The 124445-nt window shown below is 37.9% G+C and overlaps 5 protein-coding genes and 3 non-coding genes across 9 annotated transcripts; 2 read left to right on the top strand and 6 right to left on the bottom strand.

Moving 5' to 3' along the window:
• Positions 1-9059: 9059 nt before the first annotated feature.
• Positions 9060-9139, bottom strand: LOC121243803. The gene has a single exon (XR_005936287.1). It is a non-coding gene; the product is annotated as a small nucleolar RNA R16 (small nucleolar RNA).
• A 204-nt stretch (positions 9140-9343) lies between these two features.
• LOC121243804 lies at positions 9344-9423 on the bottom strand. Its single transcript, XR_005936288.1, has one exon. It is a non-coding gene; the product is annotated as a small nucleolar RNA R16 (small nucleolar RNA).
• A 2567-nt stretch (positions 9424-11990) lies between these two features.
• LOC121243134 (pentatricopeptide repeat-containing protein At4g01400, mitochondrial-like) lies at positions 11991-16269 on the bottom strand. Its single transcript, XM_041141201.1, is given in 4 exon segments — positions 11991-13086; positions 13089-13249; positions 15045-15231; positions 15888-16269. Coding segments are annotated over 3 exon segments (1209 nt in total). The 5' UTR covers positions 15065-15231; positions 15888-16269; the 3' UTR covers positions 11991-12058.
• Positions 14562-14641, bottom strand: LOC121243805. The gene has a single exon (XR_005936289.1). It is a non-coding gene; the product is annotated as a small nucleolar RNA R16 (small nucleolar RNA).
• A 1778-nt stretch (positions 16270-18047) lies between the features above and the next one.
• On the bottom strand, positions 18048-21790 carry LOC121243057. Its single transcript, XM_041141119.1, has 3 exons — positions 21350-21790; positions 19738-20076; positions 18048-18584 (listed from the first exon to the last, which is right to left on the bottom strand). Exons 1-3 carry the CDS (start codon positions 21632-21634, stop codon positions 18069-18071), a joined length of 1140 nt encoding a protein of 379 aa, XP_040997053.1. The 5' UTR covers positions 21635-21790; the 3' UTR covers positions 18048-18068.
• Positions 21791-43983: 22193 nt separating this feature from the next.
• Positions 43984-45211, top strand: LOC121242123 (transcription repressor OFP7-like). The gene has a single exon (XM_041140030.1). It carries the CDS (start codon positions 44151-44153, stop codon positions 45081-45083), a length of 933 nt encoding a protein of 310 aa, XP_040995964.1. The 5' UTR covers positions 43984-44150; the 3' UTR covers positions 45084-45211.
• Positions 45212-46441: 1230 nt separating this feature from the next.
• On the bottom strand, positions 46442-65436 carry LOC121242880. Of its 2 annotated transcripts, XM_041140878.1 has the most exons (7): positions 65413-65436; positions 53407-53869; positions 49504-52056; positions 49347-49422; positions 48174-48547; positions 47110-47208; positions 46442-47008 (listed from the first exon to the last, which is right to left on the bottom strand). In XM_041140878.1, exons 3-7 carry the CDS (start codon positions 51985-51987, stop codon positions 46721-46723), a joined length of 3321 nt encoding a protein of 1106 aa, XP_040996812.1. In that variant the 5' UTR covers positions 51988-52056; positions 53407-53869; positions 65413-65436; the 3' UTR covers positions 46442-46720. The 2 variants fall into 2 exon arrangements, with proteins under 2 accessions (XP_040996812.1, XP_040996813.1); XM_041140879.1 differs by lacking the exon at positions 65413-65436 and having other exon boundaries at positions 49347-49401; positions 53407-53984.
• Positions 65437-65452: 16 nt separating this feature from the next.
• LOC121242218 (outer envelope pore protein 24, chloroplastic-like) lies at positions 65453-84492 on the top strand. The gene is made up of 4 exons (XM_041140109.1): positions 65453-65557; positions 65793-66086; positions 67378-67384; positions 84395-84492. The coding sequence occupies exons 1-4, from the start codon at positions 65453-65455 to the stop codon at positions 84490-84492; spliced, it is 504 nt and encodes a 167-aa protein (XP_040996043.1).
• Positions 84493-124445: the final 39953 nt, after the last annotated feature.

Below are 124445 nucleotides of genomic sequence, written 5' to 3'. Positions count from 1 at the left end.
GGACTGGCCTGTTCCTAAATTAGTGAAAACATTAAGGGTATTTTTGGGCCTTATTGGCTACTATCGAAAGTTCATCAAGAACTATGGTTCTATTGCTGCCCCATTAACATTGTTGCTGAAAAAGAACTCCTTTGTATGGTCTCCTGAAGCTGAAGGGGCTTTTAAAGAGTTAAATCTGCTGTTGCAAGTCCTCTTGTATTAAGACTTCCTGATTTTTCTAAGTAGTTTACTATTGAGTGTGATGCTTCAGGGGTGGGGTTGGGAGCTGTATTGATGCAAGCCAGCCAACCAATAGCCTTCTTTAGTAAAGCTTTAAAAGGAAAATCATTGTTTTTGTCTACCTATGAAAAAGAATTCTCGGCACTGGTGTGTGCAGTGGGGAAAGAGAGACCATATCTGTTAGGTTAGTCTTTTAAGATTAAAACTGACCAACAGGCCTTGAAACACTTGTTGGAGCAAAGAGTGGCCACTGAAGCTCAACATAAGTGGATCTCCAAGCTCATGGGTTATGATTTTCGTGTAGAATATAAAAGGGGCAGGGACAATAAAGTTGTTGATGCACTTAGATTGAAGAAGATTCAGCTACATTGGCTCTTATCTCATTTCCCACTCCCTTGTGGTTAGAAGAACTTAAACAAAGTTATGCTTTTTCTAGTGACATAACTAATCTGGTTGTGGTTTTGTAGCAAAGGCAGCAGGTTTCTAAGGAATTCTCTTTACAACAGGGTCTCCTCTTTAGGAAAGAGAAATTGGTGATAGTTCCTTCATCACCATTTCATGCTAAAGTACTGCAACATATTCATCATAGCCCAGAAACAGGTCATGTGGGCTACCATAAAACATTACAAAAGGCTAAGATGGACTTTTTCTGGCCAGGCATGAGGAAGGATATTAAAAAATTAGTGAGGGAGTGTCAGATTTGTCAAGTGAACAAGCATGAAACTGTACTTCTTGCAAGGTTACTTCAACCTTTGCCTGTCCTCAGAGTCCTTGGCTTGACATTGCCATGGACTTTATTGTTGGTCTCCCTAGTTCAAATGGACTGACTGTCATTTTGACTGTGGTGGATAGATTGACAAAGTTTGGGCATTTTTTCCCATTGGCTCACCCTTATACAGCTTGTAAAGTAGCTGAAGTTTTTTTAATGGTGTATTCAAGCTTCCATGGTCTACCAAAGACTATTGTATCTAATCGAGATGCAATCTTTACTAGTCTTTTTTGGACAGAATTGTTTAAAATGCAGGGAACCACTTTGGCTTTTAGCTCAGCCTATCATCCACAATCAGATGGCCAAGCTGAAGTCTTGAATAAGTGTGTGGAGGGTTATTTGAGATCTTATGTGGGGTCTAAGCTAAAAAGTTGGAGTAAGTGGCTACCAATGGCAGAATGGTGTTATAACACTACTGTACACTCATCCACTTGTTTTTCACCCTTTCAGGCATTGTATTTCACCCTTTCAGGCATTGTATGGAATTCCACCCCCTTGGTTGATTTCTTATATTCCAGGCACTACTACAAATGCTGAAGTGGATAACCAGTTGAGATCTAGAGAGGAAGTATTGTCCCTTTTGAAGGAAAACTTGAAGAAGGCTCAAGAGAGGATGAAGTTATATGCTGACAGGAAGAGGTCTAAGAGAGTTTTCCAAGTGGGAGATTGGGTTTTTCTGAAGTTGCAGTCTTATAGACAGAAGTCTGTGGTTATGAGTCACAATATGAAACTGGCTTAGAGGTATTATGGCCCTTTCCAGATCTTACAGAGAATAGGGACAGTAGCATATAAGTTGGACTTACCTTCTTCCTCCAAAATATATCTTGTTTTTCATGTTTCCTCTTTGAAGAAAAAGTTGGGTGACCAAATCTCTCATTTACCAACATTACCACCAGTAGATGTTGAAGGTAGTGTGCAACATGAACCTGAGTTGATTCTTGACAGAAGGATGAAAAAGTTAGGCAATCATGCCCCCACTGAAGTCTTGGTAAAATGGTTAGGTGCTTCTCTTGAAGATAGTTCTTGGGAATATCTATGGAAGCTGAGGTCATTGTATCCACATTTACTGGGTACAGTCCTTTAGTATGTGTCACGGGTGCCTTGTGGCTGGCCTTGAAGAACTGAGATCCTTATGAAGGCTAAAGGAGTTGGGTGCAGAAGGAAATTGAGGGAAGTAACAACAGTATTAACAGAATGAGGGCTTTAAATGAAACGGGGAGTTTGAAGGCTTAATATGGAGTGTCGTTAGACGTACAAGCAGCTGCGTTTCATAGACAAAGTTTAATGAAACGGGGAGTTTTGAGTACTATAGTTTTTGTTGGTTGCGTTTTATCTTTTGTTGTTAGCGTTTTGGGTTCTCTCATCTCAACCTGCGTGTATATAAGCAGTGCTGGGGGAGCTTATGATTTCGTTGATTGATCATTTGGAGAATTGTGTTTGGAGGTTGAGAATCCCTCGAAGATTCTCTGCAAGTTTCATAATGGAATCTTGCTTATTCCTTTCCTGTATTTTGGTTGTGGTTACGAGAGTATTACTTGAATTACAGTAGATCCTTGAGTGAACCTTACAATCAATAATCTCTTTAAGGGGCACATGGGTGGTGTTCTTTGTAGTCTAATGTACATATCAAGTTTTAAACTTCCAACTTCCTAGAAAACTAGGGGTCCCCTGCATTCGGCCCCCTAGCGGGGGCGGGGGGTGGGGAGGGAACCTGTATGCATTTATATATTTTATTATATAAATATATTTATAAATATTTATTATTTATATTATATATAAATATAGTAATATGTATTAAGCAATGCGAGATTCTTGTATTGCCTTAGCAATTTATAAAATTGTCATTCTACTATACTACAACTTACACAAAATATGCATTTGTAAATTTAAGAACTACATAATTTTTAATTGAGCTATGCTACACAGAAGTCTCACACTTCTGCACATTACTTAAAAATATATGATTTTACTGTTTTATCCTAATACTTCATATTTCATATTTCACATGTTAAGAAATATGAGGATAAAAAAATAAAATCACATATTTTTAAGTAATGTGCAGGAGTGTGAGACTTATGTATAGAATTTTTCTTTTAAATTATAGTCATATTTACAAATTTAAATTTACAATTTGGGTCTAAAAATATAATTTTGATCACTTTTGGACCCATGAATAATTTTTGGGCCTAGTAGACTGTAGTTCATTATTAAAGTGGGCAGGGGTGGGGCGGATTGGAAGTCTACCTCTCCCCTCGGGATGCTAGGCAAGGGTGAAAACCCCACCCCCGGCTTATGCAGGGCTGGGAAAGGGGAAGGGGCTACCCTGCACCGTATGGTACGGGTAGCACCCCTATAGAAAACAAGCAAAAAATTAACATTGTAAGGATATTTCCCCCTCACTCATAAGCCCACTAAGCGCTCGACCGAGAGTAATGGGCTTTGTCCCAATACCTGGCCCTAGGGCCCAAACTTGCCCATGAAGTAACTCGCCTACAAGGGAAAGTAAGCAATGATGGATGATGGGACGGACATGCCTAATGCCGCTCTGCCGCATTCCACTCATGGAGACTCGTGCAGGGCAGAACAGAAAAGACGAAGAACCTTTGATCTTCTGACAAGGGAACATCGACGGACGACCAACAGGGTCTGCAAAATAAAGCAATCAGGAAGCCATGCCGCATTAATGGTCCTAAAAAATTTTTATAAACGATCAAGAAGCCATCCACTTACATGTAGCAAAACTAAGAGAATAAATAGAGGAGATATAGTTAGGAGGATAGTCAGTAAAGCAGAGACGGATATAAAATTGTTCACATGTAGAACTCATGCACATCGCATGAGGAGGTGCATCTCTTGCGAGTCGTCTCGTAAAATATTTTGACAGATATAAAGAGTGGTAGTAATTGAATGGGTTGATGAAAATGAAAAAAGATAGACAAAAATGGGCCCCTACCTCCCATGAGATCTAGTTGGGGGGATGAGGAGAGAAGGCTTCAACAATGGTTGTAAGAGGATTTCAGATGTCAAATTCAGCCTCTAATCAAATAGATACCGGTATGAATAAATTCATAATCGAATGGGGAGTCGACACATTGCATACTGTTACATACAGTCACTTTTGCGTATTTATTGTGATTGCGATAGAATTTTTGTTATTTGATATGTGGCAATTTTTTGTTATTTGATATGTCGTAATCCTATATGAAAGAGGAAAACTACCATTTATTCTGTGATGTGATAAATCGATTTAGAAAGGTAAACATCATAACATGGTCCTGACTCGTGAACAGCCAACCACCTACCAATTGCATAATTTAGTATTGAAAAGCAAAGGAAAAAGTGAAGGCTGATTTGAACCCATCATACTCGACTTAAAAGATTCAGCCCTTTATTCATTGCATTCAAGGCAAAAAATATAATGCAACTTTTGTGAAATCTATTCTCTATAGATAAAGAGGGAGTTGGGAAAAATTATTGGTGAGCTTTTTTAGTTTATGTCTTGATGAGCTTTTTTTTTTTGCAAGTTGATAATGATATATATTAAACCATAATCTAGAAATACAAAGTTTAGCAGAAGTTAAAGGAAATTATACAGGTAGTGGGAGTGAATATTTTCTATTATGAAATTGTCAGAGAGAAGGAGGAATTTGTATAAGAGGGATATTACTAAAAGTTTGCGTTGCCGTTGCCCATTAAGCCAGATTATACGCGCATCGATTTTGGAATCGATAAATTTTCCTTGCAGTCTAATCTTTGAATGAAGTTAAGTGGTACTTGATATCACTGATGATAGGGTTCAAGATCCATTCTTGGATAGGAGAGGAGTGTGTGATGGCATGGATGGTCACCTTTGAGTCGCCTTCAAGGATAATTTTTTCCAGTTTTTGGCTTTCAGCTTCTTTGATACCTATTAAGGTTGCTGAGGCTTCTCTTAGATTCGGGTTTGCATTGTATATGAAATTTGTTTTTGCAAATAAAATTTCACCATTATCTTTCTAGCATACAGTTGCCAGGATGTTTCAATGCTGTCTAACTGCAACATCAAATGTGGTAAGATGAAGCTCTCTTAATGTTCAGTTTAAGCATGTTTATAGAGAGACTAATATGGTAACGAATTTTTTGGCTAAAAATGGGACTGAGGGTAGCAATTTGGAGTTTATTGGAAAAGATGTTGGTCCGGGAAGACTGAGGAGTCTTTTATGTACAGATAGATTGGGCATCCCTTACATTAGACGCTAGTTTTTTGTAGAGATGTATTTTATTTTGATTGTGATGTACGGTTATTCCTCTGCTTGAGTGAGAGTTTTATTAATAAATGGAGGTGAAGCCTCCTTTAAAAAGAAAAAAAAAAAAAAAAGGCAACAGGTGCTGACTTCATGTGTCAAAAATTCTAGGATATTAGAGGCCTGATTGTTGAGGGCGACGAGTTGGCTGCTCTTAATTAATGGTACTATCTAGATTGTCTAGAAACTTGGATATGTGCCACATGGTGGAGAGGCAGTTTTGTCTGGGCCATTTTTTCTTGCTTCTGAGGGTTGACTTCCATCTTGATGAACATTCTCATCAGGTAAAATTGACTTGTTACTGCTAGTTGCTCCAAAAAATAATTTTTTGATACAAAATTCTTTCTTTTTGCCTTCTTCCTAGTTGATGATGACCGCTTTGCCTTTTCCAAGATGTTCAACCTGGGCATTTTTCACCGAAACTTCCATGACCCTTGAGAGCTCTTGCATGTGGGGGATTTGTTGGACTTGTGAAATCGGTGGAACAAATTCGGGATGTTCTCTCAGAGGTTCCTCAAGACGCACCATACGTCTTTGGTCCTAAAGGTCTGCACGCATCCATGGACCGAACTAAGGCTCATCTGCAGTTCTGATATAGATAGGACATGCTTGCTGGAGGTGACCTAATCTTCCACAGTTGTAGCAAAATTCTTATGGTCTCTCATATTTGAAGCTAACCTTAGCAGGGTTTTTGTTTATTTTGGGCAAAGTGAATCCCTCATAAAGGGGTTAGTCCATATTTATCTTTACCCGAATTCCTAAAAACTGTCTAACACCCATGTTTGGTATATAAGAGGGATCAATATCGATTAAACGTCCAAGGACTCAACCTATTTTCTCAGCATTGTCTTCTGTCATCATTTTTAGGGGTAATCCATAGGTCTAGATCCAGAAAGCATGGTGAGAAGGATTTATTTCTTGGAGACTAAGTTTTGGTGGACATTCTTTTAGCACCATATGATAGCCTTTAAAATTCCACGCTCTTAGTGGAAGACTCTACTTCTTTCTAAAGGAGATGAGAAAGTGAAGAGGAAGGTATTGGTCCTTAGGTCTTCGATAGTAAGTCCAAGAACAAAGTTCCAAATTATTTTTATTGTAAAATAGAAAATATGTTTATTTAGAGCTTTGGTGGAGACCAACTTACTAATAAGAGCATGGCTTGAGATCTTTTTGGCATAATCAGAAACAGGGACCAAGATGATGTCATCCGTGTTAAGGCTTTCGTTTGTTCCATGAGCATATCTATACTCGACTTGTGTTTTGACATGTCTAGGATAAAGTGGGTGAGAAGAAAAAGCGGGAGAAAAGTAAGTGGAAGGTAATGGATAAGAACGGAATAAAGGGAAGACTAGGTGGAGGTCATGAGGTTAAGGGCTGGTAAGGTGGAGTTCGTGAGGTTTAAGGACGAGTTAGGTGGGGATAAAAAAGACGAAGACTACTATGAGGAGGAAAGGAACTCATCTTTTGAGAAAGAGAGAACATGAACAAGATGATCTACCGACGTGGAAGAATGAAGATATTATGTCTTGATGAGCTTGAGAATGAAGTGTTTTTTATTGGAATTTATAGGAATCCGATTTTAGCTTGGGTTCAAATTGGTCTTTCTGTGCTTTCAAATCAAGTCAGGTCCTCCTGTCAAAAAAAAATCAAGTCAGGTCCTCTACAGTCGCTTTTTCCCATTGCCTTCCTCTACCCGATATTAGTTCATCGCGCAGCCCCAGTGGAGTAACACAATCAGCCCGAGTCTTATTGGTCAATTTTGAAGTGTGATTTTTTTTATCGGACCGGCAACACCGAACGAATATATATTTTAAATATATTTTTTTATATATAATATATTATTTTATATAATAATTATATAAATTAATTATGTAATTTTCATCTAAGAGAAAACTATTGACAAAAATAAAATTATTTAATAAACAGTTAAAAATATCATTTACAATTAATTTTATTAATTTAATTAATTTTTCTGTAAAAAAATGAAAAGATATTTACGAACCTAAGTACAAGAAAAATAAATAGTAATTTTAAGATAAGATGAATTGAGAAAATAAGAAACAATATTAACAAAATATTATTTTTTAATACTATTATTATTTTAAAAATTGAAAAAATTAAATTATTATTTATATTTTATATAAAAATTTTAAAAAATTATAATAATAAAATAAGTAAACAATTTGACTATCCAAATGGGATCTTACTTGTTAAAGAACTGATTTTTAGTAAGTTTGTAAATTATTTTTAAATATTTAAAGTGTTTAAAAAATGTCTGAAAACAAAAAAGATAAAAAGATGAAAAAAAAAGAAAGTAGAATAGATACAATGCAGGGACACCTTTCTCTAGCATTGTCACATAAGTTTTGCTATACAATCTTTACCACACTCTACACTTTATATTTTTTAAAATTTTTTAAAATTTTTTTAATTTATTCTTTTTAAATTATTTTAAATTTTCTATTAATTATTCATATAATAAATATTTGATAAAAAAAAATTAAAAATTAATAAAAATATAATGTAGAATGTGAAGATGTTATAAAGATTTATTTTGTCCCATATGTGTATCCCATTTCTTCTCTTCTGTACAGAAAAAGTTGTTGCCTGTTCTGAAAAATAATCTACACAACATTTTATACATCATATTATATAATAATATATTGGATAAAAAATATTTTTATAAAACATCTTATAAAAATAATATAATTTTATAAAAATATCACTCTTTTATGATATTATTAAACAATATATTATATAATTTATTATTAGTATACCATTATTCCAAACAAAGCTTGCGTGGTTATCAAGGAAATACTGCGTTTATTTCTGGGCGTTGTCAGCTACCCTCTATTGGGTTTGCCAACTTTCACTACAATCTTTAAAGACAGAGTACAGCAGTCACAATCTGATGTGTCACATTTTTATATTTATATTTATATTTTTTTAATATATTTAAATATTTTTAAAAAACAAAAAAATATATCAATATATTTAAAATTATTTACTTCATCATTAAATAAAACAGAAAAAAAAAAAAAAATTCAACAAGCGGTCGAACCGAGCGGTATATTTGGAACAACGGCGTAGTGTTTTTCTTTCTCCTAACTAAATTAAAACAAAGTTTCAAATTTAACTGGGGAGGGTTCTCAAATTGTTGGGCCATGACAACCCACGCCCCCACCACTCATCTCTGCCCATAAAGAACCCAACTTCATAAATAATGAACATTAAGAAGCATGTGCGAGTCTGCTCAGAAGATGCGTATAAGATCATAGAAATATTTCATATGTCCAGACATAATTAAGCAACATCATCATAGCAGTTGGCACATGGTTTCACAACATCATTAATAGAAGTCCGAAACATCATTGAATGAAAGAGAGGACGGCTGTCTGACATTTATAAAATACTTCAGATGGGTCACAAATAAAATCAAGAACACCGAAAACATTACATAAACCATGTTTATTAAGTAAAAGGAATTAAGAACTTATCAAATGGCACCTCAGATAATATATTCCAAAAGTGGAAATTGCAGACAATCAACACGGCATCAGATTCTGACCGCCCGTCTGCTAATTCTCATCATAGAGTGCACATTCCAAGTAGTTCGAAATTCAGAAAATCGTAAATCGTTTCCCTCACAATGACTGAATACCTCATGAGTAAATCTTTCAAAAGATTGGAAAACAACCAATTTAAGAAAAACAATAGGAAAAAAAGTAGAATCCGCAAATCGAAGATAAAAGGGAAAATTAACAGAGAATTATGCCGATTAAGACAAGGAAGGCATCAGATAATAAGCGGAGTTGTAGTCTACATCTAGTTCAGTGTGTAGGATAAGAATTTTCCATCATTTGCCTTCCCATGGAAGAGGGTTTCCAAACTCGACCATTAACGAAAGAGAAAAGCAAAAAGATTGAACATACTAATCAAATCTTCAAAATTATTTATAAACACAAGTAATTAACAACAAAGATAAGAAAAACAAACAGGAAAGTAAAAAAAAAGAATTCACATCGAAGCATTAAAAAGGAAAGGAACAGAGAACAATGCCGATGATCACAAGGAAGGCATCAGATAATAAGCGGAGTTGTAGTCTACATCTAGTTCAGTTTGTAGGATAAGAATTTTGCATCATTTGCCATCCCATGAAAGCGGATTTTCAAAATCGACCATTACCAAAAGAGAAAAAACAAATTGAATATGCTAAATGACACCTTCAAGATTATTAAAAAACTAAAATCAGCAACTAATAAGCAGATTAATATACATATGAAACAATAGACTACTTAATGGCGTCAGAGTATGAGTATTTCTCAACACAGTTTATCAGTATATCAATAAGCGGTTTAATCACATTCATCACTTGCCATTTCATGTAGCATATCATTAGATTTACATATCAGAGAAAACTTTCAGTTATACTAAAAGAAAAGAAATCAGAGAAGAGAGTATCGGTAGGTCCATTTGACACCAAGGCAAAAGACTTGAGAAGTCTGCAATGGGCTGGTAAGCCCACCTCTCTCTCTCTCGGCACCCGTTATATCTCCTCGAGCATTGAGATTGCCACTCCAGGATTCCAGGAGAGGGTAAAACAGATGCACTGATTTCATACAAAGAAAGAATTTTCGTATTCGAATAATCAATCGGATTCGACGAAAAAAAGTTACTGATACCTAAAGAAAAAATGATTCAGATTTCGAGAGTTTCAATCGTTTGAGGATGAAGATCGACTACCCCAAACGTATAGAGAAATTAGGCATTTGATAAACTAGGGTTTCGAGAAGAGGAATGCAAGGAACGGCGACTGCGAGGCCTAGGAATGGCTCCGAGTCTCCGATTAAGGCAGAAGGCCTATAAATAGGGTTTCTAGGGTTAGGGTTTTACATGGGAGAGTCGGAGACGCTGATTAAACGGCGAGTTTTGAGGAGTATATTACTGAAAACCCCACGGAGTGGCTTGCCGTTTAGCCCTTACTTGTGTCGTGTTCAGCTGGGCCTAGCCCACCACCGTTTATAAAATCGTCCGAATAAGTAGATGAGTTTTATAAGTCGATCTGGTTTTAATGTGATTCATTATAACTTAAAAAAAAATTAAAATATCAATTATTTTTTATCATAACATCAGTAGTGTGTTTGGTGTGTAAAAATTAAGGCTTATAAATAGATTTTTTCTAAGCATATTAACCAAATATTTGAAGTGGGAAACTTCGTCACTCATTAGGGTATCATATAATTATTGAGTTATTATATTCTCAAATTGATATGTAGAATACATCAATCTTACTATTTAATTGATGTAGATGGTGTGCTCTAGATCAATGTTTTGAATATCATACCGGACGCCGTACCGGTCAAGACACTGGAACGAAATATTTCAATACCGATACTGTTTCGAGATAACGTTTCGGAATAACGTTTCGGGATAGTCGATCTATAAATAAATTATATATATAAATATATCTAAAATTATATTCCAAAATAATAGTCTATATATAAATAAATTATATACAAATACATATATATATATATAAATTATAAATAATCTAGTTTGAATTGAGGGTTAAAAAATAAACTTGTAGTTTGAAAAAATGAAAAAAAAAAAAACCATACAGGCCGAAATATAGGCCGGTACAAGCCGAAATTGAGGCGGTACGACCGGTACCAGCCGGTATTTTAGCCGGTACGGAACAGATATAGTATCTGTACCGACCGGACGGCCGAAACGAAAAATTTCGACCGTACCGACCGGTACGGTACGAAATTTAAAACACTGCTCTAGATACTAAGTTCAAAATATAATTTTTGAAAGTTTTTTATTGATTTATATTTCAAGAGTTACTTTTTCAATTAAAAAGAAACGAGCATTTGATTGCTATTTGTAAAAGGAATAACAAAAAATTGATGCACAACTTGACACGGTTCAATATGACTATATATCAAATTGTGAAGTAATTTATATTATAAGGTAAATCTGATGTATTACATCAAGTCACGTCTATTTATAAGGTTTCTGTTTACAATTTTTTTTTTTTTACAGACCTAACATGACTTTTTCATTTGCATCAATTTACCCAAACCTTCATCCTCCCTAACTTGACCACTCAAGAAAACCATCTAAAATTCTAAAGTTAACACTCACTTATCATGTTTTCTCTCAAATCACCGTTGCATTTTGTAGCACATACCTTAATCAACAGTTTACCTCTCATGCCCTAAACGGGTCTTACTGTTCGGTTATCGAAATTCACTTTACGACTAAAGTGGCACCAACGGTAACAAGAAATAGACACAACAGAGCAAGTTGTAAGATCAAGAAAATAAAATATGGATTAGAGGACAGAGAGCAGAAACAATACAACTGTCAAACTAGCCATGTAATGCACCCGCATCACATGGATGGAGCAAATCGTCGGCTTTTCACCAATGGATTGTGACTCCAAAAACTTTTTGCACCCAAAGGGTCAATTCTTAGACAAAGCATAGTCTCAAGACTATGCTTTGGTGTTTTGCATGTGTATATATCATATATAATATTACAGAAAGTAAGGAAAGATATTGGCAAAACTCGTACAAAATTCGTTTACAACATTTAAGAGCACTCGTAAAATGTAGAAGACTAGATACAGAGAACTATGAGAAGTATGACAAGAAATTGGATGACATAACATATTCATATTGGATGCGATAGAAAACATGCTTTTACCAGGAAGGATAAATGTAAGCATCCCCCATGTTATAAAGGTAAGAACAAACCAGTTGGCCATTTACCAAAATACAAATTAAGATTTCCTTGGGTTAACTTGTATCTTCCTGATAAGGTAGTCCTCCAAACTAACACCTGCTTCCACTATTCTAGTGTGACGCTTTATTTCTATCCTCATAATATCTTCCAAAACTTTTCCCAATCCTCCAGTTTCACAAATCCTGGGTATTATTGTCATCCAAGTATTGACATGAGGAGCTTCCCCGTGCTTTAGCACCTCCCCTAGTACTCCACAAGCTTCCTCGGCCCTACCAACATTACAATACCCCTTGACTAGAGCATGAATGACAGAGAAATGTGGAGATAATCCTTTTGTTGTCATTTCCTCCATATATTTTTTTGCCTCGTCAAACATTCCCGCATCACATAATCCATTAACTAGAGTTCGATATGAGACCAAGTTCGGCAAGCACCCATTTGATGCCATATCCTCAAGAATCTTGCAAGCATCCATTGCACGCCCTTCTCTACAAAATCCTAAAATAACTGTATTATAGTGAACAATATCGGGGTTGCATCCCTTAAATTTCATCCTACAAAGAAGCTTATATGCCTCCCTTAGCTTCTTTTTCCTACACAAACTATTCAACAAAGTGGTATAACTCAACGTGTCTGGTACAAACCCTTTGTTTAACATGTCCTCCAACAAGTCCACCGCCGTATTCACCTGACTTTGTCTACACAGGCCCTGCATCAGAATCCGATACGACTGAACATCCGGACAAACATCCCTCTTAAACATTTCATTGAACAGCTTGTATGCAATACTGAGATCTCCACAAAAGCAAAACGCACGCATCAAAACATTGTAAGATTTTGTATTAGGTTCAACACCGTAGCGATGGGCATTTCGGAAAAGGTCAAAAGCTGGTCGAATATAGGTCCGGTGACAAACAAGAATCTCAAGAATGCGGTTCAAGTGTTTGGTGGAAGGCTTACAACCAAATTCGATCATGGTATAGAAGGTCTTGAGGGCCCTATCAGGCATATGAGCCTCACCATAGAGTTTAATAACATGGGAGAAGAGGGATGGGGTGACCATGTTGCAATTGATTTGAGTCGAAAGAGAAGGTGGTCAATGAGAGAGAGGTGTTTGCCACGGCCGAGTTTAAGGATAAGAGTGATGTAGGAAGAGTAAGAGTGGCGAAAGTTGAATTGCTCGTAGGTGCAGACTAAGCTTGGGGCTCTTTCTTGATCGTCTAGTTCTCTACAAAGCAATAATAACACAAACAAAGACATTAGATTGTGTAAAATCCTTTTTCTAGTTGTTTTCTCACTAAAATTTTGAGAGAAAGTTTTGTTGGCAATAAAATTAGTTAATTTTGTATTTATAGGTAATGGAGAAGTTTTATTCATAATATATTAGGCATGGCCAAGTACAAGAACATACATGAATATTACGTAACCATGACTTACAACAGAAATAAGAAACTCATGGACATTTAGCCCATCAAAAAAGAAAGCTTTCAACTCATCTGTTCAAACACACCAACACTTGCATACAGGGGCCACCTTTCTCTTTCTAGGGTGTGCAAATCCCACACTCTCCCTTTGAAAAAAGTAGATAAATATGAGATCCACATGAAAAAAATTAATATTTTAATGGTAGACCCCACTCCTTTTGAAAAGGTGTGTGCACACCCTAAGATTGTATTTCACATTAATTATTAAATTGAGAATGGAAAAAAGTATCTAAAAAAGAGGCATATCTTATTTTTAGACAATTTTTTTTTTTTATAAGTAAAGATCTGGATAGGGAGTGTTAATGTAATGGCATTTGGAGGCGGATTTGTGATGTTTAGACAATTGAAGCTTTGTAATATTTTAGACATGCTTTTTGAATTGAACTAGGCTAAAAGAGGCATATCAACCATCTTTAAAGAGCAAGAAAAAAATTTTCTAACAAAAACAAAGTTTCAAATTTAACTGGGGAGAGTTCACAAATTGTTGGGCCATACATAAAGAAGATTAAGAAGCATGTCTGAGTCGGCTCAGAAGATGCGTATAAGATCATAGACAAGTTTCATATGTCCAGACATAATTAAGCAACATCATCATAACAGTTTGGCAAATGGTTTTATGACATCAATTGAAAAGTCTGAAACCTCATTGAATGAAAGAGAGGACAGAGGCGACATTTAAAACACTTCAGATGGGTCAAAAATAAAATCAAGACCACTGAAAACATTGCATAAAACATGTTTATTAAGCAGGAACTGAGAACTTATCAAATGGCACCTCAGATAATATATTCAAAAGTGGAAAATGCAGACAATCAACATGGCATCAGATTCTGACCGCCCGTCTGCTAATTTTCATCATGGAGTGTACATTCCAAGTAGTTTGAACTTCAGAAAATTGTAAATCGTTTTGATCACAATGACTTAACACCTCATGAGTATATCTTTCACAAGATTGAACAAACAACCAACTTAAGCATGACAAATAGGAAAAAAAGTAGAATCCCCAAATCGAAGATAAAAGGGAAAATAACAGAGAATTATGCCAATTAAGACAAGGAAGGCATCAGATAATAAGCGGTGTTGTAGTCTACATCTAGTTCGGTGTGTAGGATAAGAATTTTGCATCATTTGCCATCCCATGGTAGCGGGTTTCCAAAATCGACCATTACCACAAGAGAGAAAAAAACAAAATTGAATATGATAAATTACATCTTCAAGATTATTAAAAAACAAGAACCAGCAACTAACAAGCAGACTAATACACATGAAACCCAATAGACGACTTAATAGCATCAAACTGTGAGTATTTCTCAACACAGTTTATCAGTATATCAATAAGCGGTTTAATCACATTCATCCCGTACCATTTCATGTAGCAAATCATTAGATTTACATATCATAAAACTTAAATTATTCTTAAATAATGAGATTAAAGGAATGAAAAAAACAAATCAGAAATCAGAGGAGAGAGTATCAGTAGGTCCATTTGACACCAAAGGCAAAAGACTTGGGAAGTCTGCAATGGGCTGGTAAGCTTACCTTTCTCTCTCTGCGAGCATTGAGATTGCCACTTCAGGATGGGGTAAAACAGATGCACTGATTTCACGCAAAAAAAAAATGGAGTTTTCGTAATTGAATAATGGATTGGATTTGAGAACAGGAATGCAAGGGAATTGACTCTGAATCTCGGATGAAGGCCTAAAATGAAGCCACAGCAAGGAAAGTGCTGGTGCAGAGGAAAGTTGCGGTGGTAACGAGCAATTTATTGAACTTTTGAAATGAACTTGTTTTCTGTCATTTTCTGAGTCAAATGAACTCCAAATATTTTTCTAAGCTAATTTCATGGTAAGTGATTGTACCAAGAGAATTGAAAGATTTTACTGTTTACAGTTTACAGATTAATCTAAGCATCAATGATGAATTTCTATGCAATAGTTTCTTAATCTATTAGCTTGCTTCGCTATACAAGTTGTAATTCATTTAGATCTTAGACATTCTGATAACAGAAAGTATTTACTCCTCTATCTTCTTTGTTGGCAGGGCTGTGATTATGTCATGAACCTAGGGACCCAAGGGAAGTTACTGTAAGAAACGATGATGTTATTATGAACAATTTAATCAAACTTTTGTTGGCAAATAGAGAAGATCAAAATCAATATACAGACTCAATGCCCCCCGAATGAATGTGTGGCCTTGCCATCAATAGCTTAATAAAATGGATGAACGATGTCCATCATCAACTCAAACAACAGGAATTAAACTAAAAATCCTAACACAGAGTATCTTAAGCAAATAGAGAAGATCAAAATCCTAACACAGAGTATCTTAAGCAAATAGAGAAGATCAAAATCGAGTTACTACTCATAACGAGATACTTTGTACCTTTGCTTTCGATGTGATTTTTACGGCAACAGAATCCCTTCTGCAAGCTCCCCCTTTTGCCTCTAGCAGAGCTCGATTTTTCGAAATTAGGGTTTTATGGGTTTCGGTTTCATCGAGGAGGGAGGGGCTGTTTCGGTGGCTGGGGAAGCAGGAGACTCGGGGGGGGGGGGGTGTCGAAAATATTTCAGAGAGAGAGAGAGAGAGAGAGAGAGAGGGGAACCTTGAACGCGACGGTGGCTAGACGAACGGCGAAAATGGCGAGAGAGGGGATCACTGCCTCACTGGGGAAGCAGAGACTCGGGAGCGGGAAGAGCAAATGTTCTTTCCTCTGCACCGCGGGACACAACAGTTTATGTGTGAGCTCTACGTGGCACCTCATCATTGGAGGGTATTGTTTGCAGAAAAACGGAAGCTCCTGTGTGAAGATTCACGTGGGGAGCGCTGATTAAACGGCGAGTTTTTAGGAATATATTACTCACACCCTTTGGAGTGGGTTGCCGTTTAACCCTTTACTTGAGTGACTGTGTCGTCAGTCGTGTCCAGCTGAGCATAACCCACCACCGTTTATAAAAGTGCACTAATAAGCAGATAAATATTACTACAGTCATAAAAAAAAAAAAAAATCTTATAAAAAAAAATTTATAAATTGATATAGTTTCCTATAACATGTTAGATATATTTTATAATAAAAATAATTTTACAATCTAACGTATTACATCAAACCACGTCAATTTGTGAATTTATTTTTATGAAATCTCTTTATAATTTGTGGAGGTATAATTGATCCTATCCGGTCCAAGGGAGGCCACGGACCGAAAATTTCGGTCCACCCTTTTTGTCGGACCAGACCAGACTGGACCGATTACCTATATATACTGGATCAGACTGTTAGCTATTGGTCCCGTTGATCTAATTGGTCCATGAACATTTTTTTCCTCTTTTATTTTTTTGACAAATAAATTAATACAAAAATTAATTAAATTAGTAAAATTAAATGAGCTCTTTAATGTGGATTATCAATTATGTAACTAATTCATTAAAAAAATAATTAATTATAACTATATTTATGATGTTAATAGTTATTTACTTAATACTTTAGTATTCATAGTAACCTATATTAAAATTCTAACATTTTATATATGGATAATGAATATTAAATAATTTCATTGGTCATAGATTATTCATGCTTACGTCCAACTTAGGTATCTTTAAAAAAATTACCTAATTACTTGAATTTGGTGTAAATAGTAGAGTATGTATCAATATATAATAACATATATTATCATATGATATATTAGTTAATTAATAACATATATTATTTTACATTTTCTATGATCAACAGTAATAGATTAGATGAAAATTATATAATTAACTTATATACAACTATATAAAATAATATATTATATATCTAAAAATATTTACAAAATTTATATTTAAACATTTCGGTCTGGTTCGATCTAAAAAAGTCACACCCCGAGACCAGACCGAAAATCGAATTTTTCATACAATATGGACCGAGACCGATCAACATGATTTTCGGTTCGAACCGAACCGTTCGGTCCAGTTGGTTGTTTCGGTCTGGACCGAAAATCTTTCACCCTTAGTGATAAGAGCATTTTTCTAAGCAAATTTCCTGAATATTAGAAATAGAAAAACTCGCTTCACAAAATGACATGGCTTAATATGATGGTATATTGGAGTTATTTTTATTGTAAGATAAAGCTGACATATCATATCAAATCACATATATTTATTATTTTTCAATTTATAATTTACATCAAATCACGCATATTTATAACTTCTCGTTTGTAATTCTTTTTTTTAAGACCTAACATTTTACCTTCATTTGTATCAATTTACCCAAACCTTTAGTAACAACATTCAATGGTGGGGAAATGAAAGAGAAATGATATTTACAATTTTGGAGTGTGCAGTCTCCACGTACTCTATTTGAAAAAAGTGAGTAAATATGAGATTGACATAAAAAAAATTATATTTTTAATAGTAGTCTCCACTTGTTTTAGAAAAAATACGCGAAACTGCACTTTCCAAGACTATATATACCCAAAAAGGAAAGACCGATTCCCACTTCACCTATATATACACGTACGCATTCTTCTTCCCTCTTTTGTTTTTTTTACTTGCTTGTGTTTGGAAGACAAAAAATAAAAATAAAAAAAGTCAGGTCATTGCAACTCCAGGCTCTGCATCCTGTTGTTCCCTCTTAAGCTCAGCAGGAGGCAAAAAGCAATCCATGGAGAGACCACAAATGTTGAAATCAACCTCTTCAATCCTCCAAGTCTCTTCAATCTTTCGCTTGTGATTGTATGCCTCTCCATACCTGTACAGAGTCGTAGCAGTCCGACCAGCATGAGCTATATTAATCCCGTCGATGTACTTGTAATCCTGGATAAACGATTCCATGCTTGTTTCCCAAAACACATTGTCATGATTCCCTTTAATTGACTTCATTCGCACCAGTTTTGTGTCCTCAAATTGGATGAGAAGCCCTGTGCGTTGGCTGAAATACCCCCATACTGTGTGGTGGACGATTTCGGTGTTGGGTGTACATTGCGCTTTGAGAATGTGGGGAGCCGTGTCAAGCTTGAGTATGAAACAGTCGTCTTCCTTTATGGTTTTCTCTCCAATGCATACCGCATCTAGGAACAAGTTAGCTATAACCCTCGGATCCAGTCCCTATATATTGAGATCACAATCACAACAAATAAATTCATGTTATGTTGGAATAATATATTATATGTATGTAAGTGCTTAATTAGAAAGAGATCATCAAAGGTGGTGGCTCAATCGTTCTTGAGTTACTCTCGAGTGGTTTGGCATCTACCAAGATTATGGTTTGGCGTGTATTTAGACTATTTCATTATTATTAACAAATTTTTTTACTACTATTCATTATTTTAATTACTATTCAAAGATTTTCTGACATCACCTCAACATCTAAACGTAACCTAGTCGTGTTTAAATTTGAATATAGATTCACATTACACTATTAGTTTTAACCACCTAAGGAGTAATTGAATTCCTTAGTAAGGTTAGTTTGACTTGAGAGAGTCTCTGCAGTTTCTATTGTCCAAGTCCATTTATCCGATTCTTAGTTAGTAGAGTGTAGGGTACGTTTGGTTACTAAACTCATCTCAATTCATCATTATATTTTTTTCAAATTTCAACATAAAATATAATAAACAATTCAACTTTTTCAAATCTCAAAATAATAATAATATTAAAAAATAACATTGTAACAATATTTTATCATTTCAGCTTAACTCAACTCAACTCAACATCTAAACGCAGTCTTACTATTGTCACGCCGATAGGAAAGCCACCTCCAATTACCCTATCTTACCTTTTTCTATTCAACTAAAAAAAGCTACATATCAGAGTAAATTGTTGTTTTTTAGGCTTCGTTTGGATGGTTAACTCCTCTCAACTCCTCTCAACTCATCATTACAACTTTTTCAAATTTCAACACAAAATATAATAAACAATTCAACTTTTTCAAATTCCAAAATAATAATAATATTAAAAAATAATATTCTAACAATATTTTATTATCTTAACTCAACTCACTTCAACATCCAAACGCAATCTAAGGGTTAATTTGGATTCAAAGATAAGATGTGATGATTTTAGATAAAAGATGCAAATTAAAAGTTGAAAAAAAAATATTGTTAGAATATTATATTTTAATATTATTATTGTTTTGAAATTTGAAAAAGTTTGTTTATTATATTTTATGTGAGAATTTAAAAAAGTTATAATGATGAGATGAGATGAGATAGAATACTTTTCGAATCCAAACATGACCTAAAGGGATTGAATGTGAATGTACCTGGAAGAACCGACGGAGGGGCCTTGGAGGGCCTTTATTAGCATGGCAAGGTTGAGAGGAGGATTGATTCCAGGCCACCTTGCCATCGCTCCCTGCACTAACCTTCAAACCAGAAACAACCAATTCCAAGTACCAAAGGTCTGGATTCTTTTGCCATAGCACAAACCCACCAACCTCGCAATTGCCTCTGGCATGCACACTACCATCACCCTGCCGCATTTCCGACCCAACCATCTTTACTTGTCCCACAGCATACATGCTGTTCACTGAATTCAATGCTGCTTGCCCTCCAATTGCTGCTATGTACTGTTGCACTATATACTTGGCAGTAGAAGCTTCCTATTCATACAAGCAAATCATTTGTTTCACTATAGATGGACGAAGACAATCCAACACACGATAGATGAACATGATATATTCAAATTGAGAGGTGCTACAGTCACCGAAGATTTGTCCCGAAAAGTGTCCCGAACTGCACATTTTATTTTTTTATTTTTCTTTACATTTTTTTCATATATTTTTTTAATCATCATAAATATTTAAAAAAAATTAAAAAATTTACAACATCATTAAAAAACACTTCCTTAATCACTAAGTAAAAAAAATAATAATAAAAAATAAAAAATAAATTTCGGGACAGACTTTCGGGACCTTTAGCATTTCTGATTCAAATTTATTGTTAAATTATTATATTAAAAGTAAGCTTAGAACCATTTAGTGTTAAAAAATAACAAATAAAAAACACAAAAAAACTGTTTATTAATATATTTTAACTTTCAACTTAATGAAGTATCAAAATGGAACTCTGTGTTATTTTAGATTTTGAAAATTTTTCATGTGAATTCTTAAAAACATTTACAAAAATTCTATTTTGATACACAACATCGAAGTATCCGTCAGAAACTTGTCTATTTTAAAAGAAATGGTAATAAAAATTCTTAATTTGAAGGAAAAACTATTGACATTTCACAGAACTCTCGAAGCATGCAGAGAAAGTTTCATCAATAAAAATAAAATCTTTAAAGAAATCCATGAAGAAGTACTAAAGAAGAAAAAAGGAAAAACAAAGGGCAAGATTTCAATTTACTCAAATAAAAATAATTCAATGTCATCTTATTCTTAATTTTTATTACATTTTCCGATAATTTAAATAATCTTTTGAGTATTTTATTTTTTGAAGCTATATACATACACACACAAAACAAAACAAAAATATCAAAACTATAAATAAAATAATAATACAAAAATTATACCATTTTCTTTACAAAAACCAATACTAGAGGGAGAAGAAGGCGTCACAGCGCGCCCATCCCAACCCCCTCTTTTTACAGCTCTAGCAAATTAAAAAGATGTGTTACAGTCATAAAAAAAATCTATAAAAGTAAATATACAAATTGACATAGTTTCGTATGATACATCAAATGTACTTTATAATAAAAATAGTTTTATAATAAAAGTAGTATATATGTCAGTTTGTATATTTACTTTTGTGGGATCGTTCCATGGTTAAAACATTTCTTGAAAATATATTACCAATCTAAAACATGTAATTCCATAATAGTACATTGTAGGTTATCTAGAAAGGGAGAAAGAAACGTTTGTTTGTGCTTACAATAGAACAATTTTTGATGGGGCGGGTAAGTGATTGGTCAGGTTGGACTTGAAAGGGGATGAGAGGAGAACCAACAAGCTTTAACAACGCCATGAACTCGCTGCTCGATGCAGCCGCGAGACGTGATTTCTTATCTACGCCTTGAGCTTTCATCAAAGCACGCAAATTGTGCCAACGCACAGCGGCATTGCTGCCCATGTTGGTGAACATCTCCTCCGGTATAGGCACCTCCAGGACGGTATCTAACCCATTTTCTTTATCAACATTAGGACACAACTTCCTCATAGAAACAAATGAATACTGTTATGAAAGAGGAAAGGCAATCCCAATGAGAAAATGGAAACCCTTAACCTCTTTCTCCCACCTTAAACTGGATTTTTGGTGGTTCAATGACAGGAACAGGTGATTTTGTATATATGAAAATGATGAAAAAGTGAATTGGCAATGAGAAGGGTGCATGGGAGGGAGGAATTTCTTGCCTAAGGTGCTCCTTGCGCGTAGGTGTCGCATGGGCACGTTTTTAGTGCATATATGTAAATATAGCTTCCTTTGTTTAAGGACCCATCAGGCCACCATGTTTATAGGTTGTTTCTTACTCATGTATATAACCAACTAAACAATCCCACGTCATCACATTTAATAGCTAGTTAGAAGGATATGTGTGCAAGTGAAAATATTTTCTCTATGAGAAGTACTAAAGTCACAAAAAGATTCTGTAAAATTAAACTCACAAATTAACATGTCTTCATATGATATATTAGATCCACTTTACAATAAAAAGTAGTTTTATAATCTAATGTATTGTTAATGCCAAAAAACGCACAACCCATAAGGGAAGAAATACCCATTCTTAGGATGCGTTGAAATGGGTTGGGTCTCGATTGGTATTACTTGGAGCCCCTGACAGTAGTTTGGTGCCGCTGTTTGGTGTCGGTACGTACATCCATGGAGGTGAACAATATTTAAATGCAGAAAAAATAAGAAGAGATGAACACAAATTTACGTGGTTCGGCACTAGGCCTACGTCCACAGGGGTTTGAGGAGGGAAGTTTCCACTATAATATATTTGTTTACAGTCTCTCGTAGCCTCTCATTTTTCACTATACCATGAGAGCTGGAAATCTACTTGTTAGAGAAGATACGCTTGTTGGAGCTCTCTGTCCTGAGGTTGAAGAAGAAACTGAAGCCAACCCAAAAGTCCTTGAAACCGTAGGCACTCTGTCCTTTTTATCTGACTCTCTTCATGCGTGCCCCTCAGCAGGGTCGGTTCAATGGTAAGGTTATTTAGGCCATTGCCTAAGGTCCCCACCCTATATAAGATCCCAAAAATAAAAATGAGGTGTTTTTTTTAATATATTTATTTTTTTATATATTTATTATTTTAAAAATAAAAACCATTTCATTAAATAAAATTTTAAATAATTTTTATAGTTTTCAATGTATGCAAGGCCCCATAATACTAAATTTAATACAATGAATTTTGTTTTTTGATAAGTAATACAATGAATTATTTATATTTTAAATAATTTTTTTAAGATATTGCTAAATTGAGACACAAAATCTGCTTTGAGGCCTCATTTTAAGTTTTTGTTGTAAATAAAAATTCACAAAAACTGTATTTAAAGATTTCAAATAAAATCTCATTTTATTATACAGTTTGAAAATATTCCATATAATAATTTATATTTTATTTTATTATAATTACGAATGACTCACTTAAATCTCGCCTTAGGCCTCAATTTGTATTGAGCCGCCTCTGCCCCTCAATAGTGGTGAGAAATGCCTGCTTTGTGTTTCTAATCCCCTCTCCCTTTTCCACTTTCTCTTGACACTTCTATATCTCTTGACACTTTCACACCCTTGTCCCTTCTTGTCATCTTTCCCTCTCTCTTCATTTGTCTTCTAGTAGTGGCTCCTTGATAGGCTAGGTCTTGAAAACCATTTTGGGCCTGGCATATTTTACCTTCTCATACGTACTATATCAAGGCACGCCAATTTGTAAGTTTATTTTTGTGAAATCTGTTTGTAGCTATAATATTTATTTTTCTTCCGTTATAAATTTCTGATATCTACTTTAGTATTGTCTCGGCCATGGAATGGAACTATTGTAATTGATCTCTTGGTAGTTGTTGAAAAATCACTTGATTAATGATTCCTTATTCAATATATATCTTCATTAACGATCCAATTTTTATGATTGATGAACATCGCTAGATAGCTTAGGAATTCCTTAATGAAGACTAATATTAATTTGATGGTTGCATTTAGGCGTGTTACGCACTTCATGCAGTACCTTACTTATGTTGATCATAGCATGCATGATTAATTAAATGGAAGATGAAGATCTTTTTAACAGTAACGTTTTTTATTCAATATCATGATTACCGTTGCTTTTTGATTTGAAGTGTCATTAAGCTTTCCTTCAGTTTTTTTCTCTCTTGATTTTTGTAGTTAGACTTAATACAGCTTCGTTTCTTTTTAAATTCAAGTGTGCAACCATGCCGTTAATTTCTTGCCGGCTCGTACGTTTATGGTCCAAGGCAGTTTTTAGTATTAAACTGGCTGTCTAATTTCTTATTATTGCCCAGTTGCCGTATATTTTGTCAAACATCCGTCATTCGTTAAGTTGTCTTTTTACTCAATTAGCTAAATGCTCCAAACGTGAAATACGTAAATATTGTACAATCATTTCGAATAAAAATAGATTTATTATTAAAAAATTAATTTTCTTTTCATATGAATCCGTATTTATTTATTTTTTTAAAAATAATTGTATAGTATTTATACATTCACAAGTATCTCTATTGATGTTGGCGTTACTATTCATTCGAGTGTGGTCTTTTTCGTTTCCGTGAGGCAGAAAAGTTTTGATAAAAAAGGGTTTTTTATTTTTTATTTTGGGGCCTTAGCATCTCGAGCTTTTTCTCTCTTTCTAGAATTTCTTCTCTAGTTCTTCTATGCACGTAGAGTGAAAGTCTGGCTTAGTTTTACGTACGAGACATGAGTTTCATAATACAAAAAAGCAAATTTAAGTGTGTACGTAAATAGTAAATACTCTTGAGATTTTTCCGGATAAAAGAGATGTGTTTTTATTAGTGGAGCTTTGGCTTCCTCTTATCCAGAGTTGATTCGAGCTATATGACGATTAGTTAGACTGTTGAGTCTGTTATATCATAGAAGGGACAAATCAAGAAAATATCTGCTTCACCGGTTCATTTGAAAACTTTGTATATCATAGAGGGTTTGAATCTCTTTAAAGAAAGTGTGATTTCCGTACCTCAATTCAAACTGGTTTCGTTTGAATGATAATTTTATTATAATTTTTATTATTTTATTGTATATTTCACTAATAATTTTAAGTGAAATACAATGACGCAATCTACAATAAAAAATGCAAAGAAAGTGTTGGAGATCTCAACAAGCGCTTCCTTTTCAATGAAGCCTATTTCAAGAGATGAAAGTGCAAGGTGCGCTCTTCTATCTAAACCTTTTGAACGTCTCCTACATTCTCACAACAAAAGTGAATTTAATTTATGAAAATAATATCTTTCCTAAAGGCCGACCTCACTAAAAGGGTTTTCCAAGCCAAAATAATAAGAACCAAAAACCTCATTCACAAAATCAAACTTTTTTTGTCTGTGACAAAAGTGGGCGTTTTGCTCAAATTTACAGTTTTAAAAAACAAGGAAATAATCCTCAAGGTTTAGATATTTTTTAAAAAACCTAAAAATCTTTAATTTTTTTTTCACATCATTTTTTTAACACTTTTAAATATTTTTTAAAAAAAGAAAAAATTCACAATATTATCAAACAATATTTTCTTAATCACTAAGTAAAACAACTAAAATTAAAAAATTAAAAAACCCAATCGGCAAAAAAAAGGGGAGCCCGTTTACTCTTTTTTCTAAAACTAGTTCTTCTACTCAATAAAATAAAGAAATCTTTTAATTAAGAACGAGTAAGAGACATATAATATTAAAGAAAACTCAAATACTTTTCAAGAAGTTTTAACATCACCCGATTCTGTATCTTGAAAAGAGGTTGTGAATGATGAGATAAATTCAATAATTTCTAGTAAAACTCAGAAATTAGTTGAATTACCATAGGATTGCAAAACCATAGGGTATAAATGGGTCATTAGAAGGAAACTTAGGCCGGATGGAACAATTAAAAAATTCAAGACTAGGCTTGTCACAAAAGGTTTTAAACAAAAAATCAACCTTGATTTTTTCGACACATTTTTTCTAGTTACAAGAATAACGTCCATTAGATTATTGATTGTCGTTGCAACAATTTATAATTTAAAAATTCATCAAATTGATGTTATCAGTTTTTTTTTTTAAATGGAGACCTAGATGAAGAAATTTATATGGATCAACGAAGACTTTGTAGAGCTTGATATGTAAGTTGACAACATTCATTTATGGCTTAAAACATGCCCCTAAACATTAGCATGGAAAATTTGACTCTTGCATGATTGAGAATGGCTATAGGCCAAATGAGAGTGACAAATATATTTATTATAAGTCTTGGGATAATTCTCATATTATTATTAGCCTATATGTGGATGATTTATTGATATTTGGTTCTAATTTGCATGGCATAGATGAAACAAAAAGCATGCTTAGTAACCATTTTGATATGAAAGATCTTGATGAGACTGATTTTATCTTGGGCATGAGAATCACAAAATCTTATGATGGTATTTTTCTGGATCAGTTGCACTATATTGAGAAGATATTAAACAAACATAATTATGATGGATGCAAGCATGTGGTTACTCCTTTTTTATTCTAGTACTCATTTGTTTTCTATTGAAAATGAAAATGATGTAGGGCTCCTTTCACACTCATATTGGAGAAGAGGTGCAGTGGGGGTTTAGTCTGGTGGATGCCCTCTCTCTATTGCCAATGATTTCTTCGACCCTTTCACCATCCACTTCAAAATGATGTAATTAATAAAAAGGAATATGTTAGCATGATTAGTAGCTTATGTTATGCGACTGATTTTATTAGACCTCGCATTGCTTATGTGGCAGAAGTACTTAATAAATTTACTACTAAGTCTGGAAGAGACCATTAGTATGCAATAAATTGGATAATGAAATATTTATCTGATATAAAATATTATGACTTGTTTTATAAAAAATATCTTATTGTACTCGAAGGCTTTAGTGATACCGATTGGAATACCTTGTCAAGCGATTCTCTTTTAACTATTGGGTATATTTTTACCTTGAGTGGCGGTGCTATATGTTGGAAGTCAGAAAAAGCAAATGATTATTGCTAACTCAACTCTAGAAGTTGAGCTTATAGCTTATAGCTTTAGCTTCAGCAAGTGAGGAAGCAAACTAGTTAAGAGATTTATTACATGAGATTCATTTATAGGAAAAACCAGTTCCATCCATATTAATTCATTGTGATAGTTCTGCTACTATTGGTAGAGTACAAAATCGCTATTATGATGGTAAATCCAGACCAATAAGAAAAAAATATGGTACTGTGAGATCCTACTTGAGTAGTGGTGTCATTAAAATGGATTATGTGAAATCATGTGATAATCTAGCTGATTCACCGACCAAGGCATTGACAATAAAAATTAGGGTCTAGAACACATTGATCAGGAGAATGGGATTAAAGTCCATACAATCATAAACCACATATGAGGATACCCAATTTAGAAAATAAAGATCCTGAGAACTAGGTTCAATGAGAAGAACGAATCATTTGTTGGTCATAAGAAATGCACCATGTATTTTATTTGAGAGATTTTTCCATTCTTATGGTGTAAGAGCATTCATCCTGTAATGATTAAGAGGATGAGTTTCTTAAAAAAAACTCTTAATAAAAATCTGTAACTCTTATGAGTAGGGTGTTTACAGGAGTACCATTGACAGATTTCACCTATGTGAGTGTGGAAGTGGGGCCGCTTCCTGTAAAAATTGGACTTGTTCTCAAATACACTCATAAAACCTTAGTTAGCACAAGGTCGTAACATGCTGGCTAATAAAGTTTATATCAACACCTGGACTATTATATGTAAACATTAATTTTTTATGTCCCTTCAGAAATTATAGTTCAAGTCTGAGACTACAACTAACTCTGGAGTGAAGATTATTGTTTCGCTAAGTAAGGACTCGGGCCTCGTTTGTTTTCACAGCCATTCTCATCTCATTTAATTATTACAACTTTCTTAAATTCTCACACAAAATAAAATAAACAATTCAATTTTTTCAAATCTCAAAACAAAATTAATATTAAAAAAATATATTCTAACAATATTTTATTTAACTTTCAACTTTTATCTCAATTCATCTCATCTCATCTCAATGCATTTCATGATGTATAATAATCATTTTTTGTCTCAAAGTATCTCTCTTATTTTTTATTTTATTTATTAAAAAATAGTGGGAGAATGTGAGTATGTTTTAATGGAAAACTCTAAACAAAGTCAACCTTACACACCGCTTGCGCACACCACCTACCCAGCATACCCATAAAATGAAACAGCGCATTTTATGTTATAAAATTCAGCTGAGCGAGAGTAAAAAATGGGGGCAAGGGGACATTTCAAACAACGAAATGAAACAACACTGTTTTTTTCCTTTCACCTCCCCACTGAAGGACCCTCTTCCACTCCCATCCATCCACGATTGCATAAAAGGTCAAAGTAAAAAACACTAAGACCTTGTTTGGATGTTGAGTAGAGTTGAGATGAGTTGAATTCTTTATGAATAGTAGTGAGTTAAGATGGTGAAGTAAGTTTTGTGGCGCCTGCCTAAAATAAGTTTAGATGTATTTGGATGTTAAGATAAGTTTAGATGTATTTATGAAAAGTTGAAAAAAGTAATGAGTCCCGCATGCAAAGAGATGTATAGTTGAAAAAGGTTGTGGGTCCCACGTGTAAAAAGGTTTTGAGTTGAGATGAGTTTAGTGATTTGAGAGTTAGATGTTTGAACGTTAGACAGATTGATCTAAGTTCAATCCAAGTTCCAAACGGGGCCTAAATTGGCATCCATTCTCTTGTCCTTCACCTTCCATTCAATTCCTCCATCTTCTCTCCTCCATCCCACAAGTGAAAGTGAACCATTGCTACGAGGGTTCGGCTATTTTCCTAGCGAAATTCATTGCCCTTAGGGTTTATTAAGTGGGAATTCTGAGAGTTCTTTGGACAATATACATTTCACCACTTCGAAGGAGCGGAAAGCAGGTTTTGGAAGCAAGAGCTATAATAGGTTGGATATGAATTAGTTGTTCAAGCCTCGGGTGAATATTGGACCAAACCCTTCCATCTGCCAATACAACATCAATAAACAAAAGCTGCAAGATTTCATGTAACCCAAACCCGCCACAATCAGTTTTTTCACTGCTCAAGCTTGAGATTTCATGTAAAAAATCCAACACTGACTGAACATTATCATGTAAAATAAACTAAAGTTAATATGCCAATTACAAAAAAATCTATTAACCCATCTAGCAAGTCTCCACAACCCACGACGAGATCAAGTACACCACCGAAAGCCCTACTGGGTGGCACCATGAGAAACCAAAACCGAGCAATACCCTCCACAAAGAGAGGAGGTCTTCTCTTTGTTTAGTCTTTGACCTGAGGCTTTTTCATAAGAATTCAGCAAAGAGAAAAGTCTGCTCCACTCCAGAGAATTAGCCTTGCAAAAGAGTAGGATATCATCTGTAAAAAATAAATGATTAATTTGTAGATGGTTTCTTTTTATAGGAAGGCTAGTGTTCAAACTAGATTGTTTAGCTTTATTGAGAAGGTTGCTGAGAACTTATGTACAAAGAATGAAAAGATATGGAGAGAGAGGATCTCCCTGTCTGATTCCCCTTGTGGGACTAAAACTCTCTTGTGGAACCCCATTAATAAGTAGAGAATAAGAGACTGAGGTTACACATTTCATTGTATGGTCGATCCACTTTTGTGCGAAGCCTATTTTCTGCATAACAAATATAAGGAAGCCCCATGCTATTCTATCATAAGCCTTGCTCATGTCGAATTTGAGAGCCATAAAACCTTCCTTTCCTTTCATCCTAGTTTTCATTGTATGCATGGATTCAAAAGCCACAACAACATTGTTTGTGACGAGCCTTCCTGGTACAAAGGTTATTTGAGTAGGAGAGATTATTTCTGGGAGTATGAGCTTTAATCTGTTTGCCATCACTTTTGCAATGATTTTGTAAAGGACGTTGTAGAGGCTAATGGGCCTGAAATTAGTAACCTGGGTGGGTGAATTCTTCTTTGGAATAAGTACAATGAGAGTTTCATTCAAACTATCAAACCACTTGTCGCCATTAAGAACCTCCAACACTACCTCACAGACACCTGACCCCACTGTGTCCCAATGCTCCTGGTAAAAAATAGCAGGAAATCCATTAGGTCCATGAGAATCTAATGGATTCATGCTAAAGATGGCCTCTTTCACCTCTAAAGTTGTGGATTTTTTGTTGAGGGTGGAATTCATGTCTTCATTCACTGCCAAATTCATAGAGGATATGCATTCTTCAATTCCTGCTGGATTGGAGGTGGAAAACAGTTCCTGAAAATATTGCTGGAAATTGAGAATAATCTCCTTTGGGTCTTTTGTTTCCTGACCTACTCCATTCTTGATCCTGCTGATTGTATTTGTCTTCCTTCTTTGGCTAGCACACTTGTGAAAAAATTTTGTATTTCTATCACCATCCTTCAGCCATGCTTGTTTAGCCCGTTGCTGCCATTTTGTGTTATCTGCATCGAGAATGGAATCAACCTCTTTTTTAAGGAACTTAATTTCCTCATGAAGATGACCTTCATTTGCCTCTTTTAAATGGTTGAGCAACTCAAGCTTAGATTTGATTAGTTTTCCTTGGCTTTTATGCATATCTTTGCTCCATTGTTTCAAGCCCAATTGGCAATTCTGTAAACCATCCATGGTTTTTTGCAAATTATCAGTGAGGCACCTAGTACCATGCCAAGCATATTTTACCATTGCACTACGACCCTTCTTTTTACTCCAATTAGATTCATATCTAAAAATTCTCTCCTTTTTCTTAGTTAAAGAATGACACTGCAAAAAGATGAGTATAGGCCTATGATTTGAGCTATTAGTAGCAAGGTGATGCACAATATGATCCTCAAACAAAGAAAGCCATGCCATATTTCCAAAGGCTCTATCAAGCCTTTCCTTAGTGAAATCTCCTCATTCTGTGTTATTAGCCCATGTGAATCTGTCTCCAAGGTAACCAAGATCATTAAGGTCACAAGATTTGAGAGCTGTTATGAAATTTCCCATTTGCCTGTAAACATGCATGGTCTTTTTAAATATGATGAACCTTATCTTAGCTCCGACTAAGGCGATATATCTTTTGTGTCTTACAACTTATCCCTCTCTGGACAAATACCAAGTGACATATTGTTTCATCTTTGCTTGCTACCTCTTTGTAGCGTCAAAGACGATCGCTCGTGTGATAGAGTCAATCTATGCATGTCGACATACATTTTTCACCATAATTGCCAAACTTATTGCGAGTGATCATTTAAGGTCAAACTCACAATATAAACCTTAGATTCTAGTCAGCAAGTTCAACTGCGACTTTTAAGAATCTACAAGGTGACCACAAATGTTATTCAACGTACTTAGTTTGCGATTTCAATATTTCATATAAATCTCTTGTACTCAACGAAAGCATGTGAGATAACCATCATTTATTTTTTATTAATGGTAAAACGATTAGGGTCTTTACCCCAAAAGACAATTACAACAATCTAATCATTACTTTTAATGACTTGTCTGAATCACATCACAAACTCACTCTATCAAGTAAGTCATATTTACCCCTTAACTAAATCTCAACCTCTAACTCCCATGAGCAAACTATAATGGAAACACCAAATATTATAGGCAAAATTAGATTCTTTAATTGTCTATGAATTTTGAACAAGAGCTCCTAGAAACTATTTTTCTTATACATAATCTCGCAAGACGTGAAGTCTTAGCTACTTTTCACAAATCTATGTCCATCACCTCGTAGTAGAGAAAACCTTTTATTAGGCGACAATTAATAATTTAAGACAACCAAATCGTCATATCTCTTAGGAGGACACTTTTGTAAGATTGTTAATAACGTTCAAAGAACCTCATTTAATTTAATAGGTCATTAATAAAAGCGACTAGGTATATTAAGTATCTTTGAATAGGTGGTTGGTTTAGGACACACGAAAACCGTACCAGCATCACTCATTTTCTTTTTGTACTAAAATAGTACAAGTAACAATCATGTGCTCAAAGTACTTTGTGCCTAAATATCACAAAAAACTAACCATCTAATTCTTCTGTGAGAATCAACTATTTGACTTTTTCAAGAAAAGTTTTACTAAATGTGCGATCAATGGTTATCTAAATACAACTCAATTAGTGCCAATAGATGGATCTATACTTCTATCAACTTCACTTTTCCTTTGTCAATCAGTTCAACATCCATAAGTTGGATCATATAAGTGAAGTGAATCTAAAATTCTATGATGGAGTTCCTACTATGCGAATTCAATGCATTTAGCGGAGCCATATTATAAATATTCTCTTCTAGTCTCTAAACGACGAGAAAATACTGATATATAGCTTTCACACTATTTATGCAGATCTTTATATTCTATGAATTTTGAGAGTCACTATCACTAGTGGTACACCATCACTCAAATGTATACTCACACTAGTTAAATTACTCCCACTATTTTCGACGAGCTTTTATACAAATTTTTTGAAAATTTTAATATTAAAGTAATGTGGAATTAAACATAATGTAACGTTCTTACCAAAAAATAAGTGTTACAAAAATCTACAATACCCCACCATCGTCGAAAATACGAGTAATTTTCTTGACTCAATCAAAATGATCAAGCTTAGATCCTCTAGATTTCCATCTTCATTGAATTCACGTATACACAAAATAATCAGTCAGCCTTACTTAAAGGTGAATGAACTTGATCTAAGGATGACAAGTCTTAATTAAGGCCGCAACCCCATATTACATCAACCCAAGTGTGATGTAACAACTGCTTTGTGCTATAATTCATTGATAACTAAATTCTCAACAAGTCATAAAATTGCGAGATAATTGCTCTCATCATATAACTCATACAATTGTATTTTAGAAAATATTTTATTTAAAAAATAAATTTTTCTTCTCATCAAAAAAACTAGAATCGCATTTATATGATGAGACAATATTTCTAATTTCATGTCCATAGTATGCATGTGTAGGAACTTTAATATAGAAAATGTTCATATTTCCTTTTCTTTTTTACTCTTCTAAATAAAGGAGAGGGATCTCATTAGTGAGAAAACTTTCAATTTCTTAAGTTTCACATCCATCATCTTTTGCCTCTAAAGCACATTTTAGTATATAATTTCTCCACCCGAGAAATAATATCACTGAATCAATGAGTGACTATTCAACTCCTAAACCTCTAGGAATTCTCACTAACACCACTATTTGCAACAAGTCTTAAATCAAATTAGGTATAAACTTTGCCAATATTGCATTAAAAGTGCCAAAAACATCTTGTTGTGCAATAAATGCAGTATATAACGTTTTAGCAGCTAACTAGTGATATCCCTATTTCTTGCTTACTTAATATTTTTCATATTCTCCAATCCACTATAAGAGAACAAATAAAAAACTTTGTGAGAAATTATCTTAGCCTAAAACCTATCTTGTATCATTGCAACCACGAGTAAAATCTTTAAAATGCATGTGCCAATCAAGAATGTCCTCAACACTTTTGCACACTCATATTTTAATGTCCTTACTTGCCACACATACTAGCAAGTTTTAGAGAGTATGTGCTTATATGTGAGTTAATCTAAATTGCTTCAAGATTATAATATTCAACCTAAAAACTAGGAGCAAATAATCTTTGCGTTATACAAACAATGCACAACTTCTGTTATTATCTACAAGTTCTCAAAAGCAGAAAAATGGTTTAGCTCTCTGATAGTTGATTCCATCAACTTCAATGAAAATTTGTAATGCATGCATCCCACGTGTACTTCTAATTTTACTCTAGACCTTTCAAACGTTTATACAATAATGATGGTCTAAGACTATCTGACATTCATAATAATCTTCATTTGTTTCAACTATTGCTCATGAAGGAGATTAATGCGACAATTAAGTCGCATACACAATCTTTAGACTTTCTTCTTGGTTATCTAAAAGTTACTAACTTATGTGCGTCTAATTGCACACATCTAAAAAATTTGTTGCGTTAGTCTAAGTTAAAACAAAAATAATTAATACACATCACAAGATTGAAAATTCGCTATGCTTCTTAATCATATCTTGTGCTACAATGCCTAATTATAAATTTTTAACTTAATTTTCACTCAAATTTATATTGTATAAGAGATTAATTCTAAATCAATCTCAACCATACTCCCACTGGGATAAACAATCTACCGAATCAGTCACATGCAAGAAACAATTTCTTCTCAGATTGAAGAAATTCATTTGGGCTAATTATAAGCATGGACAGTACAAACTCGGGCTACTTAATCCTCTATTTTATCACATTCTAACAATTTGAAGACTAATTTCTAAAATTAGCCTAACAATACAAGTGATAAATAAGCACACAATTACATGTAATCATGGTACATGTACAAGAAATTCATCACATTTTGTCCAAATATTATTCACAAAAATAATAATCTAGGAAATTAAGAACGTAAAACAAAAAAAAAAAAAATGTTTAACAAATGTGACAAAAAGATCTAATAATATCATCACATGCATGTATTCAATAACCAAAATCACATGCAAAAAATAACCTCAAATAAATATTATATGCCACAATCACATACTGTTTTAAATAGAATGGCAAACACACTAACAATAAGCTCCACCCAATGGTTGAGTCTTTTTTCTTGAGATCTTGGATCAAGTGGGGATGGGTTTTGCGCACTGGAAGTCTTTGGACTACTCGCGGACCATGGGTCATTTTCTTGTTTGACCAAAAAATAAGCATGCTGGCTAAGCCAGAAAACCTGTGGGCTACCCTCTAGGCGCCCAGCCCTTGTACGCCTTTAGCTGTTGGGCCGAAGGCCCAATCGCTTAAAACAACATAATATATAATATATTTTTTAAACAAATGGGTTTTTGTTAAAAATAATATATGGGCTGGGCCCAAAGCTTGATTTAAAAACCAAAACATCTTCATTCAAGCCCAAACCCATTTTGCAGCCCACAATCCGTATATATCTCCCAAAACAACGTACTGTTCATCTTCCGTACCTCCTTCAGCTACTGTTCATGTAACGGAAGAGACATATCATTGCATGTAACCGCCGCTGCCACCCTTTCAGCGTCATTCCGCGAGGCTCCCGCCGCTCACTGGTGCGCACAACACCTGGTGCTCGCTGCTCCTGGTGCGCGCAGCACCTGGCGAGCGTAGCTCTGTTGGTGCGAGCTGTACTACAGTGCAAGTGGGTCGTTTCCGTTGCAGTTCTGGTTTCAAATGATGCGCGCAGCACCTGGCGAGCGCAGCTCTGTTGGTGCGAGCTGTACTACAGTGCAAGTGGGTCGTTTCCGTTGCAGTTCTGGTTTCAAATGAGCCAAATCTAGTGCGCGCTACACCACGGTGCAGGTGTGCTGTACCCACAGTTCGCACTGCACTGTCAAGGTGCACCGTGCTCCTCTGCGGTACAAGCTGTAGAACACGCGATCTCTTGCGCATCACTACGCGCAGCAGTGCTAGTTGCTGCACCACCCTCTTCGGAGAGATGCGTCCAAGACGTGTGCAGCATCGATCACTGCACTGCCCACGTAGCGCTGGATGCGGCCCTGCAAGCGGATCTGCCCGTAGCAGATCAACCTGCTGCACCACCATGGTGCATGGCTCTGCGTGAGTGCTCGTTGCAGCATCGCCGTACTCTCGATGATGCGCCTTGCCCAGTGGCAGTATCCTCGCTGCATCACGCCGTTCTGTGGGGTCGCGGCACTGCCTGTGCAGCCGCGCTACCACCTTAACGACCAACCTTGATAGCAATGGTTACATATCATCATGGGCGAAATCAGAAAATCTAATTTGGGAGGCCAAGAAAAAATAGTTTTGGAGGAGCCAAATATTAATTTTTATATAGTTTACTTTAAAAAAAATACATTTTAAAACTTAATATTCATCAAATTTTAAAAATTTTGAAGACTCAAAGCCCTCCAACCCTTAAGGTAGTTCTGCCCTGATCGTGCATGAAAAAAAAAATCTTGTAAATGAAATGCAACATACACGTAAACAAAATCAAGAACATACAATTGTGTTCTGATTCCAATATTAGAAATACTAGATCAAAATACACAAAAGAAGCAATATTATCTCGTTGGTAAATAATAGATCTAGCATGATTGTTTCACGAATTTTTCATCGTCGCTGTTCATCTGAAATCTTTACCTATCGATAGTGGAGTGTGCTACATGGTAGGACTAGAGCAACACCCACATATTCAACAGCCTAAATGTCGAGATTAGAGAGAACTATACCAGGGAGAGATTTTCTATATTTGTGTCACATGTGTCTGATCCAAAAGGGATATAAGTGTAACCGTTAGCTGGCTATTAAAGAGCAACCATCAAAGCTCATAACTCTCAAGAGAAGGAAAATGAATGTCCATTACGAGTGTCTCTTTTATTACAAAATGATATCTCATTTGTCCTTTGTTGATGATCTCCTTAATTATTTTAGATATTATATTATAGTTTTGATAGTTTGTGATCTCAATTTGAAAATGGGGCGATAGTTTTCCCTAAAAAAATAAAAGCAAAAAACAAAGAGTTGAAATTAATTATAAAAAAAAAAATGAAGTTGAAAAAGTAGTAGTTAGTCCAGCTTTACATGTAGTGTTGTCTTAATGGGTCAAAACGCGTGTGCATTGGAGCAAAATCCTCTCCTGTCAAGTAGTGACGTGGGTCATAGTTTGTCTTCTTGTGCCTCTTAGGGCCTCTGAGTACCGAGAACTAAAAACAAAAACATTTCTTTTTTTAATTTCCTTTTCAAAAGACAAATCAATTGTACAAATTACAAAGGGTTTGAATGGTCACGTGGAATCTGTCAAAGTAGGGCTGTCTACACCTTTGTTTTCTTTCCTTTGCAGTGGTATTGGTTCTCCTTCAAATGTTCTTGTTAGCCTAGGTGTAACCCTTCAATAGAAAATTCAAATTACATTACCTATATTTTAAAATGACTAGTCAATGATATCCCATTAAAATATTATAAAAAGTAATAACTTTTCATTTCTAAATAATATGAGATCTCATATACTATCTATCCATATCCTTATCATATGGGGTGTCACACTAAAATTTTTTCTAGATTTATTTGGGACAAGTTGATAAATGTTAGGTTTTTTTAAATGTTTTGTCTTCTTTCGATTTGTTTTTAATATTTGATTGACATCTTGAACAAAAGTTTTCAGTGTTTAATCATGATGAAAATGTTTACCCATGATAAAGATTATCATTATTAATTATAATATTACTAGGTACGTATTTATGTAGTTGTTTTAATTTATCTCGATATTAAATGGAAAATAATATATATATATATATATTGCGCTCTTAATTTTAATTTAAAGTTAGTAGATTGTTTCAGTTTTTTAATGTTTATCATTTTTAGTTTTCTTAATTCATGTCTTTTTTTCTTTTTTAATCATTCATTTGAAATTTATCGAGTTTTAGAAGAAGTTAAAAGAGTTTATAAGTTACCTCACAAGCTCCTTGGTTTTCCTTTATTCGAGTGAAATTCGTAAGATTTAATATAGAAATGAATAAGAATATGAGGAAAGAAGAACAAGGTGATCGATAAAATCTTATGGATCAAAGTATTAACATGATATCAACATAGAACAAAAAACCCTAGATTACAATGGGCGCAAATATGGGGTTTTTTTTTTTTTTTTTTTTTCCTAAGTTCAATTGGGTAAACGAGCCAAAGATATACAAATTTCACATAGAAATATGGAAAATTAAGCTCCCTACGTTTCCACATTTCTCAATACACATTAGGTAGCAAATTATATTCTGATTCTCCTAAAACAAGAAAGGAGAATATACTTTATGAAACTTTTCTTAATTTAATTCGCAACTTAAAATATTATTTTTTGTTATATGGTATATATATTTATATATTTAATGTTTTGCTAAGAATTTGGATATGTTCAATCTTGTTTCCCCTCTTGAAGACGTGTTTCGCACACCGGGTACTGGGTTCAATCACCTGCAACACAGAAAAGCTCATGGGCTCGGAGTTTTTGGGTAACCTCTGATACCAAAGTTAGTATTTACTTAGAGAGAATTCTTGTAGAACAATAATGTGGAATCCTTGTTCTCACTTGGTGTCGTGCTTTTATACCATTTGTCGGGAAGCACACATTTTGTATCTCATGTCAGGGCCCAGTGCCTCACATATGGGGCACCATGCCATAGTCTTTAATGTGGCATGGCTTCCTAGGCAACACCTTAGCGACATATGGGTGGAACGACCACTTTCCGTGTACTCTATCAGAGGCAAGAGGACTAGTTGCGATCCCTGTCCACGTCTTGGATATCATCCTTAAATGTGATGTGGCCTTTTTGCCACATGCATCATTCTTTCGTGTCATTCGACTCATGGGCCACCTGTGTCAATAACCCCTAGGCCTTCAAAGTAGACCTAACTCGGCTCAAGAAGGATTCTAGCCTTCCAATTGGGCTCGACCCAATGAGGAATACTAATATCCCTTATGAGGTTGGGTAGTCTAAGGACTTGTCCCGCCTGTTGAGCGCTGGGGAAGCCAGGCGATCAAAGGACCTTTCCCGCCTGTTGAGCGCTTGGGGGGCATCCTTGGATTGCCCGACCTCCTAGGCAATCAATAAGCGGGAAAGGTCCTTGGACCACCTGACCTCTCAGACGCTCAACAGGTTGGACAAGTCCTTGGACTTCCCAACCTCACTCCCCGCACTTCTCTCATGCATGCAAGGGGGAGAGTAAACTGAGAAAGAAAGGGAGGAGATGAATAAGGCAAATAAGCTAGAAAAAAAGTAGTCTCTGTTCATTAATGAAAATGGAACATCTTCGTGCATAAAAAAAAAAAAAAAAGTCAAAACTTTTTACGTTGTCAACCAGGGGGCATGTCCGACATTAGATCCTTGCCTACAATATTGCCATATCGCAACGCCTCTCGATTCAATTGAAGTGACATCAGGTCAAGAGAGCTCAAGTCTTCCTAGGGATTTTCTAGCAGATGATCCCTCAGCCTGTCCAGGCCCTCCTTGAAGCTGCAAGCCAAAGCTCCGTTGTGAACACCCTTTGCCTCCGATATCTGTGTGAAAATGCAAGTAATCACCTCTTGGGCGCCTGCCAGGTCAGACCTCAGGGCCTCCAACTCCAAGTCACGACAATCCAGCTCATCCTTGGAGGTAGCCAACTCAGACTCTAACTCCTTTGCTCGAGAGTCTCGCAAATGCAAGTCGGCCTTCCAAATCTCTCACCTACCTAACTCAGGAGTCAAGAAGAGACTACTTGTGCTTCCAAGACTTAGTGAGATCGATGTAAGACTTGTGAAGCCAATTGTGCAACCACGTCGAAGTCATATTGTTTGGTCAGCCACAGATTCTCAACTTGAAGCTCCTGGTAGGACTTCTGGAGTTCAGCCGACTGGTCATGCAGGTTGTCGTGCTCCTCCTCGAGAAGCACCCACTCGAGACAATACTGATTGGCATCCTCCGAGGACTTGACTAGGTCGGCCTGAAGGATTGCCTTCTCCCGACCTAGTCAAGTCCTCGGAGGAGTCTTCCAATCTTCTTTTTTTTCAATCGGCCTAAGTCGAGCTTAGCAAGGACTTCCTTCATCTCCTTATTCTCCTTGTTTGCCTTGCGAACCTACAGGCAAGCAAGGATGGCAAGAGAACGCAGCGCCTGGACTTCTTCCTCCAACTCTTCCCTACAATAAAGGCTACCAACTGCTGCACTCCCTGGCAAGTCGGACAGATTAGAATGGAGTGAATAATAAGCAAAGAAAAATAGAGAAAAGGTGAATTTTCTGAAGATAGGAAGCCCTTAAGCTTACTGGCTCTTCCCGACTGATGGCATCGGCCTGAGTCCTGTCAAAACCCGAATCAACTCTCGGGGCCTCACTCCCACCAGCTTCATAGGATGGTCCCTACACCCCAACTTCCATGAAGGAGAGAATCCAGCGAAAAAGGACTGTCGCATCTATCAGGAGAGATCTTGAGGTCGACCGTGATGTTGTCCTCCCACGCTCGTCCGAACTAGCCGACGGAGTCCCTGCTACCCTTTTGAATGACGAAGGTCGGCATGGGTATGGCCTATGTATTGCACGTGACGCAATCCTCGGGCACCTACCCAGATGCCAACGTTGCCAGGACTTTGGCATCGCCCATGCCTCCCCTGGACGCCGACCCCTGCGAGACTCCTACTTGGCCAACGAAGTTGCTCATCGACACTTGCTCCAACAAGCCAGCCATGTTGTCACCACCTTACATCTTAGCTTCGTGGCCAATGATAACCTCCAGCTTAGGTGTCTCATCGGCTAGACACTCAGCCTACACTTCTTGCTCGGACCTGGCCAAAGGACCCTCACCCCCCCCCCCCTCAAAAGCAACTGCTCCAGTCCCAATCCCCAGCATCGAACCCTCAAAAGGGTGCCCACTGAGGTCCCCCGTGGCCCATAGATCACCAAGGGTCTCCTCCTTGGCCAAGGATGTCTCTCCTCCCAGTGCCTCCAACGAGACGATTTTAGGCTCTAAGGACCCACAGAAGGGAGACTCGAGAATAGAGACCCTGTCCTCACTAAGATCGAGGACCAGAGGGTGACCCGAAGATTCCCCTGTGTGAGGAGAACGGATGCCATCACCATCGTCCAAAGACGTCGGCGCCTCGGCACAGTGGCCTCTACACGATCATCAGCCCCCTCACCAATTTCGATCATCTCCAAGGAGTCGTCGAGCAGTGGAACGAAGACTCGAGATTCCTTCTGAGCAGGATCCAAAAAGGCTAGGAAGAAAGCCATTTCAAGCTCCTTCTCTCCTTGACTAAGGATCTTGGTTTGCCTCACGTTGCTCGGCAGGGTAGCGGACAACACAGGTCTAGAAGAAGAAGAAGAAGGGGGCAATGGGCAAACCAGCGACGAGTTGCCCTTCTCGAGATGCCCCCATTACATTCGAAGAGGACCGCCCCATGTGGCTCGACAAGGTAGAAGATGTTGCCAGCCGAAAAGTTGAAGAAGGAGAGGTGCGCGAGGAGCCACCCACTGGACCTAAAGTGGGTCGTCCACCCTGAGAAGACTACTCTAGGGGATGTAACTAGGGCAAGTTAGAGCTGCTGTCACTAGACTCCCATAGGTCGCGATCCGCCTCGATGTGAGGCTTTTTCCCTTTCCCTTCCAACGATGGGCTAGAGGGCCTCTTTCGATCTTGGTGCACAGGGGACCACATCGGAATACGGCGGCCTTTGAATCGGGTATGGGCTAAGGGTGCTAAGAATCTGCCTATTTTGGCATTGAGCAACAAGGCATTAGTATGGAGCTCCTCCGGGTGCGATTTCACCCAGACGTAGACAGTAACCAACTGAACCTCCTCCTCGGTTGGGGTCAAGCAAATTTCCTGATCCTCCAACACGACCCTCTAAACTGCACGGACAAGAAACTGGCGGCGAGTGGCCTCAAGGGCGGGAAACTCCCAATCTTGGCCCAACACAAAGAAGAAGTGCATGGTCCAATCCTTGATGCGGGAGAACCGAGGCTTCAACCGACCAACCAACCATAAGTCACAAGCGAGATAGAAAGCTGCAGAGGTTATCGTCAAGACATCGCAGCCCGTGAGTGAGGATGAACTCCCTAGCAATGAGGTCTGGGTAATCCACTTATGTGTCCTCCAACACCTTGCACAAGACAATGCGACAACACATGAGGATCCTCCCACGTTAGGGTGGAGTTACGAAGGAGCCAACCGGAGAAAGTCTAAGAAGTCTCGAGCAGGCTGCCATAATGGGAGCCGCAAACTGTTGGAGAACATGGAGGGATATAGCACCACCCTCATGGCATAACCCTCTGAATCTACAGTCCCCTGACGAGCCATCGAGATCTCCAAGACGATGGAGTCCGACACCCAATAAGAAGACCTCAAAGACCTTAGTTTAGCGGTGGTGACGACTGAAGACCAATGGTGCCCCTCAAAGTACTGCGAGTCATCGTGAACCTCAAGGGGATCCAAACCTTCGGGGGTTTTGAAGGACCTCAACGGATGCGACGAGCGTGAGCCTCGGGAAGCAAGGCGAGAAACATTCTTAGGAGCCATTAAAGGAACTAAAGGAATTGGTCAGAGGAGATAGAGGAGGAAAGGAGAGCAGAGAGATAAACGACACATAGTGAATTTGAAAGTTTGAGAGCAAATGAAGAGAAGCAAACCAGGAGGGACAAAGTCCAAGTATAAAGAGAAGCCTACACTGAATGGACTTCTCTAGACAAAAAAGCGACACACGTAGTATAAAGGTAGCTGACAAGGAACGGGCCTTGCGATTCACGCTGCACGAAGGGACATGGGGTATCAGTCGTCACATGCAATCCAAGCGTGGGAAGATGGACGGGCGCACACAACAGGTGACATGTCAATCAGACATTACAAACCACCAAGACGCCCTTGAGAAAGAAATTCCTACCGTACACTTATGGGAAGAATTAACGGGATAAATAAAAGGGATATTAGTATTCCTCATTGGGTCGGGCCCAACTAGAAGGCTAAAACCTTTATCGGGCCAAGTTAAGCCTACTCTGAAGGCCCAAGGGTTATCAACACAAGTGGTCCATGAGTCAAATAAAACGAAAGAAGGGTGCATGTTGTGAAAAGGCCACGCTGCATTTAAGAAATTGATCCGAGACGTGGACAAGGATCGCAGCCAGTCTTCTTGCCCCTAATAGAGTACACGGAAAGTGGTCGTTCCACCCACCTGCCACTAAGGTGTTGCCCAGGAGGCCATGCAACATTAAAGACAACGGCATGGTACCCCATACGTGAGGCACTAGGGCCTAACATCAGATACAGAATGTCCCATGCCTGACAAATGGTATAAAAGCACGATATCAGATGAGAACAGGGATTACGCATTACCATTTTATTCTTCTCTCTAAGGAAATACTAATTTTGGCATTGAGTTACCCATAAATCCCAATTCCATCAGCTTCTCAGTGTTGCTGGTGATTTAGCCCAATATCTGGTGTGCGAAACACATCTGTCTTCAACACCCCCAATTCGTAGGAATGGTGGAGTCTTCCATCACTTATTAATAGAATCACTTTTTAAAATATATAAAGAGTCTAAAATATTTCGTTTTTTCAAACAAATAAATACTATTCATTTCAAGTAAAATAGAGAAGATCTTATTTCATAAAGTATTACCTAGCAAAAAAAAAAAAAAAATGAAATTAATTGAGCTTCAAACTTGAGCTTTTATTTGGTTCATTTAATTAACAGATGAGTTAAAATGAACGTCTTTAAGGAATCTTACCCATACTATATACCAATCATTTGTTCTGTCTAGTAACAATGACCTCATAGACGACCCGTTCAACACCGGATCCATATCAACGATATCAACGTTACAAGTAGTTTTCACGTGGGAGTTTTTTTTAGGTATAAATACATTCTTGATTATTAAAAGTTATATAGTTTACCCTTCAAATTAAACTCGAGCGTTCTATTTTCAAACTATCAAATAGTTATAGAAAATTTCTATAAACTAAACTTTCATTTTACTCCTATCGCACAGTAAGGAGATGACATAATCTATCAACCTTTGAATTTAGGACATAACATTACTCAAAAATTATATTTGAATGCCTAGAGTTCAAAACATCAAGAAGTAGAGTGAGAGAGAGATGGATACACAAAAATAATCTTGTAAAATTTATAGAATAATACTTTAAAAGATTTATTCATTACAACCGTAGATCTTCTCAGACCTACTTTATATTTCTATCTCATTTGAGTTGTAAATTTAGGTCTCGTTTGAATATAAAAAGTATTTTATCTCGTCTTGTCTCATCTCATCATTATAATTTTTTTAAATTTTCACACAAAATATAATAAACAATTCAATTTTTTCAAATTTGAAAATAATAATAATATTATAAAATAATATTCTAATAATATTTTATTCAATTTTTAACTTTTATCTTAACTCATCTCATCTCAATTTACTATGCAAATGACATCTATTTTTGTTAGAGGTTAAGGCTCGGTTTGGATTGAGAGTTAATCTTAACTTATATCATCTCATCTAATTATTATAATTTTCACAAATGTTCACATAAAATATTATAAATAATTTAACATTTTTAAATATTAAAATAATAATCATATTAAAAAATAATTTTTTTTTTAATTTTTAAATTTTATCACAATTTATCTCATTTTAATTCACTGTACTAACCTAACGCGACCTACATCATCAGTTTGAAGATTTGATATACAAAGAATTGTTTATTCTATATTATAGTAACACCCGACCACCTGGTGACAGGCATTTTCGAACACTACATTTACAAAGGAAATTCCCCGTACCTTTCAGTACTTACGAGCCATATTATAACTTCAAATTCTTTTACTCAGATTTTCTCTCAGCTTGCCTTCTTATGCATTCCATTTCCATGGCCGGCCTCTCTCTCTCTCTCTCTCTCTCTCTCTCTCTCTACTATTATATATTCTGCCCTTTGAAAACCTCCTCAGTAAGTCACTCCTCAAAGCAAAGCCATCTCAGAAGACATGGCTAAACGTCTCAAGCTTAGGTTCCCTCGTTTCATTGCCTCCTTCCAATCCCTACAAATTTGTCGTTCCAGAGACCCTTCTAATCTCCCAGAAGTTCCATCGCCGGCGATTTATCGGGTGTCTACAGTCAACCAAAGAGCATTGGACACCGTGTACCCTCCCAAGGTACTGGCGCCACCGTCAACACCAGAACAGTACCCTCTTCATAAACGCCGGGTTTCGGCGAAGCTCATATCCGTCGGCTGCAGCCCCCAATCATCACCAGTTCACACGTGGAAGAAGGAAGCTCAAAGGTCCACCGCAGTGGCGGGAAGGCATGAGTCCAAAACTCGTCGCAAGAATCACATCCCGGACATCAAACCGGCGGTTTCGAAAACCGAAAGGGAGAAGAACAAAGGGATTGTCCGTACGAGCATTCCTCTCGGAGACTGTAGCTGGTGTAGCGATGTAGACGAAGAGAGCGAAGCGCTGCTTTCTTTCTCAAGGAGCTTCTCGAAGGACATGTCTCTAGAATTCCTTTGCTCGGAGGAGAAGGCGAGGGAGGAATCCAAGAAGAATTCGGAGATGGAGAACGTAAAGAAGGCACGGAGGCTGAGACGATACGCTCTGAAAACCGAATCAACAACGGCGGGATCAAATGCGTCGGTGTTGAGGAGGATGGCAACGTGCACGGCGAACGGGAAGGTGAGGGAGAGCTTCGCGGTGGTGAAGAGGACGGAAGAGCCGTACGAGGAATTCAAGAGGTCGATGATGGAGATGATATTGGAGAAGCAGATATTGGGGGCGGAGGAATTGCAGGAGCTGTTGCAGTGTTTTTTGACTCTGAATTCGAGGCTTTATCACGGAGTAATCGTGGAGGCATTCTGCGACATTTGGGAGGTCTTGTTCTGCGACTCTCCTTGGGGCCACCGAGCCTCCGTCGGATTTTGATTTTTTTCAAGGGGGAGAGACAATCTTATTCAATCAAAATTATATATATATTTTTAGCAATTTTTAAAGCAAATTTGATTTTCTTTTTAATTTCTTTGTCTTCTTTATGCATATTATAATTTCACTTTTGTGACAAGAAAATATGTAAAATTACTCTGTATTTTAGTTGTGATTTTCTCTTTTTATCTTGGCATTGTATAAACTATGGGAAAAACTAGTTTGCCCCCAATTTAAAAGAATTATGACTAGAGGTTGCAATATGCGACACGATCCATAATCCAACATGAACACGATACGAAATTAATCAGTTTAGGTTTGATGTTAATGGGTTTGGGTCAAAACGGCTTGACTCGTTAAGACACGATTTATAAACAGGTCAACCTGCTAAACACAAAATCAACTCGTTTTGAATTAATTTCAAAATTAAAATGTTATTATTGTTAAATTGTAATATTGGTATTTCTTAGTATGCATATATTTTTATTATTTTTTATTGTTGAGATTGTAATTTTAGACCTATACTCATATTTGTTATTGTATGGTCTATAATATTGGTTTAATTATATGTTAAGATTTAAAAAAATTGATATATATTTTTTAAAGATATTGTGGTTATTAATAAATATAGATTTTATCTTTTATGTGAAATTATGTTAATCAGGTCAAATGAGTTATGCGTTTTAATTCAACCCATTTACATGAACGAAACAAGTGTAAATGAATCGTGTTGTGTTAGCATATTTTTAATTAATTATTAAACGGATCAAAACGAATGACACGACACGATCCATTATCTATATAGATTAAATTAAGATTTGAAAGTTTGATACGTTTAGCTTAATAAATTAAATTCGGATTGACCTATATAGTCGAATGTTCATGACTTGACACGACTCGAAAATACGATTTGTCATCCCTAATTATGACCCCTTTTTTTTTAGTTTTTTAATCTTCATAATTTATTTGACTAATAAAATTAATTTCACTCAATTTTCTTTTAAAAGAATCCGAAGATTGAAAAAAAAAAAAGGGAAAAAAGAAAATCAGTCACTACCAAGCCATTTGGAAGGCAGAGTAATGCAACCACCAATTAATTATTTATTTTCAAGTAATTAAAATATATGAAACACTTACAAATTAGAACAAGGGAATGAGACGAGAACAAGTCATGTACTCGTAGTTGACGTATTCTTGGCCGTTCTTTCTTTCACAGTAAGAGTACCTTTTCACATCATGGCCAACCCCAAAAGTGGTGAAAATATTTTCTGAAAATTGTTTTTTTCCGAGAAATGATGACAACAAATCCAAGCATGTCAAGTAATTTAAGGGTGTGACTAAAAAAATTAAAACAAACGACAGATAACAAATCTCCGAGTAAAATCTTCTCTTATAAAACATCAACATCTCTCTCCACGCCATTCTGATTCTGTACCTTCCCTTCATACAACACAATACATATCAATGGAAACATGAACAATAATGAGACTAACCAAAACAAGGGGTTGATATGGGGGCTGATCCAGGGCATGCCTCTATTTTATATATGGCAAAAAATATATCACAATCCTCCATGACACGCTATTTGCCTCTGATTCTACCATTTAGATGCGAAGAATGAAATTTCTAAACCAAGAATCTCATTGTTCAGTAATCAGCAGTTCCTGCTTTTCATCGTTAGATTCGAACACGGATTCCGTGTCATCCTCAAAAATCCTGACATGGCACAACTTGCCACCAGCTTCATCAGCAAAAGTTATTTTCTTCCTCGCTTTGTGGACTACATTTCCAGAAGAAGCAGAACCCATCTCGGCTAGTCTCTGCAATTGATTGACCAAAACTCCACTAGCTTCATCAGCAGAGGTAGAATTCTTCCTTTCATTTTGGACTAGATTTCCTGAAGAACCAGAACCTGTCTCAGTCAATCCCTGCAATTAATCAAAGGCGTTAATTCTATAAAATGCTACAAGACCATAACCATAAGACACGTCTACTTTTTCTCCCTCCAAAAGTACTAGGAGAAACAAACCATGATTTTACAAAAGCGTTTGCAGTCCCTTGCCATCATGGAAAGCCATCTTCGTGTGCTTTCTTCAACTTTTGTTGCATTGTTGATGGCCATTCTAGCCTGAGATAAAGGGAATATTCAAGGGAAGAAAACAGTATAAGAAAACAAATGGTATAAGAAAACAGTAGTTTTGCCAAAAACACGTTTGGATAGCCTAGGTAAAAAAGGTTAAGTTTCGATATAAATCGTAAAATTTCAGCTTATGGTATGCAGAACAAAGAATTTATATTCTCAAACCCCACATGCTAATCTAGGGAAGAAAATTAGCAATGAGATAGGCATTATGCAGGCTTTATACGATCATTAAAACCAATAGAGGCTAACTACGATGTTAGGTCCCCAGCAGCTTCGTCAAACTCAAAATTGAATCTGACTAATCAATAATGAATCCATTTTTTTACATGCATATAACTCATACAAGTTGGAGCTGTCTTGGGGCCAATCTTAAATCAACCATAACATACATGGGGGTCAGATGCCATGCTCACCCAGTAAAAACTAAACCATTGGGACGTGCAGGAAGCACTGTCTCCCAAATGGACAGAGTGTAAATCAATCTATGGACACACCTCCACATGATCCAAACACGAGTAAGAAAATCATATGGTAAAAAAACAAAAAATTCAAACATGATTAATGAAGTAATCCAACATTATGACAGTTTGATATGCACCACGCCTGCTGTCTACTGATCTTTATGAGACAGGTAGGTAACAAATCAGATTAGCTGAGATAGAGGGAAGCATAGGTATACATCTTCTTTATTTAACCATCCAAGTGCCACAGACCCATAGCATGTGGGATTTTATTGTCACTTGTAAGTTTTAATGGTACTTTAAAAAAACAAGTTTTAATGGTATGACATGCAATACTACGCATTACTACAACTGGGACATTTTAAAAACTAAAAACACAAAAAAAGACAAGGAAAGAAAGTAATTTTGTTCACCTTCAGAACCATGGTTGATTTATCATGTCTTTTTACTTGCTAAAAAGTAAACAACCATTTCTGTATAGTCACTCACCCTATCCACTTTATATTTCAAGGACAGAGCTGGGCAGTCTTCAGGGAGCAACCTCTCTTCCAGAATGTCCTTCATGGACTGCAACTCTTTTGTTAGCTTCATGGCAAGACATTCAAAGTCTTTCATCTGCTGCTGCGAGAATTCTATGGCACTCTGTGTACAACTTTGGATGGAGGTGCACCCGGTGCTAAAACGCGGTACAGTATATGAAAGATAAGGAGCCTTGTGAACAGCTTTGGGAGGGAAGCCTCTCTTACTACTCTGCTTCCTAATAATTTGTCGAGGTTTAATGCTGAATTCATCTTCCCTGATCTGATTGGGTCCTTCAACGCTACTAAACTTGTTCTTCCCAAAGTAGAACTCTCCCGTACATTCTTACATCATCATGGCCCAAAAAAAGAGTAAATCAGATATTAAATGGATATAGAGAATCTCAAAGTTCCTTAATCCTAGGCGAAATAATAAGAATCAATGACAAGAATAACAATAATAGTAATGATAATAATAACTATCAACAACTGAATTTGAGTGAACAAAGTGGAACTACAACCAAATCACCAAAATTAAACTCAAACAACAGAATGTGAACTTATCTCTTGGCACCACGTAACGATTTTATTTTGAAACAGAAGTAAAAAGAAAGGTTATTTTTTATTGAGTCATGTCATGTGAAAGCAGAAACACCTTTTCTAAATGAATGGAAAACATGCAGAAATGGTCCATTTAATATCATTTCAAGAAAAAGCCTCTTCTGCTCTTTAGCAGCACAAGAATTTTTTGCATTTCCTCAAATGCAAAGATGTCACAACAATGAACCAAGGAAACTGAAACAACATTCAAAGAATTCTTACTCACCATCAAATGGATATCCTCTTAAATTCGTTATTTTCAATTTTCTGGGAAGAACTTAGCAGAAGATTTCAGAAAAACCTAAAAGGCTTTTGTTACATCCCTGCTGTTATATTGTTATACAATTTATTTTAATCTCGTATCATCTAACAAGTTTTTTATTTGTAATATCTGCCACACCCTGGCTACAGCAGTATCTTTATCATACAAAAACACTTCATAGGGATGGCATGGATCAGGCATAAACATGAAGGTTCATAGATCCAAAAATATAAGAATTTGATGTACTTATTGTACTTGTTAAAAAATACCTTTAACACTTACTGTAATATTCATTGTCGGTTAATTCGTTGAAATCCATTGCCTTGAGGAGTCTTTCCTGAGAAGTTGGAGAAATGGCCTGTAGGTGAAAGTACACAATAAAAAACAAAATCAAATATGAAAATCATGCCAAACAAAAATTCAATCAATAATCACTCACTTTTCTGGTTGGATATAGCCTTGCAGGAGGGTGCTGTAAGTTTGAACGATGATGATATTCAAATCCAACTGACGTCATAAGCTCATCAGTTAAAGGATAGATCCTTGCTGAGACATTTATGTCTGCATCAGCAAAAGCAGAGTTTTGGAGTTGTTTCATTTCAGGTGTAGGTGAATCATCCTCAACAGAATGCACAAAGCAATCAGGACTTGAGCTACAGTCACTGGTCAACCTGGATACAACATCGACCTTGGGGTTAGAAGGTAACTCAGCTGCAATGCCATCCCCAAATAAATATGCATCACCTCCATGACCAAGTTCCTTGCTTTGAGGGATCTCATGAATGGTCCTAGGAGAACTACTTTGGGGTTGCTTCACTTTAGCTGTAGAAGAATTATCCTCAACAGAATCCAGACAGCTATCAGGACTCAAGCTAAATTCACTGGTACAGCTATCAATAGCACCAACTTTGGGGTTATAAGGCAACTCCGCTGCAATGCCATCCTCAAAGACACAAGTATCACCACCATGACCTAGTTCCACACCCTGAGGGCTCTTATGAATGGTAATGGGAGAACTACTTTGAGAGACACCAGAAACGCAAGAACTATGGCCTGTCACTGAATAAATGGTTCCAGAGGAGATGTCATCCAGAATCGGATGGGTATATACTTCTATATCAGATTCTAGAACAGGCAAGTCTGCAAAATTATGATTTGTTACTGTATTAGCCACTATAGAATCCTTACATGAGGCCCTTACAATCTTGACAGACTTGGGATCTGTAAGTTCCGTATAGTCATAACCCACTTCATTCGTAACACAAAATTGCGGTTCTTCTGTCAATGAAATTGACACCTGGGTCTCTGAAACAGATTCATTAGCTGCCTCACAAAGTTTACCAGATACCATTCCACAAGAACCCTCCAGCTCATCACAAAGGCAGGTAGGATCACCACTACTACATATGAATCTTTGGCAACCTGGAGAATCAGATTCAGAGACCTCAACTTTCATATTGGTAGCTGGCCACAGATCCCCACTAGATTGCAGCAAAACTTCACCACCGGGAACCTTAATATCATTGTTAATATGCAATAAGATGTCTTTCATAGGAGAACTACTTTGAGGGGTACCAGAAACATGTGAACTATGATCTGCTGTTGAAGATATGGTTTCTAGGCAGAAGTCACCATCAACCGGTTGGGTATATCCTTTCATCTCAGATTCTGGTACAGGCAAATCTGAGTGCTCATGGCTGGTTGTAACCATATCACCCACCACCATAGAATCCCTAGCTGATGCACTTACAATCTGACCAGACTTGGGATCTTCAGGTTCTGTATACTCATAACAGACTTCATTAGTAGCACAATATTGTGGTTCTTTTGTAAATGATATTTTAATTTGGGTCTCCAAGACACATGCATTAGCTTTCTCACAAGGCGCATTAAACATCATTTGACAAGAACCCTCTGGCTCATGACAAAGCAAGGAACTATCACCACTAACACATATGACATTTTGGTGATCTAAGCAATCAGGTTCAGAAACCTCATCTTTGATATTGATAGCTGGCTCCGTACTATATCCTGGCAAAACTTCATCACTTGGAACCTGTTCAGATTTGACAATCAACTTGGCACTTGGAGATGAAGTTGAGACATGGTTTTTCATGCGTTTTTTCTTTACCTTCACATTCTTTGAATGTTTAGATTTCCAACTGCTAAGAGGTTCCTTCAGATCAAGATCTTCTTCCACTTTTTGAAAGCTAGAATAATCTGATGTTAGGCAGGAGGAAGTTGCAGTAGTTTCTATAATATTGATAGCTGGTAAATCCCCACTACATTGTGGCAAAACTTCATCACTTGGGACCTGTTCAGATTTGACAATCGACTTGGCACTTTGAGACGAAGTCAAGAAATGATTTTTCCTGCGCTTTTTCTTTACCTTCACATTCTTTGAATGTTTAGATTTCCAACTACTGAGAGGCTCCTTAAGATCAAGATCTTCTTCCTCTTTTCGAAAGTTAGAATTATCCGACTTTAGAAAAGAGGAAGATTCACCAGTTTCATTACTCAGTTCAACATATTTTGAATGCTTCCTTTTCTTTAAGTTGCATCTCTCTGTAATTTGCTTCAGTGTCATGCTACAAAGGTCTAGACCATCCAATTCACTGTCAATTCTCTTGTCACCATTGTTGCAAAATAAGTTGGAAGCATCAGGCTCCCTTTTGATTGTTCTTCTGTCTGCCAAAGGTAGGCATGGGCTTTTGACATCTATCTTATCACTCTCAAACGACAAACTTTCAAACTCATCTTTTGGACGCAACTCATGATTTTTGACATCTGCAGCTTCATATAGATCTTTAACCTTCTTGAAGGTGAGTGCAGGCCTTCCATGAGTCACATTGAGAACTTTTGTCACCAAACCACCTTGAATAGCCTGAATAAAGTGCATCTGGTCACAACTCCTCAACTCCATTTGATGAGATGAAGATTATACTCTTTGCACTTGTTAGCTGATGCTACCACTGTTGCTAAAATGACTGACCTGAAACCAAAACAACTTTACTCAAAACCAGGCAAGAAGCAATAAAAAGATACAATATAACCAATTGTAATGAAAGCACCGACTAAAAAAAAGTTTGCTCAGGCAAGGACACGAAACAACTTTGCATATTAACCAAGGCATGATATGGACAAAATGATCTCTGACTTTTTTTCAGACTTACACAACATGATTAAAACAAAGAATTTCGTAGTCATGGTCCTGGCAACTGCAAATTCTCCCATGCTTCCCTTAGTTTTCAGAGAACATGGGGATTAAGGGTAAAAAGGAATTGAATTATGAGGTTTATAAATTATAGCTATCACCCCCAATTTAGCAAAAACGTGATTGTAAGTACAACACAAAGGCATGGGTAATCATGAAAACAATAAATTATGAACTCAATTCCTGCTTTTCTCCACAATCTTAGTTTTTCATGTCGTGGAGCCCTGTGCAGCTGCGCTAATAATCAATGGATACCTCTATAAAAAAAAAAAATGGAAACCATAAATATCCAATTTCAACTTTGGGTAAGCAAGAAATTTTGCGCATAATCCATATAAATTGAACATCCCATGAAGTTGCTTCACACGATGACATTTTAGGATTATAAAGTTATATTGCACTAAAGAGTTATACTGCACTAAAGGTATGACACGGAACTTCAGTTGCCTGGAATTCTAGCAAGCAGCTTACACAAATTTTGAGAAATTTCAAGCTTAAGGAATTAAAATTCAATTCCAAATCCAATATTATGTGCAGCAACCATATAGTGAAAAACGAATTGAAACCTCCAACTCCAAATGCCCCAATTTCATGCAATCAAAACAGCCTTAAATTCAAAATTTCTAGAAATGCTCGAAGGGTAACTATGCCTCCATCAATTGTCCCAATATCCACACGTGATAATATGTATATGGGTTTATATGGGTAGATATAAGTTTTTTATAGGTATATGCGTAGATAGAAGTAGCCTATGGTTAAACATCGTATCAGAAAACTCAACGGTAGGGAACCAGATTAATAATAATACATACGCATACCAGCCAATACTTACCTTGATCTTGTTGCAACCAATAAGCTACACCAATGTTCATCAAAGTAACGGCATGGACAACACACGGTAATCATATTACTAATGTAAATTCAGAATTTTCTCATTAGACAATTACCAATTCAATAAGGAAATACGTAAATAACTAACACATAACATGTTCCAAAGTTTAAATTCTAGTCTGAAAACACTAACACGTAATATGCTTCACAGTTAACATTCTCTAGTCTGAAAAAACTTGTAAAATACAGACATTAAAACCACCTAACAATCACTGATAAGCCAAGGACCCTACTCACCGCAATAGTTCACATTCTCAGCATGAAACCAGACCACCAATAAAATGTATAACCTTTTTCGCACTCAAAAAGAGACCTAGACTCCTGAAGTATAGAATCTGAAAAGAAAAGCTGGGAAGCAGTGTGACGTATGGGGGAAGAGCGTTTCTATTGAAATGGAACCAATATTTTAGGGTTTGGAGCACGGAATGGTGAGCGAGTAGCGAGTCAATATAGGGGAATGGATTTTGTTTGTTGGGTCACTGTGTCTGTCGCAGTGTCGCTCACCGCCTACCTCAACAGATGCTTCAAAAAACCATGCCGCCAGAAATTGGAAACAAGAGCTTCTCACAGTAATGGAGAGTACCTCTCCGGCTATAATTAACACTCTCCACTCGAAAAGATGAATACAAAGCAAGAACAAGATAGGTCTATTAGTGGACCAAACTGAGGCAGTCAATGTCCCCCAAATCAGACCGTCTCTCTTTTTAGGTATAACTTTAGGGTTTCAAATTCTTTCAATTCCACAAAACCAAGATCTGAAACTCGCATCCCCGCCCGCTCTTTTTCGGTTTTTCGCGCTTTCTCCGCGTGCGAGCTTCTTGTGTCCGTGTGTGTTTTGCACTCAAGTCGATGCAGGCATTCGCTCTAGCAAGAGAGGCCCATTTTTTCAACGAGCGGTGCTACTCTTTCCGAGTGTATCATTTAGGAGTGAAAATGATCCGGTCTAATCTGGTCCGGTCTAGTAATAGATCGAATATTTTTGATCTATTATTTTTTCAGATTGGACTGGACCAAACACTCAAAGAGATCGGACCGGACTGGTCCAATCGGCCCGACCTAATTTTTTTTTTAAATAATTAATAAAAAAATTTATTTAAAATACTAAATTAAATTAAGTGACTTATTAATGTGGATTATGTAACAAATTCAATAAAAAAATATTTTATATGATCAATGATAATAAATTAGATGAAAATTATATTACTAATTTATATAATTACTATATAATTAACTAATTGATATTATATATTAGTTAATTCATAGAATATTAAAAAGTGTTAATAACATATTTAAAATTTTATATGTTAATAGTGATAGGTTAGATGAAGATATATATAAAATATTGTTAATTTATAGAATATTAACAAGTATTAATAATATATTTAAAATTTTATATTGTTAATTGTACAATTATTATATATAAAATATATATAAAATATTTTTTTATTTTTTATTTTTATTCGGTCTGGTCCGGTCCGGAAAAACCCTGGACCGTGGACCGGACCGAAACTTTTCGGTCCTCTAAAATGTGGACCGGACCGGACCGGTCTAAGTCTCGGTCCGTTCGGTCCGACCGGACCGTTTATCACCCATAGTATCATCGCTCATATTTGTTAATATTTTTAAAAATATATAAAAAAAATTTAATATACTAATAATCATTTTCTTAACTATTAAGTAAAGAAAAATATTTTTTAAAAAATTAAAATATATGAGGTGCTAAAATGAAGGGACAAATTGAGTGAAAAAAATAGAATTTTTCTTTTGCTATAGGTCTTTCTGCTATTTTTTTTTACGCAAGTGCATATTAATATATAATGGAAAACACATACATTAAGTTTCTAGATCTAGGAAATATTAGAATTATACAACATTAGTAGGTAGGTCTTTTCCAATATGGAATTGTAGCAAGGATGCTGGACTTTGGATTAGGGGAATGTTATCAAAGGCTTGCGTCGTTGCTGCCCATTGCGCAAATTTGTACGTGCATCGATTTTTTGATTGATGAATTTTCCTCACATTTCATTTCTTGAATGAATTTAGATGATGTCTGATATCATTAATGATTGAGCTCATGATCCATTCTTGGATTGGTGAGGAGTTTGGAATTGCTTGGATAGTGACCTTTAAATCTCCTTCTAGAATTATTTTTTTTAGCCTCAACCTTTCCACTTCTTTGATGGCCATTAAAACTGCAGATACTTAACCTATGTTCAAATTGACTTTGCTGATGAGATCAGTTTTAGCGAATAATATTTTCCCATTGTCTCCCCAACAAAATGATGCTAGAATGGAACCCTCTTTTCTGTTTGCAACATCGAAAGTAATGAGGTGATATCCTACAAGTTGCCTTTCTTCGTTTTCACCTATCTGGTTGTCTTTCTCTACCCAAGCTCTTGTGTGCTGGCTGAAACTTTTGGACACTGATTCTACATACACAGATATTGAGGGTATTGCATGTTCATGTTCAAGCTTATTTCTAGTAAACCATAAGTTATCCATTGCAATAGTTGCAAATATTTGGAAAGCTCGATGTTCTTCCTTTGGGATACTGGGGTTTGTTGATGGATTAAGAATATTATTAATCCAATTTGAGATTGGTTGGCTTGCAAAGAAAGAAGTATCAATTGGCCACTTGGAGTGTCTCCACATTACTCTAGAAAAGATGCAATTGAGAAAAAGATGAGGGAGATCTTCAGGTTCTGTTTTACATAAAAGGCATGATTTGATCCTCTTCAAGGGGATTGACTTTGTTGACAAGGGTTTTTGTAGGTAGAATATTATGATTTATTTTCCAGAGAAGCATTTTTAATCTATCCTGCATCCTCATTTTCCAAATGTTCTTCCAGTTGATGAACAAATCACTAATTGAGAGTGATCCATTATCATTTACCATGGCTGCATAGGCGGATTTAACAAAAAATTTACCTGATGAATGGTGTAGCCATCTGGTCATATCTAGTATAGAATGGAAGTTATGGTTAGCCAAAGGGACTTTCTGGATTTCTCTAGATGTGTTTTCTGAGAAGAGGGTATTTAATAGAAGAATGTTCCAACGTCTTGGTTCTTCTAAGGTAAGTTCAGAAACAGTCATTGAGTGGTTTACAATTGGATTGTTTGGATTTGGAAGAGGCATAAGGGATGGTAAAGTTGGGATCCAAGGGTCACGCCAAACACTTGTAGAGACCCCATTATTAATCTGAAAGAAAGTACTAGACCTTAGGAAATCTCTTTGTTTTAAGATGTTTTTCCAGAACCGTGAGTCAGTGGTCTTGGGAGAGATTGCTAGGAAAGAGTTTGATCTTAGATATTTCTTAGACAGTGCATCTTTCTAGAGGCCGGTAGAACTATTGATGAAAAACCAAGTTTGTTTGGAAATAAGGGCTGAATTGAAAGTGGAGATTTGTTTGAGTCCAAGACCACTCATGGATTTTGACAAACATATGGTTTTCCATGCTTTGAGGGTAAATTTTTTTTTTGGGAATCTTCAAAACCCCAACAAAACCTTCTTAACAAGGTATCTATTTTCTTTTTGCCGTAGCCTTAGGAATAAGCATGGTAGACATGACATATGAAGGTATAGAGGTTGCAACCGACCTAATCAAGACTGTTTTAGAAGCTTGAGAAAGGATTTTTGTCTTCCAACTCTGAAGTTTACTTTATATTTTTTCTAGAAGTTTTGAGATGAATTTTTTTCTTTTCAACACCATTTTAGAGAGGCAGTCCCAAGTATTGAGAATTTGGAGGCGAAATTCTGAAATCAAATAAATTTTTTACTGCATTGGTGGAATCGGGGTTGATATTAGCATCGAAGCGAAGGAAGGATTTTTTCTGGTTAATATTTTGTCTTGACCAAGAATTATAAGTGTCAAGGCAATCTGCAAAGGCTTGAGTAGTTTGGGTATTGGCTGATCCAAATAAAAATAAATCATCAGCGAAGAGTAAGTAAGAGATGGAAGGGCCCTCTCTTGACAGTTTTATACCCTTAAGACAGTCAATATTTTCCTTTTGGATAATGAGTATTAGTAGCACCTTAGATCCTAGAATAAAAAGAAAGGGAGATAAGGGATCTCCCTGTCTTAGGCCTCTCATAGGTTAGAAGAATCTATTGGGGGAGCCATTGATGATGATTGAGTAGGTGACTATTGAGATGCATTCATTGATCCAGTGGATCCATTGATGTTTTAACCCAGCTTGATGGAGGACATCCAGGAGGAATGACTATTCCATGGAGTCAAAAGCTTTGGCCATATCAATTTTTATGGCCATTGTACAAAGTCTGCTTTTTCTTTTCTTCATTAGGTGAAATGTTTCTTGGGCCAAAATTGTATTTTCTTGAATGAGCTGACCTGGTAAGAAGGAAGATTGGTATGGAGAGATGATATTTGGTAATATAGCTTTAAATCTATTAGCAAGGATTTTTGCTATTGCAAATAGATTTAAAGCTATGATCTTATAGCAAACATTTGAAAGGCTAATAGGTCTAAATTGGCTAACTTCATTTGGATTTTCCACCTTGGGGATCAAGACTAGATTGGTATGATTAAGCTCTTTAGTAAGTTTACCATGAATGAAGAAGCTTTTGATAGTAGCAATTAAGTCCTGTTTGATGAGTTCCCAAAAATTTTTGTAGAAGAGACCTGTAAAACCATTAGGTCCTGAAGCTTTTGAGGAAGGAAGTTTTTTTAACAACGAGAGTGATTTCCTCCTCGGTGAGTATTTTATAAAGTAATGTATTCTCAGTGTCAATAACTTTTCTTGGAAATAAATGTTCTAATCCTTCAGAGGGAGCCGAATTAGAAGAGGTGAAAGTATTCTTAAAGTGTTCTTGAATTTTGGGAGAGATTAATGATTGATCAGAAGTCCATTGGTTTCTGCCTATTTTGAGACACTCAATATCGTTGCTTCTACATCTAATCGAGGTAGATGCACGGAAAAACTTAGTGTTTAAATCCGTAGTAGTGAGCCAAGTCACGCTGGATTTTTGTCTCCATAAGGATTCTTCCCTTAAGAGCAGTTTATTCAAATTTGCTTGCAGGTCAGATTCCAAAGAGATGGAGGAAGGAACTGATTCTTGGCCCTGTATTGGGGAAAGAACATTAGACAGGTTTTTTACTTGAGTCTGAATATGGCCGAAATTTTTGACATTCCATTCACAAATGGTTTTTTTTGTTTGTTTGAATTTTTTTGAGAGAATGAAGGAGGGGGTGCCAATGAAGGTGGAATTCCAGGCTTTTTTTATAGTCTTGAAAATGGAAGGGTGCCTAAGCTAGAATTTTTCAAATTTGAAAGCTTTGGGAAAGTGATTTTTGTTTGAGGTGTCCAGAATGATTGGTGCATGGTCAGAAGAGACTCAAGTGAAGGTTGTAATGGATGCTTGTGGAAAAAGGTCAAGCCATGGTAAATTGGCATTCCTTCTGTCAAGTCTTTCTTTGATCAAATTAGGGCTATGTCTATTGTTGGAGAAAGTATACTTTGGTCCATTGGACCCTATATCTACAAACTTGAACCTATTCATGAATAATAGGAGGCCTTTCGAGTTAGAGGATTGAGAGAAATGCTTACCCCCTAGCTTTTTTGATTGAGATAGAATTGAGTTGAAATCTCCAATTGCTAGAGAAGGACTCGAAAAGGACTCAGTTAGTATACTAAGGAGATCCCCAAAATTATGTTTTTTACTAAAAGGGGCAGGACAATATACTAAGTTCATAAACCATGGCATGTGGGTGGGATCAGAGTAGACCAACATGGATATCATATTACCAAAAATAAGTTTACTTCATCGATATGGGGGGGGGGGGGTAGTTGAGATTTTTTCTTTAGGGGTCAAGGGGTGACATTGGGTTCAGTTGGTTTTGAAATGGGGGCTTGGATTAATGGAAGGCTTACGTCAGGTGACATGTTTGTAGGGTAATTGGAGACAGAATTACTGACATCAATTAATGGGACCGATATGCCTGTTTGGAGATTACATTGCACATTGCCACATGGATTTGAGAAGCCTATGCATGGAACAATAATTTTTGATTGGAGGGCTTGACCTTCAGATCGATGAACAGTCATCTTCTTTGTTGGGCATGTTAGCAGTAGAAGCACCACTGAAAAGCTGCTTTATACAAAATTCCTTTTTATTTCCTCTTTCAGTGCTAATGATGACTGCTTTTCCTTTTCCCAAATGTTCTACCTAGACATTTTTCTTTGTTGCTTCCGTAGCTTTGGAACAAACTTGCATGGGACCTTCAGTTGCCTATTTGATTCTCACTAGGGGAAAGGTGGGAGATTTTTTTATATAGATTTTCAAGAAGTATGGCTGTCTAGATTTGTTCTCTCAGTGATTCATCAACCAATGTGGTTCTTGAATTTCATCCCTCATCCAATGTCCGAACCAAGGTTCCTCTGTTGAACTGGTATATATTGGACATGCTTGCTATAGATGTCCCAGACGGCCACATCCATAACAAAACTCAGTTAGTCGTTCATATTTAAATCTAACTTTTGCAGGTTACTTGTTGATTATGGGTAAAGTAAAACCTTCAAAAAGTGATTTTTCTGTATTAATATCAACCCTAATACACATGAAAGGTTTTACACAGTTCTCGGGAAGATATGAGTGATCTATTTCAATAAGCCGTCCCAAGACCCTGCCTATTTTGACCGTATTTTCTTCTGTCATCATTTCAAGGGTAGGCCACAAATGTGAATCCAAAATGCAGAGTAAGACAGATCAATTTCCTGAATACTAAGGCTTGGGGGCCATTCCTTGATAACCATATGATAGCCCTTGAAATTCCATGGCCTTTGGTGGAATATTCTGTTTTTCTAATGTTGAGAGAAAGGTGAAAAGAAATGTGTTGGTTCCCAAATTTTCAATGTTTAGTCCCGATACAAAACTCATGGATGGTGGTATGAAATATATGCTTATTGAGGGTTTTGGATGAAACCAACTTACCGATGAGTGCATGATTGGATATCTTTGTTGCAGATTCAGAGGTTGTTACCCATTTCTAAGCCCATAACCAAGGCTTGTTCATATGGTCCATTAAAAGCCCAACCCATGAAGCTCAAACCTTGTTTTTTGTTTCATTCTTCCAAATGAGACCCACATACACCATACCATTAGTTTCCCATTTTCCACAACTCAACCACACGCTGCTAGGGTTCCCAATTCAACCTTGGTTAAGTTTTTTTAATTTAGGTTAAGGATCACTATTCATCTCACACATGAATAGTAACCTAAGCATCATAATTTGCTGATGACCCATAATTTCTTAGATTTTATCACTTCTTAATTTTAAAATTTAGTCTAATTTTATTTATTTTTGTTTAAGGCTTCATTATTGTCATTAAATTTTATTTCAGATTTAAAGAAAATGAAAATCTAAATTTTAGAAGCTTATTATCTAGGAACTCTCTCATTTAAATGAATATATTATTTGAATATAAGAGCTGCTGAATAAAAGAGAAAAATGCATGCAAAGTGGGACACGAGCTACGCGCTGGCTTGCGTGAGACAGTTGGGCTCTTGAGCGAAACGGACTGAAGCGGTTTGACTTGGCTGGAGAAGCGGGAACGCGTGCAATACAGGCCTTTGGCATTTGCATCCTGGACGCAATGTGAGATTCGGGCTCTTGGCTTCTGCACGCATGCACGGAAGAGAAAAAAATAAAAAAGAACGAAGAGGCTTCTACAGAACGACGTTACACAGAATGAAAAAAAAAAGGGAGAAAGTGTTGAAAGAAAAGCCGAAGTTTATGCCGAAAGGAAGAGATTTTGTTTTGAAAAGATAAGGACTATTGAAAATCTACTGAACGGAAATTCCAAAGGAAGAGGCTGATGATTATTATTCTACCTACCACAAGAAAAGAAAAAAATTTGAACACAACGGAAAAGAAAAGTGAAAGGCGGAAGAAAACATTCGAGGCCGCTGCGGACTGTGCTCAGTATTTTTTTACTGTTGATTTTCTTCCATTCTTCTCAGAAAAATTATGATGAATTTGTTTATGTTGAATTTAATTTTTAGCATAAACTAAATTTTCTATATTCTAAGAAAACGATGTAATCTAGTTCCGAACTATGCTTGTTTTTCTATGTTAATTTGAAATAATTATCTTCTATGTTTGTTTGATTTATTCTGAACTTATTTCTTCTAATTAATTGGCCATTAATTAGATGATTTTGATCTTGTGATTTGCTGTCAAAAGACGGAATTATAGGATAGATCTTGGCTATTTCGTTATAGGTAAATATAGAGATTGAAAGACTTGTATGAACCAATGTAGTATTTAAATAATTGGTTTTATTACTTTATTAATTTGCATACTCTTGTGTAAAATGATGAACAAGAATAATTTCTAATTGACTATCGAAAGAGGCTTTTGGATGTTTGTGGAGATTTGCTAACAAACAAAAAGAATTAAATTCAATTAGTTATATGAGTAAAACATAGTGAGGGATTAGGTGAAATCGATTTCCTAGAAGTTTCTTTCCTCATTAACTTGATCTTCGTGCAACATCTTTATTTTCCTTTGAGTATTTTCTTTGAATGAATTTTATTTTAATTTGCAATTACAAAAATTTTAGTGACTTTCTAAATAAAGTCGAGATTAGTATAATTTCAATATTTGTCAAAAGTAAGTTACCAGTCCATGAGGACGATGCTCTTCTCATCACTTTACTATAAAACTACGATACTGTGCACTTGCAGTTTTGCACCAATCAAGTTTTTTCAGCTTTCTTGAAACTCTTTTGTTTATAATTTTTCATCTGAAACTTTTGGATTTTATATTTGTTTTGCATCACCCTTACGCAACCCATGGAGGTTAGATTTGACTCAACCCATGTCACATGAGCCAAAGGCATGTCATGCCACCACATTTCCACCAATCAGCATCCTTGGTGCAAACCGAGTACCCTTCTTCAAACCACCCAAAAACCAATGCCCTTTCAACCAATTTTCAAGAGAATTTCTAACCCTTAGATCCTCATGATTTCACCTTAGAATTAGACCTAGCAAGTGTTCAAAACCATTCCAAGAAACCAAAAACAAAAACCTAACTATTTACCTAAGTGGTGAAGTTGAATTCAAACTGGCTGCACCTTCATCTTCATGGATTATTTGCACCAAAACAGCCACCATCCGCACGCCACCACCTTTTTCATTTTGTCCCTTGGAAGTGCTTGAAAGTACTCAAGTGCTTGCTTGTCCAATTACCTCCCCAAGGCAGCCTAACTGATTGGCTCAAAGAGAGGTAGACATGAATCACTTGGCTGAACCATCGCCCATTTTCACCTTTTTCATTTTCAAATCATGCATAATCACTTGGTAGCCACTCATGCCTCTCTTCTTCGCTTGAAAACCTTCAAATGGTGGTAATAATACCCCCAAAATATACCAAAAGAATGGGACAAGATGTGATAAAAAAAACTAGACAACATGAGAAGAACCAAACCGTCGACCATCTTCATGACTTCCTTGTCATTATTTGATTTTTTCTATTTAGATTTCTGAACCAATGCAGCACCTGCACCTATAGACACGTTCTAGCACCAAAAATTTATGAAATCACAAAGCTTTAGATTACTATTTAGCTGACCAAGCATGACAAAAATCTGAAAATTTTCACTCAACACTCCGTCGCCCACTTCCACCACTCACAAGCCTCTTCATCTAGCCATTGTCGTACCCCTCATTGCCCTCACACAACTCTCTCTAACTTTCCTTTGGTGTTCTTGAGAGCAAAGCATTCAAAGTGTGAGGAATATGAGAAATCGAATAGCTTGAGTGAGGTTCTTGGAGTGAGTTGAGTTTTGAGAGCTCAAGGGCTACGATTTTTGTAAGTATTCTCTTGCCTTATCTCTTTTTGGGTTTTAGATTAACATGAGAATGTAGATTTGATTGAGTTATAAAAAGGTTTTGCTCAAGTGATGCAATTCGGTCAAATTTGAAGCTTTGCATGAATATGTTATTTTGGTATGAAATTCTAGTCATGACATGTTGTGATATGTTACCTTAAGTGTAGTTAACATCTTTGGGTATTGAATGAAAATTTAATTTGAGGAAAATAGCATGTCATGATAGGTTTAGAAATCAATATCTTGTGTTGATCATCAAGCGTGTTTTCAGTTTTCATTTTATTAAAGTTTATTTTATGAAATCTTGGTTAATTTCCTAAGCTTGATTAATGAGCATTTATAAAAGCCTTGTGATTGGGATAAGATTAAAAACACATGATTCATTTAGGTTCTGAACCTCTCTTTGGCAAGGAAAAACTAGAAACATTATGCATATGCTCAGTCTGATGATTTTGTGATGATTTGGTTTTAAATCAATGCATAAGTGTTGGGATGAACTCGTGAGAAATTAATCTAGGTTGTAAAAATGCTATTAAGATCATATTCATAGACTTAATGGAATTTTAGTCCATATGCATCTATAGAAGTTATAGACTGGAGAACACAAATAGACCCACAATGATGCATGCCATGAGTTAGTTGATTTTGGCATAATTTTGAATTGATTAAGTAGAATGTTATGAAAAAAATATATACGATTCGAGGATAAATTTGGTTACTTATGATCTAAATAGTAAAACTCATGTATATGATGCTGGCAATATTCTTGCGTACAAAGTAGCTTGATGACCCATCAAAGGATACTCTCTTAGGTGATATTTAGGCATAAGAGGTTTTGATAAAGCGTTCTTCTACTCTCTAGAAAGAGAAGCTCTCCATTCTCACTAGAAAGCCTAAGTCATTCTGATAGCCTCCATCATAAAGGAGGGTGGAGATGTAGCTCTTACCCTCCTCTCCATCCTCATTTCCTTTCCATTACTATTGTGTGAATATGCTTCATGGTAATGTTTTTTTTTTTTTCCTCTGTTCCCCTCCACCGGTTCGGTTTTCGTTAGATCTAATGCACTCGAACCACCATCAGTTGACATGCGCCCCACCACACAACCCTATTGCCGCCGATCTACTGGAACAATGCGGAACCGCGCCAAAGTCCTTGGCGCTTCTTAGCGTGGTTCTCACGCGCCGCCGCGCCCCGACGACTCTACCGGCTACACGCACCCTACCAACAGATTCCTCACATCATGATCTAACAGATCTTCCTCACCTCACCTCCCAACCATCGGCACGTGGCCTCCATATGCCACCAGAGATGCGCGAGAAGACAGATGATCTGCCGCATATCAGTCCAATCGATGTCGAACTGTCTACTATGTTATCGCTCTCCCTGATCGATGATCTTGAAGAAGGAATTACGGATCTCTCTAAAAAAATATCTGAAGACAACAAACTACAGTGCATCTACAGCTTACATCGATTACAGCGGTGACTTACTTGAAAATCGTCTTTTACGATTGTACCCTCTTTGTAAGGCATGGGTGGAGACCAAGAAATTGGTCCCAAAACCCGTTTTATTATTTTTTTTTTTTTTACATCACCTTTGCACTATGGTTATTGTATACGGGTGTTTGTTGGGAAACCTCACTCTCTCATCATGTATCATCTTTTCATTTTATAATGAAATTTGCTTGTTTAGAAAAAAAAAAATCATTTTTCTACTCATTAGTCTTATACCACATATCTACTATGAAAAAAATAAAAATAGATGTGCAATGTAGGACTGACAAAAATAATTTTTTTTGTTAAGATCCCTAGTGCAACCCCAAGCATGCCCGTAGGAAGAGCATTGTTGCAATCACACAAAATTTTTACAAAAGTAAACTCTTAAATTGAAGAAAATCCCAAACGCACTCGATGTGTAGATCACACAATCTATATCACTTGAATAGTAAGATTTGATTTGTGAAATTTAAATTTTAAAAATTTATTTTACAAATCAAATCATGACATGTAAATATTTTATTAGATATGTTCTACACGTTAAGTATTTTATTAAGTATTTTATTAAGAGAAATGATATTTACAGTGTTGAAATGCACAAGCACCACATAATTTATTTTAAAAAAATGAATAAATACAAAATTTATATAAATAAAAAACTAATTTTTAATAATAAATTAGACTAATTTTTAAAACAATTGCCTTCCGTTCTCGAGAATTCATTATATGCCTCTGCCACGTACTTTGAGAATAAAATATTTCTTTATTTTTTATTCTATTAAGGTGTAGCCGTCAAAATAAAAAAAAAAAAAAAAAACGACCAACCGCCGGAACGATATACGATAGTTACAAACTTACAAGAAAATAATCCTTTCTTATTATCACCGTCTGTACCTCTCTCTCTCTCTCTCTCTCTCTCTCTGGTTTCTGCAAAATGAAGGTGTCGATGAAAGGCAGATACGAAACAAAGAAAAGCAACGGCCCGGCCGTCGCCCTTGCAACGCTCAGTTTTAACGCCGGCGATGTCAAGCTCCGAGCTGTATGTATACTTAAAAAAAGGTTTCTTAAGTATCGGTTTCTTATCTACCAAACACAGTGTTATGTTTCTTATACTTTAATAAGCACATGCATGTATGTATATATGTGTTTCTATAACCTGAGTTGTTATATTATCCTTCTCAATGTGCTGAGATTATGTAATCTGTTTTCTGATTTCATGCATTAATTCCTGATGTAATCTATCTGGTTTCTGATTTCGTGCATTCCTGTTTTAGTGCTTTCATTCCTACAAGAGGACAACTTTGGACGGAACCCTGGTGCTCGATTCTGCAAACAAGCTGTCAGATAATCACGCGCTTGGCTCGAGAAATTGCAAGTTGAAGTACACTTATGTTCACGAAGGGGTGACAACATTTGAACCGTGCTACGATTTCGCGAAGAATTCTTGGGAGTTTGCAGTGGCACGGAAGGTTTATGGTGATCATGTGTTGAGGGCTTGGTACCAGACATCGAGTCAAGTGTTGGGACTAGAGTGGTCAAGAAACTCCAAGCAGAATGGTTCCTTCAAGGTACATACAGAAATTTTTGTTTTTGGGTTATTGATTGGTCTTTCAAATTAACGGCTTTCCCTATTTTGAGTAATGCTAACTACAGTCATGGAGTGTGTAAGTGCTGTACAGTCATTTTGAAAAAGAGTGGGATTCACTATTAAAAAATTAATTTCTTTTCATATGAATCTTGTATTTATTTATTTTTTTTCAAAGTGATTGCACGACGTTTGCACACTAGCTCACGACTGCAACTATCATTTCTACCATATTTTAATTAAGAATTATTGGATGTCTAAAGAAGTACGGATTTGTTTGTTTTCACACCTCATTATAATTTTTTTAAATTTTCACACAAAATAAAATAAATAATTCAACTTTTCTAAATCTTAAAACAAAAATAATATTAAAAAATATATCTAACAATATTTTATTCAACTTTTAATTTTAATTTCAACTCATCTTATTTGCAAAAACAAACGAGACCAATGAAAGGAATCTAGGCATATTAGGGTGTTTACCTGAGCTAAAGAAATCTATTTAAGTCTAGCTTTCCAGTTATATATATAGTACATGTGAAAGGAAGACAATTGGAATACCGGTTTTAGCCCCAATTCAACCGACTTTATAAAGGGAAGAAAGATATGCTGCGTTAAAAGTTTGGTCTTTCAAGACCAGGGGCAAAACACAACCGGAGGCCATTCGCCCCCTCTATAAATTAAGGGAGTACAACTCCCCACCCTAAGTTTTTCAAAAGAAAAGGAAAAAATGAGCTTATTGAGAGAAGGTGAGAAAAAGAATTCCTAAAGTGGGGTAAATTTCATGGGACTAGAAAGCGTATGTTTGCTTCCACCTTCTTTAAACTACCTTTCAACAAGGTAACTGGGGGTGACATTTATGCCTCCCGGGCTTCGAGCCCATTTCCAAAAGCCTAAGCTCACTCATGTGAATCCAGAAGGACTATTGAAGGCTTAAATTGGGAGCCCCATAGACAAAGGGCCCGAACCACGAGGCAAGACAGTCCTAAATCCACGGGAATAGGGCCCACAGTCGGACCCAAGCACTTTAACTAAAGGGGAAACATCTTTTCCGGTTAATGGGAGATCATGAGAGAAAGGCATAAAGGGCCATTGACCAAGGATAATGGCCACCATGTCACACCCTCCTATATATGGATCCATAAAGGTAACAAATCAGAGACTTGAACTCTGAACATACATTCTTTCCATATATCGTTATTAACTTAAGCATTGGAGCCTACGTAGGGCAACAAGCGCCATCCGCCATCCGCCATCCCATTCTATGATTGCAGGTCATCTGTACAGTTAGTGGTTTGAAACACGTCCTCAATAGTGGCACCGTCTATGGGATCTTAGTAGACTTCAACGTGATTTTTACATGCCAGTAGTCACACGATCACAAGCTGACCGGGATCCAAGACCGAGCACGACAGAAGAAGAAGGAAGGTTAGTAGATGGAAGGAGAGGTTGAGAAAAGTCATGGCCGTTGTGGAACAATTGCAGAAAGACAACGAGGAGCTAAGAAGGCAAAAGGACAACCCCCCGGCCTAGAATAGACAGCCTGAAGGTGATGTGCACAGTGAGGGAGGAGTTAGTAGTGAAGAGGTGGAAAAAAAAATATGCGCGACGAACTACGCGATCTGGTAGAGAAGGAAATGGCGAAGAGGATGGGCAGCTCCTCCTCTGTGGAGTAACTCACCTGAATGGACCTCCTTTATAGCGCAAAGCTCGTGGCATTCCCCCTACCGACTAGATTCAAAGTGTTGCAGATTGATTTATACGATAGGTCTAAAGATCCCATCGATCATCTCGAGAGCTTCAAGGCACACATGACTCTCCAAGGCTTTCCAAGGGAGATAGCTTGCTGCGCATTCCCGCTGACGCTGAGGGTAACAACGCTGGGATGGTTCGGGACCTTTCATCCTGGGTCAATTACTAGCTTTGAAGAGCTTGCTATGCAGTTTCTGACATAGTTTATGGCAAGCAGGAGATGTCGAAAACTGGCATCCTAGTTGCTAACCGTAAGACAGAAGGAAGAGGAGAGCCTGAAGACGTACTTGACGCACTTCAATAAAGAAAGGCTTACCACTGACGATTAGGACGAGAAGATCATGTTAGCAACGCTGTTGGGAGGAGTTTGGCCCTGAAGCCCATTCATGGCCTAACTGGCGCGACGGACTCCATCCACGCTAAGGGAGTTCATGGATAGAGCGAACGACTTTGTCAATGCAGAGGATACCTTACAAGCCTTGATCAAACCGCGAAAGCAAGAAGCAAAATTAGAGAGCAGGGACAAAAGCCGCGCCAAAGACAAAGACAGAAAGAAAAACGCACAAAGTTCAAATCATGATAGCATGCGAAACCGATAAGTCAGTCGCTAGAACCAGGGGCCCCGGCCCATGCACAACAATCTTAGTGTGCAGGAAAGCAGTAGAAGCTCGGGGAAGGAAGAACCCCTGTTCAAAAGGGACCAGCGTTACTGCACTTATCATCAAACCTACACCCATTGGATTGAGAAGTGTAGGACCCTCAAAAGACGAGTTGAAGGAATGACAGGAAGTGGAGAGCTGGAGAGAATGTTGGCCGATTACATCAAATCCCAGAGGGAGGAATATTGCGAGAGGCAAGGCGGGAGCCCCAAGCGCCACAGACAGGAGGAGAGATGGAGAGATAATTCCCCGCTACCCAGGAGGAGCCAAGGGTAGGCCCCCTAGGCGAAATTAGCAAGATAACAGGTGGGTTTGCTAGAGGCGGCACCATGATGTCTAGAAGGAAAACTCATGCCCGTAGGGCGAGATATCATGAGGTATACACGACAGATAGGCCGTGCAAGTACCAAAAGTCAGAAGCAACACCGACTATCTCTTTCGACGAGAAAGATTGTGAAGGGGTCGTATACCCCCATGACGACGCCCTGGTCATGACACTTGTGATCGCCAACTACACGACCAGGTGCATCTTGATCGACAACGGGAGTTCTGCCAACATCCTTTTCTGGATGCACTCACTAAAATGGGGATCAGCGCCGACAGGTTGCGACCATCGCCTTTGCCACTGAAGGGATTCTCAGGAGAAGCAGTCCAACCAGTAGGAGCCATCACACTCCTAGTAACAGCAGGGCAAGGCGCCCAGGTAGTTACCACCATGGTGGACTTCTTGGTGGTAAAGGCTCTGTCATCCTACAATGCCATAATAGGGTGCCCAACCCTCAATACCCTCAAAGCGGTCACTTCTACATATCACCTTAAGGTAAAGTTCCCGATAGACGCAGGAGTCGGTGAAGTCCGGGGTGAACATACATTAGCCCGAGAATGCTACGCCCAAGAGTTGAAGAATGGGGAGTTGATGCCTACATAATGGGTAGCCCAAGGGCGCGGGTGCCATTACAGCCGCCGCCTTCCCCACTGCTTACAAGCGAGGAACTAGACATGGAAACCAGGAACGAGGAGGATTTGATGCAGGCTGAGGTGAACGAGCCACTAAAGATAGTGTGGTTACCCCTGAATCGCCCAACTGGCAACACGAGAGTAGGCCTTCGGAATATCGAGAAGCCTTGAAGCAATTATTGATTAAGCATAGAGATGTGTTTGCCTGGAGCCATGAGGATATGCCCGGGATTGAAAATTCGATCATAGTGCATAGCCTTTGCGTCGATCTAGAGGCTAAGAAAGTGAGACAGAATAGAAGGTTGTTCAGCGCTGAGAAATGCACAACCATAGCAGAGGAAATAGATCGGCTCCTAGTAGTAGGCTTTGTACGTGAGGCAAATTACCCTTAGTGACTTTTCAACGTGGTATTGGTTAAGAAAGCAAATGACAAGTGGCGAATGTGTGTGGACTTCACCGACCTTAACAAAACTTGTCCAAAAGACAGTTTTCCATTGCCCCGGATCAACATCATCGTAAATGCCACAGCCGGACATCAATTTCTAAGCTTTATGGATGCCTACTCTGGATACAACCAAATCAGAATGAGTAAAACAAACGAGGAGAATAAGACATTCATAACTAACGAAGGACTTTACTGCTATCGAGTAATGTCCTTCGGACTGAAGAATGCAGGAGTAACGTACCAAATGTTGGTTAATCGAATATTCAAGTGCCATATTGGAAAAAACTATGGAGGTTTACATAGACGACCTGTTAGTAAAAGGTAAAGGGGCCGGTCACCACCTGACAGATCTTGAGGAGTCTTTTGCAGTGTTGCGAAAGTACAAGATGAAGTTGAACTCAGCTAAGTGCACCTTCGGAGTAAGCTCGGGTAAGTTCCTGGGGTTTATAGTCTTGCAGAGAGGAATAGAGGCCAACACCGAAAAGATATAAGCCATTCTGAGGATGGCACCGCCCCGAACCATCAATGATACCCAGTGCCTGGCAGGAAGGGTAGCAGCCTTGAACAGGGTCGTATCGTGGTCAACAGATAGGTGCCTCCCCTTTTTTTGAGTTTTAAAGCAGGTACACCCTTGGAATGAAGAGTGCGACCAGGCATTCAAAGAATTGAAGAAATACTCGGCCAACCCTCCCCTCTTGAAACAGCCCAACCAAGGAGACACTCTGCACGTATACTTGGTAGTATCCCCCCAAGCAGTATTGACCGTCTAGGTGAAAGAAGAAGAAGGAACTCAGGCGCCTGTGTATTACACGAGTCATGCCTTACAAGGCGTAGAGGTCAAATACCCGCGAATAGAAATGCTTGCATTTGCACTGATAGTAGCCACCAGAACATTGTGACTGCATTTTCAAACTCACCCCATCACAGTCCTGATGGAAAGCCCTCTTTGAAAAATACTACAGAAGCCGAACTCGTCCAGGCGCCTGGTCGCATGGTCAATAGAACTCAGCGAATTCGAAATTAGCTATGCACCCAGAAATGCAGTTAAAGGACAAGCCCTAGCAGATTTTGTGGCTAAATTCAGTGGTTTCCCTACCAAGGTCGTGGCACCCCTTCCAGACCAGCCCTGGACCATTTTTGTTGATGGGTCGGCACGCCAAACATGGGGTGGTATAGGGGTACACATTATCACGGAAACCAAACAGGAGCATTATTACATGGCAATGCTCACATTCAAAACCACCAATAACGAAGCAGAGTACGAAACCTTAATAGCAGGGTTATCCGCTGCCAAAGTGTTAGGTGCCAGACAAGTAGAGTTGAAAGCGGACTCCAAGATAGTGGTGAACCAGGTCATGGCGGCCTACGCCACTAAAGGGGAAAAACTCAAGAAATATCTCGAGCAAGCACTGGTGCTGCGCGACCAGTTCGAATACTTCTCTATAATGCAAATTTCGAGAGCAAGCAACATGGTCGTCGATAAGCTGCCAAGGCGGCATCAGCTAAGGACGAGGCAGAGTTACCATGAGAGGTATAGAGGAGACTGATCGAAGTACCAGCCATCGGGGTCGAAGTAGCATAGATAGGGTCCAAAATGCCAGGGTGGGCCGTTGAAGTGGAAGATTACCTGGAGACGGGAAAGCTTCCCAAAGGAAAGGAGGCGGCAAGAAAAATGAGAAAGAAGGCGGCATGGTTTGTTAAAGTCAACAGGGTCTTGTACAAAAGGGGATTCGCAATGCCCTTATTAAGGTGCATCTCACTCGGAGAAGCCCAGTACGTGCTTGCAGAAATACACGAGGGCGTCTGTGGGCATTGGCAAAAAAGGCCCTAAGGATAGTGTATTTTTGGCCCAACGCCCTTCGGGATGCCAAGTAGTTTGCCAAGAGATGCACCTAGTGCCAAGCTTACACCCCAGTTCCACATGGCCCGCCAGAGAAATTGTCATCCATCACCAAAGAAAGGCGGGATAAAGCACATGATAGTAGTGGTTGATTATTTTACAAAGTGGGCAAAGGCAGAAGCCCTAGCTACCATAAGGACTAAAGTCGTGACAAAGTTTTTACGGAAGAACGTCGTATGCAGATTCAAAATTTTAAGGGCCATCATCTCAAACAATTGGAAGCAATTCGACTTCGAGCATTACAAGGCGTGGTGTCAAGAACTCAAACAAGCAGAGTCAACAAACAAACCCCTACTCAGAATTTTAAAAAATAAATTAGGAAACCGAAAGGGCAATTGGGCATAAGAGTTGCCAGGAGTTTTGTGGGCTTATAGAACCTAGGTGAAAACCCCAACGGGAGAAACGCCATTCGCTCTTGCATACGGAAGCGAAGTGGTGGCCCCCACTGAAATTAGTTTACCAACTTACCAGACCAACCACTTTGATCAGCCAGAAAATGGCCGGGCTCTTGTTGAACAATGGGACCTTCTTGAAGAAGTAAGAGAAGAAGCAGAGGTTCCCCAGCAGCCTGCGTAGCACTAGCCTTAGATACTGAGAGTAGTTAGGTCGAAATGAACATCTCCTTTGCGAGGAAAGCTGAACAATACTTCAACAAGTGAGTCAAGCTGAGGTCATTTAAAGTCGGCAACCGAGTCTTAACAGAAGCAGGGGTCACTACCTATGATGGAGGGAAGCTTGGTCTACAATGGGACGGACCCTACATAGTGACCGCTAGCAACAACCCATGACCATATCGGCTCAAAGATAGGGAGGGAAGAGAGCTTCAACACCTATGGAACGCCGAGCATCTTAAAAGGTTTTACCCTTAGAAAAGTTTGTTTCCTTACGCATCAGTACTTATTTGTTTAGAAAAACTATTTTTGCTTTTATGTATGCTGTTGAGACTCAAGAAAATGAATCCCAAGTTAGCCACCAAAAGGTGCAATTCAACGGGCGCAAAGATCTTCCAGTGACCCCTTTACAAGTTAGCTACCAAATGATGCAATTCAATGGGCGCAAAGATCTTCCTGTGACCCCTCTACAAGTTAGCCACCAAAAGGTGCAATTAAATGGGCGTGAAGATCTTCCCGCAACCCTTCTACAAGTTAGCCACCAAACAGTGCAATTCAACTAGCAATTCAAAAGGTGTGGAGATCTTCCCATGACCCCTCTAAACGTTACCCACCAAAAGGTGTAATTCAACGGGTGCGGAGATCTTCCCACGACCCTCTACAAGTTAGCCACCAAAAGGTGCAATTCAACTAGCGTAAAGATCTTCCCGCAATCTCTTTACAAGTTAGCCACCAAACGGTGCAATTCAATGGGTACGAAGATCTTCCCGCGACCCTTTTACAAATTAGCCACCATAAGTTGCAACTCAACAGGAGCGAAGATCTTCCTGTGACCCCTCTCCAAGTTAGCCACCATGGGCGAGTTACACACTCACGGTGCAACTCAACAAGCGCCAAGATCTTCCGGCGACCCCTCTACAAATTAGCCACCAAAAGGTACAATTCAATGGGTGCGAAGATCTTCCCGCAACCCCTCTACAAGTTAGCCACCAAACGGCGCAACTCAACGTGCAATTCAACAAGCCCGGAGATCTTCCTATGACCCCTCTACAAGTTAGCCACCAAATGGTGTAATTCAACGGATGCAGAGATCTTCCCGCTACCCTCTGCAAGTTAGCCACCATATGGTGCAATTCAACGGGCACATAGATCTTCCCGTAAACCCTATACAAATTAGCCACCAAAAGGTGCAATTCAACGGGCACGAAGATCTTCTTGCGATCCATCTACACGCTAGCCACCAAACAGTGCAATTTAACAGGCACGAAGATCTTCCCGCGACCTATCTACAAGTTAGCCAACAAAAGGTGCAATTCAATGGGCGCAGAGATCTTCCCGCTAACCCTCTACAAATTAGCCACCATAAGGTGCAATTCAACGGGCGCAGAGTTCTCCCCGTGATCCCTCTACAAGTTAGCCACTAAAAGGTGCAATTCAGCTGGCGCAGAGACCTTCCTGTGACCCCTCTACAAGTTAGCCATCAAATAGTACAATTCAATGGGTGCGGAGATCTTCCCGTGACCCTTCTACAAATTAGCCACCATAAGGTGCAACTCCATGGGCGCAGAGATCTTCCTGTGAGCCCTCTCCAAGTTAGCCACCATGGGTGAGTTACACACTCGTGGTGCATCTCAAAGGGCATAGAGATCTTCCCGCGACCCATCTACAAGTTAGCCACGAAAAGCTGCAATTCAAAGGACGCAAAGATCTTCCTGTGACCCTTTTACAAGTTAGCCACCATACGATGCAATTCAACGGGTGCAAAGATCTTCCCGCGACCCCTCTACAAGTTAGCAACCTAACGGTGCAATTCAACGGGTGAGAAGATCTTCCCGCGACCCCTCTACAAGTTAGCCACCAAAAGGTGCAACTCAAAGGGCGCGGAGAACTTCTCAAGACCCCCCTCCAAGTTAGCCACCATGGGTGAGTTACACACTCGCGGTGCAGCTCAAAGGGCATGAAGATCTTCCCGCGACCTCTCTACAAGTTAGCCAAAAAAAGATGCAAGTCAATGGGCATAGAGATCTTCCCGCTACCCCTCTACAAGTTAGCCACCATAAGGTGCAATTCAACGAGCGCAGAGATCTTTCTGTGATCCCTCTATAAGTTAGCCACCAAAAGGTGCAATTCAACTGGAGCAGAGATCTTCCCGCGACCCTTCCACAAGTTAGCCACCAAACGGTGCAATTCAACTTGCAATTCAAAAGGTGTGGAGATCTTCCCGTGACCCCCCTAAACGTTAGCCACCAAAAGGTGTAATTCAACGGGCGCGAAGATCTTCCCCCGACCCCTCTACAAGTTAGCCACCAAAAGGTGCAATTCAACTGGTGCAAAGATGTTCCCTCAATCCCTCTACAAGTTAGCCACGAAACGGTGCAATTCAACTGGCGCAAAGATGTTCCCGCAATCCCTCTATAAGTTAGCCACCAAACGGTGCAATTCAACGGGCGCGGAGATCTTCCCGCGACCCTTTTACAAATTAGCCACCATAAGTTGCAACTCAGCAGGAGCGAAGATCTTCCTGTAACCCCTCTCCAAGTTAGCCACCATGGGTGAGTTACACACTCGCGGTGCAACTCAACGGGCGCCAAGATCTTCCCGTGACCCCTCTACAAATTAGCCACCAAAAGGTACAATTCAATGGGTGCGAAGATCTTCCCGCGACCCCTCTACAAGTTAGCCCCCAAACAGTGCAATTCAACAGGCATGGAGATCTTCCCGCGACCCCTCTACAAGTTAGCCACCAAATGGTGTAATTCAACGGGCTCAGAGATCTTCCCGCTACCCTCTACAAGTTAGCCACCATAGGGTGCAATTCAACGGGAGCATAGATCTTCCCGCAACCCCTATACAAATTAGCCACCAAAAGGTGCAATTCAACGGGCGTGAAGATCTTCTCGCGATCCCTCTACAAGCTAGCCACCAAACGGTGCAATTCAACAGGCACGGAGATCTTCCCGCGACCCATCTACAAGTTAGCCAACAAAAGGTATAATTCAATGGGCACAGAGATCTTCCCGCTACCCCTCTACAAGTTAGCCACCATAAGGTGCAATTCAACGGACACAGAGATCTCCCCGTGATCCCTCTACAAGTTAGCCACCAAAAGGTGCAATTCAACTGGCGCAGAGATCTTCCCGCGACCCCACTACAAGTTAGCCACCAAACAGTGCAATTCAATGGGTGTGGAGATCTTCCCGTGACCCCTCTACAAATTAGCCACCATAGGGTGCAACTCCATGGGCGCAGAGATCTGCCTGTGAGCCCTCTCCAAGTTACCCACCATGGGTGAGTTACACGCTCGTGGTGCATCTCAACGAGCGTAGAGATCTTCCCGCGACCCATCTACAAGTTAGCCACGAAAAGCTGCAATTCAAAAGACGCAAAGATCTTCCCGTGACCCCTTTACAAGTTAGCCACCATACGATGCAATTCAACGGGTGCAAAGATCTTCCCACGACCCCTCTATAAGTTAGCAACCTAACAGTGCAATTCAATGGGTGTTTTCCCGCGACCCCTCTACAAGTTAGCCACCAAAAGGTGCAATTCAAAGGGGAGATCTTCCCGCGACCCCTCTACAAGTTAGCCACCATAAGGTGCAACTCAACAGGCGAGGAGATCTTCTCGAGACCCCCCTCTAAGTTAGCCACCATGGATGAGTTACACACTCGCGGTGTAGCTCAACGGGCGGGAAGATCTTCTCGTGACCCCTCTACAAGTTAGCCAACAAAAGGTGCAATTCAATGGGCACAGAGATCTTCTTGCTATCCCTTTACAAGTTAGCCACCATAAGGTGCAATTCAATGGGCGCAGAGATCTCCCCGTGATCCCTCTACGAGTTAGCCACCAAAAGGTGCAATTCAACTGGCGCAGAGATCTTCCCGCAACCCCTCTACAAGTTAGCCACCAAATAGTGCAATTCAATGGGTGCAGAGATCTTCCTGTGACCCCTCTACAAATTAGCCACCATAAGGTGCAACTCCGCTTCGGAGATCTTCCTGTGAGCCCTCTCCAAGTTAGCCACCATGGGTGAGTTACACACTCGTGGTGCATCTCAACGGGCGTAGGATCTTCCCTGTGACCCATCTACAAGTTAGCCACGAAAAGCTGCAATTCAACGGACGCAAAGATCGTCCCGTGACCGCTTTACAAGTTAGCCACCATAAGATGCAATTCAACGGGTGCAGAGATCTTCCCACGACCCCTCTATAAGTTAGCAACCTAACGGTGAAATTTAACGGGTGCGAAGATCTTCCCGCGACCGCTCTACAAGTTAGCCACCAAAAGGTGCAATTCAACGGGAGCGGAGATCTTCCCGTGACCCCTCTACAAGTTAGCCACCATAAGGTGCAACTCAATAGGCGCGGAGATCTTCTCGAGACCCCCCTCCAAGTTAGCCACCATGGGTGAGTTACACACTCGCGGTACAGCTCAACAGGCACAAAGATCTTCCCGCGACCCCTCTACAAGTTAGCCACCAAAAGGTGCAATTCAACTGGCGCAGAGATCTTCCCACGACCCCTCTACAAGTTAGCCACCATAAGGTGCAACTCAACGGGCACAGAGATCTTCTCAAGACCCCCTTCCAAGTTAGCCACCATGGGTGAGTTACACACTGGCAATGTAGCTCAACGAGTGCGAAGCTCTTCTCGTGACCCCTCTCCAAGTTAGAATGACCTTGTGTCCAGTAGGAGTGAAATACTCAATCACAATCCATGTTAAGTATCGGTGAGATACTTGACCATAGTCCATGTTGAGTAAGGATTAATGAATTCTTAATTACAACTCACGTTGAGTTGGGATGAAATACTCAACCAAGACCCATGTTTAGTGGTTTAGACATACTACTAGGAGAGTTTTCTTATAAAATTTTATAACAATATAAATCATTAAAATTTTATTTTTCGGAATAAATTAACACGACCTACCATAAATAGTTCTGTCAACCTTACTTGAATATGCTATATGAATGGTTTTTTTTTTTTTTTTAAAGAAGAGACGAAGGCCACCTGTCCATGAGTGACCCCCTCTTAATTTTATTAAAAGCCCTCACTTGTGGCGGAAGAAAACTTTGGTAACATGCAGGACCTTTGGGATTTACAGATATTCAAATAAAACATCCCAAAAATCAAACCTATAAGAAAATAAACGATACAACAAAAAATAAAACCAAAACAAACTAAACAAGTCTAAACAACCAAAGAAACTAAGTCCTCAGATAGGCTAAGCCCAATATATCAAGACGAAGGATACCTCGCAACATCCGTGGCAAATTTCGATAGCCTTCGTAAGTCAAATTCCGACCCAAGTCACCTTGTCGTGCTAGGAAATCCGCTACTTGATTAGCTTCCAGAAATTGATGCACAGCCGTAAAATTAACTCCTTCAAGAGCCGAAAGTAAATCATCCCAATAATCCCATAAATACCACAACGTACACTTACCCGCATGAAGCCAAGAACCACCTTAGAATCACTTTCAATAATGACATTAAACAAATTAAGTCGTTTACATAGCCCAACTCCCTCTATAATAGCCCTTAACTCAGCCCCATTATTAGTACCTTGGCCAAAATGAATAGAATAAGCTCCCCGTACCGTACCAACTCCATCTTTAATCACTCCCCCTCCGCCTGAACTCCCGAGATTGCCACGGCAACTCCCATCAGAGTTTAGTTTGAACCAGCCCGCAGGAGGTCTTTGCCAGGCCACCAATTGATGCCGATGGATCCACTGAACTGGAAGGTCTAATTGTAGTTCCTGCAAAATCTTCTTATCCTGCATAGATAGAGAGTTAGAAACACTAAGATCCCCAGCAAGACAACAAAGCCAGTATTTAACTGACGGTTACACGAGTAGCACTGTCATGTACCCCTTCCATTCTAGCTTTACACCTTCTCATCCAAAATTGCCAAGATATCAAGCACGGTAATAAACCAGTTAAGACGGCTTTAGCAAAAGCCTTCTTAGCACAAGGAAACCACACCAATAGTCTAGCTTTCCATTGCATCTGGCGCATGCAAGGAACTCCCAACAAAGTGCTCGCAAACTCCCAGACCCTCGTCGCCACTTCACCAGTGCATAAAATATGATCAATGCTCTCACCAGCTTTCCGAACACAACAGTTGCAACTTGCTCTAGCATGCACCTGCTCATCTACTGCAAGACAACTATAATAGGCTTTCCAAATGCAAATGGAAACGCATTTCAGTAACAAGTGATGCCAAATCCATTCCTTTCCTTGCAGTTATTCACCTTTCTTCCTAATCACGTCCCATGCGCTGGCAGTGGAGAAAATACCATCTTTGGATGGCATCCACACATAAATATCAGATCTTGAGTTACCCGCACGGGAGTTATGAAGGATTTCCATGGTGGTCTCTTCCCCAACTAGATCTGTCAAACGATCCACATCCCAAGCATCATCACGCCAACACCCATTTATTCAAAGATTAGAGTTTATAATTTCCTCTACCTGCATAAAAAGTGGCCCCGAAGCTAACTACCTATCATACCAAAAAGAAGCGTTGCCTCATTGTACTATAACTTTGACATTGTTGTAGACCTCTGGAAAGATTGATAAAATGGACCTCCAAAACGAGACCCTTGATGACTCCCAGCAGCTAAAGAAAAGTGACTCTCCTTAATGTACTTTGCACGGAAAAAATCCGTCAACAAAGAATTAGTGGCCATCAATCTAAATGCAAATTTCATATGGAGCACACATTGAACCTCCTTGAAATCTTTCACCCCCAATCCATCCTCCCCTGTTGGCAAACACAGTTTTGGCCAAGCTCGCCATTTCATCTTATTAATTCCATTGACTTGCCCCCAGAAGTTGATGTGAGCAATGGAAGCCAACGACACATTAATCTCTGAGAAAATATGAACATGCATACTCGCAAGCACATGCCTCAAGAGATCAATCTACCCCCTTGAGAAGTAGCTTGAATTTCCAACCTGCTACCTTCTTCCTTACTTTTTTCACAAAAGGTTCAATGATTCTAGTTGTTAATCTTCCCGACACAAGAGGTGCCCCCAAATAGGTGATCGGAAATTTTCCTTCTCAAAAACCAGTAAGTCTCAATAACGCACAAATCCGAGAAGAAGAGACGTGCTTGGATGGAAAGAGCAGACTTTTCTTAATTAACTACCCAAACCAACCTTCATAAATGCTAAGAATCTCGACAAGTCTCTTAATAGACTGTTTACCACATTAACAAAAATCAATAGATCATCTGCATTATATAAGTGAGAATCAAAGGAACCCCTACTGGATGATGAAACCTACCAAAATTCTTCTTAAGCAGTCGCATCAAAACTTCTTCCATCACAATGAATAAATAAGGAGATAGAGGGTCTCCTTACCGTAGACCACGATTAGGTTTGGAAGAACCTTTAAAAGTATCATTCATCATTACTGAAACCAAGGTGATTTATACATTCCCCAACTAACCGAAAAAACCGGAGGAGAAACCAAAGTTGAAGTTGAAGTTCAAGATTTTTTAATCTCGCCTCCTGAATAATAATCTCCACTCTACCAAAAGCATTTTTATTCCAAGCTCGTAAGGCCAACTTGGTTCTCTTGAGGCGTATAGCCAGTTTCAAAAGTCCAGTTGTAGAATCCGATCTATTCCATGCCTCTTCAACACAAGCCAAAAAACCATCATGAGAGCACCGCATATTCTAAAACCTGAAAGGAGAAGGACCATATGAAAATGAGGTCTATCAAAATGCACAACCATCGGGCAGTGGTCAGAGGTTTTCCTCTTCAAATACTCCAGATGAGCATAAAGAAACTGAGTGGTGCAAGCATTATTAATGACTGCCCTATCCAATTCAGCCCAGCTTCTAGAACTTCCCTTATGCCTATTACACCAAGACATATGATTCCCACAACTAGAAAGATCAACAAGGCCACAATGATCGAGGCAGTCATTAAACTTTGCCATAGAAGCCAGTGGCCGAGGATTGCCGCAAATATGTTCCGAATCATTGCGAATGATATTAAAATCCCCCACAACAACCCAGGGTTGCTCCACCACCTGAACCTCGGCGAGTTCCCTCCATAAACCTCTTCTGTCAACTTGAGAACATTTAGCATAAAACAAAAGAAACAAGAATTTTTTTGTTATCTAAATTAAACCACCCCGTAATCGATTGAGCCGAGCAGCATAAAAATTCAAAAATATCAGAGTCCCTCCAAAAAATCCAAAGCTTCCCTCCTCTACCACATTGGAACACCAACGAGGAAAGTTAAGGAAACTACCAAGTGTAGACATACGAACCTCTCTGCAAATGGTTCCGAGATCACAACTAGAGAAGCATTATATTTTGGCACTAAACTCTTCAGTCGTTTTCTAGACAGACCTAAGCCCCGTACGTTCCAATAGAAAATAGATTCAATCATAAATTAAACTTTTGAGACCAGGTGGGAACCCGTTGTGATTTGCGCACTGCCTTACCTACTAGCTCCTTTGATGTTCTAGAAATATGACTCGGTTCCACATCTAAATCGTAGCCTTTAGTCTTCCCCAACACAGACGAAATTTCCCCTAGTCACGGTCAGAAACAGAACCTTGCACAAACGCCACCCCCTGAGCTTCCTCATCCTGAGGCAAAAAAGCTACTTCTGCATGACTAGCAATGTTATGCAGACTGCACAACTCAACCAGACTGACCATTATTTCATGCAAAATAGGATTGCATCGATCAACATTGCACCTAACTCCTCACCCTTCGCCGCATTGCACTGAACATTACTCCCCACGTTCTCATGCAAATCTCTATTCTGCACCATAACTTGCACCATTACACCCTTGCTTGATGCCTCAGGCAATCCTTTGGCACCTCAACTGGCACAAAATTTTGAAGAACAATCTGCTGCACATTCTCTTGCACATCCAGCACAACCTGGCCGTTAACCACATTCTGCCCAAAAACTTGCATCTCATGCACCACCTAGCCATCAACCACAGATATCTTCTCTGCCTCCCTCCAAATAATTGTTCAGGATCCTCTGTATTATTTGGTAGAACCACATTCTGCCCAGAAACTTGCATCTCATGCACCACTTGGCCATCAACCACAGATATCTTCTCTGCCTCCCCTACAACCACTAGTTTAGGATCCTTTGTAATAGGCAATTCCATCTGAACCTCCGGAGACTCGCCCTTACTAGGTTTAAATACTTGTCACAAGATCGATTTTTGCTTCCTTTGACCATCAGCCTTTCATCTCTCACCAACCCTACAAACCATAGAAGTATGTCCCTGATGATAATATTTGTGACAATAGAATCCAGCTTTTTCATACCATACCTTCTGCCAAATAATCTTCGATGGGGATAAAACAATGGGAAAACCCTGCACTAGTTCCACTGATAAATCCACTTCTACACAAATTCTAGCACCCGATGCTCTAGTTCTGTTAAGGGTAGCATTATCAGTCCCAAGATAACGTCCAAATTAAGTAGCTAGGATCTACAAACAATCCTTTTGATATAGTTGCATCAACAAACCTGGTAAATAAATCCATTGAGGAGCCAATGGTGATTCTTTAGCAAAATCAAAATCTTTCATCCATTTGAACAATTGGAAAACAGAGCCCTCCAACAATCTCCCTTCACATGCCCATCCATGCACAAAATCACGTTTATTCTTCATCAGAATAAGCACATGCAAATCATCTATAAAACTGATTGTAGGAATATCTACCAATCCCCATGTCTTAACCACTGCCAAACGGATCTTATCGATAGCAGGACGAGTACGCATAAACTTCATGATGAGAGCGAAATGGAAATCCTCTGCCGCCTTCACCATTTCAGGTTCTGTAAAAATAAACCCCAGATCACAGTTAATATCCAGTGGAAAACGCATAGGAGTTTTGAAACCAGAGAATTCTCCCGATTTGACCAATACCTGGGCATAAGAAGGACCATTTACAGCATTCCCCGTCAACGGCAATGCCATCAGAGGGGCAGGGACGCCGACTCAAGGCAGCCCTAGGAGCAGAATTCGAAAAAAAGAACAAAAAAGGAAAGTTCGTTAAAAATAGAACTACCAAAAACAGAACCACAAAATCGCCTCAAAATCGCTTTGTAACAGACGCCTTCACTCACCCCCCAGTTCATTATAATACATGCTTATTCTATATGAATGGTTAGGTGTTAAGTTATGTCTTAATGTCTAAGGTTCAAGTGGTATGCTCAAGTGGTAAAGGCTTGGTCTTGGTAGTATGCTCTCTCCAAGGTCAACGTTCGAATCTTATTGGATACAAACAATCTCTAGGGGCCATTGGATTGAGGGGTTTTTTCTCTTGAATTACACGAGGTACACTTACGGAAAACTCCTTACTGAGAGCCTGTACACCCCTGGATTAGTTGGTACACTGTTTTTCTTCGATACTCGGTCCTAATGAAGTACCTTATTATCTTGGTCAACAGGACTAGAACGACCCCACAACATTTAAAATATACTTCTTTTTCTCTATTTCAATCACTGTAAAAAAAAAAAAAATCTCTCTCTCTCTCTCTCCCTCCCTCCCTCCCTCCTTCCTTTCGGAGAACAGAGGGTTGGGAGGGGCTATCCCTTGTATAGAGGGGACAAATGGGTTGTGTTTTCACTCTAGTCTTATCTCATTAGATTTTTAACACGTTAACCAAGTCACAGGGGCTGCTATTTTTTTTCCCTTCAACTACACATGATAAATCCACCTTGGGCAGTTAAACTGAGGGTAAAAAGAAATAAGTTCAAGTTATTATATGCTTATTGCGGTCTGTACCTGAACCTTTCAGATGAATTAAACTGAAGAAATTGATTGCAGGCGTGGTTCCCCCAGCCCAAAACTTATATTTTAATAAGAAGGTCTTGGTAATTTCTGTTGATGGAAATTTATTGATTTCGAATGTCTTAGTAAGACATGTTGTTAATTGCTATAAAAATATAAGCATATCATCTTTGACATGTTTTTAGGTAATAAGTTTTCGTGAATGACATGCATTTAAGTGATAATTAATTGCTCTTGTATATTTTCTGTGTATTTAGGCTCTTGCCTATTCTTTTTATCAATAAAAATTTGTTTACCGATAAGAAAACTAAAAACGAGGGTTCCAAGATCGTCAGGACGCAATAATAGTGTTTTTTTGTTCTTTCTTTTCAGCATGAAATTGGATTGAGGAACCATGCTTCTTGCTTTAGTAGTGTTGTAAGAATTTTTGAAATTGGTGTTTGTCATGGTGCTGCTGTAGGATTGATTAGCAATAACATTGTTCAAGGACATGGTTATCAAAAATCCATGTTAAAATCTTGCAATTAGGCCCAAAATAGCTGTACTGAAATACTGCAGTAAATTTTCTCAAGTTGAAAACATCCTTTTTCCTCTAATTTAATTAAGTCAGACATCATCCTTTTCCTTTTCTTAACTCGAAGGGGTTGGCCCAAAGTGCTAAAATCTTTGATCTTGGGGTGTCATTCCCGCCAAGGTCCAATATCCAATATTTATTTAGAGCCACACCTCCTGGTGAAAAGTCAGTGATTTAACCAGTTCAATGTAGGGAAACTTCCAAAGGTGCGATACATGAGACCGGATTTACTCTGCAGGAGTAGGTCCGAAAGGCCCTGCCTTGGAGAGGTTTCCCGACATAAAATATATAAATATATATTTATATATATTCTAGCATTATGAATTCATGGTCAAAAAGCTTTTGGAAATGTTAAGATTTGCTTGTCTGCTTCTTAGGACTATTTTCATGGTGCAAAATGAATGTTTGTAATTAACTTTCAAATGTTTGGATGTCTAGCTGAGGGTTTATGAGATCTACAATGCTCATATAATCTAGTGATGTCTGCACTTCACTTTCAACCCTGAGTGAGAATTTTCAGAGAAAATTTAAAATTGGTTTGTATTGTTAGTTGACAATTTGCTGGATTTCCACTTTTTTAGTGTCTTGTTTTTCCCAAATTTTAGCATCCGTCAATTTGGCTGAGGAGAAAAAGGTGCCTAAACTAATCGTTGAGAGTACTTGGAATTTTGGAGATTTGATCGCCTCAGAACACATTTTTTGAAATTTCTAAAGATCAGTCAGACAGCTAGCTTTCTGATGGTTTCAATCCCCGAAACCTTGGGCATCTCTACGAACACTGTATATTCATAAGTGAACTGATGTCCTGGTAAGGGCCAGCTCAATGGCATTGATTCTCAATTGTTTGTTTCTTTTTTGAAATATGGTGAATTGCATAACGACTTTCCCATCTCTCAACTTAGCTTGTTTAGGATCTCAGATGAGATACAAAATTCTCATTTCATCTCATCACATCTTATTTCCAAACATAATTCAAATACAAAAATTTTCAAATTAATCATTACAACTTTTTCAAACTTTCAAATAAAAAATAAAAAATAATTCCAACTTTTTCAAATCCTCATACAAAAAAAATATTATAAACTATGTATTTTTATAATAGTTTTTTATTCAATTTTTTCTCTTCTTTATCCAAATTTAAAAAATACTCAACTCAAACTATCTTTACTATATATAAAATTATTATCTCATCTCACTCTCCAAACTAGCAGCCGCATTCATCTCTCTCATTAGTATTTCTAATGGAAGAATTGTCACGTGGCTCAAAATTTACGGGTCATGGTCTCGATAAGGTGGCGCTTGGGTTATGTGAATGAATCGTGATACTCGCATAGGGTTTGGGTTTTTACATGAAATGGAAATACAGTGGTCAATACTGTTTATATACTGTTCATATTCCGCATAAAAACATTGTGATCAAATCATTTTTGCTAAGTCGATTTGGATTTTGACGTCAGGACTAGTGATAGCGGGCTTTGGTGGTAAACTTCCATTTCTTGTTAGTTGTTACGGATCCATATAAGAACATCTTCGTTGTACTAGGGGAAGTGTGTTTGAAATTTTTTCAAATGTCTCTGGAGAGGGTAAAAAGGCCCATTCCAAAAGTTTGAGACCCCATGATCTGAAATAGGCCCATCGATCTGGCAAAGTGAAGATAACAACTTTTAGTGGGCTTGTCCCACAAGTGAGAGACCTGTTCGGCACCCGACCAAAAAGTAATGAGATGCCGACAAAGGTGGCCAAGGGTGACATACGCCGACCTGTCAGCCGCCTTGAATCATCACCAGCGTGTGGCGACCAGGAAGCATGTGAGAGAAGTTATTACCACCATTCACCTGGGAAAATGAAGGTAGGCACCACCAGGACAGGCCGAGGGGACACAAACTCCTCAAGTCCCTAAAAACAACCACTAGGAAGCGTGCGAGAGAGGCAACCATGACTCATACACTGAGAAATGAAAGGTGGGTGCCGTTGTAGTAGACTGAAAAGCAACCGAAATGATGGTCGTGAAGCAGCAACTGTAGGAATGCGTGCCAAAAGAACAACCATGGTTCTCCCCGCGCAGAGAAAGAGGGACTTGTCGGACTTGATTGAGGGATCGCCGAGATGTGAGTCAAAGCTCAACAGCATATTAATTATTTCCTTTAGGGTATCACACCCCCTAGGTGATTCACGTGCATGAAGCATGAGGCATGATGGGACAACTACTTGGGAATGGAAGCAACAACACCCCAAACTACCTATTATAAAAGTTTACTTAAGGTATGATCAAAACTCCTTGGTGGATTTGATGGATGGATAGACGAGGCTGGCAGTGGAGCAACCATGGATGGTAGTGGACGTCATACCTCAATCAACGCCAAGGGCATCCTTAAAGGAAATCGAGGAAGGGACACTGGGTTTGTTGTACGCCCTAGCAACCTCCATGGGGGGTTTCTTCCCCTTGCATGTGGGAGGAGGGCTAGGGGAACGCTTTCGTGTCGGGGTGGCTTTTGACCCCATTGGTATGGCATGGTCATAAAAAATAATGACCAAGAGGAGGTAAAAATTCCCTTATATTTTCGTCCCCAATAAGAGCCTTTGAAAGGACATCAAAAGGATGATTGTTCACCCATTCTTTGACAAGGACAATACGACGTAACTCCGTATAGCTTTATCATCAGGAACTACCTCCCATATGGCCTGAATGAGGAACTCACGATGATTTACTTGTTTGATAAAAATTTCCACCCTCGGCCGAACGGGAAGAAAATTTTGGAAGGCCAATCTTTGACCTTGTGGTAACGCTGCTCCAAGGAGATGAGGGCATGCATCGCCTTGAAACTGCAAATGTTCCCCTCACATTTTATGAGGTTATAAGCCAGAAGAAAGTCACCGCTAGTAAGGTCAGCGTGCTCCTGGTCTAATTCTAATAAAGCTCGTCGCGAGATGACACAGCAACACATCAAGATTCTCCAAGCATTTAGGTGGAGCTAAGAGGGGGCCAATACGAGACAATCTAGCAAGTCACTAACGGGGCGAGGGAAGGGTAGCCTCAACCCATAAGAGAGCATGTTGGGGAAGAGGCCAACCTTCGAGGCATAAAAACCACTATGTCGGGGACACGAATGATGGAAGCCAGCGATGACAAAAACTTGGGGGTGACATCTAAGCGCCAGTTGTACCCAATGTAGAATTACTCCCCGGTGTGAACCTCGGGCAAATCCAAGTCTCCGAGAATTTGGATTGAATAGCCTTCTTGGGAGCCATTAAGGTGGAGATTGACAAAAGTGATGAAGGAGGAAGAGAATCGAGCGAAGGGAAGGAAAGATTAGAGCATAAAGAGAAAACATTGTGGTGAAAGAGAGAAAGGAGGGTAGAACCACATTTAATATAAGGGAAAAGTGACGGTTGGCTTCCGCGCCCACATGTCAGAAAGGGGATATGGAAGGGTTCAAATCCTGTGAAACACACGATACAAAATGACAAGGGAAAGCCAAACTACATATCAAGACAGGTTTGAGGAGTCTAGTCGATAGGCCGAGATGGGTAAAAATGTAAAAGGGGGAGAAAGATGAAAGAAGAGGGAAAATTAAATTCTCATCAAACTGGTTCAATGAGAATTAGCAGGTTAATGAAGAGGGTAAAAAAGGCCAATCCCAAGAGTCTGAGACCCCATGATCTAAAGAGGCCCATTAGTATGGCAAAGCGAAGATAACAGCCTTTGGTGGGCTTGCTCCACAAGTGAGAGGCCTATTCGGCTCGGAATAAGAGTAATGAGACACCAACAGAGGTGGCTAGGGGTGACATACGCCGTCTTGTCAGTTGTCTTGAATTGTCACTAGCATGTTCCGACCAGGAAGGGTGTGGGAGAAGTTATAACCACCATTCACCTAGGAAAAGGAAAGCGAGCGCCACCTGGACAGGCCGAGGGGACCCAAACTCCTCAAGTCCTAGAAAAAAACCGCTAGGAAGCTTGAGGGAGAGGTAACCATGACTCATACACTGAGGAAGGAAAGGTGGGCACTGTCGCAGCAGGCTATGAAGCAACGGAAATGATGGTCGTGAAGCAGTAGTTGTGGGAATGTGTGCCGAAAGAACAACCATGGTTCTCCCCACGAAGAGAGGGAGGGACTCGTCGTACCTGATTGAGGGGGCGCCGAGACATGAGTCAGAGCTTAATGCTACATTAATTATTTCCTTTAGGGTATCCTGCCCCTAACTGATTCACGTGCACAAAGCCTGAGGCATAATGGGACAGCTCCATGGGAATGGAAGCAACATCACTCCAAACTACCTAGTATAAAAGCTCACTCAAGGTATGATCAAACTCACAGAATTTAAGGCAAAGAAAACACTTCCTAAGAATGAAAACTAACTTAAGCATCAAAGGGTCACCGACCACCCCGAGCTCCCTTCTTTATTTGTATGTTTGCAGATCCCTTAATCCACCTCGTAGTTGTCCGAGGAGTTCCTCCTGGTATGTACGAAACACATCCAAAACAGTCTCCTGGTATGCTAGGCCTACCGAATGTGTCCCGAGAAGTGTATTCTAATTTTTTTTTTTTTTTTTTTGTATGGAAATTGGAATAAGGCAATTCTATTTGGAGGGAGATTCAAAACAGGTCGTGGACCAAGTGATCCAAGGTTGTCCTAACTGGAGCTTAGGTGGTTGCCTCATATCAGATGCCAAAGCTGTTCTAATCCAAGCTGCTGATTGGTCTATCTCTCATGTATAATCGGGAGGCTAATATGGCAGCTCATAAGCTGGCCCAAGCGGCCCTTGAATGCACTGAAGATCTCTATGACATCGAAATATGCCCCCCCTTGCATCCTTCAGGTGGTTACTGAGGAAATGAGGCATTGATCCTGTTATTTTCCTTTGTTATATTGGTTCATCTTGTATATGGCTGGTTTGATTAATGAGATCAGTTTATTATCAAAAAAAAAAAAAAGCATTACCCTTCGAGCATTACGTCATCCATTTCGTGGGCACAAGCTTTTGAAACTTAAATAGGGGCAATGTTTGCCTCGCAATGATCCAGGGCTAGTCAAGGCCATAATAGTTCCATCTCCGATTCTAAAGAATCGTGATAGATGCACAGGTGTACGAAAGGGAAAAAATAGATTTTAAAAAATTAGCACTGGTCACTTGAGCATTGAACAGTATACTAACAATGCGATTTTTTTTTCTCTTTCCTTACCAAGATATCTAATCCACGAGGGAGTGAATTCGGGATTATACCTTCCGATCTCAGTCTCAATAAAGACCTTACATGTGTCAATATGGTATCTCAATGATGAAGTACCTTATTTTTTAGAATGACGTAATAAAGTCTTACCACAATAATTCTGTACAACTCTTTCATCATTGGGATCCTCATTGTCAATCTTAAAAAAATACAGCCATACATCCGATATATTCCGAGATCTTTTAATAGGAAGGCGAACATGAGAATGAGTAGTTGTAGGTAGAGAACTACCCAAATGAATTACACTATGGATTGATTCAGACCCTGACGAAGACACAGTAGCACTAGGCTCCGTGACTGCAATTTGAGATAAATAAAGTATCATTAATATATATATATCAATATATATCAAATAATTCATACCAAGGAAAAAATCACAAAACTTCCTTAAAGATGTTGCTACTTAATAGCATATAAATGATAGACACAGAGGCAAAGGAATATGAGTCTAGTACTCAACCAACTCTAAGTTTGAATCCCAACTAATTGGGGTCGGCTACAAGGTTCCTTTTAGGTATGAGAGTTCTAGTCATTTAAGTGAATTAAAAATAATCCACAAGACAATTTGACAGGGAGAGAATAAGCTAGTTTTGCCACAGCTACATAGGTATAACTACGCTAGCCAAAATTGACAACATCTGAGGGATAAGACAAACATACATAAACATAAGCTAGGGTTCGATGCAATTCAAGGCAGTTTGTCCAACAGAGTGTTTCTGTTGCAGGCTCTAAGCAAAGCTACTAGGTAAGAGAATAGAGTATCACGTTGCCTAGCATCCATGAAGAACGCACACCTGTGGGAAAAAAAGTTCACCATGCAACAGGTCCCACCTAAAAGATTTTACTCAAGTTGTTTATGACCAGATATTTCCTGCGAATATTTTTGTAGTCATTTCTAGAACTATACCAGACTTACTAAACCCAAAAAATAAGCTTCACTAAAAAATAATTCACGTTTATGATTTACCCAAATTTATATTTAACAAAAATAATGGGACCCCAAGAAACAAACTCCTTAGCTACCTTGAAGGCCAAACTATGCCAGAACTCCAATTTATGTCAAAACTCCTCGTAACACCCATATACTAATCTTCTGAACACAAGGACGCAAAGGCCCAACAGAGCCAAGACTCATTTGAAGTATGCATGTAATGAAATTGAGCAGAAAAACTTCAGGGTGCTTGACAACATTGTTCTTCAACGTGAACCCATTGCAAAGACCAAGCATATACAGTATATCAATCAATCATGAATGCGCATATCAATCAGAAAGAAAAAGAAGTGAGCCCAATCTTCAGCATAAACCAAAAAAAAGAGTAGGACAACATCAGGAACAGCCCGGTATCAACTACGAAAAAACTAAGGAGACCAAAAATCAAAATAGATAAATCGGAAAGCCTAGGAATCGAAAACCCATAATACCCAAAAGTTAAACAACCAAGATAAACCCAAACTCAAGAACCCTAACAGTTCAAATCATCCATACCTTCTATCCGAGAGAGAGATTGAGACACCGAGAGTGAGAACTAAGAGGGCTAAGACTGCGAGAGGGCTAAGTGCGAGAGGCAGAGTGCGAGAGGGCTGAGTGTGAGTTTGTGAGAGGGCATAGTGCGAGAGGGCTAGCGTTTGAGTGTAAGAAAACGTGTTATTGATAAAAGAAAAACGGTCGGGTAACTCGGCATTTTCGGGTCGGATCAGGTAAGTGGCTTAAATGTACACCCCTACATATAATACACAATATAAAATTTAAATAGAATATTAACTAATAGTAAATTTAAAGAGCAAAGGTAACAAATATGCAAACTCAGTCTTTTAATAAGGTGATCATTTCCAAATTCCCTATTCAATCTCCTTCAGATAGAGATGGAAACTTAGTTCACCTTTGAGCAATACTATTTCAAAGGATTCGTATAGAGCACCTTATCCACTACAATCACCTTACGAGTGATGATTCAGCTATTCCCTACATAGAACTTTGACCACACTCACAAGAGTTACAGACACCATTTTAATGTTTATATAAGAGCAAATAGTGGATAAGTTATTAGAGCACACTCCTAAATAAGTTAAATAAAATAATACAATTCAAATTATATATCCCTCAAAACGAACAAGCGTTAAAGCTCAATGCTTGAAAAGAGAGATTGAAAGCTTTTGATGAATAAATGTTGTAAAGCTTATAGTTGTTGTGTAATTCTAAAGATCTTGAATGCGCTATTTATAGATACATAGGATTTCATTTTTAAATTTTGAAAAGATTCAAATGTAAAAAAGGAGCATCATTCATTTTTTCAAAATTTTTCAAACAAAAATTACTTCTTTTCGTAATTGCCAAACAACATCATTCAGTTCTCAAGTTTTTCAAACAAAACCTTGTACTTTTTGTATATGTCAAAAATAATATCGTTTACTTTTCAAAATTTTAACATATCATGCACATGTGAAAAAGATAATCAATCATCTTCAAAATTTTAAATTTCAAACATTGAAATATATAATGCACATGTGAAAAATGCAAATTAATTTTCATTAGGGTACTTGTTTATAAATCCACGAGGTTATTTTGTAAAAAATATTTTTTTAGTTTTAAACCTTTTTTGAAATCAAAAGAGGTGTACAAAAATACTCTTAGAGTTTCTTTTGTAACTTGTTCCCTTCTTTACTCATACTTGATTTGTTGATGTACTTGATCTTCAAGTCTCCATTATGTGGACAACTTGAAACTCCCTTATACTTGAACTAGTTTGTTATCATTAAAATCCATAAGCAGTTATAAATAAACAATTAGTAAAATATTGATATAGGTAGTAATGCTTAATCTCTTATGGGAATGTGCCTTGGTTTTTTCAAATAATAGGTATAGATAAAGTTAACTCCAAGTATATGTATCACACACACACACACACATCAAGCTTAATCATTCAAAGGACATTAAATCAAATCAAGTATTAGTAAATATCTAGATATAAATAATATAAATAATATTAATGTTCTCTTCTAAACTTCTCTTCCTTTTAGCATCATAAGAAAAGTTACAATGACCAATGCAAAGAGGAAATGAGCCTTTGTAGATACTATAGAGAGATGAATAATTGTAGCTGCTCTATTCTAGACAAGTGTTGTAGAGTTATGAAATTAGCTCTGTTGACTTAGTACATAAAGAGTTTCAAATCTGCTTAATATTTTTGACAAATGAGACTTTGTAAAAAATTTGAAAGCTCTAAATTTACCATAGGATTCTCATAGAAAAAATTTACTCACCGTAATTCCTCAACCTAGTTTTTGTTTATTCAAAACAATTTTTGTGGTTGAACAATTTTGTTATAATAATGTTCCTAATTCAAGAACCCTTCACTCTCCATCGAAGTAGAAAGACGTTTAATTTGCAGGACTGATTATGAGGTCATTGCAGAATCAAGGACTCTCAATGCTCAATACGATGCCTCTGTTATAACCATGTTTCAAGAATTACTAGCAAGAGTGAGTGAGGTTGATAAACTCAACATTCAAATTTTTGAATTGCATTGAATACTTGCTGATAAAGATGGAAAAAATAAAAAGGTTAAAATAGGAAAACATGGAATTGAAAAAGTAAACAGGCATGCTCCTGACCTTGAACCATAAGTAGAGAAGCTGAAGAGAGAGAGAGAGAGAGAGCTCACGTGATGCCCCCAAACTCCACTTAGGATTTGATGGAGTTTGGAGCGTCTGAACATGCAACACAAGGTTACATACCACCATTCATAATAGTTAAGAATGCAATGCACCTGACATACTTATAACGATATGCAGTAATCGCAGCTAATATTTCTTTTTGAGCAATACATAATGTACCAAAATGCTAATCTTAAAACATAACCATATTTTCATAAATATTCACATATCAAAAGTTACAACATCTGTCCAACGAGTCTGTAATCAAAACGACGTAGTAATGTAAACAGGTTTCCATAATTACAGACATAATAGGAAACTAAACTAAACACCAAGCCACTCACTCAGCTTGGCTATCAGTCCCAAAATGATATCCAAAAGCTCAATGAGCTCCCTGAGGCTGCTCCTCAACCTATTCGACATAGTCAAGCTGGGGGTGTGCAAGTTCTCTAATCCTTGACACATCATCTACCATTCGAGAGGAATGGTAGTTGGGACTATCACAGTGAGATTTAAAAATCTCAACAAATAAGGCTCCTAAGCTACGAACTTGCTTATGCATGACATGATTTAGAAAATCATAACTTGACATGAACATGGCATGACTTAGAACATAATAACTTGACATGGATATGACATACTTACTTGCATGAACATGAGACATCGATATATGGATATGTTTGATCACTTTAGAAATGGACGCTCTATGGCTCCCAATAGACTGTGTGGTTTTGCCAGTACTGCATCACATCATAGGTCTTTGCACCAGCTGTGAGTACGCCATTTCTAGAACAAGATTTACTAAAATAAAAACCATAGAATCAAGATCCCTGAGACTAAAATAACAAACTAAACCAAACAAAAACTCATTTTGACCAATCCGCTTCTATCATTCCATAGATTATGCAAAATCATTTTATAAAAACCTAACATGTTTTAAATCAAACCACAACTTCAAAAATCATGTAAAAATTTCATAAAATTGAATGGTATTACATTTGGGTGGGGAGGGGGGGGGGGTTCGGTTAGGTTTGGTCCAATTTTAATTTTTCTTGATCAAATGCAATTATCAAGGTGTATAATAGTAGATAAGGGTGTAAGAGTGTACTTGGGTTGTTTATTGCTTGTGGAAGTGGGTTAACCAAGTAGGAAAATACTTAGTCACAAACTGAGTGCATGGTTTAAGGTTTGGAGATTTTAGGGTTTCGGCTACTTAACATCTGGGATTTCGGTTTGCACCACTAGGTTTGGGGTTTCATTACAGTTGAAACCCTCTTTTCGTTAGCCAAGATGTACTTGAGCGGATAAAATAGTGAATGGTGTAAGAGAGCATGATAACAAGGTTTTATTTACAGTCCATCACTTACACACTTATACTCCTTTTGATAATTGTCCATAGGATTTCTAAATGGATGGTTAAGATTGTGTCATGTGTCCAAAAAGGTCTTCTAGTGATTTGGACATCCTACTTGGTAATTTGATAGTTATTTGAACAGGATGCCACATGGCACTCTCTCGAGAAATTATTATTCATCAGAAAAACTTGAAACTTTTTATTGTACCATAAAATCATAAATATTCTTATGAGTTTAATGGTGTGATTTGTTTCATAAAATTATATTTCTAAAGTGCTTAAATTAAATTAAATTAAAAAGCAATTCCGTCTACGTAATGGATCGAGATCCAAACACACTAATGGTATAAAACCTATCGATCGCTCGATTCTTGAAATCCTTTTAGAATTTTTTAACATTTCTAAGATTTAAAGAAATTCCACTAATAGGGATGTTACAGCTCAAATTCAAGACCAACACATTTAGATAATCGTAGAGGTTTAGCGTTTATGAGAAAAATGATTTTTTGAGAAGATAAAAAAAAAAAGGGAAGCCAAGCTATATCTAATCCCATTACCCTAATAGAATAACTTTTGACGAAATGAGTCAAACATATCTTGTAATGTTGACCAAGTAAGATATGAAGAGATGATGTTTTGTCTTGTACTCATATCTATTTTTAAAAAGGAAATCTTCAACGTATCCAATTTGCATTCAATCTTTTGCTTTGCCTATCTATAATCAATATGCATTCTTAATTTCTTACTCTTCATATTTTCTCGTTTAACAATGACTCAACAATATTCTTTCAACAACCATTTTGATCAATATGTGAAGTTTTCCACACCTCCTCAATCGCCAGTTTTCTTAGCATCTACCATAAATGTCATGGTGAAGTAGGAAAGCAATACAAATAATAAGTCAAATGATGAGACCATTTTTGAGCTGGTGACTCTTGTTACTCAATATTCACCATCCATTGTCGCATTTCTCAACAATTGCAATCTAGAATAAGTGAGGTTGAAAAGTTCAACATGAACATTTCTATACTCCAATAGTGTGCTCAGTGTAACGGTACGAAAGAAATTAGAATAAAATAATTTCTTTAATCTGAAAATTAGTAATGTCATAAGAACTTAGGAAAAGTCTATACATTAAAACTAGATAGGATATCGATTTAAAAGCAAAGTCGATTTATAATCTATAAAGAGAACGTGTAACTAATTTTTGTGATTTCAGGGTGTCAAGTGGGCCAATGGGAGAGTGCCATGTGTCACCTAGTGTGCCACATCATCAACAAGCTGTTACCAACCATGTAGGATGCCCAAGTTAGCTGGAAAATACTAGGGAATCTCACTTTACACATGGCACAATCATCACCCTCCATTTGGTCTTCAATCACACATGTCAAGCATAGTACACTTGTATAAGAAGATTTTGTACAAGATAAGGAAAGATCATGCCCTTCTTACAAGACTTTACTTTCTTACAAACACCATGCCCTGCCTTGCTACCCTTTGGACCAAAATGATCAGCTCTCCCACACTTTGAAATCCTCTCCACAATCTGCACATCACACTCATCAAGTTGCTTTGTTTCTCTCATACATACTTGCCATGCTACACGTCCAACTTCCAGCAAAGGAATTCTCCCCCTCTGCTTTCAATCCCTCTTGACCCCCACACATGCACTTGCCTAAGCAAAGCTCTACGCACACAAAGACCAAACAAAATTCTTGGTAAGAAACCAAGTAGACGAGGGTGTAGTGAAGTGAAAAAAATCTTATCCTCTAGCCTTCTCACGTCCACGCCCACTATTTTAGTGAGAGGGTCTGAGTTTGTAGTGAAGTGGAAGAGTGGAAAAGTTTCCCAACCCCTAACCGAGAGCCTCATCTTATGGTAAGCTAGTTTTTCCTCTTTATTTTATATATGTGTTAGATGATTAAGTTACTAGGTTATTGGAATATTTTTCTTGAAGAAAAATAGTGTATTTGTGTTGTATAAGTTGGTTTATAGTTTCGGGATCCATTATTGATTTGAGAAATCATAGTTTGAGTTTAATCCATATGAGTTAGATTTTTCTCATGACTTAGGGGTGCGCATAGATTTTTGAGCTTGGAAATAAAATATATTTGTTGGATGTATGACTCTTGTTCAAAAATTAAAGTATTAGAGTTTGGAATTCCATGTACAGTTAATACAATTTTGGTTAGCATGTTTGTTGATGATGATATTGACTCAAGTTTTTTCATGTTGATTTTCAGCTTGTAAAGGAGCTTAGTGATGAGTTGGATTTAGGTTCATGTTGCTATTGTGAGCCTAGTGTATAAATATGTGAATTTTAGTAAAGATACATGATGATGGATGTTAATATACAACAATATTACAAGCCTATGTTACGGTTAGCATTTTATTGTAAAAGAATTGATGGATTAAGATATTGGTTTGAAAATATAGAATTTTATGACTTGGGTGGTATATAGACCTAGGATAGACTTGCTGATAATTTGCATGGCTTAGATGTTAAGAGAGTCGGTTCATTTTCAATTGATGTATACTCAAGAATGGTTGCTTACATATCTTGGCTTGACATTCGTGTGTATAGATGGTTGTGTACCTAAGCATATTTTAGGTTTAGTGTGAAACAAGAGGATGAATATATTTTTGAGTTCTATTCTAAGGTTAAGCCAAGTAATTATTTTCGTTTAAGGGATTGCAAGTGTGAAATTATTCTTGAATGCTTTTAATAAATGCTTATACTTTAAGAATCCAGATTTAATATATATCTTTACATTGTTGTATGAAAAATATTACTTTGAGGCTAGGAATGAGTTTGTTATAGAAATTATGTGTAGTTCGTGCATTTTGATTAATTTCGAGGTCAAAATGCCATTTTCAAAAGTTTAGGGGTCAATTTGAGTTCTCAAAATTTGAGGGGGATGTTTTGCAAATTTCTATTTTTAGAAGTTTAGAAGTGGACAATGAGTTTTTTATGGTATATTAAATGATCCCTAACCTTAGCATGTCTTTATTACAACTGTTAAAACTTTCTTTACTAATGGCAGTCTGTAAGTTAGCTTCTAACTTATTACAGCTTATGTTAGTATGTTTAATGAAAAATGTCATTTTAGTGATCAATATTAATTATTATTCTGAGTCTCCATTAAAATCTAAAACATTCATGCCATATTATATTGCCATATGTCATAAAACATGAGTCAAGCATGTAAATTAGTTTTGTCACAATCTCAATGCTAGGATGGAGGGTTATCTGTGTGGAACTCTCATGCCTACTCTGGAGTGTGTAATAATGGAATTGAATCCCTTGGTTTGATGAAAAAAGGACAACGGGCTTCAAATGAGACCAAATGGTTTCCGGAGCGAAATTGTAGCACCTAACATTGGTGGTATGAAATAAGACGCTTACAATGAAGGCGTTACGATCTGCAAAAATAGTTAAGAGTATTTGGTGAAGGCGATTCAATCTACCAAAAGCTAAAGGGTACCTAAAGTGAAGGCGTTATGATCTGCTTGAGTATTCCTTCTCTATATGATGTATTCATAGCTGGTCAAAGGGCCTATGATGTGGTGTTGTAACCAACAAGAACACATGATTTATGGGGAACCATGAGACATCCACCCTCTGTAAGAATAAGAACAAGATTGAACAAAGATGTTTTATGAAAACAAGCATGTCATGAAAGTATGAAGTTCTGATGATGAAATTGTTTTATGAAAGCAAGCATGTCATGTAAGTATGAAGCTCTAATGATAATGATGTTTTCTTTTTTAGAAGTAAGTTCATGTCATGTATTCACTTCATATTTATTGTTGTGCATACTTTGGAAATTGCTGGTATGTTAGTAATATAACCTACTGAGATTTGTAAAAATCTCACATGATAGTCCCAACTACCATTCATACTCCAGAATAAGGAGTCGAGCTTCAATCAAGAAGAGACCACAGGATTGGATGAAATTCACTGAGAAGTCTTTGCTTGGATGGTGGAATGCTATTATATATACGCTATCGATTCTTTATGGTTCAAAGTGCTATGTCTTTGTTATGGAGACAAAGATTAAGTATGTTATAATTAAGGAGTTTCTCACTCCCATACGAGATCTTATGTTTTGGGTTATGCCTTTTCGATGGATAGTAAATAAGTATGTATGTTATTGTTATGAAAAAATATTTTTGGATTCTAGTTTATTCTTGTACATATTATAAGTCAGAATAATTTTCGCTGCAATTATTGTATACTGCTACATGCATACTAGGTGTATTGCATATTATCTATCACGAACGAGTGTATGTAACCTTGCGTTGCATATATCCCAACGTTTCAGTCTCCATTAAATTCCAAATAGAAGTTGGGGGCGTTACACTTAGCAATCTAACATAAAAATTTAAAACAAGAAAATAAGGAGTTGAAGTCCTTGATGGATTATTCCTTTTGATTGCCTAATCTTTTAGATAAAGATATCATTCTAATATGTGAATAGCAAGAGCGTTTAAAAACTAAGGCTATGAAACTCAAGTTTTTGAAAATAATTTTGAGATAATAAAATTGTTTAACAAATATCCATAGCATACATCATTCCTTATTCTCTTATAATTATGCATAATCTATCTTCTTGTATAGGTTTTATAAAAATATGTGCTAACTGATTGTTGTATAAGGTTCTTTAAAAGATTTATAGCACTAGTCTTATCACATTTGATTAGAATGTGATAAGACTCTTAAGTGTTGTTTTATGTATAGAACTTGAGCTCTAAAATTACCCGTGGTAACATATTCTACCTTAGTAATAGATAACATAACAAAATTTTGCTTTTAGTAAGCCATGAAACAAGTGTATGACCTAACAATTTAATATTCCACTAGTACTTTCTCAATCAACTTTACAACCAGCATTGTATAGATCTGAGTAGTTGATTAGATCAAAACAAATGTGTTTAGGATACCAACAAGATACTTAAAAATATATTTAACAGCAATCAAATGAGATTCTTTTCGAAATGATAAAAATCATGCACATAAGTATACACTGAACAAATATCCAATCTACTTGCTACCAAATATAATAAGCTACCAATCATATGTCGATATACCTTTGAATCAACTGGCTTACAGTTTTCATCTTTGTCAAGTTTGGTGGATGGGCCTGTTGGTATCCAATTTCCTATGCAAATTTCATTCCGAACTTTTTGAGTACTTCTTTGATATACTTTTACTAATTAATGAATGTTTCATTTTTTACTTATTTGATTTACAACCCTATAAATAAGTTAAGTTCTTCCATCATGCTTTTCACTACATAAAACTCAATCAAAAGAATATCATTCTTTTTAGTAAATATGAAAAGAGTTATGTGGATTTTTTCTCTTGAATTTTTTTTTTCAATTAAGACACTATTGGATCTCACGTACTATGCTCTAGGAGCTTATTCAAGTCCATATAATGCTTTTGTGAGTTTAAATACATGATTTAGAAAAATATGATTTTCAAAGTCTAGAGGTTGCTCAACATGTACCTCCTCATTTATAAAAGCACTTAAGAAAACACTTTTAACATATATTTGAAAAGTCTAAGATCTTTATAACAATTGATTCCTTAGCTTTAATTGAAAAGGCTACTAAACGAGTTTTGTTTTCAGTGATGACTCCAAACTCATCTTTCTTGTTTCTAAAGACCTATTTTGTTCTAATTATAGTATGGTTTTTGGGTCTAGGAACAAGTATCAAAACATCAATTCTTTCAAATTGATTTAGCTCTTATTGTATAGCTAGAATCCATGATTCATCAAAATGTGTTTCATCAATATTTTTGGGTTCAATCTGGGATGAAAAACAATATGATTGCAACTATTTCTAAGAGATGATTGAGTACTTACACTTTGTGATGGTTCTCCTATAATTTATTCTATTAGATGACCTTTCACAAATTTTCGTTGTTTGGTTGCATCTTCTATTAAGTTTTTATGATCTTTCCCTATATCTTCATGTTAGACTTCCTCTATTGTATTTTATTTATTGAGTTTGAGGCTCCCTATATTATTTATATATTTTGTTTCTACATCAATGTATTTCTTAGAAACTAGGGTATTAGATTCATCAATTACTATATGTATAGATTATTGTATAGTCAACTCTTTTTATTAAAAACTATATAAGCTTACTGTTAGTAAAATACCCAAGAAAAATACTAGAGGAGTCAATATTGGCCTAGCTCAAGTTAGGGGTCCAAGGCTCATCTTCTGTAAAGGATAACTGTTCAAAAGCGTTGTGAATCGTGCATGGACTCTAGATGTTTTGTTTATTAGGGCAGATAGACCAGTGCGCTGTGGATATAGATAGAATGGTGACAGATAATTATGTGATATAAGGGATAAGTCTTATCATGGCTAAGTATTATGCGAGGTTGATCGATTAATAGTACTCATCCAATATCCTCCACACCTATATTTAGAGACAACAGGTAACCCTCTAACGATCTAATTAAGTATTCTTAAATTATTATCCTTCACTTGTTGCTAATTTAGGCATCGGAGGTGTCTCAAGCACACAGTGCTGCCAACGTTACTAGTTGCAAGTGAACAGTCACAACTGGTGGTACGACACATCCTTTATAGTGATGCCATCTGTGGGATTACTATAATCTGTGATTTCAGTCTCTCATCGAACTTCAACATGGTTCCCTCATGCCTATTGTGACTCGCTCACAAGCAACTCGTGACCCTGACGCAACGCCTGCAAACATGGAAACACGATTAGCAGCGACAAAAGAAAAGCTGAAGATGGCGGACGCCATGGAAAGCTTGAAGAAAGAGAATGACGAACTCAGCGACGCTACCATTCCCAGTCATAGCGATTAGGGGAAAAGGAGAAGCACATAGCAATGGAGGAATAAATGCAAAGGAGGTGGAAAAGAAAAGGCTGCATGACGAACTACGTAGCCTTACTGGCAAGTACGAGGAGATAGCGAATAAGATAGAGGGAACCTCCTCGGTGGAACAATTGCTGAGCCGCATTAAATTTGCCTTACAACATGAAGTAATGGCTATGCCATTCCCACCGAAGTTCAAAGTACTGCAGATAGCGATGTACGATAGGTCCAAAAGACCTAGTAGATCACTTGGAGAACTTCAAGACACATATCACACTCCATGGTTTCCCAGGAGAAATTGTCTGTCTATCTTTTCCTCTGACCTTGAGGGGAATGGCGAGAGGATGGTTTGGAACACTTCTGCTAAGGTCGATCAATAGCTTTGAAGAGCTAGCTAGATAGTTCCTAACACAATTTATGCCTAATAGGAGGTGGAGGCGGAGACGCTCAACGGCATACCTCCTGACTATTAAACAAAGAGAAGAAGAGATCCTAAAGACATACCTCACCCTTTTTAATAAATATATATGTCGACACCGGATGATCAAGACGAGAAGATTACCATGGCTACCCTATTGGGTGAAATCTAGCCATGCAGCCCATTCATGACTGAACTAGCTAGAAAGACCCCCTCCACCCTGAGAGAATTTATGGATAAGGATGATAACTTCTTCAACGCCGAAGATACGTTACAATCTTTTGTAGAACCAAGGAAGAAGGAGTCAAAAGCATAAAAAAAGTTGGAGGGACAAGAAGGCCATAGCACCTGACTCATCCACAATAATTTGAACGTGCAAGAAAAGAAAATCAAAAGGAGAACACTGCCAGTGCAAAATAGAGGACTGTACAACCATAAAAAAAAGGGTGACTGAACTGGCAGGAACTGGAGAGCTTGAATGGATGGTTGCGGAACGAGCAAAATCCAAACGACGATTTGAGAAAGGACACCACCCCATAGAAGCAACGGCTCAAATAGGCAGCGCCCGACGAGCGAAGATATTTGTAATAATGACAAGGACAAGGTGCATTAAAAGAACGATGGGATAGGGTGCCCTAGGAAAAATCATGACAATAGCAGGCAGATTTGTTGGGGGCGATGCATCCTTGTCGAACTGGAGGGAACACGCTCGAAGGGCCAGAACGAAGAAATCTATGTAGCAGACAGGCCTCCCAAGCACAAAAAATGCGACACCTTAGCTATCTCTTTTAGGGAAGAAGATTGTGAAGGAGTATTATACCCTCACGATGATGCGCTGATAGTAATCATCTTGGTCGCTAATTACACTACTAGGCACATCCTCATTGGCAAAGAGAGCTCGGTAGACATACTATTTTGGGAAGCTTTAGTTCACATCAAGAGGAAGTGTTAGCCTCTATGTATGAACTCCGAATTGTTGATTTTGAAGAATTCAAGACTCTTCAATGAAGCGACCCGAAGTTACTGGATATCTTGAAGAGAGTCAAAAAGTCAAGAGGACTTTCACACTTCAGTTTGGGTAAGGATGGTATTCTACTATTCAAAAATCGTTGGGTGATTCCCACAAATTCAGAGTTTCATGAGAGGAATTTAGCTGAGACGCTTGTGGCTACTTCTTCAATTCACCCTGGAAGTATGAAGATGTGTCGGGACCTAAAGAGAAATTTTTGGTGGGAAGGGATGAAGAAAGACATTGCTATGTTCGTCGAGAGATGTGCCACTTGCCGACAAGTCAAAGCTGAACACCAGAGACTTGCTGGTAATCTCCAACCCCTCTAAATTCCAGAATGAAAATGGGACGACATTGCTATGGATTTTGTAGTGGGTTCGCTAATACCGACACCTTGGGGAAGCTGACGTGGTTGTATGTGAAAGAGATAATCCAGTTCCATGGGATACCCAAGACTATATTGTATTTGATCGAGACTCGAGATTCACATCCGATTTTTTGGAAGAGCTTACTGGCAGCCATGGGCACTAAGTTGAAGTTTAGCAGTGCTTATCACCCCTAAATAGACGGCCAATCAGAGCTCACCATTCAGACTCTTGAAGATATGTTGCGGGCCTGTGCCTTGAAATTCAAGGGTAGCTAGAAAAATCACCTGCTGCTCATAGAGTTTATGTACAACAACAGCTTCCAAGCATCCATTTAAATGTCACCGTATGTGGCTCTCTATGGGAGGAATTGTAGATCACTGTTATTTTGGGATGAGGTTGGTGAAAGCAAACTTCTTGGGCCATAAATAGTTCAAGAGATGAAGGATTAAGTCCGAGTCATAAGGGACAAGATGGTAGCAACGCAGAGTCATCATAAGAGTTGTGCAGATACAAGAAGAAGAGACCTATCATTCGAAGAAGGTGATTGGGTGTACCTCAGAGGCTCACCCATGAAACATTTTGGGAAGAAAGTGAAGCTTAGCCCAAGGTATGTCGGTCATTTTTAAGATAATGGAGAAGGTTGGACCTATTGCTTATAGGATTTCTTTGCCGGAATATTTTGGGGAGGTGCATGATGTATTTCATGTATCATCTCTAAAGAAGAGCTTCCAAAGCAGGAGCCACGATTTGTCGACTTGGATAGCATCCAACTGCAGCCTGACCTTACCTATGAAGTTGCACCGACGCAGATTGTAGATTAGAAAGAGCAAAGGTTGAGATCCAAGGCAATACCTTGGATAAAGATGTCATGAGGAGATTCATTGGCTCAGGATTTCTCTTGGGAGAGAGAGGCAGATATGAGAAAACTTTACCTGTATCAGATGTGTCCTGCGTATGGAAAACCACTCTGGACTTAAAAGTACCATGCAAACTTCTAATCACTTATAATCAATTATGCAAGGGTACTTTTGCAGAGTATCTGAACATAATTATGTAAGATATTGTAGTTATTCTTCCTAATGCAATATATTAATTTTGTATTTTGAAGTACAAAATATAAAATCTCAATAATCTGAGGGTGCAAAATGTATCTATCATTTTTTCTAATGACCGATCACCATACATTGAAGTTTTGAAAATCATGCTAAGAGTGTCCGGCTTCTACTAATCTGAAATTGAGGCCAACAAGTGTGTGTTAAATGGCTTCTTATATTAAATGCATGCATTCTGATCATTTTTCTAAAAATTCTGTTGGAAGGTTTCCTATTAAATACCCACAAGCATGACATTTAAATATTTTTTATATAAACTTCTGTTATTTGCAATTTTTGTTGTGTCAACATACTAATGTTATAGGATCCCAATAAATATGCTACTTTCTCTTTATTTACCATCCAACCATTATTTAATGATGTGATGTTGAGAAGATTATAAGTATAAAGATAATTTATACAACTTTTTTTTACCCCAATTACTTATAAAATATAAAAATAAAACTATATGCTATTGTGTTTTTTTATATATTAATGTGTTATGTCTCTATATCCTCCACGTTTATGATATATAGTAATGCTAGGTATAAACTCAAAATAAACAAGTTCGGCCTTTGGTAAAATTGTGGGTCCTACCAAAATAGAAAAGGTTTCTTAAACATTTTCATGGTGGGATCCACTTTTTTAAAAATAGACTGCGCGAAATTTGTTTATTTGAGTCTTATACAAATCATTTTTATATGATATATCTTAGTACATTTTTTTTTTTTGAAGGTGATATATCTTAATACAATTTGAGTTTGCAAATAGAGATTTTTTTTTTAAATAAGAAATATATATTTATATTTATATTTATATTTATATATAGTTTTATACTAGTGACAATTCTCAATATTTGTCAATTCATATGGGTGTGTTTACTGTTTACTCTGCACCATTAACTTGTAAATAACCGTTCATAAAAAAAATTAAAAAAAAAACCTTGAAAATAGCCATAATATTTGCAAAAAAATGAAATTTGCAGCAAAAAAGACAACGGATCCAAAATTTCAAAAAAGGGCGAGGAATTCCAACGGTCCGAAATTTTGTCGAAAACTCCAAAATTTTCAAAGGGCTATTTGAGTACTCTGCATTTCCTCAATGCCTCTCATATGTATTTCTTCTTCTTCACCCACACATAGAGAGAGAGAGAGAGAGATTGGTTCGCGTAAGAAGCTTTTCTTTACGCGACTGGGAGACCAAAGATTTTTCCCTGTTTTCTTTCTTCTTGGTAATTGATTTCAGGCACCCATCTGGTACTCCTCGGCTCTTTGTTTGTTTTCTTCTGATTCCTTTCCCGGATCTCTCGATCTTTCTTCATTGTCATACGTTTATTTTCTTGCTTTCTTTGGTAGCGGAGAAAAAGGGGAATGGCTATTTTAGTTGAATTCAATGGTACATCTTTTTCTTTTGCACACCAATGCAATGCAGCAGTGCTATTTCTAATTTTCCTTTCTTATCATTCTCTCTCTCTCTCTCTGTGTGCTTAGGATCTTTACTTCTCTGTCATTGGCTTTTAGAAAAGTTATTTAGTGTGACATATGGTTCTTGATTCACATTGCTGCATCTATCCTAAGTATGCTAGACATCGTCTCCGAAAACTATCTCCGCCATGTTTTATTCATATTGGCACGATTTGAGTAAAAATCTGTCAAATTCCATGTTTACTTCTGGTACATCCGGGTTTTCTTTCTTATAATAATTAAAAGTTCAAAGTACTTATCGAAGGAAAAAAAAATTGAGTAAACATATGTGATGGCATTCTGGGTGTCGCTCCAAGCTGTTCGCCATTATAAAGGGTCTTTTGCATTTTCACATGAAGAACACATTATATGAACAGTCAATTGTGGCATTTACAAAATTATCCTATAATATCATTCTTTTAGATTAGAGCATAGTTCAACCATCAAAGATATCCACACCTTTCTTACTGATTAAAAAATTCCATGTTTCTCGGTACAACACTTGAATGAAAGGCAGGTTCTTTTGATTTAGAGACCTTGAACGAAGCAATATTCGTGTTGGTATAGGAATCTTATTTTGTTGTCACAATTTTGGATTTTTTAAATAGCCTGCCAATAGGGTTTCTAAGTAGAAAACGGCGGATTCCGGGTTTCCATCTTCTTCTAGTTATAATTAACCCGGCCCTTTGATTTAGATAATGAATCTGTTGCTAAGCCTACAAGACGAACTGCTCCGGAACATGTGTTGATAACCCCAAATTCTAATACCAGCCATTTTGACGAGGAGGACGATGATGATGGAAAAGGAGGGCCTTCTTCATCGTCATCCTTATATTATAGTTCTGCAGTGGCAAGAGATATATAGAAATAATTTTCGTGATTTGGGAGGATTGAAGAAACAATGTGTCAAGAACTGGAGAATTCTTCTCTGTACAAGGGTATGCGGTAGCGGGCGTGTGTGTGTTTTGGTTGTGGGTGCATATGGCCCTATGGGTATGGTGCGTGGGTATGGGTATGGGGTGTGCGTGCAAGTGCTCATGGGTGGGTAAGTGTCCGTATTTATTTGCGTGTGCGCGTAATTGTGTGCATGTCTGCAGGATTTGATTGAAACTGCACGTAGGAGGAACTCAACTTGGACATCTACAAGTTCGACAAGCATGCAAAGGTATGTCTTACATTTCAGCAGTGCTTTCTCATTTTCTTTCTCTATTTTTCTTTATAAGTATTATTTATTTGCTAAAAACAATATCTTGGAAGAAATCCAATTAGTTGTCACCAGGCTTTATAGGTGTTTTTCTTAATATATGCACTCCTTTGCAAGGTAATTGCTTTTTTTGTTAGTTTTTTGCATACAAACAATATCTATGACAAGGAATATATATTTTGGCATTTGTTCCATCATACAAGAATGTCCATGAATTTTACTTAACAGTTGCGTCCAATATTATAATGGCTTCATAAAATATATTTATTTATCAATATTTACTTTTGAATTATGTTTCTTTTTAGTATAACATACTCTCTGCTTCAGTAACTTTCCATTTATTAGGAAATATTTATATTTATATTAATAACCTAAAAATTATAATTTTTTCCTTCATTTTTCTTATCTTCTCCTATCTCCGCGTGTTTTCGTCATCACCTTCTTCTTCTTTTCTTTTACTCCTTCCTCTAACTTCTTCTCCTTCCGCTTCTGCTTCTGCGTCCTGCTTTCCTTCCTTCTCCTCCTCCCTTCTCTTCCTCCTACTCCTACTCCTATCCTACTTAAACTTCCAACTCCAACTCTGACTCCTACTCCAACTCCCTTCTCACTCTTCTATGCATTCTCTTCACATTCTTCTCATCCTTCCTAATGGAAACCAAGTTGGGCCTACTCTTAAAGATCATTTGCAAATTCCAGATGGGCCAATTACAAGATCAAGGACCAAGAAGATCAAGGAAGCAATGCACGGATTGGTGCAATCCACTTGGGATGAAGCTAGCAAGAGCCCAACACTCAAGATGGGCTTGAAAGAAGGAGAACTTGCTTTGATCCACTTGATTCAGCTGTGGAAGACATGACTTAGAGACAGGGCCTATTGTTATTGGAGACTTCAAATTTGGTTAAATGATTTATTTTATTAGTTTAGAATAATAAGTGGGCTTGAAGATGCATAGCCCACACGTCTTATTTTCAATGAACTAGGGTTTTCAAGAAGGTTTTGTATTTTGGTCAAGAGCTTATTTGGAAATTACTTTTTGGGACTAGGGTTTTAAGCGGTACTGTAGCGATACTGTAGTCACGCGGGTACTGTAGCGAGACACTGTTCATCAGGGCATTTTGGGTAAAAATAGACTTTATTTTGGCTAGGATTTTAATTAGGTTTAGTTTAAATACTCCTTGTAGCCTCATTTGAAGGTTAGACAATATTGAATGTTATTAGTGAGTTGAGTTTTCTCCTCTTGTTCTTGATTGAACTCTTGAACTTATCAAAGATAAATCACAACATTTGTGACGTTCCTCCTTTGTAATCAGGTTCTTGAGACGGGTTCTTCAATGGGTCTAGATTTTGATATAATCTAGGTTCTTGAAACGAGTTCTCATCGGGTCTAGGTTTTTCCATCCATTGACTTGAATTTGGCTTTCTTGGGGAGTTTTCAAATTGATTGTGGGTTCAAGAGATTTCATTCCCGCGGGTTCATATCATTTGGTATTCAGAGCAAGGTTTCCAATCAGTCTGATTCTATCTTTTATTTCTTGCATATTTCATTCTAGGGTTTCATTGCTCTAAGATTTATTACAAAAAAAAAAATAGTGGCTATTGTATTTCTTTACTATTGTTAGGGTTTCTGAATCTCATTGTTCTAGGGTTTGTGTTGGCTAAATCTCTTGTTCTAGGGCTGCCATATAGCACTTGTGTTAGGGTTTTTGAGTTATTGTTAGGGTTTTCTTAATTGCTTATTCTTGATTGTGATCAAATCAGTTGGTAAAAAAAAAGACAGAAAAGAAAAAAAAAATTCGCCCAAAAAAAAAAGAAAAAAATCGTCCAAAAAAGAAAAAAAGAAAACTGAAATTTCTCTTGAGCCTTATCATCAAAGGGGCTGCATACATTATTCTAGTTGGTATCTTGTCTTATAGTTACTGTTTCATTCATATAATTTCTTGGAATGATGTGTCTTTTTTTTTTTTATTCCTTCCGTCTTACTCTTGTTCTTGTTTCTTGGACCTAATTACTAGTTGGGATAAACATGGTTGCTTTGTCTTGATTGAGTTCAATTAGTTCTTAAAGAACTTGAGTGGGAAAACTCTTGAGGTAAAAGGCAAGAGAGTGTGAGACTATTATCGGAAAAAAGCCAATTAAGAGTGAAACACGAGTGGAGTGCCATTATTCGAGTGTAAACACGTAAGGGAGTATGTGAGGTTTACTTTTTTGCCACTAACATTCTTTTGTGCAGCACTTTATAATATCTCAGCGGAGTAGCGCATCACCAAGGGGGAGAGCAGATAACTCATCTATGTGTTGCAAGCCATGCAATAACAGTTTGAGCAGTTGAACTTTGTGTTGGGTGAAGTGAGGAGATAGGATGGATCATCAAGAAGCAGCGATTAGAAATCTGCAAGGTGGGAGAGATAGGAGGCGACGTGAGCATAGAGTTGAAAATGAGTATGAGAATGAGGGAGATGGTGAGGATGAGGAAGACTTAGCATCTGAAATTGGGTCGGGTAGACATGGAAGAGTTAGGCGTGAAAGACGACTTGAGGGGAATCTCAGGGGTTACGGATGGTGTAGATAGAGACCTTGGAGCATCAAAATGAAAATACATCTTTCCAAGGTAGAGCTGACCCTGAGGTTTATCTAGAGTGGGAGAAAAAAATAGAGTTAGTGTTTGATTGCCATAATTACTCTGAGGAGAAGAAAGTAAAGTTGGCGGTAATTGAGTTCACTGATTATGCTATTATTTAGTGGGATCAATTAGTGACCAATAGGAGGAGGAATTATGAGAGACAAGTAAAGACATGGGGAGAGTTGAAAGCTCTCATGAGGCGGAGATTTGTACCTATCCATTACTATAGAGACCTTTACCTGAAATTACAAAATCTTACACAGGGGTCTAGGAGTGTGGAGGATTACCATAAGGAGATGGAGGTGGCAATGATTCGGGCTAATGTAGAGGAGGACCGGGAGGCACCATGGCTAGATTTTTTGAGTGGTTTGAATAGGGATATAGCCAATGTAATTGAATTGCAGCATTATGTAGAGATAGAAGACATGGTACACATGGCAATGAAGGTGGAGAGGCAGTTAAAGAGAAAAGGGACAGCAAGGTACACTTAGGTTTCTAGCACTACTTGGAAATCAAAGTGGGATAGGAATGATACAGCTAAAGCAAAAAGAAAGATCGAACCACCTAAGCGAAAAGATGAGGGAACTAGCAACAAACCCAAGGTAGAATCCAACCTTCACGGAATAGAGATATTAAATGTTTTAAGTGTTTGGGTTCAGGGCACATTGCTTCTCAATATCCAAATAGGAGGGGTGATGATTATGCGTGACAATGGGGAGGTGATGACTGAGAGTGAGGATGATAGTGATGAGATGCCCGAGTTGGTTGATGCTAGTGATGATGATGGAGTGGTATACCCCGTGACCAGTGAGTCTCTTGTCGCCAGGCGTGCTCTCAATGCACACATTAAGGTGGATGATATAGAGCAACAGAGAGAGAACATTTTCCATACTAGATGCCATGTCAACAATAAGGTATGTAGTATGATCATTGATGGGGGGAGTTGTACTAATGTGGCTAGCACTACTTTGGTTGAGAAATTGAATTTACCAACCTTAAAACACTCTAGACCATACAAATTGCAGTGGTTGAATGATTGTGGAGAGGTTAGGGTGGACAAACAAGTGTTAGTTACTTTTTCTATTGGAAAGTATCAAGATGAGGTGCTTTGTGATGTTGTGCCTATGCATGCTGGCCATATTTTGTTGGGGAGGTCATGGCAGTATGATAGGAGGGTGACACATGATGGGTTCCAGAACATGTACAGCTTTGAGAAGGAGGGCAAACAATCAAGCTTGCTCCTTTAACTCCAAGTCAGGTCTATGAGGACCAACTGAAATTGAAAAAGTGAGGTTACTCAAAAAAGAAAGAGTGAAAATGAGAGTGATCAAAGAGAAAGAGTGAAAATGAGAGTGATAAAAAAAGAAAGAGTGAAAAAGTGATTGAGCAAAAAAGAAAGAGTGAGAGTGCAAATGAGCATAAAAGAAAGAGTGAAAAAGAAGTAGAGAGGTGGCTGAGAGTAAAGAAAAAAGAGTGGAGCCACGAGAGAAAAAGAAAGAGAGTCTACAGAGAAAAAGGAAAGGCAAAAGTGAGTTTCTATGCAAGAGAGAGTGAGGTTAAGAGGGCTTTCTTCACAGATCGCCCTATGATTTTTCTTGTTTATAAAGAGTACTATCTTACTCTTGATGAAACTAACCAGTCTCTTCCTAGTTTGGCTATTTCTTTATTGCAGGAGTTTGAGGATGTATTTCCGGAGGAGATGCCAAATGAGTTGCCACCCGTTAGAGGCATTGAGTACCAGATTGATTTTGTGCTCGGGGCTGCCATTCCAAACCAACCAGCCTATAGGAGTAATACAGAGGAGACAAAGGAGCTTCAAAGGCAAGTTGAGGATTTGATGGGCAAGGGGTACGTGAGGGAGAGCATGAGCCCTTGTGCAGTACCAGTGCTACTAGTGCCAAAGAAGGATGGGACATGGAGGATGTACGTTAATTGCAGGGCGGTCAACACTATCACAATAAAGTATCGCCATCTCATTCCTAGATTGGATGATATGCTTGATGAATTGCATGGCTCATGTATTTTCAGTAAAATTGATCTTAAAAGTAGGTACCATCAAATTAGAATGAAAGAGGTGATGAATGGAAAACTGCTTTTAAGACTAAGTATGGCTTTATGAATGGTTGGTTATGCATTTGGACTTACAAATGCGCCCAGTACTTTCATGAGATTAATGAACCATGTCCTACGTGCATTCATAGGCAAGTTTGTGGTTGTGTACTTTGATGATATCTTAGTGTACAGCAAGGACTTAAATGAACATATTGAGCATTTGAGATATGTGTTTGATGTGTTGAAATGTGAAAAGTTGTATGCTAATTTCAAGAAATGTGCCTTTTGCATGAAAAAAGTTGTTTTTCTTGGTTATATTGTTAGTACAAAAGGTATTGAGGTGGATGAAGAGAAAGTCAAGGCCATCAAGGAATGGCCAAAGCCCAAAAGCATCACTGAGGTAAGAAGCTTCATGGCTTAGCTAGCTTTTATCGGCGTTTTGTTAAAGACTTTAGCACTATTGCTGCACCACTCACTGAGGTAATTAAAAGAATGTTGGGTTTCAGTGGGGGCCTAATCAAGAGAATGCTTTTGCCACTATTAAAGAAAGGTTGTGCTCTTCACCTGTGTTAGCATTACCTGATTTTAACAAAGCTTTTGAGATTGAATGTGATGCCTCAGGAATAAAGATTGGAGCCGTTTTGATGCAGGATAGGCAACCCATAGCCTTCTTCAGTGAAAAGCTAAGTGGGGCATCCCTAAAGTACCCTACTTATGACAAAGAGCTTTATGCTCTTGTTCGTGCATTAGAGACTTGGCAGCACTACCTATGGCCAAGGAATTTGTAATCCACACCGATCATGAATCATTGAAGCATCTCAAGGGTCAAGGTAAGTTGAATAAAAGGCATGCTAGATGGATGGAATACATTGAGACCTTTCCCTATGTTATCCGTTACAAGCAAGGTAAGGAGAACATTGTTGCTGATGCTCTATCCTGGAGGTATGTACTTCTTACTTCTATGAGTGCTAAAATGCTTGGGTTTGAATATGTGAAAGAAATGTATGCCGATGACGCTGACTTTTCTGATGTGTATATGGCATGTGATAAAGCGGCATTTGGTAAGTTTTACAAGCATGATGGTTATTTACTTAAGGAAAGCAAACTTTGTGTGTCAAGTTGTTCTATGCGTGAGTTATTGGTGCGTGAGGCACATGGTGGAGGATTAATGGGACATTTTCGTGTCAAGAAAACTTTGGACATTTTGCATGAACATTTCTTTTGGCCTAAGATGAAGAGAGATGTTAATCGTATTTGTGGAAGGTGCATTACATGTAGAAAGGCCAAATCTAAGGTTTTGGCACATAGGTTGTATACACTCTTACCCGTTCCTAGTGAGCCATGGGTAGACATATCTATGGACTTTGTTTTGGGGCTACCTAGGACAAAAAGGGGTAGAGATTCTATTTTTGTGATTGTGGATAGATTTAGTAAGATGGCACATTTCATTCCATACCATAAAACAGATGATGCCACAAACATAGCTGACTTGTTTTTTAAAGAGATAGTGCGACTCCATGGTGTACCTAGGAGTATTGTTTCTGATAGGGATGTTAAATTCCTTACCTACTTTTGGAAGGTGTTGTGGGGGAAATTGGGTACTAAGCTCTTATTTTCCACTACTTGTCATCCACAGACTGATGGTCAGACTGAAGTAGTTAATAGGACTTTAACTCAGCTTTTACGCACTGTTGTTCAGAAGAATTTAAAAACTTGGGAGGATTGTCTGCCATTTATAGAGTTTGCATATAATCGGACCATGCATACTACTAATTCATATTCTCCTTTTGAAATTGTTTATGGATTTAATCCACTTACTCCTTTGGATTTGATGCATTTACCTGTTGATGGCAAGAGCAGCTTGGATGGACAAAAGAAGGCAGAGTTGGTGAAGTCACTTCATGAGAAGGTACGACTTCAAATTGCCCAAAAGAATGAAAGGGTTGCTTCCCAAGCCAATAGAGGGCGAAGGCGTGTCATCTTTGAACCGGGAGATTGGGTTTGGGTTCACATGTGCAAAGAAAGATTCCCAGCCCAAAGAAGGACGAAGTTGCATCCTCGAGGAGATGGACCTTTCCAAGTTCTTGAGAAAATTAATGACAACGCATATAAAGTGGATCTTCCAAGTGAGTATAATGTTTCTGCTACTTTCAATGTTTCTGATCTTTCTCCTTTTGACGTAGGAGAAGATTCGAGGTCGAATCCTTTTGAGGAGAGGGGGAATGATGGAAACCAAGTTGGGCCTACTCTTAAAGATCATTTGCAAATTCCAGATGGGCCAATTACAAGATCAAGGGCCAAGAAGATCAAGGAAGCAATGCACAGATTGGTGCAATCCACTTAGGATGAAGCTAGCAAGAGCCCAACACTCAAGATGGACTTGAAAGAAGGAAAACCAGCTTTGATCCACTTGATTCAAGCTGTGGAAGACATGACTTAGAGATAGGGCCTATTGTTATTGGAGACTTCAAATTTGGTTAAATGATTTATTTTATTAGTTTAGAATAAGTGGGCTTGAAGATGCCTGGCCCATACGTCTTATTTTGAATGAACTAGGGTTTTCAAGAAGGCCTTGTATTTTGGCCAATGGCTTATTTGGAAAGTTACTTTTTGGGAATTAGGGTTTTAAGAGGTACTATAGCGTTACTGTAGCCGTACTGTAGCCGCGGGTATTGTAGCGAGACACTGTTCATCAGGGGTATTTTGGGTAAAAAGGGGCTTTATTTTGGCTAGGATTATAATTAGGTTTAGTTTAAATACTCATTGTAGCCTTATTTGAAGGTTAGACAATATTGAATGTTATTTGTGAGTTGAGTTTTCTCCTCTTATTTTTGATTGAACTCTTGAACTTATCAAAGGTAAATCACAACCTTTGTGGCGTTCCTCCTTTGTAATCTAGGTTCTTGAGACGGGTTCTTCAATGGGTCTAGATTTTGATATAATCTAGGTTCTTGAAACGAGTTCTCATCGGATCTAGGTTTTTCCATCCATTGACTTGAATTTGGCTTTCTTGGAGAGTTTTCAAATTGATTGTGGGTTCAAGAGATTTCATTCCCGCGGGTTCATATCACTTCCACCACCTCCTCCTCATCATCATCATTTTGCTTTGATTTTGGGTGCGTGTGGGTGTGAGTGCATGTGCAGGGGTGTGTGTTCGTGTGTGTGTGGGTGGGTGGGTGAGTGTGCGTGCTTGTTCACTTGTGCACATGGTTGTCTGCTTGTGTGTGGTATTCGATTGAAATTGTATGTAGGAGAAACTCAGCTTGGATATCTACAAGTTCAGCAAGCATGCAAAGGTATTGTGTCTTACTTTTTAGCAGTGCTTTCTCATTTGCTATCTCTACTTATCTTTTATGTGTGTTGTTTATTCGGTTGAAACTTTATCTTGAAGGAACTCCAATTAGTTGTAATCATGCTCTAGATGTTTTTTTTTTTTAAATACAAGTAATACTCTACAAGGCAATTGCTATTTGGTTTCTCCATTATAGACAATAATGAAAACAAACATATTTTTTTGCCTTTATTCCATCATATAAGAAGGTGCATGAATTTTACTAGAATAGTCCCGTCAAACATTTTGTTGGCATCAATAAGATATAATTTATTTATCAATGTTGTTTTTGAAATTATGTTCTTTTTTGGCATAACGTAGTTTGCTTCAATAATTTTTCATTTACTAGGGAATATTTATATTTATGTTATTAATCTAAAATTTTAATTTTTCCTTCATTTTTCTCATCTTATCCCATTCTCCACAGTCGACATCATCTTCTTTTTCTCCTCCTCCTCCTTCGACAGCAAAGCCTACTCTTACTGCTACATCTACTCTAACTCTCTTCTCCTTCTTATTCACCTTCTCCTAACTCTTCATATACTTCTTCTCCTACTACTTCTGGCTCCTCCTCCTCCTCCACCTTCCACTCTTACTACTATTTCTACTGCTCCTCATACCCATCTCCCTACTCCAACTCCGTACTCTCTCTTCTTCGTCTAATTCATCATATTTCTCTCTTATGTCTTCTTTACCTTCTTTTCTACTCGTATTCTTCTCTTCTCTGTTCATTTATTTTCTCTCGATCCTCAGAAACTTTCTTGTTCTTCTTCTCAACTTATTCTTGGATTTTTTTATTTTATTTTATTTAGATAGATAGATCCAGGAATTTTTGCTATGGCTTTGAGTGTGGCGTGGTCGTGCGTGCATGTGTTGGGGTGTGCATGCGTGTAGGTCAGTGGGTGAGTGTGCGTGCTTGTTTGCGTGTGCATGTGATTGTGTATGTGTGTGTGGTATTCAATTGAAACTATATATGTAGGAGGAACTCAACTTGGACATCTACAATTTCTACAAGCATGCAAAGGTATTGTCTATTACTATTTACCAGTGCTTCATCATTTCTCTCTCTATTTATCTTTATGTGTATTATTTACTCAATTGAAACTATATCTTAGAGGAACTCCAATTAGTGGTCATAAGGCAATTATAGGTGTTTTTTTTAATACATGTACACTATTTTGCATTACAGACAATATCTATACAAGGAACATATTTCTTGACTTTTGTTTCATCGTATAAGAAGCATTGTGCATGAATTTTACTGTTACAGCCGCGTCTAACATTTTGATGGCTTCAATAAGGTGGTACAATTTATTTATCAATGTTTACTTTTAAAATTATGTTCGTTTTAAGTATAACGTACTTATTGCTTCAATAATTTTCCATTTGGACTATTTAAGATTATTTTATTAAACTAAAAATTATAAATTTTTTCCTTCATTTTTTTCATCTTCTCCCATTCTCCGCCGTCTTCATTTTCATTATCTACTTCCTCTACTCCTTCCTTTACTTCTTCTCCTTCTCCTTCTGCTTCTGCTTCTCCTCTTCCTCCTTCCTCATCCTCCTCCTACTCCTACTCCTACTCTGACTTCAATTCTGACTACCACGCTTACTCCAACACCATTCTCCATCCTCCTCTACACTCTTCATCTTCTTCTCATCCTTTCTCCTCCTACTCCTCCTCTTACTCCAACTCTGACTCCGACTCCTACGCCTACTCCAACTCCATTCTCACTCTTCTAAGCATTCTCTTTTTTTCTTCTTCTCATCCTTCCACCACCTCCTCCTACTTCCTACTTCCTCCTTCCTCCTCCAACTCCTCCTCTTCCTCCTCCTCCTCCTCCTACTTCCTCTTTCCTCCTTCCTCCTTCCTCCTCCTCCTCCTCCTCTTCCTCCTCCTACTTCCTCTTTCCTACTTCCTTTTTCCTCTTTCCTCCTCCTCCTCCTCCTCCTCCTCCCTCCTTCCTCCTTCCTCCCTCCTCCTCCTCCTCCACCTCCTCATCCTACTCCTACTCCTACTCCTACTCTGACTCCAACTTCAACGCCTACTCCAATTCCCTTCTCACTTTTCTACGTATTCTCTTCTTCTTCTTCTTCCTCCTCTTCCTCACACTCTAACTTCAACTCCTAATCCCACTCAAACTCTGATTCTAACTCCCTTCTCACTCTTTTATGCATTCTCTTCATTTTCATCTCATCCTTCCACTACCTCCTCCTCCTCAAACTCCTACTCTTGCTCCAACTCCCTACTATCATTTCTTTGCATTCTTTCATTTTGCTCTGGTTTTGGGTGTGTGTTGGTGGGTGAGTGTGCGTGCTTGTTCGCATGTGCGTGTGCTTGTGTCTGGTATTCAATTGAAATTGTATGTAGGAAGAACTCAACTTGGACATCTACAAGTTCTAATGCAAAGGTATTTGTCTTACTTTTTACTAGTGTTTTCTCATTTTCTATCTCTATTTATCTTTATGTGTGTTATTTATTTGGTTGAAACTTTATTGTGAAAGAACTGCAATTAGTTGTAATCAAGATCTAGATGTGCTTTTTTCTACAAGGCAATTACTTTTTTTTTCTCCATTGCACCAAAAAATGACAAGGAACATATTTTTTGGCATTTGTTCTATCATATAAGAAAGTGCTTGAATTTTGCTAGAGTAGTCGCGTCCAACATTCTGATGGCTTCAGTAAAGTATAATTCATTTATCAATGTTGTTTTTGAAATTATGTTCCTTTTTGGCATAACGTAGTTTGTTTCAATAATTTTTCATTTATTAGGGAATATTTATATTTATGTTATTAAGCTAAAAATTCTAATTTTTCCTTCATTTTTCTCATCTTCATTCACCACTGTCGTCATCTTCTTCTTCTTCTTCTTCTTCTTCTTCTTCTTCTCCTCCTCCTTCCTCTACTTCTTCAGCTTCAACTTCAGCTTCTCCTCCTCCTCCTCCTTCGACAGCAAAGCCTACTCTTACTCCTACACTTACTCTGACTCCCTCGTCCCTCTTATTCGCCTTTTCTTACTCTTCATCTTCTTCTCGTCCTTCCTCTACTTCTTCTCCTATTGCTTCTAGCTCCTCCTCCTCCCCCTTCGACTCTTCCTCCTACTTCTACTTCTACTTCTACTCCTCCTCATATTCCTACTCCATCTCCCTACTCCAACTCCATACTCTCTCTTTTTCTGCCTTATCCTCATCTTAATCTCATCTTCTTCATCTAATTCATTATTTTTCTCTCTTATGTCTTCTTTACCTTCTTTTCTACTCGTATTCTTCTCTTCTCTATTCATTTATTTTCTCTTGATCTTCAGAAGCTTTCTTGTTCTTCTTCTTAACTTATTCTTGGATATTTTTTATTTACTTATTTAGATAGATAATAAATCCACGAATTTTAATTTGGCTTGGGTGTGGGTGTGGTTGTGCGTGCATGTGTAGGGGTATGTGTGCGTGTAGGTCAGTGGGTGAGTGTGTGTGCTTGTTTGCATGTGCATGTGGTTGTGTATGTGTGTGTGGTATTCGATTGAAACTATATGTAGGAGGAACTCAACTTGGACATCTACAAGTTCTACAAGCATGCAAAGGTATTGTCTATTACTATTTAGCAGTCATTTATCATTTTCTCTCTCTATTTATCTTTATGTGTATTATTTACTTGATTGAAAATATATCTTGGAGGAACTCCAATTAGTGGTCACCAGGCAGTATAGGTGTTTTTTTAATACATGTACACAATTTTGCAAACAATTACTTTTTTTGTTTTCTTTTTGCATTATAGAATATATCTATGACAAGGAACATAATTTTGACTTTTGTTGCATCATATAAGAAGTTGCGTGCATGAATTTTACTGTAGCAGTCGCGTCCAACATTCTGATGGCTTCAATAAGGTACAATTTCTTTATCAATGTTTACTTTTAAAAGTATATTCATTTTTAGTATAACTATTTAAGATTATTTTATTAAACTAAAAATTATAAATTTTTTCCTTCATTTTTTTCATCTTCTCCCATTCTCCATCGTCGTCGTCGTCTTCATTTTCGTCATCTTCTTCTTCTACTCCTTCCTTTACTTCCTCTTTTTCTGTTTTCGCTTCTTCTCTTCCTCCTTCCTCATCCTCCTCCTACTCCGACTCCGATTTCGATTCTGACTACTACACTTACTCCAACTCCCTTCTCCCTTCTCCTCTACGCTCTTCATCTTCTTCTCATGCTTTAACCTCCTCCTCCTCCTACTCCTACTCCTATTCTAACTCTGATTCTTACACCTACTCCAACTCCATTTTCACTCTTCTACGCATTCTCTTTTTCTTCTTATTCTCATCCTTCCACCACCTCCTCCTCCTTTCTCTTTCCTCCTTCCTCCTTCCTCTTTCCTCCTTACTCCTTCCTCTTTCCTCCTTCCTCCTCCAACTCCCTCTTCTTCCTCGTACTCTGACTCTTACTCCAACTCCGACTCTTACCCTAACTACGACTCTACTCCAACTCTCTTCTCACTCTTCTACGCATTCTCTTCATCTTCTTCTCTCATCTTTCCACCACCACCTCCTCCTCGTCCTTGTCCTCATCCTCCAACTCCTCCTCCTATTCTACTCCTACTCCTACTCCTCCTCCTACTTCTATTCCTACTCCTCTTCCTCCTACTCTAACTCCAACTCCTACTCAAACTCTGATTCTAACTCATTTCTCACTCTTTTACGTATTCTCTTCATCTTCTTCTCATCCTTCCACCACCTCCTCCTCCAACTCCTCTTCTGACTCCTACTCCTACTCCAACTCTCTACTCTCATTTCTTTGCGTTCTCCTCCTCTTCATTTTGCTTTGGTGTTGGGGGTGTGTGTGTGGGTGTGGGTGTGAGTGCATGTGTAAGGTGTGTGCTCGTCGTGTATGTGTGGGTGGGTGGGTGAGTGTGCGTGCTTGTTCACATGTGCGTGTGGTTGTGTGTGGTTTTCGATTGAAATTGTATGTAGGAGGAACTCAACTTGGACATCTACAAGTTCTAATGCAAAGATATTTTGTCTTACTTTTTACCACTCATTTTAGATCTCTAGATGTGCTTTTTCTACAAAGCAATTGCTTTTTTTTTTCTCCATTATAGAAAATAATGACAAGGAACATATTTTTTGGCATTTGTTCTATCATATAAGAAGGTGCATGAATTTTGCTAGAGTAGTCGCGTCCAACATTCTAATGGCTTCAATAAGGTAAAATTTTTTATCATTGTTATTTTTGAAATTATGTTATTTTTTGGTATAACGTGTGCTTTTTCTACAAAGCAATTACTTTTTTTTTCTCCATTATAGAAAATAATGACAAGGAACATATTTTTTGGCATTTGTTCTATCATATAAGAAGGTGCATGAATTTTGCTAGAGTAGTCGCGTCCAACATTCTAATGGCTTCAATAAGGTAAAATTTTTTATCATTGTTATTTTTGAAATTATGTTATTTTTTGGTATAACGTAGTCTACTTCAATAATTTTTCATTTACTCGGGAATATTAATATTTATTTTATTAATATAAAAATTCTAATTTTTCCTTCATTTTTCTCATCTTCTTCTCCTCCTCCCTCCTCTTTCCTCTACTTCTTCAGCTTCAGCTTTTCCTCCTCCTCCTCCTCCTCCTCCTCCACCGACAGCGACGGCTACTCTTACTCCTACACCTACTCTGACTCCCTTCTCCTTTTTATTCACCTTCTCCTACTCTTCATCTTCTTCTCGTCCTTCCTCTACTTCTTCTCCTACTACTTCCTGACTCCTCCTCCTCCTTCGACTCTTACCTCTACTTCTACTCCCGCTCATACTCCTATTCCAACTCCATACTCTCTCTTCTTCACCTTCACCTTCTCCTCATCTTCATCTCTTATCTTCTTCATCTAATTCATCATCTTTCTCTCTTATGCATTCTTTGCCTTCTTTACCTTCTTTCCTACTCGTATTCTTCTCTTCTCATTTCCTCTCAATCTTCGGAAGCTTTCTTGTTCTTCTTCTCAACTTATTCTTGGATATTTCTTATTTAGATAGATACATCTAAGAAATTTCCTTTGGCTTTGGGTTTGGGTGTGGTTGTGAGTGCATGTGCATGGGTGCGTATGCGTGTGGGTCATTCGTTGAGTGTGTGTGCTTGTTTGCGTGTGGTTGTGTATGTGTGTGTGTTGTATTCGATTGAAACTATATGTAGGAGGAACTCAGCTTGTACATCTACAAGTTTTACAAGCATGCAAATGTATTGTCTATTACTGTTTAGCAGTGCTTATCATTTTCTCTCTCTATTTATCTTTGTGTGTATTATTTACTCAGTTGAAACTATATCTTGGAGGAACTCCAATTAGAGGTCACCAGGCAGTATAGGTGTTTTTTTAATAAATGTACACTATTTTGCAAACAATTACTTTTTTTGTTTGTTTTTTGCATTATAGACAATATCTATGACAAGGAACATATTTTTTTACTTTTGTTCCATCATATAATAAGCTTTGTGAATGAATTTTACTGTTACAGCTGCATCCAACATTCTGAAGACTTCAATAAGGTACAATTTATTTATCAATGTTTACTTTTAAAAGTATGTTCATTTTTAGTATAACTATTTAAGATTATTTTATTAAACTAAAAATTATAAATTTTTTCCTTCATTTTTTTCATCTTCTCCCGTTCTCCGTTGTCGTCGTTGTCTTCATTTTCGTCATCTTCTTCTTCTACTCTTTCATTTACTTCTTCTCCTTATGTTTCTGCCTCTTCTCTTCCTCCTTCCTCATCCTCCTCCTACTCCAACTCCAACTTCGATTCTGACTACTATGCTTACTCCAACTCCCTTCTTCCTTCCACGCTCATCATCTTCATCTCATCCTTCCTCCTCCTACTCCTACTCCTACTCCTGTGTCGCCCCCGACCCTCATGTAAAGAGACACGGGAATCGAGACTCCAGGATGGTGACAACAGGGTCACACATTCCAACGATAGTGCCAAGTGTGTGTACACGCAACAGTGTACAATAAACAACGCAGCGGATAATTAAGTCAACTAAGTACCAAAATGGTTAATACAATTTAAACAATCAGTAAAAAGGTTTAAAAATTATACAGTTATCCAAAATAAATATTTTACAAGTCTCAAACCAAAACGAGTGATCCCAGATCACTCCTCGGGTGGAGCCGAATCCTCAGGCTCACCCTCAGCCTCATCTACATCGAAATTTGCGTTACCACAAAATGGTACCACATGTAAGTATAGACCAAACAATTACGAGATAAAAAATACATTAATGCGACCAACATGCATGCATATGATGAAATATGCCTTAGATCCAAAAATACTATTTTCTCCGAAAATAAATATTTTCAACACACGCCAAAATCCCATTTTGGCCCAAAAATAATACTCCGTCATTTTTCCAGAAAATGACCCAAATCAATAAAACCTCATTTTCCCAGAAAATGAATCACATAAAATCCTTTTAATCAACACACGCTATTTTCTCAGAAAACAGCCCATTATTCCATTAACTAATGCACCATGATCTCCCCTAGGGATCATCCGCACGTCCTGGCTTCGTAGCGATGCTCAGTTCCGTGCCCAACGCATTCGTGGACAAGCACCCACTACCCAACGAGCGTTGCCCAGTTCCGTGCCCAGCGCGTTCGTGGCCAAGCATCATCTAGCCCCCACCAACAGAGGGGCCACGGAGTCGGCACGAGACCATCTCGTCCGATCCCATCGTCGCCCAGCGACAATCCAGGAGACGTCACTCAGTATATTCCGCTCCCGAGTGACCAGAGGAGCTCCACCGAGATAATACACCATCTCGACTTAGGGTCGTGATACACACGCACCCAAAATTCTTTAACACATGAAATTTCAGTTTTCATGAAACACATGAACATGAATGCATGTACACGAAAATTCAGTTTCCTTTACAAACATGATCATGCGTGCAATATGCCATGTACATGAACAACACCAAAACCAACAACCAACAATTCACAATACCAACCAAACACACAACTCCGTCCACAATCCATTCGACCCCCGAACTCCTCAGACTCAGTCCGGCATGTCCAACCAGATCACAATAATATGAGTTAGTGCAAAAATATATTTAAATCACGATAGTTATTTGGAAGAATACTTACAGTGCTATATAATAATTTCTGAAGGATCATGGAGCTACAAAAGGTGGCGACACAGCAACGTAACAATGTAAAATACATTGTGGTCGTGGGTCTCAAATGCCCACTTTTAAATGGGGACAAACTAAGACCCGAAATTGATAGGATATGGCCTAGAGAGGTCGGTGAAGCTAGTGGTGGTGGTGGTTTGCTGTGGGTGGTGGCGTAGAGGACGGTTTTAGGCCAAAAATGTCGAAATCGGAGATGGAGATAGATAGGCTTCACCGATGACGGATTGGAGCTGGGGTTGGGTGCATTGGGTTGCTAGGAGGTCGAGAATGAAGTGGTAAAGAAATAGTGGTCGGTGGTGGCGCGACTGCGGCATTAGAGTGAAGAGAGCGTCGCAGCTTGGTGTGGTGCGTGGGGGCTATCGGCAGCGATGGAGGAGCTGGAAACGGAGGGAGGTGGTCGCCTGCCAATGGGGAAGCTGATGGGAGGGGCGGTGAGGTGCACGGCTGCGCGCGGCGGCTGGGCTGGGAGAAGAGAGAAACGGGCAGGGAGAGAGGGGAGCAAGGCTGCGCGGGAAGAGAGAGAGAGAGGAGAGAAAAGAAAGAGAAAAATAAAAGAAAAGAAAAGGGAAAAAGAAAAATGGAGGGAAAGAAATGAGGTCCAATCCCCACATCTTGGGTCACAAAAAATGATCCAACGAAAATGATTTTAAAACAGCATCTCAATTAAAATAATTTAAACATAATGATAAAATGAAAATAAAATATTTAAATCCAACAATCAATTAATTTAAAATAAAGAGAGATTTAAATGCATAACAGTAATTAATATTAAGGAAATATATCAAATTTAATTTTTCACAAACTAAAAATCATAAAAATAAATCCACTAAAAATTTGATAAACTTAAAATAAGAGAATAAATTTTTGAACAAATAAAAATAATCCTTTAATAAAAATACACTAAAATACGGGGTGTTACATCCTCCCCCTTAAAAAAATCTCGTCCTCGAAATTGGCAAGGTCAACATTAAACTAAGACAGGAATAAGATTCAACCAAGAGCAGACTTAAGAAACATACCGCCAGTCAACCAAATAAATACGGATATTGCTCCCTCATGACAGCTTCTCTCTCCCAAGAGAAATCCTGACCTGACGGATCGCCCATGACACCTTCACCAAAGGTATTGTCTTAGACCTTAACCTTTGCTCTTTCTCATCCACAATCTGCGTCGGGGCAACTTCATAAGTAAGATTAGACTGAAGTTCAATGCGTTCAGGGTTGACAAAACGCGGCTCTAGCTGTCCACAACTCTTCTTCAAAGACGATACATGGAACACATCATGGACATCCCCAAAATAATCTGGCAGGGCAACTCTATAAGCAACTAGCCCAACTTTCTCTATAATCTGGAAAGGACCAACATACCTCGTACTAAACTTTCCCTTCTTGCCAAAGAGCTTAACCCCCATCATCGGAGAGACTTTAAGGTAAACCCAATCACTTATCTCAAATGATAAGTCTCTTCTCCTTGTATCTGCATAACTCTTTTGGCGACTTTGGGCTTCCGCCATTTTAGTCCTTATAAATTGAACTTGATCCTTCATTTCTTGAATTATCTCAGGCCCAATCAATTTACTTTCGCCAACTTCATCCCAACACAACGGTGATCTACACTTCCTCCCATACAAAACTTCATACGGGGCCATCTGAATGGAGGAATGAAAACTGTTATTATAAGCAAACTCAATTAGCAGCAGATGATTCTCCCAACTCTCCTGAAATTCCATGACACAAGACCGCAACATATCCTCAAGAGTCTGAATAGTACGCTCTGATCGACCATTTGTTCGAGGGAGACATGTAGTACTAAACTTCAACTTAGTG

This window comes from Juglans microcarpa x Juglans regia, chromosome 8D, assembly GCF_004785595.1.
Source record: "Juglans microcarpa x Juglans regia isolate MS1-56 chromosome 8D, Jm3101_v1.0, whole genome shotgun sequence".
Lineage (NCBI taxonomy): Eukaryota > Viridiplantae > Streptophyta > Magnoliopsida > Fagales > Juglandaceae > Juglans > Juglans microcarpa x Juglans regia.
This window is presented reverse-complemented; position numbering and strand designations above follow the sequence as displayed.

Bases quoted from the DNA above. Each gene is read 5' to 3' on its own strand.
- LOC121243057 (XM_041141119.1), bottom strand. From the start codon at position 21,634: ATGAGGAAGTTGTGTCCTAATGTTGATAAAGAAAATGGGTTAGATACC. The intron at 20,077-21,349 runs GTAAGCACAAAC...TTGTATGAATAG, and splicing joins CCATCAAAAATTGTTCTATT to GAAGCTTCTACTGCCAAGTA. The intron at 18,585-19,737 runs GTACATTCACAT...CTCAATATATAG, and splicing joins CCCTCCGTCGGTTCTTCCAG to GGACTGGATCCGAGGGTTAT.
- LOC121242123 (XM_041140030.1), top strand. From the start codon at position 44,151: ATGGCTAAACGTCTCAAGCTTAGGTTCCCTCGTTTCATTGCCTCCTTC.
- LOC121242880 (XM_041140878.1), bottom strand. From the start codon at position 51,987: ATGGAGTTGAGGAGTTGTGACCAGATGCACTTTATTCAGGCTATTCAA. The intron at 49,423-49,503 runs GTGAGTGATTAT...TTTCACCTACAG, and splicing joins GGCTATATCCAACCAGAAAA to GCCATTTCTCCAACTTCTCA. The intron at 47,009-47,109 runs GTTTGTTTCTCC...GATTAATTGCAG, and splicing joins AACGCTTTTGTAAAATCATG to GGATTGACTGAGACAGGTTC.
- LOC121242218 (XM_041140109.1), top strand. From the start codon at position 65,453: ATGAAGGTGTCGATGAAAGGCAGATACGAAACAAAGAAAAGCAACGGC. The intron at 65,558-65,792 runs GTATGTATACTT...TTCCTGTTTTAG, and splicing joins GCGATGTCAAGCTCCGAGCT to TGCTTTCATTCCTACAAGAG.